General features: G+C 32.3%; 4 protein-coding genes across 10 annotated transcripts; 2 read left to right on the forward strand and 2 right to left on the reverse strand.

The window, feature by feature from the left end:
* Positions 1-4,956: 4,956 nt before the first annotated feature.
* LOC139523507 (neutral cholesterol ester hydrolase 1-like) lies at positions 4,957-13,012 on the reverse strand. Its single transcript, XM_071317565.1, has 5 exons — positions 12,792-13,012; positions 11,707-11,823; positions 10,628-10,745; positions 8,778-8,841; positions 4,957-6,019 (listed from the first exon to the last, which is right to left on the reverse strand). The coding sequence occupies exons 1-5, from the start codon at positions 12,939-12,941 to the stop codon at positions 5,209-5,211; spliced, it is 1,260 nt and encodes a 419-aa protein (XP_071173666.1). The 5' UTR covers positions 12,942-13,012; the 3' UTR covers positions 4,957-5,208.
* A 3,816-nt stretch (positions 13,013-16,828) lies between these two features.
* Positions 16,829-84,238, reverse strand: LOC139523508 (protein naked cuticle homolog 2-like). 7 transcript variants are annotated; one of them, XM_071317566.1, is made up of 7 exons: positions 84,009-84,238; positions 73,178-73,293; positions 36,619-36,670; positions 36,015-36,148; positions 28,013-28,114; positions 24,950-25,353; positions 16,829-20,659 (listed from the first exon to the last, which is right to left on the reverse strand). In XM_071317566.1, exons 1-7 carry the CDS (start codon positions 84,031-84,033, stop codon positions 20,005-20,007), a joined length of 1,488 nt encoding a protein of 495 aa, XP_071173667.1. In that variant the 5' UTR covers positions 84,034-84,238; the 3' UTR covers positions 16,829-20,004. The 7 variants fall into 7 exon arrangements, with proteins under 7 accessions (XP_071173667.1, XP_071173668.1, XP_071173670.1 ...); XM_071317567.1 differs by having other exon boundaries at positions 73,178-73,290; positions 84,009-84,203; XM_071317569.1 differs by lacking the exons at positions 73,178-73,293; positions 84,009-84,238 and adding an exon at positions 63,238-63,414.
* A 14,417-nt stretch (positions 84,239-98,655) lies between these two features.
* Positions 98,656-99,204, forward strand: LOC139525057 (circumsporozoite protein-like). The gene has a single exon (XM_071320234.1). It carries the CDS (start codon positions 98,656-98,658, stop codon positions 99,202-99,204), a length of 549 nt encoding a protein of 182 aa, XP_071176335.1.
* A 2,126-nt stretch (positions 99,205-101,330) lies between these two features.
* LOC139525058 (uncharacterized) lies at positions 101,331-110,727 on the forward strand. Its single transcript, XM_071320235.1, has 4 exons — positions 101,331-101,335; positions 101,566-102,666; positions 103,041-104,118; positions 110,722-110,727. Exons 1-4 carry the CDS (start codon positions 101,331-101,333, stop codon positions 110,725-110,727), a joined length of 2,190 nt encoding a protein of 729 aa, XP_071176336.1.
* Positions 110,728-129,599: the final 18,872 nt, after the last annotated feature.

The following is a 129,599-nucleotide window of genomic DNA, read 5'->3' on the forward strand; positions in this document are numbered from 1 at the left end:
TGCAAGCATGCCGCTAGTGAACCACTAGAAAGACACTTTGTACTTTGGTTTTCAATTGCTTTTCCTCATTACTCTGTTGGATCACAGTTGTCAGGATATCGCGGGAAATATTATGAGCGTAATATGTTAACTGAGATATAAAAACGTTAATGATATGACAGAGGGAATGTTTCTACTGAGAAGTTAACAATTGGAAAGTTAAAATCATCACCTTTATCATGAATTCAAGTTGAACCCGTCCATTGGTTTCAATATCGAGAACAAAAGTCTTGATATGGAGCAGATCTTATGGTTTTGTGATTAATCTCAAGTTTTCTAAAATGTGTGAATAATATGTGACATGACATCACCATTAAATCGGAGAGTGAAATTAAAACGTAGAATGGTTTATCGAAAATCGTGTATGATGTCAGAATGAACATTTCCTGCTATGTATGTATAAGAAACCATGTGATTCAAAAATTCAATTCATTATCAGATGTTAAGTTTCAAAATATACGTCATAGTGAGTTTGTGGAATAAATTACTACCGTTATTTATATCAGTGTATGTAGACAGTTTAAGAACTGTTGTAATAACGATAGTATTACATGCGAAGTGAACTTGGTAATAAAGGCGATCTAGAGAACACATCTATTACTAAATTGCCTGAGGGTGAACAAAATTGTTACTATCTTAACGTAGATACATTGACGATATTATATCCGAGTTTCGTCTAATAGGCTAATAGGCTAATGCCGCTACAAAGCAGCACTCGCACCCGTGAAGTGGAAAGGGATTAGTATAAGTTACAATAACTTGTTTCCCAATCCACTATAAATAAAGATGCTTAAACTAAGATCCGAGCAGGTTTTATTGTTGTTGAGAATCGGAATTCGCAAATAGGAAAACTGAATTATCACGTTCTAACAGATGCTAGTTTGTTATTGTCAAGATAAAATCGGGACCTTAAATGAGATAAAGTAATCTTGGACATAAACTAAAGTCACGTCCGATAATAAACAACGAATGGGGAAAGTTGTGGGTACGACACATGCAACATGTATGTGGTCATCTGTGAACTCATAACTGTCAACCGAATCAAAATGTTGTCCGTAAATGCCATGTCTTTATTTTTCCATTAAGAAACCTTTGATCGATTTTTGTCTTATTAGCATCAATCCCCTATTGAGAAAAGGATAACGCGGAAATGGAAAAGTTCTGGAATGTTACAACTGGGAAATAAATATTCATTTTGTCCTGCATGACCTCGTTTTATAAACACAACTTGGACAGCTAGTCGACGTATATCAACACCATCATACTTTATATGAATGTTTATGAGTCTGACGTAGAATTTTGGCTTGTTTAGTTTAAAATAGTAACTTAAATGGGAAATTCCCTGTAGGTAGTTGTAATTGTGTAGGATTAAAAAAAAATCATGTCAGTGGGTCATACACAATAATGCATTTTCGCAGTTCAAAGGTAAATGTCTATCCTTTTTATGAAAATATATGCTTGTCATTTTAAGTAACAACATATGCCGTGTTAATTAACAAATAGTTGAGAGCTTTAAACCGAAAATCTACCGTATGACCTTACATGTATCTTCTAACTGCCTTTCATATTTGAAACCACCTTAGATTAGAAATGCAAAGGAGTTATATGATGAATAATTTACAATCGGTTTTCAATTCTTTAAAAATACATGTATATTAAAAATCAAAAACAAAAACTAGAAATTAATCATCCATTTCTATAATTAAATATGAAAGGGATGTCATGATGGATACATTAAGGGATTAAAGGGGTATAACAAAGTACAAGTCAATATGCAACTGGTCTTTTAGTTTACAGACGAATAAGCCTACAAATACAAAATCTAAATATAGTTCGACCCGATAGTGCATGATATCCGGTGTTACATCCCAGCTCCTTTGTTCTAACAGGGGTGATCTGAGCCGGATCACCCCTGCCAGATCACCCTAGTTTGAGTTTCTTTGTTATGCATGCTTTCCTTTGTTCTGTAACATTTTGGCGGGAATGTCAAATCCACTTTAAAACTTATAATTTATTTTACGGAATAGACTATCTATCAAAATTCACGTAGAAAAAATCCAGTAGTCTAGATATGCTGGGATTCGAAATCAAGACCTTTAGCATATCAAGCCACGACACATACCACTACACCAGGACGACTTGATACGAAATAATAGTAATTTGACATACTTAAAGGAAGCAAGATATTTTTATTAGTGGGGCGAGTTGTCAAACCTTTATTCAGTGGGGTTTTAACCTTTTACGTTTATTTGTGAGTTTTCAGACTGATTGTTTAATTTGATTTTACACTTTTTCAAAGTGGGGCAAGTCGGTAAACAAGATTGGGACGATATTTTTATAAAGTGGCGATATAGCGTGGGCCGATTGGCAAGTGGGGCGAGTTGGCATTGTTTGATATCTACTCATCGTGTTTGGGGGTCAAAAAAGGTATACATCATATAGTAATATATAAAGTATATTGTTATGGTTGTGTGGCGTTCTAAACTAGATTTTATGAATTGTAAATGGTTTTTCGTCTAATCTAAAACAGCTGGGATGTAAAATAGTTATCCCAGTCGGACTTGGTGTGTCAGTGTTAAATCACCCTCTGGCCTCCGGCCATCGGGGTGATCTTACACTGACACACCGCGTCCTTATGGGATAACTATTAATGTATATTGATCCATCAAAAGCCTTCAAAATATTGGCAAGTAGATATGAGCCACATACTTACTTACGTCTTCGCTACATTTATATCAAAGGGTTAAAAAGGGATAACCAAACAGATAAGACAGTATAACAGTCGACTTAAATCAAAAATTCAACTAGCAATTGGTTCGAGAGAGAAAAAAACGTACAAAGACAAGCATAAAAAATCAACTCATAGTTTTTAATAGTATTTTATTGGAAAAATACACGTTCGTACGATTAAATGATTGAAATATGATCGAGACATAAGGGAACTTTAGCTGATTGGCCCTAGGGACCAGGTTAACAATTGTACCACTTGACGTCCGTCTTCATCGTTGTAGGTCAGATATCATTTCCTCTAAAGTAAACTTGCTAACTATCCTATGGGTATTAAGATTAAAGTATGTTTGGGTTTTTTTTCTTACTAAAAATTAACTATAAACATGACCAACAAGACTTAAAACATAAAATAACCTTACAATACAATTGACTGTTTAAAATCTAACCATACATGACATAGCAGCTGACTGAAACAAAAACGTTATGAATGTCAAGATCTACATTGTTTTTATACTTCATCAGATTCATCAGACGAAAATGAAAATATGAACCCATTATAATATAATTATTGTCAATAGCAGTTGTTTCCTTTAAATATCGATATGTAAACAATTATATTTTTCTGCGTAATATTTAGACAATGTTATATATAGACACATAATGTAATTAGCAAAAATGTGATACAAATTCTACCAAAATTTTATTACTACTGAAACGATCAAACGAAGATTTTAGAGTTTTCGTTTGGTGTTTACATATCTCAGTTGCATTGATACGTTATGCTCATGCATATTCAAACAATACTGACTTGCTATACAGGAGTGTGCTCCTTACGCAGAAACTACTCCAACAAAAGTACGAGGAAGAAAGATTAAAAATGACACTCCGTACATTTTATGGACCTCATCGCGAATTGGTTGATCCTTACGATGTGTCTATGTCTAAACTAACTAAGGACATTTTTACCACGTCTTAGATTATGGTTAACCATTTACGTCGTCTGGTCTTTTAAGAACCGAACATGACCTTTTCCCGAATATAACTGTTTTGTTGAGTGTGAATTCGCATTGCTATAAGACGTGTCACGGTATTTGTTTATCCAACACTCATGTATTTAGTTATGATGTTATATTTGTAATTCTGATCGGATATTGTTAAATGTCTTATCGCTTGTTGTTTAATTCTTTGTTTTCCTATTCGTATGTAAAAGTAAAGATATTTGATCCCCCAGTTCATGTATATGATTTTAGTTTAAAGCAACTATAGGTACACGATTTATTTGTTTTACAGTTTGATTTAGAAGAAATACCGATATAGTTAGATAATACAATCATTCATCTAATTCTGACACAATTCTATATTAATATTTGTATGTTATTGTTATATAATACATCAAATAACATAATTATAAACCTATTCTTTAAAATTTTCCTGTGACTTCACTTTTGTGGCGTTGATACAATCGTGTGACGGACAGTTCGGAGTTCTTTTATGCTGTTCTTTTGTACTGTCCTAAATTATTTTACGTGCTCGTTGTTATTTTGTGGTTAACATGTCAAAATGTACTATCACCCTGAACAGCAAAAGTTATCAACAAAAATCAGCTCTGACAAGTAATTGTACCAATATGACTGAAACCGTCTCTTTTATGTACTTATGAACTAAAATGACGATTTCTTCTACCAATTCTTACGTTATAATATATAAATCTTGAAACCAGCAAAATTATCTGAACTTCAGTATCCTAAAAAAATAAGTGTGTCATTTGATGCTTAACATCAATTGACTCCTTATTTTCGCAATCTTAGCTTATATCATGAAAATTGTAATAGAAAATAAAAAATTTAAAAATACCGAACTCCGAGGAAAACGCAAAACTGAAAGACCCTAATCAAATGGCAAAATCAAACGTTCAGACACATCAAACGAATGGATAACAACTGTCATATTCCTGACTTGGTACAGCCATTTTCTTATGTGCCTAATGGTGGACTCAACCTGGTTTTATAGCTAGCATAAAATAAACAAAATCGTTGCAATAATATATTAAGTGAAAAAAATATCATGATTGCTTATTTTGTCAGGACCACGATTCAGACTCCTAAAGGCCTCTTGGGATTATGTTTTTTGGTAATTTTGCCTTCCAATGATATTTTACTGATGGAAGTTTTTTCAATAAAAACAGAGTTCAAAAGTCTTTAAGGTTGATTGTTTACCTTATATATATCATGTATATACGATTTTCTGTAACTTGTTGGAAAAGGTCAGATAAACATTTAAAAATTCTTATTTCTGGTGTATTTTTTCCCTATACATGATTGTAACAAAAGCATATGAATTCCTTTCAAATGCAAGTTCCATACATTATCCCTTTCTTGTTTCTGCTGTGGAGTTTGACTCATATCCACGTTAACAGCTTATTCTCTATTTATGAACATTTCAAACTGTGTAAGCTTCTCTTAAAGGTTTTGAAAGTCCATATACTTGATATCGCAAAAAATCCACCAATTCTTGTAAAGCTGTCTCAGCTTCATCTAAATGAAATATTCCTGATTCGTGTGAAAATAGGAAAAATCCATGAAAAGCATTTTTGTAGTGTTTAAGCTTTACTTTATTTCCATCTCCATGTATCCTATTAGTATACATTACTGCCTCGTCTCGTAAAACATCGTATTGGGACGTGATTACATAGGCTTTCGGGATATCTTGCAGATTCTTGTGCATCATGGGTGATAGAGTCTCGTTTGTGATGTAGGTTTGAAGTCTCATAGCGACAACAAAATCGTGTTCCCTTGGAATTATTGTAGTCCTATTAGTAATTTTCAAATATGTAGGCAGATGTTTTGCACTGTCAATTAGATTAAAATGCGATTGTACAGTTGTTGGAAATACATGTTTATTTTCAGTAATTTTGGATGCAAAAGCTATTGGCTGTCCAATGTAGAGTAACCAATGTAATGCCTCTCTTTCCGGGGACGTAATACCCGGAATAATGTCAACGTTGTCTTGGTATGACGGTGTTTGAAAATCTAGCATTTGTAAAACTGGGTTTATCAATATCTGAATCATGATTTTATTAGGGAAATGTCTCGCTACTGCAGCTGCAATACCTCCACCTGATCCATCGCCAGCAATTACAACTTTATTTGTATCTACATTAACACCACTCTTTCCCGCCAAAATTTGCCATGTGACATCTATACAATCAGAATATCCTGCTGGAAACGGGTATTCTGGTGCCTTCCTGTACCTTAAACACACAACACATATATTGCATGGTAAACAATGATGAGTTAGAAGATATACAAATACAAAATGATTAATCAAATATAAAACACAAAAATCTCAAAAAAAATATTGTTTTGGCTTAAATTAGAGATCATTTTTCATTGGATGGGGTTAGAAACAAATGTTTTATTTAGATTTGCTTAAATATTTGTCTCAGGAAAATGTTGTAACAAAACACCAATTTTTTCATCGGCAATAGTGCAATTTGTAAGGTCTTTTCCCTACGTGAGGAAAGACCTTATTGTTTTTTCTAATGTTTTTTTTTCTTTTTCTTTTTTTTTCTTTTTTTTCTTCCAACATTTTTTTGGAATGACCTCCCCACGTTTTTTTTTTAAGTTATCAAGACCAAATGTAGACCATCGATAAACCTCATCATGAGGTATTAGAATATGACCCTGTTAAGGATTTCATCATCCCGTTTAGAAGTTATCTCCCTTTAAATGATTTTTTTCAAAAATGCTCGTTGTTTTTGAAGATATCATTACTTTATTTGGACGATAGATAGATTTTATCATGATGTATAACCGTAAGAGGCTGAATAGGATTTCATTGTCCCCTATGAGAGTTATATCCCCTTGAAACAATTTCTTTCCTTTGCATTTTTCTCAAAAAGTATAAGAGATAGAATCGATTTGAAAACGGCAACATGTACAGGAACAGATGGCAATGTTAATGAACATATACAATCATTTTGTTATTAACCCTTATAAGGAGTTATTCCCCTGGAAAAATTGTGTACAAATTTCCAGAACCGGAAGTCGTAGAGACTTGGGACCTTCACCAATAATCTTTAATTCATGTGACCTTTAATATGCACCCAAGGTCAAAGGTCAAAGAGTGCAAAAAAAATTACGCTGCAATTTCAAGCTTTCATATTAGGAAAACGATAAAACTTTGCTGCATACATACAGCGTATAAAATGTTCCTCTCGACAAGCTCTACATTTTATATAATAAGCCCAAAAAGGTCCGACCGTCTGTTCAAAAGTTAAAACGAGATGATTCTTAAAACTATAGTATTTAGTGTATATTTAGTGATAAGTTTGGTTAGAAATCTAATGACAAATCATTAAATAAACTCCAATATTATGTTATGTCATTCATGCAGTACCGTGGGGCATTTTGTTTACAAAAGAATTACATATTTTGAAAAACAAATAAAACAGACAGCAACCAGAATAGTGTAGGCTCCTAAATTGGAAGAGGCAAATAATGGAGACTTTTCAAATGCCAATGGTCTGTATCAAAAGTGTATTAAATATAACAGAATCAAGCTTCATTACATAACAAAGTCAACAGAACGGTTCCAATATGAGATTAACTTCTCGTGAAGACAATGTCTTATCATATATATTAAGCTTTTATTTCCAATCCTAAAATAGTATCGCACATATTACCGGGTAATATTTAAAGTGTCTAACATGCATGCTAACTTATATCTTGGTTATTTGTATGATACATCAACCCACAGCCATAACAGTCTAACAGATGTTTATAACTGTACATACACAAGTAGAAAAATAGAGGAATTTGAAATTAAGGTTAACAATTGAGCAATAAGGGCAAAACCCCCAAGTCTTAGTCCGTTCATTCGCGAGTGTTTTGGTGTAGCGTTTCATTTATTTTGCGGATATTCGTTTGTCGTATCAAGATGGAGGAATACTCTATATAGAAGGTGTCTCAATTTTGCTATGTTCGTGCATTGCATTTTTTTATCCAGCTATTCAAATCCGTGAAATACAAACCAAGTGAAGCCTTTTCAACCAAACCGCGATTACAATCGACACCAAAATAAACGATATACGGTAATACAAAGTATGATCAGCTACATATCAAGATCCAAAAAGACCAACCAAATGTGCAAGTATAAATCAATATAAGGATAACAACAGGGGCGGATGTAGGAATTTTCGAAAGGGGGGTGCTAACCCAGGGCTAACCCAGGGCAAAGGGGGGGGGGGGGGGGGGGGGGGGGGGGTGCAAAACATATGTCCCGATACAAATGCATTGATCGGCAAAAATAAAGGGGGGGTGCGCACCACGGAACCCCCCCCCCCCCCCCTGGATCCGCCACTGAACAAGTTAACAAACAGATGACAATGTAGGGACCAATATCATGTCCATTTGTTTGTGTTCAAACAGGATATACGTTGACTGGTTATTGCTACATGTAGTATGAGATCTCTTATGATGTCCGTAGTACAAAATAAATTGAAACATGATCGTGGTTTTACAAATTAAATCATAATGACAAATTAAATGCAATACAATACAAAGCGTTTTATACTTACAGACAAATTTATATTGTCAATCTATTTGTGTGTTAATGATATTAAAAAAAATCAATATGGTCAATACGGCTGGTGTAAAAGTAGAACTTTCCAATTCCGAAAATATGAAGTTATACTCATACCACAAAACAAGTCAACGGAAAGGAGAAAGAAAGAAACCAATGTACCAATTTACAAGTAAAAGGTGGGAATTGGAAAATAGATTACGAATAATTTATAAGGATTGATTAGAATAAATACGAATCTACTTTAAAACTTCATATAAGAGTAAATACAGAGTAAATAGTGTTAGTGTATTCTTCCCAACCATTAATATTCCACCAAAAATTAGAATAAGTAATAATCAGTATAGATACTAGTTAACACTCATAGGTTAAATCTGTATCAGTTTAACTTTGATTATACCGGTAAGTGTCTAATCTTTACTTACTCAATTGCTATTACAATCATCTTTGTTCTATTAGACAAATTTTCTAAGTAAGAGCTGTATGTATCTGAAATTGAATGTATGCGTGATATCAACGTCGTTTCATACTATAATACATACAAATAACAAGGACAAGGGCTAAAACATGTACAAGAACCAAAAATGTTAATAGCAATAAAAAGTGTTTATTTCCTCAATTTGTTTTTGATTTCCTTTGAATTACAAAATATTGATTTCCTCGAACCACTAACTCGTGATAATTTAGAAAACTTTGGTAAATTCCCCTAATACAACGTGACTGCGGTGTGGTAGCTTGTGTCGCTATATTCAAAATTCCCCTATACTCTTATTTTTTAACCGACATACAGTGTTAGTGGTCAAATGTTTGTTTTGATGTAGATTTGCGAATACCTACACCTTGGAATAAGTTTTGTATATAATTATAAACTATTTATTGCTATAAAAGATAGTGAAACCATATAGTTTCATATTGTATAATGATAAATATCCGTGCAAAAGTTATCATTCGTTCCTGATTTTTCCAAACTGACTGTTTTAAAATAGACTTGTATCCCTCTCCTGGCATATGTTATCCAAAGGAAAATTCAATTCAAATGAATATTTATCAAATCAGTATTAATCAATTAAGAAAGCTGTGTATCAAAAGACGAAGGATAAAAAGTGCATTATAATTCTTTGAAGAGATAGGTTAACTTGTCATGAAAATACAGATTTTAAATCACAAAATTTTGAAAATTAACTTGAATTGAGAAATATCTCTCTCTCATACATAGCTCTGATTCCTTACCCGACTTTTTGTCATTTTTAGTTTATGAGATCTTCATAATACTGATAAGCATTGAATTTTCAAACAGTTTGGCATCGAACATCATTGAAGAGACATGTTTGGTCGAAATGCGCATCTGTTGCAGAAAAAAATTGTATCTTTAGGGTTGTTTCCCAGAATTTTTTTTCACAGTCAGGCCATTAAACTAAAAAGCTTTTCTACCTTTTCTTTATTTAACGGAACCGTCAATTCTTGTACTTAGACGTTCTAACAATTTTTGATGTAATTTCAAACGTGTTTCAAAATTAATTTAAGATGAATGAGAAATGCAGTTTTTCAATAGATTTAACAAACTGACTTTAAAAATTATCAAACAGTACAATACAAATCAAATTTGTGTTTGAAATAAAAAGCTTGGTATTGCTTTCCGAAGAAGAAACCACCTTTGTGTTGGTTAAAGATCCCCTCAATAGACTTATTTTAAAACAATAGTGTGGCCAACATATTTGTAATAGCAGTGTATACTTGGAGAACAGCATTTAGCACCTAGCTAAAACTATATGGTGTTTTATGACTATTATCAGTTTACATATGAAATAAGTGATTTTAAATAATAGAAAAAAAAAAATTAACAGTAAAAAGTAAGGATAAGTGGTATGATTGCCAATAGGATAATTATCCACCAGTCAACAGAAAGTGGATGAATGTAATAAACTATATGCCACCGTAAGGCATTCAGCAATAAGAAATTATCATATCGTAAAGTAAGATATAAACATCATTTGATAGTTAAGATGTTGTAAAAAAAAATCGAAAACTGATATGAGATAACTTATTTCACTCGCATTGATTACACAAACACATGATTTAAATCACGTCTGCATACAAATCATTCGCAGTGGCGCTAATTTTCAGTGTTGTTGGACAATGAAGTGTCGATGGCTGGCTGCGTGTTGTCTAAATCAAACTCTTCTATGACAGTGAACTTTGTGAAAGTTCCATCACTATATATGCAAGGTGGTCAGAATAGATGGTGAGAGGAGGCGTTCTGGTTATTGATACATACCTGTAGAAAACCATGTCCACCCTCCTCCGTGAACATAAATAATAGCCGGTAATGATCTTGTCAGTTTGGTTGGCTGGATTATTTTAACTGGGACATTGGCTATTCTGGTATTGGTAACCTATGGAGGCAACGAAATACAGTTTGGATATGTTTAGCATGAATGTAGAAAGTGTGTTGTACAGATTGTTGGAATTGGGTTTTTTTAAATAAGAATTGTTATAGATTGAAACCGGCTTTGTGTTTTGCATTGAACTATTTATGAAACTATTTGATAGAAATGTACATTGTGAACGGGAAAAAAATGCGTTAGATTAATAATGTCCTCTTAAATTTACTTTCAACGGATCGATATTGTAAGTTAGGGAACAACTCGACTTACTATGGAAGCACATCAGGAACATGACAACAATGTATTTCCAACTAACAACTGGTTTAAAAAATCTAAATTCCGGCAGGAAAAAATGTTATTTTGAGAATTAAACTCGAAATCTTAACTTTTTCAAGCTTCAATTTATCTTCAACATTCTGACTTGACTTTAACTTGAAATTAAAAAGGCTAAATTCAATACAAACAATACAGTAACTAGTTCAAAAAACTTTTAAGTTAACTTCGGATTTCAGATATAGAAATTTCAGCCTTTAAAAGTTTCATTAAAGATTTCGATCAGCAGTATCCCTAAAAGGTTTCTATAATATCCTAAAATCCGAAATTAGATGATTCCAAAAAATATAACTGTCTTAGTCAACAAACTGCAATCATTTTAGTTTCAAAGTATTCAACACTAAAACTGTAATACTACCTAAAGATATTGTATTCAAAATATAAAATTTCATTTGTAGTATATCTATAACCTTAGAGAAGACGCAAACGAAATCATGGCGAGCAATTATAAAACCTCATGTTATTATTTTTGTTTTTAAATATTTGACTGTTATATATATTCATTTATATTTTAACGGCCTGTCGAAACAAATTGTAGGGCAACAAACTTCTATAATTGTGTAACAAACATGTATGTTTTCATAAACTTATATAAGTATAATGTCCTTCTATGTGGTCTTTTGGAGGTCACAATTACCTGAACGTCCGGATTTTGACTGTAAACACCATTCATAACAAACCCAAAGCCATTGTTGACGATGGATTTGATTGGTTGGGAGGCTGGGTTTATATTCAGCATTAGGCATAGCTTCAACTGCAATGTAATGAAACAACGAGATCAGTGTATATACATTTGCTTGTTTTGTACAGGAAGACGCCTATAGTTCTGATTGGCAGAGGTGTTTGGCCTATATTTCAATTTGATGCATGTAATAGTCCAAAAAATCAGGAAGCAATGTGAAATATTTATTTATATCTGTTTAACAAACAAACACAACATATGTTTTGCAATTGTAAACTTCTTGACATACGTCATATACTGCTTAACATACATCGTTCTTTGAGTGTTACTGAAATAGCAACATATAACTCAAGTAAAAGTATACTAGTATATCATTCAAACTTTAAATTGTCATGCAGATCCGAAAAGATGAATTAGGTATAACATTTGTCACCTTGGCTCACATGCACTTGTTTCTATCCCTGTGAAGGTCGACATTCACATGGATAGAAACAAGTCCCTGTGCTTTGACTCCCACATCTAGTTCGTGCGTACTGCTTTATGTACCACACTCTTTGTATGTTAACGCACAATTGCAATAAGTTTGCGTAGTCCGTCTATATGACCTCTTTCATTTTATTCCCCTTCAATTATATTTTTCTTTGTATTTTGGCGGTCAAATCTCCATTGCTTGGTCCCGTTTGATACACTCTGTAAAACCTATCTTTGGATTTTTCTTTTATTTGATCTTGTCCTGAATATGCAAGAAACATTTGCCACGGGATGTTAAAAATAACAATTAATAAATATATATATAGAGTGTGCTGAAACATGACCTACGAAACTGATGAGTACATAAAAGTCATGGTAGTTTGTGCCGAGTTAAGGTCAACCCTTAACCAAATTAGACGAAAATAAATCTAGAAGTTTGCCAATGCATCAGCATTCATTATAGTCAGTAAACAAACGGAAAGCTCTTTACATGTGATCAACGCAATACTCGTAACTGAATTAAATTGAAAATGAAAATGGGGAATATGTTTTTCAGTAATGATACTCACATAATTATTTGCTATCCTCCCTAATTCGTCTAATATCCTAACAACATTTGGTTGTTTAATATTGTCTGGTAACGGTCTGTTAAGAACTACATAGACTCTGTATGATGCAAAAACCACAAAAATAGTCAAGAACAGTAGAAAAGTTTTCATTGCTATCCTTATAGATCAGTTTTAACCATCGATTTAACAATTCAAAATTTAAGAAAATTCGTATACAAATTTATTATTATTATCAGTGCAATTTTATCTTGACTTAAACATGTAATAACAAAGATTTTTCCAAGGCCATATAAAAAAATGTGGTTTAAATGGTTGAACAATTATTCTTTCTATTAACTAATGGATGTCGTTGAACGTTGACACATTCATATTGAAGTTTTTTACTGATAAAATTTATTAGAAAATGCTTATGAAAAAATATGATCTAAACTTTTATATAGGTATATACAAAAACCAAACCTAAGAATATATTTTTCTGGCCTTAATATTGATTGTTTGTATTTATAAAATGATAGTGTGTGCTCTTTGACCTGAGATAATGAATTGTAGCATTCATTGCGATACGATTCGTAATTAATGAGCGTTCCTGTAATATTATTTCCTACTGATTAGTGTGTCATATTTGTAATTCGTCAGGATGCAGAGGGGCCTCGCTGGTCCAGTGGTCTAAAGATAAAAGTAGTGCAACTACTGTACCGCAAGCCTCTCAACACTAAAGATGTGAGTTCGAATCCTCCACGTGACTCCAATCACAATTTACTAGGATAACCAGTATTGCTGACGAATATCGGTGGTTCTCTTTAGTAAATCCGACTTCCTCTACTTATAACAGGCCAACACGAAGTAGTCAATATGCATAAAGTGGCGTTAAAACGACTAAACTATGATCAAATCAAACCACGTTGCAGGGAACAAAAAGTATTTTTTAAGTTTTGAGTTATCTTTCTTAGTATGTTCAGTATGAACTCCAGTGGTTGTAAATATAGCATAAAGAATAAAAGATACATTTAAAGTCGGGTAAACATACATGTAACAATAAAACATCAGTTTTGTAGAACTTTTATCTATTTACATATATATGATAAATACTAGAAATAAAACACATAACACAGAAAGCACAACATGCACATCATGCATAGCAAAAATACTGGTTTACAAAAAACAGACGAAGTCCACCAGGGTTCGTGTATATTCAAAACGAAAACAAACTAACCAGAAATCTGTTTTATACGCAAGTTTATGTGTACTATCTGGATGAAGAATTAGAATTGGGAATTATGTCATTTGTAAAAAGAGCTACAAAAAGGAGATGGAATTTGGCCATGCGTGCCAAAAAATTTGTAAGGGTTCCGCGGAACCCAGTGTCTCGCCTACTTTTGCTGTAAATTGCAGGATCAACAAAAATAAGGGAAAAAATCAATAAAAATATTCCACTTGATACCATGTTTGGATTGTAGGAAGCCTCTGTCCAAGTTTGGAAAAAAAACCTGGATAGTTTATGAATCTAATAAATGTTTTAAAAACTTTAACTGCAGACTGGATGTAATGTTAACTGGAAGAAAAACTAAGTCCATTTATAAGTAAAATATAGATACATAGGTACAAAATATTAACAAAATTTCCTTTTAGATACTAGCTTTTGATCATAAACAAGCTTCTGTCTTAGTTTGGTACAAATAAAAAATAGTATAAGAAAGTTATCAATTTTTTTAAAAATTTAACCACAGAGTGAATGTGTTGTTTCCTGGCAGAAAAAAAGTTCATTTAAAGTAAAATATGGAAAAAATTGATTTGTCATTTTACAAAATTTACTTCTGGATACTATCTTATGATCATAAACAAGCTTCTGTCCAAGTTTGTTACAAACCAAGGATAGTTTAAGAAAGTTATTAAAATTTAAAAAAACTACAATCAGAGTGATGTAATGTTTTCCTGCAGAAAAACTAAGTGCATTTAAAAGTAAAATACGGAAAAAATGAAATTCTATTTTCACAAAATTTACTTCTGGATACTATCTTATAATCATAAATAAGCTTCTGTCCAAGTTTGGTAGAAATCCAGGATAGTTTAAGAAAGTTATTTAAATTTTAAAAACTTTAACCACAGAGTGTATGTAATGTTTTCCCGCAGAAAAAACTAAGTCCATTTATAAGTAAAATACGGAAAAAATAGAATTTTATTTTCACAAAATTTACCTCTGGATACTATCTTATGATCATAAACAAGCTTCTGTCCAAGTTTGGTAGAAATCCAGTATGTTTTAAGAAAGTTATTAAAATTTCAAAAACTTTAACCACAGAGTGAATATTTGTGGACGCCGCCGACGACGACACCGACGACGACGGAATGTAGGATCGCTTAGTCTCGCTTTTTCGACTAAAGTCGAAGGCTCGACAAAATTAAATGAGTACCAGCTATGAATGTCTAGCTACAATTTGTCAAAACGGAGAAGTAGGCTTCATTATGACCGAAACTGGTTTAACAATTTTTCAGACACAGCTTTGGGACGTACGGACGTACAGACGGAAAAGTGTCAAACTAAATGGGAATAAAAACTTAAGTTCAATGTATGCTTACTAGCTACTAGTTTTAGTACTTACTGTAACCTCTTTATATAAACACGTGAACCCACTTGGGATAAATGAGGCAGGAAACATACATGTATGAAGGAGTGATAAAGAAGTTCAGGTGATTCTACAAATATAACCATTATCAGACAAAATAATTTCTAATTTGAGGGTTAACATTAACTCACAAATGGACCCTATCAGGGCATTATCAAGACATTTGTGGGAAACTTGATCGATGGTTTCTAACTCTACCCAGTGGCAAATAGTTCATATATCTCGAGGAGGAATATTAAAACACTTGACTTTTCTACACTTTAAACAAGTCATCCTTTTTCAAACAAAAAGATAAATTAAAAGAGTTGGTCTCAATTTGTTTCATAAAAAAGAATGGCCAACATGGAAACCAGGAACTTGTCTTAGGGAGAAATTAATCCTTCTGTGTCAAAAATCAATCTGATTCAAAAAAAAATTCTCTGAAATTGACATTATTAAGATGCTTGGTTTCTTGATCGACAACAGAGCGGTATTTGTTACATTTGGAGGATGTGTTTTTCAAAGAACAAGGGGAACAAATTGTGCCACTTTTCTCGACAACTTATTTATTCCTTGTATATTATGAGGCCAACTTCATACATGAACTTCAACAGAAGAGAGAAAAGACGTCAGAAGTATTCTTTTACTTTACTTTCCACTTTATAGATGAAAATATATTCTATCACAGAATAATTCAAAATGTTGTGACTATGTTGAAAACATTATTCAAATAAACTTGAGATAACGGATACAATAGATACAGATAAAACTGCCTCATATCTTGACTTACATCTACCAATTGATAAAAAAGATGATTCCAGTTTCCCAAATTGTTAGTTTTCCATTTCTTTGTAGCAACATTCCAGCATCGCATGCATATAGAGTTAATATCTCCCAGTTGATGCGATATTCCAGTGCTTGTATTGCTTATCATGATTTCCTTGGTAGTGGGTTACTGCTCACAAGGAAGATATTTAAACAAGAGTTTCAAGTGGTGAAGTTGAAACTTTTCCTTTGAATATTTAATGAGGCCATTATGAGCTGGTTGACCATTATTGAATATGTTCCTAGTAACTACAACTCTATCCCCTTATCCCAATTGAGGCCTAATGAATTAAGACTTTTTACCGGTGTGTAAAAACAAGAGCAACACAACAGGTGCCTTATGTGGAGCAGGATCCGTTTTCCCTTCTGGAGCACATGAGATCACCCTGAATTGTGGTGAGTTCGAGTTACTCATTCTAGTTTTCTATGTTGTGTGTTGTGAACTATTGTTTGCCTGTTTGTCTTTTTCTTATTTATCCATAGCTTTTGTCATTTTATTTTCAACTTATGAGTTTGAATATGTCTTTGATACATGTATCTTTTGTCTCTCTTTTATACAGATAACTAGCAAATAATCTTTCTTTCAAATATATTTAAAAGACAAAATCATCAATTTAAGGCTATTTTATTACATCTGATGGTCATATGTGCAAGGACAATAACAATAACCTTGGTCAAATGATTGTATTTTTATAGACATATTACAGTCAAATAATACAGAATATGTTGTAGTCATGCTTTGATAACATACTTCAAAGTAATAAAACTATCTCCCAATACAAAATATGAAAAAAGATAATTACGAAATTATAAAAAGACATTGTCAGTTTCTAGTATTTGTAATGTATGCTTTTTAAGTTTGAGATGATCAAAAAATACACAGTATTTAGCTTTGTAGGTTTTGAGTACATGCATTTGTAGTGTTTAAGCTGTTCAAAGTTTGAAATGAATAATAAATACTCAGTATTTAGTTCAGGGTTAAATCCAGAGATTTCTAAAACAATGATTGGTACCCAACAAATAACAACAACTTTTCTAGTAATGCAGCAATGGACACATATTTTCATAAATGATATACACAGTATAAAATAGGGATTTAATTTTTTACACTAAACAAGCTTTTTTGTTTGCAATTTGTTTCCACAATAAGATGGAATTACCTTATTTTTGGCCTAAATAATTGTCAGATGTTCAAACTATTTTTGCTTCAAAATGTTTCTAACTGTATCTACACACAAAATCTGTAAATCAATTTTAGATGTGCAAGCTTGTTGGATAAATGTCATTATAATTTTCATACTCTTTTATCATAATTATGAATTTTCAGTGCTAAAGTTAAACTGGTTGTAATTTAATTTGATGAGGAAAAAATTATTTTGTGTCTATAAACTATCAAATTTTGTTTTAAATTGTTCACAAAAATCTGTGTTATTTGAAAAAACTAAGAACAGTTAGAGATATTTCATAAATGTTCATTCTTCTGTTTTATAATGTTGTAAAAAACAGTGTGTATAAAAAGGAAAGTACCAAGTGTACAATGATCAATCCATACTTCTATATTTGTTGAGGTAGTTGATTTGAGCATGAAATATGATGACCGATACATAGTGGAACCAATGATAATAGCAGCTGTATTTCTTCAACCATATAAGTGGCAGTTTATAACAATTAGGTACAAGAAGGTCAGTTGTGGGAGAGATACCAGATAAAGCCAGATTTCTGAAATTGTTTTTCACTCTGTAAACTACACGTAGAAACAGCTAAGATTTTGCTTGAGAATGAAGAGTCAAATAGTCTATTAGGAGATCCATTATATGTTTATAACATTAAAGGACGTTCCATAAGAAGCATCAAAGTCGTTACACAACATGTAAAAAGTTTCTCAACACATGACCTTCTCTGAACATTGTATTTTTCAAGATTATCTGAACTTCAAAAACATAGAGCTTATAGATTATCAAGAATTTTACTTTTAAAGTAAATGAAAAACTTTTTCTACAATCTTTACATAAAATTCACTCTATTTTCTTACAAAAATACAGAACATTCACACATAATTTAACAATATACAACCATACAATATGTTATCTTCATTGTTTTAAAGAATCAGATTTTGCATTTTAAAAGGTTTGTGTATAATTGATATAGAAGCAACCTGTGCCTATTTCTTTATAGAAACCATAAAAATAAAGTTTAGAAATTTATTTTGACATGCAAAAATATTCAAAAATAACAGCTTATAAGTAAAATGGTCTTAAAAAATACTTCTAAATTATAGGTAAAGACATAATCCTTAAAATAGATCAGTCCATAGAAATCAGACAACTACGAAGTAAATAAGGTACAACCCCAGGTATTACCTGAAGAATTTCCCCTGATCAAATGTCGTTAAAATGCTGCATAATTGAAGGAGGGCTTTTTCAAGAAAAGTATATTCACAACTATTTTTTAAATAAATCTATATGGTGACCACAATTGCAGTTTTCAAGATGAACTTTAAAATCTATGAAACAAGAGGCTAATATTTTTGAAAGTTATAGTTAGATTCTGTTAACTTGTAGAGAGAATTTTACAAGCCCAAAAACATTTTTAAATGCCTCGACTGGTGGTCTTGTGGTTAAGAGTGAAGACCGCTATTCACATTTTCTTCTCATGAGCATCTCTGTATTATGTAGCATTTCAAATAAAGATATTAGCCAGGTGAAATCAATTAGGTAATAACAATTAAACAACAGCCATCAACAAAAACAAAATCATTCATTCTTACAGACACATCTTCAAGTCCACAATTAAAAATAAATAACAAAATTTATCACAATACCCTGAGTTGAATATGTAATAAGCCCAAGAACTTAAACAGTTTGTAATCAAGTAAAAATAACATCTCTCAAAAATTCTACTTAAAGCTTTTCGTCAAATATTGTTTTTTTTTTACAAAATACATATAAAATATCCATTATGGATAAATATAAAAAATTCTCATATACTGTTCAATTTTTCCAATATGTGGATATCTGTAGATTGTTGCTCAAAGTTCTTTTTTTATAACATATTTTGTTCATTACATAAAATAAACCTTCTTAATGATATCTATTACAACTGTATTTTTTCATATACAAGTTGACAATCAAAAATGAAAACAAATGGCAATATGCTGGTAACACATTCATATAATAAGTTTCCATTGTTTATAGCACATGTTAATTTCATAATGTGGTCAACATTTTTATGCAACTAATGACAATTTCTTTATCTTCTATCCTATTTATTCAAACATGAAAACAACATAATTTATTGTATGACTACACTTAAAATTTTAAAATAGAAATTTACATCTGACAAATTATGCAAATTACTTAAGCAAATCAGGGCAGCAAAATATCACATGACAAAATATCCTCCAATGAGATTCAAGTAACAAAATGACTATACAATAAACAATGGATTTCAATATGCCCTATTTAGCATAAATAAATGACTATAATATTAATACATATAGAAATCCTAATGCAAAATTTTAATTTTACACAATACAGATTGTGAATATAATATCGATATAAACTATTTCGCTTTCTTAAAAGCATAAAAAAAATATTTAATTCCAAGTGCATGTTTCAAAGTATTTAATTTCAATTTCAAATGAGGATTTAAAAATTGTGAAATAAGCAGAATTTTTACAAAACTGTGAAAATGAAATCTATAACCATCCTTTATCTTTAAAAAATCTGTTTACATTTCCAAGCATAAATTTTGAGCAACCATTTTTTAACCAGAACAATTACCCATCATGCCTCATGATAATGGTGGTAGTGATGGTGATGATGGTGTTCATGTATATGATGATGTTCATGTCTCTGTACAATCACTTTTTCACCATCCTTGTCAATTGTATGCTCTTTTTCAATCCATTCTGCAACTTGTTGCATTGCAAGGTCATGGTTCTTTTCTCGTTGTCGGTGTCGCCTATGATAATGTGAAGCTATTGCTGGCTCAATGTTCATTGGCAAACTTAACGGCCTGAATTTGTGTGATTTTGATGGTGAGAGCGAGGAGGAAATTGTCTTGTGATGTCCTTTCGGTGACCTACTTGCAATTTCCTGTGGGTCGAATGACTTTGATCTAATATGATCTACCCTAGATGTCAAGTCTAAATGTTTGGGTAAAAGTTCAACCTCTTTTTTCACATTGTCACATTTATGGGGAAGGTCATTTGACCTTGACCTTTGATGTTGAGTATCCTCACACAATGTATTGTTTTGTTCTTTGACTGCAGTGTGCTCGATTCCAGCCAAATCCAGGTAATAGTTCCTACGATCTTGACATTCCTTTGCCCTTTCATTAATGTTAGTAGCGCCATTGTTTTTACTACAGTGTCCACGGTGACGTCGTTTGTGATGAGAATGTTCATGAGTATTTCCTCTACAATCAGAATGATGCCGTCTGAAAAGAAAAAAATAATATTTAATTACTTTGCAAATTGGAGTAGCCTCCCTTCAGCCATCCAAAAAATTAATTATTTATTTAAATGGTTTGTATGCATGATATGTTTTTACTCTATAATAATTCTCTCATACCTTTTTAATTTGTTTAATTTACTGAAACTACATAATTGTTATGTTGAAAGACTACAAGATTGCTTATTCACCATGTTCTGTGTTTACGATTTAAACAGCAATAAAAAACAAATACAATTTTCAAAGCATAAAATTCACACAATACATTGCATGATGCTGTCTATAAATTTTAAATTGTAGCAATGTTCAGAAACCGTAACATTATCTGATCTAGATTGTAAATATGTAAGTTTAAAGTGCATCCCGCCATTAATCTTCTTGACTATTTAGTCAAAGGTCTTCTCAATTGAATTTCAATACCATTCAAACTGCACTAATGACAAAATGCATACATTGAACACTTTTAATCAATTAGGACAGTTAAATTTTAATTATTCATTCCTTATACTTTGTCATAATTAAATTCAATTTGAAAATTAGAAAAGAGAGTAAGGTGTTCACTGAGAGGGAAATTCTAATTATGCAGTTGCTAGACAGACCTTCAATGCTCTTAAAGACACACGATGGTCTTGTAATTTTGCCTATTTGTGTCAAATTCTTATTCAGACTGTGAAAGATGCATTCGGTTATTTTAATTGATTATTAATTGGCTTTTGTATGCTTTAGATTCCAAAGAAAGGGGATTTTTCCAGCAGCTTAAAGACTTATGGGAAAGAATGGATAAAATTCAAATTCCTTACTTTTTTCTGTTGAATGTTAGATGGACCCTAAGCATATGTGCTGGACTATAAATAATGTGTAATCGTAAACAGAAATTGGATCTGAGGAAACAAGAAAGACTTTCTCTTAATCACTCTGATCACATAAAAGGCATAATTATACTATTGTCTTTGATGTAGATTATTTATTTCTATGCAAACATGTTTTATCTGAAAAAATGAATTATACTAAGCAAGTTATGTAGGCCTTTTGGGAAATGTTCAATAAACACATTTATCAACTTCATAGAACATATCTCCTGTGATAATCGTACCATATTGTTTACTTCACAAGTTCGGTAAAAATCAAAGAGAATCTTGAAATTTTCTTGTTTATTAGTTTACATACAAGGTATTTGAAGGGTTTCATGTTAAATAAAATGTCAATTTGTTCTATTAAGGCATTGGCAATACAAAAACGGACGTCAGTCTGATGATCAGTATTAGGATAGTTTTTCTTTAAGGATGGCTTTAAAGAGTGAATGAAACTTTCTAGATTGTCCTAACAGCAAGTTCTCAATACTCCCTCTAGTAACAGGTATATATAACGACAAACATTTAAAAGTCGTTGTTTGAGTTACTCCTGAATTCCAACTGACCATACAAAAGAAGTTATCAAATAGTCAATTCTCTTCAAGTTCGTCAAGTAAATAAATTCCAAAATACACTTTAAATATGGCCCCATCCTGATACCAGATCAAACATTTGACATAGCTCATTTTCCTGAACAGTAAACCTAGATTTTTTATTAGTAATTCTAACATCTAATGTCTACTGATAATCAACATAAAATATAAAACTGAAGTAAAATAATCAACAAGTTGTTTCAATCCAATGATCAAAGATATCCTCACAAAGGAAATCGTAAATTGATATCTGTAGTCAATAATCATTTGTAATAATATTATCTTTTACAATATTTAATTTCAGTCTTTTAAATCTGAAATAAGAACATGATCTGTTGTTCAAAAATTATGCAACCTTTTTATGAAAATAATTTGTATCTTTTCCAATATTAATCATACAGCTCTTTAATCTTGAAGAAAAATATTTCCTTTATAGTTTTATTATATAACTTTTTTTATTTTAAGTAAACATTATCTGAACCCCCTTGATGAAAAGTTAAGTAAAATGCACATGGAATCTTTTACAAGAGGGTTTAGGTCCAAAACTCTTGATATTCTGTAGAAAAAGTACGACTGAGATACATTTTAGGTTGACAAGATTATTAAATCCGTAAAATGCGGTCCACTCTTTCATACAATTAGGCCCTTCAAGTGATTACCAGAGTAACGAAAATTATTTCTAAAATTGAATCATGTCTTTTTCCAAATAGTTGGTATACATCCTAAATCCTTTTTCTTTAGATTCTTTCCTATCCATAAAAAAGAATTACTGATACACATGTACATATAAAGTTACTGTAAGCGGTGTGTCAGTTTGATAACTATGATTGCCCCTTAGAGCTATATCCCATGGGTTTTAGTAGTGATTGTTAATATTTTACCCTATCAATGACAAAAAAAAAATCCTCCAGCTATTTCCAATGATTATCTTCAGTTATTTTTTATTGCCATCATTACACCATACAGATAAGTCATCAAATTATGACATTTTTTTTCAATTAAGAGTGTTGCCTTCAATTTATGATAATAAAAATTTTCTTCACATTAAGTACAATAAACCTGTCAAGACTAAATTCATTTGAATACTTGTTGCCTGTGATTATTATAAAACATTAATGTGATCCTGAACATTAGCAATGGTTGATTAGTTAAAGAAGTCACACCTGATTGAACAAAGACAGGTATAAGATCAAAGACATTTTGATACACATCATTTCTTTGATGTTTGAACTGTATAGATATGCTAGTAGTTGTAGGTTAAATTAAAGGGATCCAAAGGATCATCATGTTCATATTTATTAACTTTGGTGGTTCTTTCCATCAAGATACTCTTAAGTCAATAGCAAATTTATAGTTAAGATTTTTTTGGTCATATACATAAATATTGCATAACTGCGGTATCTAATGTCTTCTCATGTTAATTATGTTACTCTCTTTATCTTATTAACCTAGTAGTCAACCTCACTTAAAAGACTTTTAAAAAACTTATAAAATATTTAATAATTCTTCAACCTGTACTTTTGGGTAAGAATTTGACACCAGAGAAGGGCATATCTCTTTTAAAGATTGACACATACTTTTAAATCAAATAAGATATAAACAGGTGTCAAGGTCAAATACATTTATAAGACTTCAAACAATTCTGGTTAATCTACGAAAACTTATAAGTATCCATTTCCAAAATCTTTATAATTATGAATTTTTAAATGACCCTTGAAAATATTATGAAAAGTATTTCTTACATTTAAAAGTGTTTCATGTCTATGAACAAAGTGAACACGAAAGGAGCCTCTTCAAGATGGATGAATTGCTTTCTTTGATTGAAATAGATGTCACAAAAACACTTTAACAACAAATTGATTTGGTCTTTTAAATCAATTTGTATCCAAATATTCATCTATATAATGAATTCTCCCATGTAAAACAGACTTCAAAGTGAATTTCTTCTGGTGTGATCAAAGTTGATTTTTTTCCCTTTCAGTTTTTATATATTTTTTCTGTGACGACTGATGAGTTCTTTGTAAAACTATTTTCAAACGACAAGTGAGTTTTGATCAAACAGCATAGAAACATTACTACCTTTTACATGATTTTTTTTTTACAGAATTCATTCTCAAGTTTAATCAGGATCTTAAACAGAATTCCAGCTCTCATTGTAAACTTGTAATAATAAGAATCTATCTAAGAATGCAATATAAAAAATTACAGTGATAATTCATAAGTAATGGATTTGAAGTTGGTAATTTATGAGTGCTTTGGCCATGAGGGGTCTGAATGTAGATCAATTTCTGTAAACCAACAAACTTTTGAAAATTTTTGTTAATATTTCATGTTAAGATTCTCTTTGAAGTCACTATATTTTCACTATTTAAAACATTGTTTATGTATTCTTTAAAGAAAATATCCAAGTTTAAAATTTTTGTGACAATTTATATTCGTTTTTTTCTTTACTCAGTAGGGAAAAAAGTTGAGTTTACAGTAAAGTTTAAGTTCAAAATTTAGAAAAATCAGAAATAAGAAATTGTTAGTCAGCATTGATAAAGTTAATGTTCTGAAATGCCTTATGTTAGTCAAATTCCTCAAAAATGTCCGAAGGCCAAAAGTAACTAAGCCGTAAATCCTAAATTTTAAGTTGGTACCTTATTGTTCTTCTCTATGTTTTATGTAAGAGTGTTAACGAAACTAATGCCCTTTGACACTTGTCTAACACAAGTATAATCACTCTTAGGGTCTCAAAAACCCTTTGCATATTTAACCCCTTAATTCTGTGTATCAGCAGACCCTTTAAGCATAACTTGGCCTTGCGAATGTAGTTTCTACCAAGTAACTCACCTGAGTTGTTTAATGTGATTGCGTTCCATATTTTCTTGCACTAATTCTGCCAACTGTTGATGTTCTTGTGAGGTAAAAGGTAATCTCTTTGGACTTTGACATTGACTTAAATTGTTACCATAGCAATGACCTTGTTTCTCACTATTGCACTGTTTCAAGGGCATTTGTAAATTTGCCTGTGTAAGATTGTTTACTTTTTGTAACTTTGAAGTGTCCTTGACTTTTGGAGTGTCCTTGCACTTGTCCTTATTTTCTTTGGACTTTGGTGACCCTTTGTGACAGGGTGACAATGACCCATCTGGTCCTACGGTCAGTCTGAGTTTTAACGTTTTTGTTCCATTTGAGGGTATTTTGATAGAGGATCCAACTGCATCATATAAAGCTTTCAGCAAACTGGATAAATCCTGAAAAAGATTAACAAAAACTAAAAAATAAATCAATATATATAAGGTATCCTAACACATGTTTTTTTTATACCCTGAGTCAGTCATCCATATTTTTTTATATTCATTTTCATTTGTTACAGCGTGTATTCCCCCTCCCCCTTTTCCACTAGTAACCCAAAGAGAAAATACCATGTATCTATCTATTGAACCCTCTCATACATTTTTCCCTAAAATTGCATTTAAAAATTCTATCTGCCATTATATAAGATACCAAAGGGACAGTCAAACTCATAAATCTAAAATAAATTGACAACACCATGGCTAAAAATGAAAAAGACAAACAGACAAACAATAGTACATATGACACAACATAGAAAACTAAAGAATAAACAACAGGAATCCCACCAAAAACTAGGGGTGAACTATATGTTTTACTGTGCTAGCACATTACTGCAATTCAAAATTTGTGCATAGTAATGTTCAAATGGAACTTAACCCTTTTAAACTAATAAACCTATAAAAAATTGTTGTGATTCCCATTAAACAGAAAACATATATGTATATAGAAATAGTTTTCCTGAAACCAATGCATGAAATCTATTATATCGTATATTCTTTCAATTACTAATACATCATGTAATATAATTGCTTTGACTAATAATTGTATGATTAAAGTACATAAATTAATAGGATATAACTCAAGCTGTTGGAAACATTATTACATGCCTCCCAACTCCAATACTAAAAGTCCCATCAGTTTAATAATTAAATTCCAAACACAAGCTTTTGTCTTCAATTTTCAGAGGGATAGATCAAAAGCTATGCGGACATCAATAAAATGTTTAAGTCATCCTTTGAAAATTATCTTTACTTTAAAAATCAAAGAAATATCATAGATAATTACTCAAAAGTAATAAAAAATGCTTTTTCCGAGCCACAGCATGCGTCAGACATATTTTCAAGCCATTTGCCCACAAGCGACTTTTTTCAAGTTATTTTGATCCTTAATTAATTGCTGATCAAAGGGTAGTTATTGTCATTAACTAAAGCCTTTAATCCTAGTCAGTAAATATCAAAGACAATTAAAAAACTCTTCATACTTCAGAATTTTTTTCATCATCAAAATGTATGTCTGCCAAAGAGAGATTAAGGCGATATTGATATACAAACGTTAACAAACAATCTTTGTTAAAAGGCGTCAAAAAGGCAGAGAGCCAACATGATTTAATCTTGCACTCAAATTCCTTGTGCTCTTGAAAATTTAGGAAGGGAAAAAATTGTTTATTTGCTATATATATATAGTGTAGATATTTTGGCAACAAATATTTCTGGCATGGTTAATATTCAAAAGAGGGAGAGACAAAACCCAACAACCAAAACACACACTTGCTGTTTTACCAAAATCTCCTGTTTAAAAGCTTTCTTTTGTCGGCTTTAACTGTTTACAAATGCTACTGAAAACTGTACAGTTTTGGTTTTTTTTTAACTTTGGCCTTTCGTTGGTAGTTTTATTGTAAGTAATACAGGTTACCACACAACCTTCAACAGCCATTTGCAGGTTGTGCTTCTGGTTGGTATTGAAACACTGAATTAAATGCATGCTGTAAGGAGGGCACCACTGTCTTTGTACTTTAAACTTTTTTAACAATTATTTTGGGTCACTTTTAACAACTTTTTAGGGTTGATACAAGTTTGTGGTGATTATAATTTTCTTTTGTTAATTAACTTGACAACTGTTGCTATTTGGCTTAGATTCATCAACTCAATGTTAACCAATGAGACCTAAATATACTCTTTGATAACAGCTTACTACCTTTTAAATTGTCTAACGTTTCATTTTTAATATACGATCCAGGCTGTGCCCATGTATGATTTTTCATGTTGAATCCATATCAGTATTTCAAAGGAAGATATATACACTGAACTATTTTCATGTCTTAATTTGAACGTTTCATCTTACCGAGTTAAAAACTTCAAAGTGTGAATCAAATTGATAATTTTAATGATTCTTTAAAAAGAAATAAATTTGCTTTTAGAGGCTTTTAATAAAAGAATATCTTCCAATTTCTGTTTAAATTGAAAAATTTAAATGCTATAAATTTTTCCTATGATTTTTCTTGTCCAATCTTTAATATGTACCATTGCAATTTCACATCAATAAAACTCACTTTGGCAATGAAGTAATAAATTTCTGAGGCAATTAAAACACTACAGGGATCTTGATTAATAAACTGTCAGATGACAAAGAATTAGAATAAGAAATGTTGTTATAAATTAAATTAGAAATGGTTTACTGAATAAAATCACCAACCATAACTGTGACTAATTGAATTGGATATAATATATTACTAGTGCTTAAGAACTAGTAGATGGAATATAAACCAAGTAACAGAACCAGTGTGCAAGCAGGGAATCTGTTATTACATGTATATGTATGGATATGCATAGAATTTGAAGTTGAATATATTTATATGCAGTGGATCAGACTTTCTATGTTTCCATTTACTGATTAAAACTATACAGTACTTGAAATATTATAGAAGATTTTAATAATGTTCTATCCTCCTAAAACTATCACTTTGAATTGAAAATATCTTCATAAACTTTCTGAAACTAATTTTAACATCTGTAGCCCTTCACTTCTTTTTTTAAATGTAACCATGAATACTATAATTACCTCTTTTGTTACTTTGCCTTGCCCATCGAAATCATACAGAGTAAAAGACCATTCCTGTTTGTTCTTCTCTGTACTTTCAAACTGTACACCACATTCAAACTCCTAAAATACACAATAAAGATGAATAAATATTGATGTGCTACTGAAAAGTTACAGGAAACAATTGCTTATTTGAGAGTGCCATACATACATTTTGAATGTTATGGGTACCCCATGTCCTTTGTTTTTCTATTATTATAAATATGTCTTACATTTGAAAATAGCGGTAAGTTAACAATTTTTATTGTCATTTTCATTATAAATCAAAGTGCTTGTACATTTAAGCATTGATTGATTGATTGTTGGTTGCTTAACGTCCAGTGGCAAATATTTCATGCATATTTAGGACGAGAACAAGTTCACAATTAATACAATAGGTAGGTGGATACGATAGAGGCCATCTGGGATGATGGTCAGGGAAATTTGGACTGCCACTGGAAAATGAGGGTATATTGGATAGAAACAGAAATTTTGCCTTGCAACAGGCCACCTACGGACCCCTCAAAGAGTTGTTGCAAGGGTTCTTAACGTGCAAAGAGAGTGGCACTCTCTTTACACGAGGCATCAGATTTAACGTCCCCCTTCTGACCGGACATGACTGCGAACTTGGTACATCCCGCACAGCCAAACGGACGCCCCACTTCGGCAAGCCTTTACTGCCGGTCAGGGAGACCAAGTGACCATATTTCTATACCCCAGTCACCCTTGGGGTTACATTTAAGCACTGACAGGTAAAGATTGTGTTACTTTATCAGTGGCATACCTGTCATCTCACCCGTTTTTTGCGGGTGACACCCGTTATTTTCACCTCTCACCCGGGAGTTTTTCTTTACCCGGCGGGTCCCGGGAATTTCTAACATTACCCGTTTCACCCGGATTTCTGACCGGAATTGTTTCCGGTATTTAGAAGTAATACGACCTTCGGTTTTATCGGTCTTTTTCAATGTAACCAAAAGTCAAAATGTAGGACTGTTGTTTACCTGAGCTACGTAACGATATGAAGAGACAACAAAGCTACAAGATGAGTTCAGTGACTATCAGTTGACCCCATTAGATGAACTTCCACTTTGCACTTCCCCTGAAACTGACATTGGTACATTTTGGGGAGAAATGTCCAAGTTGCATGACATTTTTATTAACAAGCCAAGATTTTTTGTTTTGTCAAAACTTGCTAAAACATTACTGGTTTTGCCAAACAGCAATGCAGACAGTGAGAGGGCATTTTCTTTAGTAAAGAAAATAGCTACAGAGTTTAGGGCTGATCTTAATAAGGATACACTGTGTGCTCTTCTTTCTTGTAAAATGAATACACATTTGCATTGCTATATATGAACTGAAACAAAGTGCAGTTCTTTTAAAGAATGCCAAGTCTGCTACTATGGAATATAACAATAGTCTGAAATAAACTTGTATACATGTTCTAACTGTTTCATATACATATTGACTATATAAATTATATGTAAACATATTTTTGTTCTTCAATTGAGCCCGCAAAATGTCGTACGCGTTATGACCTGAGATTTTTTTTCTCAATGCAGGTCATGACCTGACTTTTCATTTTCAGAGGTTGACAGGTATGCAGTGGTAAGTAAAATTAAATATTGCATTGTCAATAAAGCATTGGTTGTAGTTGATTCAACCACAATTATGGACAAAGGGAGATAACTCTAACTTTTAAAGATGATTTCAACAATGACATCACTTCTATTTTTAGAACAGATATTAGATTCCTGCACCTTGCAAAATTTATGTAATTTTCTTGACAGGTGTAACGTTGTTTTGGGACTTGAATATCTGAACATATTATATTTACATTGATAAATTTCAGTAAATGTTCATGGATAGAATGTATATGTTATCATCAATGCACTATATTTTGTGTATCAAAAAGGTAGTGATAAGCCTTGGAAGATTTCTAGATATCAAGTCAGTAACATAGGGTTTTGATTGCATTTCAGGTAATCTTTACCCAAAATTTATATATTTTAAGCATCCTTATATATTTTCTAGTAACTATTGTCGAGTAGTAATATAGCTTAAACGTTCTTGCTATAGTTTAATAGTTGTAAAACACCTTTAAGAGATATTATCATCTTTAGGGAAAAGTACACATAGCTCTCAGACATTGATTGCCTAGCACTTGGTAATTTCCTCTGAATAAAAAAGTGTGAGAGAACTACTATTTTAGCTTTACTGATAAATCACAAAGTGAATGGAATATTGGATTAAATAAGTTTTACTGAAGTAAAGCTTTGATGTCATCCCCTAAAGAATAATTGACCACTTTGTTCTTGTCCCAGACCTACTATTTTATTCATTTCATCATAAAACCATGGTAATTTCTAAATAACTTTCAATTTCACACCCTCCTATCAGGAGAAGATCAAGTGATTGGCTTGAGGTTCTACTAATAAATCTTCAATGAAATCAACACAGATCTGAAGAATTCAAACATAGCATCTACACAGATCAATCCCTTATCAATCACTCAGGTGAGACAGATCAAAGGGTCCCACCTGTCATTAATGATCATTGCTATATAAATATTTTCTTTGTAGTGGTGAAAACTCCAATCAGTGTAAAATGTGCCCATAAGGTGTAAATGGATTAATTAAGAATATTACTTGCTATCAGAAACAACTCTATAGACTAGCAATAGAGTGCACCTCAAGAGGACTTAGTGTAATTATTGACATCATACTTACAATACACCTTTTCTTTAATTTCAATAGTTATTTGTTAAAACTCTTTAGGCTTTGGGTTTAAGACGTGTGTGTAATGTTCGCTTGACTGATAAAATGTATCTGCATTGAACTTTCCAAATGTAATGGTCAAAATAGTCCAAATCAGAAACTTAATTAATTAATCCTCTTGAACAAAATTAAATAAACTTCAAATCATGATAACAATAATTATCGTGGTTAATAAAATCTTATTGATCAACTTTCTAATTGATACATGGCACTTCTAATACATATATATATATGAGTCATTTTGGTAAATATTTAGAACTTGGCTCCCCCCCAAACAAACCATATTTTCAGGATTTGTTGACCTAACAAATAGATATAATGACCCTATATTTTATGTCGCTAACCATGTATAGTGTACTGTGACATAAAAATATTTTAAGCCAAAAACTCCACAAAAAACCAACTTCTTCATAGCAGACAGGTTCTTGGAAAGTACTTTTGAAAAACAACACCCAAAAGAGGACAAATCATAAAAAAAATTGATTCATTATTTTCACCATATCATAAATAAATTATTAACAATTTATTATATCTTAGCATTGCCGCTCTGTTGTTATATCCATCAAAGATCTATAACAATTAAACTTCTGTTTCTATTAAGGATAAAAAGACTGGCGGTATGCTTTTGATGCCCACTCTATTTCTTTGATCCTGGAATATGATAAAAACAATAGCCTACCAATGATAAATATTGTACATATAAAACTAACATTATGGTCCTGTTTATATTTTTGATGTTTTGATCATCAAACGGAAATTGTTATTTCTGATCATCAAAAGATCATCAATGACTGACCATTAATGTGTCAAAGTGACCACATTATTCAGGTAAAAATATACTGGTCAAACTCGGTCAGCTAAAGTTGTCCTTGTCAAGGATTGACTATAAGAGATATATTTGGAGGACAAAAAAGGGGTTATACATCAACAAATCAAATTTTCAAAATAAATAACAATAATTGCCTTTCAATATCTACATACAGAGCAGATATATATAGGCCAACTCCCACTATCCACTTGCAGATCTTTTTCTTCCAAAATTTGCTATGTTTTGTCCAATCAAGGCACTAAAAGACAAAATTTTGCCTTTATATAACTTTAAGCAGTTAAGTCCTTTTTGTTTGACAAGTCAATAGATCAAAACATCAGTGGTAATTTGAACCTGGTTTGGTTCCCAATTGAAGTTTCCCAAATGTTCCTCTTGGACAATTGAATTAAGGGTTAAAATGTTTCATTTCTAACAGGCTAGTGTTAATAGCTGGACATCAAAGGTTGAGGGTCAACAGACAGCCTGACTATACACTACTAAGGGCATTAAGTGTAACTACTAAATTGATGGACAATTTATGTATTGTTTATTGTTTACAAATATCTACATGAGAAATAAAAACCTTCCTGTGATGTTTACCTATATGGTCAAATGTCATAGAGGTGTAACAGTGTGATGAAAGTTTTATAGTTTTGTTTAATTATTATGGTAGGGGCATAACTTATCAAGCTTCACTTGCAAAACAGTAGAAAGGATAATTTTAATTAGCATCCATTAGTTAGATAGGAATAAAACAATAACAATACACAAGTTCAGATTCATCAACTCTGTCAAAGATTACCTATAAGGACCTCAGCCATAATGTTTAGTATAACGTTTAAAGGGAAATTGGAACTTTCAATTTATGCATATTTTAAAGTTGTGATGATACAAAACTTAAACAGGAATTATATCACAACAAATAAAGATATATTAATTCTACACACTTTAAAAAAAAAGATTTTGAACAACTTTCAAATTATAAGACCTGTGAGGACTATATTTACAGCGTGTATACAAGTACCAGAACCCAATCTATCATAGATAAAATATTTTCTTCGTACTTGCATGCCCCCACATAATTTTGCAGTCATAAAATGTGTCAAAATTATACCTTTTTCTCTTTTTTGTTGAAAAAATTATGTTTCAACTATCCTTCAACCGTTAAATTTTAGTGCATCACTTAAAGAACATACTGTTTAAACTTTGCACATTCTTTCAATTATTTTTAACATAAATATCACTAAAATTTATAATATATACTTAAAATTTTTCAGGACAAATGCAATTTTTACAACAGTATTAAATTTTAGTAAGTAAATGAACTCAAAATCACCTATAGAAAATTTAATAATAACCGGAGTTCATTGACGATCTAAGAGGGATCTATGTTCATTCTTTTTGAAAGTTATATGCTTTTTGTTTAATGACATCTGCCTCAATGAAAAGATTGCCCATTCATTAATTATTCTGTAATATCTACTAGAACCACTATGTACCATCTACCCGTCTTACTTGTACCAACCCGCATCCATCGGTATGTTTACAACAGATGTCTCAGAAGTGAAGTAGATATTCACGCACCACCTCACCTACGAACGAAACTCAAAAGGAAATATTGATCAAAAGGACTCCACAATGAAGCATTAAATTATCCTATAAATACCATTAGGTTTAAAACATTCTTTTTGCTCTCTCTCTCTCTTTCTGTTTACACCTGTTTTAGCCATCGTTATAAATCTGCACTTCGTTGAGAGTACAAATACACACTGAATGCATCTGAAAGCTTTTGAAACTTCTTGATCATTTGCTTTCACATCTCTCTTTCATCAAATAAACTGAGTATTTTTTAAAACATCGTAGATAAAAGAAATGGGTTTTTCATTACACCCTAAAGATGGCATATAAAGCTTAATGGAACATGATACAAATTTCACTTCAAAGTACAAAATTGTATTTAACAAGTTTGTTTACCTACCGATCGTAATGGAATATATTTAAATTGATTCCTATATATATTTTTCCCCTATTACCCATTAGACATTAAATGTCCCTTTGATTCAGAGAAGTTCTTTTTAATAATGGCTTTATTTATACTTTTATTTACTTTTGAGCGGTTTCTGATTTTACATAGTAAATCACAAAAGGTCATGATCACAATGACCTTATTTGTAAATCATGCATAGAAAAAAAATTTGATAACCATTAATTTGTTTTATTTTAACCACAGGAATTCATTCTAGGTCGGAAACTTTTTGATGCATTTCTGAGTTTGTCATTTTATATCTTTAACAACAAAAGGACAATGGTGTATCAACATTTACAATTATTTTTAGCTCAAAGGGTAACGCTAAACATCTGCAGTGTTTAATCCAAATTTTATGTCATTTTGTATCCCATGAATGCTCTGATAGGACTGAATTAATGTATATGGAAAAAAAAGATATCTGACCTGGCACTTAATCTCTTCCTATTGCTAAATGGTATTTTAGGTCTGACCATAATTTGATGGTGACTACAATATGGGAGCTGTACAATGCACACAAGTTAAAGTCCAAAGTAATTATGCTACTGTAACTTTTGACTTCTGACCTTAAAAAATTTGTAAGGGTTCCACGGAACCCAGTGTCTCGCCTACTTTTGCTGTTAATCGCAGACTCAACAAAAAAGAGGAAAAACATCAATAAAAATTTCCCTCTCAATACTGTCTTTTGATTGAAAGAAGCTTCCAAGTTTGGTAAAAAATCCAGGATAGTTTATGAATGTAATAAATGTTTTATAAACTTTAACTGCAGACTGTATGTAATGTTAACTGGAAGAAAACTAAGTCCATTTATAAGTAAAATACGGAAAAAGTGAATTTTTTTTTACAAAATTTACTTCTGAATAATATCTTATGATCAGAAACAAGCTTTTGTCTAAGTTTGGTAGAAATCCAGGATAGTTTAAGAAGATAATAAAAATTTTAAAAACTTAAACCACAGAGTGAATGTTTTGTTTCTGGCAAAAAAAAGTCCATTTGTAAGTAAAATACGGAAAAGTGGAAATTTATTTTTACAAAATTTTCTTCTTGATACTATCTTATGATCATAAACAAGCTTCTGTCCAAGTTTGGTACAAATCAAGGATAGTTTATGAAAGTTATTAAAATTTTAAAAACTTTAACCACAGAGTGAATGTAATGTTTCCTCGCAGAAAAACCAAGTCCATTTATAAGTAAAATACGGAAAAGTGGAAATTTATTTTTACAAAATTTTCTTCTTGATACTATATTATGATCATAAACAAGCTTCTGTCCAGGTTTGGTACAAATCAAGGATAGTTTATGAAAGTTATTAAAATTTTAAAAACTTTAACCACAGAGTGAATATTTGTGGACGCCGCCGCCGACGACGACGACGACGGAATGTAGGATCGCTTAGTCTCGCCTTTTCGACTAAAGTCGAAGGCTCGACAAAAATATTATAAATTTCTCCCCTCGCAAATCATGACATAGTTATCAGTATTTGTTGAATACTTCTTTCAGCTTTAATATACCGAGGGGTGTCAATTTGATATCGACTTTTGACCTTCAAATTTGAAATGTCATACTATTTAAGCTCTAATGTGAATGGTTAAGGAAGATTTGATGCAATACCCAGGATCTCTGCCTATGGTTACCAACCACTAGACAAAAATTATCAGTAACACTTTATTCGCATCTGAATTTTCATTATGGGATGTCCTGTACAAGTACATTGAACCATGGAATTAATGTTATATATATATATATTTATATAAACGAGTCTAAATTGAAAACTACATTCAAACCTATGATTGCGTTGGATAAAAACCGCAATTTTTATACGTGTGCATGTAAAATAAATTTCGTTGTAGAAGGGTCTAAAAACAGCACAAACAACATTTTCCAAAAGACCAAAAAAGTGAAAAAGTATATTTAAACAAAACGCATTTGACTAACAGGTCGAACAACTGATGTTCTTTAACCCTGCTGACTGCCATTGGCAATTGCCAAATAAAATTGATCACAAGATGTAACAAAATGGATCTTAAAATAAATTTAATACTAAACAGAAATTTTTTTATAACTTTTGGCCACGATGTTATGCCACAAACATACGGTGTCAATATTTTTTTAGTACACCAGATCCAGATTTCGAAATGTCTCTTTAGTGATGTTAGGGATCGGAACGGTATTTGGAAGGCCAAATAAAAAGTACCCTCATTTTTAGATAGACTCTTGAATTTTAAGATATTCCTATTACTTCCATGATTGAACTGACGTTACATATCTGTCAAAACTAGGTATAACAAACAAGGGGGGGGGGGGGGGTAATTTTGATCACAGTTTCAACTCAACATGACCTAAAATTAACTTCTTCTGTAATGAATCTGTTCATACCTCAATACTTAATCGATTGTCTGTTTCTGTTCCTGTCTTGTCTTTATCCTCTGACTGGTCAGGTTTTTCCAGGTTGTTGTCCAATGTTAGTAACTTGTTGTTGTGTGACTCCATCTTTGGAGGAGGTAGCTCCACTGTTAAAATATGACATTTAACTAAACATTTATTATTTTAAATAGCAAAGGTTAAAAGTGACAAATACATTTTTTAGAAGTCTTTTACATAAAACGTAGCAATTTGTTGTATTTATCTGTATGTAAGTCAATTCAAATTGTCAAACTAAAGAGGTCTAGTACATTTACATGAAGTCTTAATTTTAAATTTAACATAATTTAACATACATGTAAATATTTTCAGGAATTTGAACAAAGTGACCCAACACCTGAAGTGGTAATCGTGTGGTTGGGTAATAGTGGGTGGATACTGACTGAAAGGTATTCACAGTTGTCTTTCACTAGATATGAAAAATAAAACAGTGTTGTTGTCTTTATTGATATATATACTTTCAGTTTGAAAACTATATAATCCTATAATTTTTTTCCAATATATAAAACTATAAAAATTTATCATCTTTCTAACACTGATAATTAAAAGTACATCTTACCCCTCAGAGGCACACTTTCCCCTCCTTTATCCTCCAGACTGACGGACAATTCCTGGAATTAGAAAAATTCAAATGAAAATCAAAATGTTATGTTACATCTAACAAGCTCCCATCTCATCATTGTCAGTCCTATCAATCTTCCAATCGCTTTTTATAGATCTTAAAAATATCAATTAGTCAAAATGTTTTTGACTCAGCTGTTTCCCTGAATCACCATCTAGAGAGATGAGTAACAAATTACCTACAGCTATTGATATTTATTGATTTTCAATTTACTTGATCCACCCTTTTTTTAATATCAATTATATTCAATTACTCAAGTAATTAACAAGTTCATATTTCACCCCATTGATTTAATGATTCGTTCTTTAATTGTGCCTCAGGAATCTGCTGTATAAGCAGCTGCTGCCAAATTCACGTTTTTTTTCTTCAAATTTTTCATCAGTTGAACTTTCAAGTTCTATTTTACAGACAAACACCACTGTTCGTCACTTCTGATGTGTTAGTGATCATTAAAATTCAAGTTTCATCCTAATTACCAACGTAAATCAACATTATTTTGGTGGTCTTTTGAATTCAAAGAAACTTTAAAACAACAAAACAGAAGTATATTTATTCAAATTTCTAAACACCAATCTTAAGGTAAGTGCAACAAGAGCGCAAAGGTAAACACGGAAAAAAACTGTTTTCCTCAAAATCTTGCAAATTGCAGGTTTTGTATGCAACAACGAACCTATGCAAAGGAATTTTGACTATAAATCTGGAATATATATTTGTGCATAATTGACAAATAGTTTTTCCCCTTCAAATATTACAATTAAAAAACACTAATCACTTCAATACTAATTAATTGCTTCATGTTAACACCTAATAATTATTATATAAAGCTACATTTTCATTTATTTTCAAAATCTTTCTTTCAAAACATTTTTTTTTATCTTACATGGTTACAAAGCACAATAAGGTTTTCTGCAAATTCATAAAGCTCCTAAAGTACAGATAGGCTTTCAGTATTGATGCAGCTATAAGATGCTGATCTTTACTAATTATTATAAACTGAGAAGAAGAATGAAATGTCTTCCTTTCATAGATGAAAACAAATATTTCATTAGAGTTAAAGTGAAAAACCTCTATTTAAAAACAGATTCAATCTGATATTTATATATAAATAAATCATTTGTTATGATCTGAACAGGAAAAAATCTATTTGATTTTGTTTAAAATCTTACAATAATAACTAGAATCCACTGAATATTCATTAAACAATTTGATGTTTTTATATGCAAAATCAGTCCCATTAAATTCACCTTTGTTATTAGACAGAAGCAGGTGTAGATTGTCCTACAAATTGAACATCTGCACACATTCTACGTTCCTTACTTTATACCACTAGCAAATTCAGAAAAAAAATATAAAGTTCACAAATATTTGTTTGACAAAACAAAAAAAAATCTATTGTATTCTTGTACTTATCATGTTTATAAACAAACCTTTTGGAAAAGAGTTAAATCCAACATTTTTATATTGAACAAACCTTCTAAATTTATTTTCCTACACAAATGACTAGTCCAACTAGATTAACACTATACACCAGAGTGAATCTAACAATAAAATGTACATCTAGTATTCTGCCAATCACTCTGGGGATGTCATTTCCAGATCAATAAATTTGTCACAACATTCTCAACACTTTCTCACTATCTTCATAGTATTTTCATTGATCAAAGTTAAAGGGGGCATCTCAAAGTTTAAAATGCTTATTAAATACAACCATTTAGACAATCTGGCATTTAATATTCATTTTTTCTTACATAATATTTTATTGAAGTGTAATTATACACCCTATAAATCTATTGTCCCTCCTTTAACCTCTTAAGTCTTTATAATCCCTTAAGGTTATTTTTAACAATGTTACAACAAAGTAAACAACTTGTTTGTTTTTTTAAGTTCTTTTACTATTATTCTGAGAAATATGTTTACAGTACTACAAAAAGGTCATTGCTTTCTGCTAACACAGAAAAACACATATTATCCATGAGTTGATGCTAATTGTGCAGTAATTTGGTGAAATAATTGCTGGCTGTTCACACTTCTAGCTCAGATAACAAATCTAGATCAATACAGTGTATAATTATATTGCATTTGTTTATAATGGTTTTTGTTATTTCTGATGCATCAATACTAAATTACCTCATCTGCAGAAAAACAAAACAAAGCTAAAGAGCCAGATCACATATGTAAGGCTACTGTTAATGACAGAATGATATGAACTTTGAACCTGAGAGGCAGAGGTACACTTTGGGATCGATCAATCTAAGGACCATTGCTCATCATTTTTATTTTATTTCAATTTGCAGAATCCAGTTTTGAATCTATGCCATATTTCACATAAGCAATTGCTTTCACATGTTTTAATTGTTAAAAGTATTTAGATCATAAATTTGGAAAAACTGGACAAAATTATTCTAAACTTTAATCTTTGGTTACCTACATGTAGCAGGGGAAAAATAGAGAACATGACCCTTTTTAAAAAGGTTTAGACATTATTACTAGAACTGACTTATGGCATTTTTGTACATTCCCATAAAACCCCAAACCAGTTTTTGGCAGGCGACTACTAAAGCCTTAGGGGAGACAACTCTGAACGTTACAGCATAAAACATGGCACTTAGTCATGTAAGAAGGTATAAAACACAAGTTCTAAGTGATGAAATGAATGAATATTGACTGTTAATGACTGACCATATATATGTCATAATGTATAAGTTATGGTCAGCGATGACCCACAGGGGAGATGTACACATTATATAACTGTAAAAACATTTTTAAAAACATTAACAAGGTTTTTCAGGTATCTTTTTCTTTAAACCTATTACATGTACATCACTCACTAATAAATAAAGGAAAATTGATTTCAGGTTGACAATTATATCCTAATGCAAAAAAATATCAAAATTATATCAATTAAAGTTTACAAATCAATAAAAAAATTTGAAATTAAATAAAATGTATAAAATTTGGTTTTGTTAAATATTTTGTTAATTCTATAAATTTTCAAAATTGACAATTTTATCAAAATCTGAATAATAATAATTTTATTTCTTTTCAAAGCAAAAGAATTAAGAACTGCAATCAGAAAAACAAACATTAAATCATTTAATTCTTACAAATGTATCATGAAATTGACATTTTGTTATGTACATGTATTTTTTTTAATTTAAAATTGACATCACTTATTAACATGTTGCAAAAATTGTGAATTCAAATAAACATACAAATTAAACATGAAAATAAAAAAGTTAATAAAATGTAAAATTATGAGTATAAGGAGATTATCTGTCATCATGCAAGTAATAAACCATTCTTCCCTTATTAGGTGAATAAAACTATGATAGCATTTTGATTTCCCTATGGAGTCACCTTTTATCATTATCGCAATATCAATTTTCATTTTTTTTTTATGTTTTCACATACTTAGCGGAACTTTGAGCAGTCCAATACTACATGAACGTAATTGAGTTGGGAGTTCATTTCAAACACGTAGTAATTCTGTTATATGGTCCACATCTGTTTGAAGTCTATGAGCTTTCTGTGATGAAAGAGAATTTTAGATCAAAAGTACAGGAAAACTAACTTATTATTACTTATCTCAAATGTTGATATGTTCTGATGTTAAAAAAAATCAAAGCGATCAGTCCAGTGGCACACCCATCCATGTTTGTAGTTCCCTGATATATACATTCCCTTAAGTAGACTTCAAATGGAATAAATTGTAAATCTATAATTATATCAATGTCTGCATCATTGGTCAAAGGGTTGACACTGTAAGTAAACTCTGTCACTTTTGATAATCAAAGAGAGATAACTCTTAATATGATCAACAAGGGATCTTTCTTCTTAATAAAATAACAATAATGAAAGTAAAAACACAGTAAAAATTGAAGTGTTATCAGGGTTTATTTAGTTGGTTTTGCAATTTAAAATTTGCCATGTGTAAAGTTTTATACATTGATGAAAAAAACTGATTAACTCATACAGGTGAAAAAATAGTATTGTCTTGAGTCTAATAATTCATGAAGACTAATTACTGTGTATGAAGAACTCATCCAGTGGATTATAAATTTCCCCGAACTTTCAATCACATCTCTTGAGTACACTGGATGGTAGAAGGCACAGGAACATGCCAGTATTGTTGTTATTATTTGTATTTGTCACAAGAACCTTGTTTAGTATATGACAATAAAGAATTAAAATTATTAATTGATTAGTAGATCAAGTTCAATTTGAACAGTGGCGGATCCACGGGGGGGTTCCAGGGGTTTTTGGCCGATCAAATGCATTTGAATAGGAGCATATAGTTGGAACCCCCTCTTTACTCTGGGTTGGGACCCGAACTTTCAATCACATCTCTTGAGTACACTGGATGGTAGAAGGCACAGGAACATGCCAGTATTGTTGTTATTATTTGTATTTGTCACAAGAACCTTGTTTAGTATATGACAATAAAGAATTAAAATTATTAATTGATTAGTAGATCAAGTTCAATTTGAACAGTGGCGGATCCACGGGGGGGTTCCAGGGGTTTTTGGCCGATCAAATGCATTTGAATAGGAGCATATAGTTGGAACCCCCTCTTTACTCTGGGTTGGGAACCCCCCCCCCTTTTTTAAATGGCTGGATCCGCCACTGTTGAAGACCATTAAACCATTTCACCATTTATAATGGATGATTTACCACCTTTGTAAACCTTTCAAAAGCAAAAAACTATCTATTATTAGCCTTAAAAGGTTTAAATCAATCTTCTGCATTATAAATATCCAAGCGAAACAGAGTTTTTATCTCTTTAATTAACACATAGCCCATTCATTTCATTTGAAACACTAAACTTTTTTTTAATATGTTATTACCATGAATTTTGAATAACTAAACAGCTTCTTCCATTATCATTATACCCTATATATATATACATTAGATAAAACCTGTCACATCAGGCTGCATATCAAAATCAAATGACAACGATTTTTTTTTAACAATCTTTGTAAATTCCCTTTGAAATTTGATCAGGGATTGGAAAATTGGAAGGTTTATCGCAGATTTATATTCCATTAGTAAATTATGTATGAAATCGTGAAACGTTTTTTAGTCTGCGTTTGTCAGAAATGAGACAATGATTATTCATAAGGGAACTATTCAATATGTAACCAATCTCTTATCAATATTTAATTTTGTATCACATTTCAATCGTATTTATTTTTTAATATCTTTTTATTGAAGTTTTCTGTTTCCTGTTGATTTTACATGGTTTTGTGAACAAACATCAAATTGAATTAAATTATTGATATTATCAAAATCCTAGGGTTTTTTTTTAACAAAATTCACAATTACAATGAAAAAATCATTGTCTTTCAGAAACAAAGATCATAAAAGACATCATATCTAAAGAATAAAAATTCAAACCTTGTATTCACAGAATTTACAGACTTATAATCATTTAGACCAGGCCAATAACAGTTTTTAACATATTTAGTAAATTGTCAATACTATTGTTTATACTATAGTGTTGTTAACTGGCTATTTCTGTATTGGCCCTGTTATAGATTCGAGGTTATCTATATAGCTGTATTGGACCCGAAACTGGAAGAGTCGAGGGCCAATATAGCTGATTGAGAAACAGCCAGTTCATAACACTTTTATTAAATGATTTTAAGAAAATTAAAAACCGGAAGTGAACATCCTGTATTAGTCCTAGTATATAATTTTTCAACACTAACTCTTTGGTACTCATACCAAGAAAGAGCAACTAAAAGAAGTAAAATCGAGCTTACAATCTGTGAAATTTGAGGAAAGAAATTACTGCTTTCTTCTGATGGTCAGAGGGTGACTTAATTACTCCTGCAAGGAATTCAAGAACTGTTCTTATAGTGTTCAAGACTTTTCTAGGACCTAGAAAAGTTCTATCAAGTTCAAGAACTAAATATCTGTTCTAGAACATTTTCACAGGGGTAGCAGTGTACCCCTCTCTTTTCTAACTCACAGCAGAGGGTATAACTACAAAATTAGAACTTTCATTAGACTACATACATGGATCAAGGACATATTTTCATGGACATTTGAAGTACTTCCAAGTTCTTTAGAACTACATGAAAAATATTGTTCTATACTAATAAGTATTCATAACTATAACTCAAAAACCTTTAAAAATGATACAACTGGCAATAAAAAAATTAGGCATACCCCATTAAGTAAGCAAAGAATTCCCTCAAGACTTAATCATATATCTATAATTCATATTTTCTGCCTTGTATTAACTAATTGGCAATATCTAGACAAATATATACAGACTCTATGGAATAAATAATACAGATATGTAATCCAACCTACTTATATTCATCTGATAACCATATTTCAAAATTAAATAGGTAATATATATAATTAATTTAAATGAACTACTGTTAATTTTCATAAGAAAATAATGGATAAATAAAAAAGGTTAAAGCATGATCATAAAATTATCCCATTAAACATGATAACACTTGGCAGTAGCAAATTAACATGCTGGATTATTTGATCCCATGTAACTATGTAGTCAGATTGTCAAAACATTATCAACCAGCATTCATGCAGTGCGTATATATATATATATAAGCTAGTTAAACTTTTAAAATCATTGTCTCAAATAATAAAGCTGTTATCATCATTTGAGCCCCAAAAGCATGATCGATATTATTGAATTAAAGCAATTGTGTCATTGTGGTCAGTGCTCGATCATCACTGGTAAAACAGGCATTCTTCCTCTTTTTACACTTGCACCTAATTCATGAAATAAAATCAATGACCTTTGAAATTACCTTATATGTCCATACCCTTCCTTCTGTCAGACTCACACACTTACTCCATCCAATACTCAAACAATGCCAAAAATCTCTAAACAAAGCTTTAACCTACGAAAAACATCTACGAAAAAAATACTCCACAAACACTAAACAAACCTTAGTTAAGAAAACGTGATCAAGGCGTTGTACTGCATGAACACATGATAACTGGATGTTTATTTGAAGGTATAATTATCAAAACATATTACATATTTCATAAAGCATTCCACATTACATAAACAAATGATTGTGTTAATTGCCTGTCTATTGTTATACAGATAGTCACATGGCCACCCAAAAAAAAGCATACACTAAAATGGAGGATATACGTCATCAGAAGATATAATGCGTTGAAGGGGTACATTCTTAAAGGGGGTGGACAGTCTGGGGTAAGGGAACATGGTAATGAGGGGGTGGGAATTGGGAATCAGAGACCTCCCTGTCAACACCCTCTTCTTAACATCAGGTCTGTAAAAGAGGGGATAAGCTTTCAAATAGTTTGAACAGTTGTAATTTAATAACTGTGAGGACAGGTATTCACGATGAGAATATTCTTTATCTGATTTCAAGGCAAGTTTTCAAAATACTGAACTATCTTTCAAATTTATATTTTGCTATATCTAAATTGTATAGTCTAAAATAAACTGATTAAAGATATACAAGCATAGTTCAAATTATCAAATATTTTCAATAAGGGTTACAAATGAACTTGTTTATTTTCAAGCATGAAATGACAAAATGGCTACCACTTATACACAATTACCACTTTCATCATTCCATTCTAGAATTCATGCCCACATTTTAGTACATTCCACAAAGTGTGCCTACATATATCACATAACAGAGATAAGTAAGAAAACAGAGATACCTTTAACTTCAAAGAGTTTAATGCTGGATTTAACAGCTTCTCATCTGCATCCTAAGTATTTAGTAAACAAAAGGATGTTGCTGGCACTGGAAGCCAGGTCTTAATTGTAGAATTGAGATGAAAATAAATAAAACTATTTCAGACAAAATATACACTCAAAGAGAAACTGTTAAGAGCTCATCACATGAATGTTGATAGAGTAACATTTTCTGTGTAAAGGGTCTACCTAAATGCATAGTACATAAAGCAATTGTCTGAGTCTGAATAGTGATTGAACAATTAATGCATCTTTGACAAAAGGTTGTTTTTTACAAATAAAATTGCATTGAGCATGAATTTAGTTACAGGAAAAGTGAAAGCACCTAAACATTGAACAATCTTTTTTGTTACATTTTATGCTCTTCAACATCAGTTAATTAAACCAAGTACTTTTAAATCAATCCTGAGACAAATGTCATCACTTTTTAAGATTCTTGCCCTTATCCCAAAATTTATCAAAACATCAAAATACTTAATAACCCTTTTCGTATTTTTGGTGGAAGATCATACCACACATATCCAGCCTCTACCCACTACATGTACGTGTATGTGTACGTGCACAAGCCTCATTTACTCTCCATACACATTACTTACATAGGCACTGTATAAACCCAATGTTTATTACCCTGGAAAGTAATATCTGTCAGGCCATCATATGTTCACCTATGAGTTTGTTGTACATTTATTGCTGAACTTTCTGGAGGTTTTTGTATATTAATCACAGATATATATCTACCAGATAATGCACTTAGTATCATACAGACATTGCAACAAACCCCATCATTTAGCTTTCTAGGACGGGTTTTTGTAAAAATAACCCAAAAAACTGGAAGATAAAAACAATGTTGTTTTCCCTTAAATTGTCAAAAATGATTTTTTTGCTTTTGGAGGACTTAATACTTGAAGAGTTGGAAGATGACATTTTGCACTGAAAGATCACCAATAAAAGTAATATATATCTAACTGAAATTCATAGGAAAATAAAATTGAGAATGGAAATGGGGAATGTGTCAAAGAGACAACTGCAACCCGACCATAGAAAAAAACAACAGCAGAAGGTCACTAAAAATCTACCTAAAACACAAATTTTGGCTTAATAGAAACAAGTGGAAATAACTGCTTTTGCACATGGAATGTAATTTGGCTATTTGTCCCCGTCTACAGTAAAAACAAACTTTCTAAAGCTTCTGAGCAAATCTTCAAATATCATTTAACCGGACAGCCATTTTGAATGTGTATTCACATATAGTGCATGGTGTCAGCTATAATATACTTATAGACAGTAAAAACAACAGCCATTTTGATTTTCCGCTCACAAATTCTTGAAAGAAACCGCCAGGACATTACAAACAAATCTAGATGCATTTGAATTGGGGTTTTCTAAGAAAAAAACATATAAAATGATCCATGACACATGCACAATTCTAGTTGACCTGAAGACCAACTTGATAAAAAGTATAAATTGTTCCATATTACACATATTATCCCTTCAGGGCCTTACATTTCCATTTTCTAAAAGTCTGATTTATCAGATGTCAATATGATGATGCTGATTTCATACAATTATTCATATCAATCATTGTAAATTTCAAAATGATTCATAAATCTTCCAAATGTTTCCTTGCTTTTCCAGATCTCCAAGAAGATTTATACCATTTTTTTCCATAATAAAATATCTTTCATGTCAGAATTATCTTGTTTTTATAGGAAAACATGAAAATGTGTTTCCCTATCTGTTTTTATCATTGCACTATGTGATAGCAATTAATTTACATTGCACAGAATAAGGTACTTGTTCTGATTAGTGTAAATAATCTTTCTAATCTACAAATCATGTAATAGATATATTCAAAATGCATTTACAATCTAGAAAATATGAATAAAGCAAGATGTAGAATATATGCTGATGAGATACCAATTGCCCTTAAGCTTAGTTCAAACTATAGGGGTGATCGGAGACCCACTGGCCTCGCTATAAATACACTTTATTCAAGATTTATATCTCAAATTTTCAAACTAGAAATTCACAAATTACATGCAGTCTTTCAGGTAATGTGGGTATGTGCATGACTGATAGTATATACGTTTCCAAAGTCATTTGGTATAATTCAAGGCCCTTTCATAATTTTTCTTCTTCTTGATTTGTTATATTTTTAAATTATATGCTGCTATAGCAATGTATGTACTCAGCATCTTCTTCTGACCGAGTTCTTGAATGGTTTTTTATTCTTTATTTTCAGGATTACACTGCAATAAGTACTTCAATCCCAAGTTACTTCAGAAATATGAAATAAAACATGTTAAAATATTACAGACCATCATTCCTTATCACTATAAAATACCAAGAGAATATGCAACACGAAAGTCTAAGTGGCACTTAATGTTTCTGACTAACTAGTTTACATACCAATTACAAAATGTATATGTTCTGTCAGAAAAATGATATCAAGTGACCTTTAGGTGAACAGTAATAGCTTAATAAAGTCCTATTAACTATAAATTATTACACCATTTTCCATGTTATTAAGTTATTATGACACTACAGTACAGAACTCAGTCTCCTGAAATCTGATACATGTATTGGTTTACATTTATAGATGCATGAACTTAGTCAACTCTTCTGTTTCATACAACCTGACCAAAAATAAGTTCAGTCTTGATCTCAGCTACGTAGCTGTCTGAATTCTGAACATACATACAATTTTGTTAATGAATGGTGTTTTTCAACTAATGTTTCGGATATGGCCATCTTTGTAGCTTCTAATATTTATTGTCATTCCATTAGTTATCTCCCTTTTTAATTGTTAGTAGAGTTGTCTTCCTTTGGGACATATGAATTGTTTAGTGTATTCATTCATATACAATCAATTACTAAGGCAAGAAAGAAAAGATTCAGGTTTTTAATGAAACAATCCACCAGCATAGAAGATAAATAAAAATGTCAAAACTTAAGGTAAATTACTTAAAATGAAATTAAAGATGTCAAAAAGGTGAAATGTACTAATCTGAGAAATACATTGAGATTTAGAGAACCTAGATGTTTGTTCCCTTAATCGTGCTAAGTCTGGATTGATGCTCACACAAAGAACATTTTATTTATATTGCAAAATCTTTCCCAATATACCTGTATGATTTTATACACTTATTTAAGCATTACATATATCAAACTATTTCTTTTATTATTGCATTTTACTATTTAGCCCTCTTACTAACTGATCATAAGATGATTAATTGCTGTTTTCAAAAATCTATCTTCAAATAGTTTCTTGCCAAATCCCTTATTATTACAGTTGAAATATTTCTTTCATGTCAGAAGGAAATTCCTAAACTGTTAACTACCTTAGAAATATTCCCTAAAAACAAATGTTTTTTTTAAAACTCACCTAATTTCTTGATATTTATAATTTATCTGCTGTGTCACTTTAATCCTTAGGCTTTTGGTTTGAAATAAACTATAAACTATAAGGTACATAAATCTACAGAAAATCAGATAATCTTTGTAGTAGATCCTTCTTAGTCCTTATTACACCTGAATAGACTAAGAGTAATCCAAAATACCCCCAAAATATGTCTTGGATTATGTACAGCAATATAATACAGGTATTCACAAAACTTCCCCTTTACTCAGGTGAAGGTCAAATATAGTATTTTGACATCTGTTTTTCCTTATTTTCACGAAAATTGATTGTTTATTTACATTCCTCCAAACCTACATCACAACAAAGCTTGTAAACAATTTTGGCAAAAAAGCTATATTGAAGTGAGATAATGAGGAAGATAATAGGGTATAAGGTATCTCATTTAATTGAATTTCTTACACCCACATCATCATACAGGGATTTAATATATATAATACGCAAAAAAACATCTCAAATTATGAAAAAAGATATTTAGCATATATTTTTTTAAATATTTAAACTGTTACTGTAACACCTCTAACGTTTATTTTTAATAATGTGTAACATTTCTTTGAATGAAATGTCAGCTGTTGGTTAAAACACCTAACCAATAACACTTTTTCAATTAGCACTTTTCACTGAAAGAATAAAAATCACCACTGTCTATACCAGGTACATGTAGTACGGGAGGAAAAGAATAAACTCTATACATGTTGCTTAAAAGTCCCCTTACTTGGGGAGACCTTAAAATAATATAGTTCAGGGTTAATGATCATGACATGATAAAACAAAGTTCTTTAAATTCAAGGGACCTGACAAACTCCTCTACCCCCTTTTTTATATTTCACACCTGTTTCTTGAAACATGTCCCATCTCCACATAACCTTAGTGTTATATTTCATTGAAGATTTGATCCTTAAACAGGCCAGACATGACATATGCAATTAACACATTCTTGTGCAATAAAGGACAGAGGAAACAGATTATTATTTGCATAATGGCCTGACACAGCTATCATTTACCCAGAGAACATTTGGTTCAAGTATAGGAAACAGATTATTATTTGCATCTGGCCTGACACAGCTATCATTTACCCAGAGAACATTTGGTTCAAGTATAGGAAACAGATTATTCAATGCATCTAGCCTGACACAGCTATCATTTACCCAGAGAACATTTGGTTCAAGTATTATTGCATTACTAAGTGCATTCCTGTGTCTATAGCTTTGATCATTATGACTTATAATAACTGTCATATCACTCTCCATTAATGTGCAATACATAATTCTGTCTGCCCTGTTATTGACTCCAAAGTTCACCATCAAATATTTACCATTACTCTTATTCCATTCTGTAGAAATTTTTTCTATTTGATCTATTTTTAGGTTGCAAAGAGTCCTCAATTTGCAATTTGCAATTATGTTTTTTATCTAAATTCTATCCACTCTTGACTTAAGTCATTGTTGAATAACTGTTGTTTTTAAGCATTTCTGTGATACTGCAACCAATTTTTTATTAAATCAATTTATTTTGATGACTTTCTGCTAGTAGAAATTAATTTGAGTGAATACATAAATATGTCAAACTTGAATGTTCTCTTTATTGCAGGACAGAGACCTATGGAAGGTAAGGTCTCTGCAAAATTGGCTAGAACAGATAATCGGAAATAAATAGATATCCGGAGATGTGGTATGGGTGCCAATGAGATAACTAAATCTCCATCCAAGTCACAATTTGTAAAAGAAAACCATTATAGGTCAGTCTCCAACACAGAGCCTTGGCTCACACCGCACATCAAGCTTAGCATAAAAGGCCTGAAAAAAGACTAGTGACTTAAACTTATGTAAGTATACATACATTACATTAGTTTACAGTTATCCAGCCAAGATCTTTATTGCTCAACATAGCTGACACTCTGAGGACACTTTCCAACTTTGGACTCTGAGTCCCAAAGAAGATTACAATTGTGGTCAAAGTCCAAGAAATTTGTAATTATTTCAGAAAAGGTGGTTCCATATTGGACAAATATATCCATTGAAAATCAAAGGTCCTATATTAAAATAGAATAAAAATATATTACAAAAAATAGAATTCTTCTATAATCTTATAGATAATATCTTCCAGGAACAAATCTGAACCTTAGAAATTGACATCAGTATACTAGTAGTTACCTTCAATAGTAAAATTGTAAACAACTTTCTTATTTACACAAGGTATACAATTATTTAAAATATTCAGGTCAAATTTGTTGAACAACCTGAGATAAAATTGTTGATAAAAGTGAATGACCAAATTATTACTTCATTCATATTTAAACCTTCCACAAAAATTGATCAGCCTTCGCTTCAGTATTATATTCATCCACAAACAAACGCTGTGTTAAATAAAAGATCTATTCACCCACATTTAAATAATTTAATGTTCAAGATTATAAAAGATATATATAAAGTTTAATTACAAATTTTCTGATTATTTTTTATACCATCAAAAGCTGTCAACAGACATTTATTGAAAAGCTTCCTTACTAAAAACTTATTTTGCATAATCAATATTTACAAACTGATCTAGTAGTATATATATAAAACTAGAATTTTGACCTGCTTTTTTTACCAATAATAAATACTAGTGTATTATTTAGTTGAAAAAAATCAGAGATGAGAGTACAAAAGTTAATAATAGTGAGTGAGTGCAGGGTGGCACTATTCAGCTATTTAATCTGCATATCTATTTTAATGAGTGAGCGAAGGAGTAAAACTTTTAAAACCTTATTCTAAACTATTGTTGTGTGGTAAATTGTTTAAAGTGTATACTTGGAAAATTTCACCGAATTAAATTTTGCCAAGTCAGCATATTCTTTTTCCAAATGGATTTTTCTATTACTTTTCAAAGGTAGGTGGTTCTCTCCAAGTCCTCCAGATTTATCAATCAATATGAGCTCATGGCTCCATGATAGTCATAAGAGTTCTGAAATTGGCATTTAAAACACCAAAATTCAATCAATTCTATCAAATATATCAGATGCAGTCTTCCTAAGATGGTGCAGGTCCATCGACCCTATAACCTCTTCTTCATTATTACCAACAACATATTTCTTCTTTCAATACAATTTTAATAAATATCATGCACACCCCACCCAGCAAATAAGCTTTCCATTCTTAAGATTCGATCGGTTATACTATATAAATATAACCTTGATGAATGGTCTTGAATAATGTACCAAAATTTACATGCTATTATGAATCCTTCATATTCATAATATGTCCTGACTATTCCTATATTTGATCTCTCAAGATTCCCACAACAAACATATTTGACACCTGTGACTTAAGGTTAATAAAGGTGTACCAGGATCAGCCTCTCTTTGATGTCACCTGCCCCATTAAATCTAAACTAACAACCATGTAATGTTTCTGAATCAGATTTACATAGATCTTTTGATAAATAGTCTGTCATCACTTGATACTGGATGCCCAAATAATCTTACAAGAGTAAGTGGAAACAGTAATTATGTAAATACTCCTGGAGAGTGGCAGATCCAGATTCCTGTCAAAAAGGGAGGAACAACTAGAAAATATAGGGGATGACAGATAAAAATGTACTTAAAAAAAACACATTATAGGAGCCTGGTTTTTTAGAAAGCAAAAACTTTATTTCATGGAATCTGGCAAAAAAAGTAAAACAGATCGTGTACATGTTTAGGGAAAAACACCAATTGATCTTATTAAAGTGATGTACCTTTAAGCCGATTTCTTTCTATAATGCGAAATTTTAATTTTACATTTTCTCTTTAATCGAGAACCCATTTCCTTATTGCACAGCTGCATTTTAGTTTAAACAGAATAGCATTTTAACAATGGTGTGTTAGAATTTTTATAAATACCCACTCAACAACCACTTAACATAAAGGTATAGTAATTTTTACAAAATATTTTTTTTTCAAAGTTTTATGTAAATTAGTTTCTATTTCCATATCCATTAAGATTTTACAAATTGCCTGTAAATATTCTACTCTCATTACTATAGTATCCCTTTAACGATTTTGTATTTTATCAAGTTTACAGCACTCAGGTAAATATTCCAATACATTATGATGGAAATATTACTTAATACAGAACTGCTATAACAGGTGATATGTCAGGTGATGTCAGGAAAAGTGTTATCTTATTGTCAATATTTCTATCTGATAATAATAACTTTACACAAAAATGGAGATGTTTTAAAAGTTAATGAAATTTCAGAAAATATCGGCATAATTTGTATGATTTGTATAATAATATAGATAATTTTGGATACATACCCAAGTAGGTGACCAGGTTAGACACAGTAATGTCATGCTTCAGTGATTCCCTATATAATCAACCAAATTTTTCTGACAAAAGAGATGCCAGCCCTGCCCCCCTCCCCCTGGATCCACCTATGTTATGCAAATATAGTTTATAGAGAAGGGTCAAGAATTGTCCCTATATAGATAAGTTTACTAATTATGGTGAAGAAGCTGCATAAAACCTCTACATAAAACAGGTAATCAGCAGTCTCCTCCCATGTCATTACAGATTATCTAAAAAAGACCCAAGACTTACTGAGTGTAAATAAATATAGTTTATATATATATATTCCTTTAGCTGTGGAAAATCCTTAGTTAGACAGATGGCAAAATTACTGTCATTCAACTGGTACCCCCTGAGACTGCATTAATATTCCACACAAATCACCTCAGTTGATACTTCAATAGCTGACCAACTTAACTCATCCCCCAAATGAAATTAATCATTCTGGACAGCTCCATAGAAATTCTGGAGTTATTTGAAAAATTACAGTTAGAGGTCCAACACAGGTTTTTCAAATGACTTCAGTCAACACCAGGCTGAGTGTAATTTTTCAGAGTTTTTTCATAGGTACCAGAAGCAAAGTTTATATTAATGGTACCAGCATGCTTACACACCTTTCTTTTTCCTTAGATATCATTATCCACAGTCTCTGTCATTTGTGAAATGAATTACCCCTTTCAATCTTTCAAAACATGAGAAAAATAATCAAGCTAGGAAAGAAGTAATATAGCCATTGCTACTGCCCAGAATTCTGTTTACAAGTGACTCATCTTGAATGATAAATGAGCTTGAATGACAAACTGTGGTTTTGTACCATTTCCATATGTATAGAGAGAACTTCTGTGGTTTCCTTTATCTTCAAAACAGGTAGCCAACATCAAATTATTTATTAACTTTGAGCCTGACATCACTAACATCAAACATAAGGAAGCTTATGTAAAAGAAAATTACAAAATGAGGGCTCCTTAAGGGTCGTCGTCAGTGGTACTCTCTGACATTGTACTTGTACACTGTTGATTAGCTATATGTCAAATGTGCACCATACCTGCCACATTATGTAACTGCCTTTCACATGAGGCATTGAAGCAGGTATAAATTATGTTTTAAACAAATGAGAATTTTTACCAAAAACATGTGAATTAACGTGCATACATTTTGTTTGATCAAACATTGTAACCTTAGGTGAGTTAGGGACAAAACACCAGAGCAGAAAACTTCAGTAAAAGACATTTTCAATAAATTAAAAGTTAAAATTACAATTTCAAAATTATGTATTCTGGGTGGCAACTAGGCAATATCACAAACAATATTAAGTAAGTATTTTGACAGTAATGACAAGTCAAAGATGTTGAAGGCTCAAGTGATATATCTTTACCTATCCTAATTACAGGTATACAATCTCTTTGATCTTTACTACAAATATGTAAATATCTCAAACCTTGAACAGGTGTGCCAAAATGAAAACACACCATAAAGTTATCATGTGGACACTTTACCTAACCTTATACAAATCTTTATTTCAAAAATATCAATAGAGCAAATAATTTGCTGTCCAGCCTACAGTATATGCAAAGTTCAACTTGTGGTCACCTTTCTTAAATCAAAGAGAAAATCTGTTAAATTGTCCTAGTTCAAGGTAAAGGGAGATAATTCTAATACAAATGTACAGCAATTTAAATTCTTAGACATGGGAGATAACCCAAGCATTTTGACCTGCAAATCCAGCTAATTGAAAATAGAATATATAATGAGCAGTAATATAATAAGAAATATGGATTTGTTGTCTCAAATTAAGTAAACTTGTACTAATATTCCCTATGTTTAGATACTTTTAAGAAGTGTATAATCTGCCAAGGACATTAGGTTCAAAGAAGAAAGACCTGAGGGATGTTACAAGAATTCTGATATACACAGGGAGGCATCTTAGTACAATGCACCATAGTCCAAAGTACATTTGTAAAACAAGTACAATGACCATCACTCATAACTTTATATCTGTGCCAAAAATACTGTTTACTTCAAGGTGGCTTAATGCTTTCATTCAAGGTATGTTAGAAACTTGGTTTTATCTTGAGTAAGATAATGTAATGAGAAGGTAAACAAGATAACACAGACAAAATAAATGTGTTTGTATAACTAAAAGTAAAACATTTATATCAGAAAACACATTACTGTAGATACAATCAGATAGTACAGAACAATGCCCTGTGTTCATGGAGTACATCATAAATGGCCTGATGGTTTCAAGAACATCCAGGTGAATGGACCCGCCAATTATCCATGGATTTTATGTCATACATGCATAAAACAGTTAAAACCTTGCATTCATCATAATGTCTAATTAATGAACTGAATTCAAATTTCAATGAACTGTTAAGTTATTTGACTTTGTAGATAAATTGCAGACAACTTTGGGTTCAATTGGGTCCTTTAGAGGAGTATAACAGTTACTGAGTACAAAGAAAATAACACTAAAAATATTGTGCGTCAGAAGTCTTTTTTCAAAAATTTACCCTCATCATCATGCAGTGAGGAACGCTTAAAACCCAAACATTGGATAGCCAAGGATGTTAATTACCATTTTCTTTCTCAATTTAAAACTGAACATCAGAGTCACCGAAGTAGCTACATTTTGTACATTTACCAAACTGTCTTTTCTCTTTTCTAACTGACATAATATTATAACTCAAAATATATATATATTATTCAGATTACGAGATTTGTAGACATTAGTCCATTCTTATACTGTAAACCAACTTATTTTCGCGGATACTTTATTTCGCGTTTAGCCCTTTCGAGTCCATTTCGCGGTTTTCTAATTAACTTGATGTTGTTAAATACAGAAGGATCCAAGTTTTACATATTCGCGACGATTTAACTTCGCGATATTTTTCTACACGGGAAAGTCGCGAAAATAAATCGCTCGCGAAAATTAGTTGGTTTACAGTAACCAGAACTTAACCTCGTAAGAGAATGGTTGAAACAAGTCTGCAATAGTTCATAGGGCTAGTAACGGTCACAATTACTATCTCCATGATTTATCATAAAACTTAAATATTTTTCAATTAATTATTTTTATGAAATCCCACGACTTTTTAGTTAAAACCTAACAATATCCTTATTACTACTACCTACTGAAATAAGCCCTTAAACAAGTGTTTCCCCTAGTTTAATTAATACTTGGTATGTATTAGTAGTACTCTGCACATCCTCTAACTATTAATATACCTGACAACTTGAGCAACTTTTAATACAGATGTCATTTTCAGGTAAACACCTTCCTTTTATCTCATCACTTTGATGTGCTTAATTACAGGTAAAAAACAATTTGACATCATTTGAAGTTGTTAATTACAGGTCAACAAACAACTAGTTAACATTCCATGCCTTGCTTCAAAGGTTTAGCCTGATTAGCTTTCTGCCATTAAACATGCAAGGATTACTTTTCTTTTTATTTCCAAAGAGAAAAACAGCAGGAGAGAAAACTTGAAGCAATTTCAGGCTTTTCACAAGTGTAACTTTAGAAGTGTAGTTCAACGATTTGATTTGTTCCACCTTTAGTAGAAGGAATGATGGTGTTAAGAACCAGGAGAATATCCGTTATTGATCTATGCTATGGATGTAAACCAGCAACATTTGTTACCGATTTTGTCTCAGTAATTGGATTAGAGACGCCTAAACTGACAATTCAGAGAAAAAGACATAATTATCAGAAGTGAATATCTCCAAGACATAGATGACATTTTAGATGTCTGGCTATTTCAACTTAAAATGATCTCTTCACAGAAACCCATCAATTTTGTATCAATTAGTTTCTAAAATCACAAGAATTCTCCAATACTGCTGGTTATAGTTTCTGCACTGTAACATTTTAAACTCATGTACATGTTGTATAATGTGGGACAATTTGGGGGGAGCATTTACTAGTAGTTTTCCCTGAAGAAAAAGAAATGTGAATTACAGTGAACACTTTTACATATTATGAACACATTTTGAGCTTTGTTGATCCAATGATTGACCATTGGTCAAACCCTGGTTTGATGTGCTTTACACCATGATCTGACCATGGTTGACCAGCCTCAAATCTCAAGTGGATATCCATGGTCAATTTGACAACCATGGTTTTCTACCTTTATGACCATGGTCATACATCTAACAATGGTTGACCATGTCAGGCCAAGCTCAAATATCAAATGGATATCTATGATCAATTTAACAACCGTGGCTTTCTATCTTTATGACCATGGTCGATCATCTAACAATGGTTACCCATAATGGTAGACCAAGCTCAAATATCAAGTAGTTGACAATGGTATGAAGCATTGTTGACTGTGGAATGAAGCATGGATGACCGTGGTATGAAGCATGGTTGGCCGTGGTATGAAGCATGGTTGGCCGTGGTATGAAGCATGGAAAAATGGCCGTGGTATGAAGCATGGTTGGCCGCGGTATGAAGCATGAATGACCATGGTATGAAGCATGGTTGGCCGCGGTATGAAGCATGGTTGGCCGCGGTATGAAGCATGGTTGACCGTGATATGTAGCATGGTTGACCGTGATATGTAGCATGAATGACCGTGGTATGAAGCATGGTTGACCGTGATATGTAGCATGAATGACCATGGTATGAAGCATGGTTGGCCGCGGTATGAAGCATGGTTGACCGTGGTATGAAGCATGGTTGACCGTGATATGTAGCATGAATGACCGTGGTATGAAGCATGGTTGACCGTGATATGTAGCATGAATGACCATGGTATGAAGCATGGTTGGCCGCGGTATGAAGCATGGTTGGCCGCGGTATGAAGCATGGTTGGCCGCGGTATGAAGCATGGTTGACCGCGGTATGAAGCATGGTTGACCGTGATATGTAGCATGAATGACCATGGTATGAAGCATGGTTGGCCGCGGTATGAAGCATGGTTGGCCGTGGTATGAAGCATGGTTGACCGTGGTATGAAGCATATTTGACCGTGGTATGAAGCATGGTTGGCCGTGGTATGAAGCATGAATGACCGTGATATGAAGCATATTTGACCGTGGTATGAAGCATGGTTGACCGTGGTATGTAGCATGGTTGACCGTGGTATGAAGCATGGTTGACCGTGGTATGAAGCATGGTTGACCGTGGTATGAGGCATGGTTGACCGTGGTATGAAGCATGGTTGACCGTGGTATGAGGCATCATTGTTGGCCATGGTATGAAGCATGGTTGACCGTGGTATGAGGCATCATTGTTGGCCATGGTATGAAGCATGGTTGACCGTGGTATGAAGCATGGTTGACCATGGTTACTGTAATGAAGCATGGTTGACCATGGGTTGGGAGCTGTCTCAGGTCTGTAAACATCCAATATATGATTTCCTAATACTGCACAATGACCATTTACAAACTTGCATATAATATGCCTCTTTCAAAATTAGATTAAAAATGTACTAAGTGTCTTCTTAGTGTACCAAGTGTCTGTTTGTGAATAAGTCACACCCCAAACAAACAATATACATACTGAGCAGGTCACCTCTACAGTAAAATGACAATAGGTGATCTTCTAGCTTTAATTACTAGAGGATCAGGTTCACACTTAAAATTCATTAGCTTGTTATAGCTATACATATTCTCTATTAATATTCTTATGTTATCTGTCAAATGAAGAATAAAAAGCCTGAGGAAAAATTGATTTAAAAGACAGTCTAACTTTACATCTCTTACAAAACTCTGACTACAGAAAAGATGGTATGTGAAAGGGTTTAGAATTACACCACAAAGTTCAACATAAAGATTTTAAATTTTTAACTCGCTGGTGGCAGTGTTATAACACAATTACGTACTATGAATAATTTCCATGTTTTTTTTATCCATTACTTTAAATTCAGAAAGTATTGCATGCATTTATTATTGCATTTTTGTCATTTAAGACTAAAATGTGATTTTAACTTTTACATGTGATATTGAGAAAAATCCTGTTTAATTCATATGAAAAAATTTCCCCCAAAATGTGAGTTTAAATTTATTGCAATTATAACCCTGTCGACTTTTTCGCAATAATAACCAGATGCTCCGCAGGGCGCAGCTTTATACGACCGCAGAGGTTGAACCCTGAACGGTTGGGGCAAGTATGGACACAACATTCAAGCTGGATTCAGCTCTAAATTTGGATTGTGATTAAATAGTTGACACAGCATAGGTTTCTGACACAGAATGAATGTGGTCTAATGAACTTAAAATTTTTTTTTTGCCTTTGAGCAATTCACTATGCTGTTGAATATTAATCCTCTCAAAAAAATGTTTGAAGAAATTTTCTTATTATTTATGAAATCTGAAATGAAAAAAATTGACCCCCCAATTTTTTTTTCACATCCCCCTTTCCCTTATTTCAAAACTGATCTCAATTCAAATTTCTAATGAAGTTTGCAACAATAACTACTCATAAATACATCATAAAATATTAAAATGTAAAAAAGTGCTTGTTATCACTGAATGGTAAAGATTGTTTTAATCTATCAGTTGGTAGTAAAAGTGAATATACATTGTATATTGTATAAAACAATGATTAATTAAGTTGATTCAACTACTATTCTGGACAAAGAAAGATAACTCCAATTGAAATCCAATTGGAATTTCTTGCTATTGCACAATATTGTGCAATTAGATATTTCTTGCTATTGTGCAATACTGTGCAATTGAAAATATTTGCTATTGCACAATACTGTGCAATTGAAGATTTCTTGCTATTGCTGAATACTGTGCAATTGAAAATTTCTTGCTATTGCACAATACTTAATATAATAATTTTGGATCCTGATTTGGACCAACTTGAAAAACTGGGCCCATAATCAAAAATCTAAGTACATGTTTAGATTCAGCATATCAAAGAGGCCCAAGAATTCAATTTTTGTTAAAATCAAACTTAGTTTAATTTTGGACCCTTTGGACTTTAATGTAGACCAATTTTAAAAAGGGACCAAAAATTAAGAATCTACATACACAGTTAGATTTGGCATATCAAAGAACTTCAATTATTCAATTTTTGATGAAATCAAACAAAGTTTAATTTTGGACCCCGATTTGGACCAACTTGAAAACTGAGCCAATAATAAAAAATCTAAGTACATTTTTAGATTCAGCATATCAAAGAACCCCAAGGATTCAATTTTTGTTAAAATCAAACTAAGTTTAATTTTGGACCCTTTGGACCTTAATGTAGACCAATTTGAAAACGGGACCAAAAATTAGGAATCTACATACACAGTTAGATTCGGCATATCAAAGAACCCCAATAATTCAATTTTTGATGAAATCAAACAAAGTTTAATTTTGGACCCTTTGGGCCCTTTATTCCTAAACTGTTGGGACCAAAACTCCCAAAATCAGTACCAACCTCCCTTTTATGGTCATAAACCTTGTGTTTAAATTTCAAAGATTTCTATTTACTTATACTAAAGTTATGGTGCGAAAACCAAGAAAAATGCTTATTTGGGTCCCTTTTTGGCCCCTAATTCCTAAACTGTTGGGACCTTAACTCCCAAAATCGATACCAACCTTCCTTTTGTGGTCATAAACATTGTGTTTAAATTTCATTGATTTCTATTTACTTAAACTAAAGTTATTGTGCGAAAACCAAAAATAATGCTTATTTGGGCCCTTTTTTGGCCCCTAATTCCTAAACTATTGGACCCAAAACTCCCAAAATCAATCCCAACCTTTCTTTTGTGGTCATAAACCTTGTGTCAAAATTTCATAGATTTCTATTAACTTAAACTAAAGTTATAGTGCGAAAACCAAGAAAATGCTTATTTGGGCCCTTTTTGGCCCCCAATTCCTAAAATGTTGGGACCAAAACTCCCAAAATCAATCCCAACCTTCCTTTTGTGGTCATAAACCTTGTGTTAAAATTTCATAGATTTCTATTCACTTTTACTAAAGTTAGAGTGCGAAAACTAAAAGTATTCGGACGACGACGACGACGCCAACTTGATAGCAATGTACGACGAAAAATTTTTCAAATTTTGCGGTCGTATAAAAACATCTCAACTATTTCTGAATATTCAGTATTCTTTGATTTTTCAGATCCATATACTTTTTCTTACTACTTTTAATGTACTGTTTAAGATTTTGAATATAAAAAAGAAGATGTGGTATGAATGCCAATGAGACCAAATGACATAGAAATTAACAGCTATAGGTCACTGTTCGGCCTTCAACAATGGGCAAAGCTTATACGGCATAGTCAGCTTCTTTAACTTATCAGCTGCTACTACTGCTTTGCAATGAATTTTATGAAATCAAATACTCTTAGATCAAGGTATGATATTGCCTGCTGACTGTTTTTTTTTATCAAACAGGCAACAAAAAACAAAAAGACAGCATGATAGTCAGTTAACTATTAAAAAATATCTTCACATTTTATTTTTCAATAATTGAATTGTTAATTTAAGTACATATAGGTCCCTATTCACTCTTTATGATAGTCAAATACAGAAGGAAGTCTTAAATGATACCAATTTAGAGCTGCATTTGAATACCAACAATTCTACAAATTCTTTTAATTTCCATTCAAAAATTTAAAGTTTCTTTTCATCTTATCTAAATTACAATGTCAATATAAAAATTTGACATATCTATCAAATGATCATTAAAGATGTTATGTATCCCTCCTTAAAAAAAAATATTTATATTATTTCATCCCTTTATGTAAAAACATTTTATCTCTCAGCTGTTTTTTATGTCAAACATTTTTCAAAAGATGTTATCATTATTGTATACTCTCCCAAACATCAACATCAATACACATTATTAATCGGTGAAATTGACACAAGAAGAACTTTTTACTTTGATCTTTGACTATGATTCGTGGCAGCTTGAAAGAGAGCTCAAACTTAATCTTCAGTTTATATACAAGTCAAAATCTTGTTATATTCTTCACTTTTATAAGCCTACAAAAAATCTCTACAAAAACATTCTGAAAGATGAAAGTTGTTAGTTCAAAGCAAGGACTAAAAGGGATATTTTATTGTATGCATATTTGATTAATTTTCATTGTGAGAAAAGCAACATTGTCAATTAAAATGCACATCGTTTCATTTCTTTGAACTTCATGCAAGGTTTTTCTTCTTCTTATTTGTTTAAAAAAAAGTCTATTGAATTAAAATATCTCCTATTTCAAATCAATACTTCCCGATCAGGAACATTTTTATATGTATGAATATAAATTTGCATTGGGAGTGTAAAATCCAAATAGTACTTCAATTTCAGCAACAGCAGTATTTCAGGTTCAGATTCAGTTCAAATAAGAGTTATTTGAATATTAATATTATATGATACTCTCTTTTACTTTGATACAAAAGATCACAAAAACTTAGCAACTTCCGCCAATGTCATAATTTTACAATTAATTACATAATATCCATACCATTATAAAGGACTGATCATTTTACATCATAAGTCGATAATTACTTCCTTTCCAATTCAGAATACATGACCAAAAAAATCGGAAAAATTGAGGATAAATTACATGGAAACTCATTGAAAACAGGATACTTGATCGGTGATTTGAGGATTGGATGCAATCATACAATCAATCGTTTCTGTCTGGCTGTATACAAGACTGAATAAAATACATCAGAATTGGTATTAAAGTTATAGAATAATTAATCAAACTGAAGCTTGTACTCTTTAGAGAGATTCATAGCCATTTGTCATACAGAGTTCTTGCCCAACAATTAATCTAATTCTTATTTTTCAGGAATGCATGGCTGACCAATTTTCAATATATATCTGCTTGTATAGTTTAACTTTCCAATTTGATTGTAATACTCATAAGATCCTGTTCCCACACATCACTAAATACAAGGATCCTGATTTTTTTTTTTTTTTTTTAAAGATGTGCATGATTTTTTAGCAAACTCTAGGGGAAAAAGTTAATTGTCTGAAAAAAAATCAACTCAAACACACACACACACACTCACTATGAATGATTTGTGCATCAGAACCAGCTATGAAACTTGTTGATAAAAAAAAAAGATTTCATGCACTCAAATATATATACAATTCTCAACCAAAATATTGTCTATTTTTTTGGCTTGCAATATGCAACACTTCTCAAACATAATGCATGATGCTTTTTTACAAAGCTTTTACTGAGAAAGAAGCCTCTGTCACAAACTGATTAAATATGCTGTTATAACTATTGATACATTAATGTATTGATAAAGCTTTATGGGATATGTTTTTGGAGCCATTAGAACAAGAAAAAAACAAAAAGCAGATCTGCATCTGATATGGTGACTATTCTTCTGAAACAATAGTTCTGTATCTAATAATTTTTTGACTGTTTTTTTAAAATTTGAAACTGCATTAAAATATTAATAATAATGATACACTTTGTTATTGGATACTCCCTGAGATCAACTCCACAATCAACTGATGATCAGATATTTCATAAAGCTAAAATATGAATTTCAAACATCAAAGAGAATATGGAGATAATATAATCAAACAGGGGAGACAAACAAGGAATAATTTGAACACTTTGAGTTTAAATTTCCTCCTGCAGCTATACAGTGTCACAAACCAGACCAAGTTACATACTTAATCTTAATTTTACATCTAATCTTTTTCCATACTTATTAACTTATTAAATATGAATCAGTCACAATTCCGCAACACTTTGTAAGATGAATTTCAATTTGAATCATAACTTGTTACAATCATAGTTTTAAGTCCAAACCTAATTGCACAATTCAATTCAAACTTTACGAATTATTTTTCCTGCATCTGATGCTGATCATGCCATAAAATTGCACTGATTTGAGTTTTTTTTTAAATAAGAAAACGATAATTATAAACAGAATTTCATGTTGGATCCAATATTTTAATTCATACAATAGCTCAAGTACAATAGTTATAGTTCATTACTATTGACTTTGAATGAATTGATTTGAATCAGTTTTCAAGCAAATATAAAATCTTCAATGCAAACATTAAATATATATACAAGGTGTCAATTCAAGCATAAAATTATGCATCAATTGACCGATTTTCCTGACACTTAATTTTGAAACAAAATTTGCTATCCCTTCATAACACATTTTGTCTCTATAGCTCAATTAACTCACTTGTATGTTCATTTCTAAAACCCTCCACCAGCAATCCCAGAACTGTCAAAGTACAAGTATTTTCTCACTATCATTTTTCTTAATTGCATAATAAATCTTGCAAATAAACAATATTACTTAATGACTTGCTAATACAATTCCTCACAGCTGGATACAAAGCATGTCATAAAAAATCTCACCCTCCTTGAGAAATACATGTCATATATTGCATAATTAACTTAGAACCTGTTTGATATGACTACTTAACTACATGTACATGTACCTGTATGTAAACCACAGGGTGGCAAAAATGAAATCAATCAAAATTTAAATTATCCTGGTGAAATGTACATAGATCAACAATGATATAATTGATAATTACAGGTATTTCTGACATCAAAGTGATTGATCACCTGTAAAGTTTACAGGTACACAACAAAGTGGAATTAATTTATGGTCTAACCTAAACAAGCATGAGATTTTACAGATGAGGACCATCTGTCAATAAATAATAATTAGTAAAAGTTAAAGTACAAATTTATTACCATATAAATGTGATTGGATTGGGTTTTAAAATGGATATAACTAATTTAAAAACTTGTTTCATATAATATAACAGATATAGTTGATATTGTCTCAGACAAATTCAGCTAAGTTTTACCATAAAAATAAAATACTACTACAAAAACCTAGCTTACTTAATTTGCAGTGCAGAAGGTGATGATAATAATAAAACAAAGCATATATTTCCAATTAGCATGAGGAAATCCTTTAGGGAAGCTATGATAAGTTAAAATTTCGCTTTCTAAGTGTTGGCCAAGCTCTGACCTTGACACAGTATCTTGGTGTATTGGACAATATAGAACTATACTGGAAAAGGTCAAGTGTATCATTGAAATAATAAGCTATAATAGCAAATCTGTTTAAAAAAAAACTTTTGAACTTTTCTTAATTACTAAAATTATACTGTTCTCTTTTCTTGATGCATTCTCAGCATTGACATAAACCATTCTTTACATGCTTACTCAGATCAGCAAGATGACCTGTATGACGTTAATTTAGCTTTTACAGTAACCCTTTTCACAAATATTTAAAGAAGCAGGCTCTCGAGCAGGCTAATGTTATGTACCAGTTAAGATGGCAGTGTTAGCAACATTTTGAAGGATATATATAACTCTTAGATAAATCAAAGGAAGCTTTCATGTGACTCAGGATCATATAGATGCTTTCATAATTTTTTTTTTTAATTTTATTATGACAGCTCAAAAAGTAGTATGGTTTTAAAGTACCAGGAAATTACAACATGCTTTGCAAGTGAAAATTCTTTTAAAAACTTTCATCATATTCATTTTTTTGTTAAATTTCAATTAATGAATGATCCAAATACAGTTGCAGTGACCTATAATAAAAGCCTTTACTGATACACCAACTTGATACCCTTATGTATACATTGCTTTAATATGATCTAAAGAGATTTTGTTCTCTTATGTAATCGTTTCCTCTACTCAACTAACTCAAAGACAAACTTATGTCACTACCAATCTATAAAAATCCAGACAAAATACATTTGGCCTCTACTCGAAACATTTAATCGTAACTTAAAAGTCAATACCGAAATTAAATCGAAACCACAAGAATTTCAAAAGACTAAATCAAGGTGAAAATCTACCTGATATTTAACGAACAGATATAACGATATTCAGACCAATAAAATATTCTCAATTATTTGTACTATTGAGTAAATAAATGAATAAAAGAAAGAGTAAACAAAGGGATAAAGGCTAGAGTACACAAATGAATGAAACACATCAGCTTTATCGAGGATAGTTCAAAGAGAAATGCCGAAAATTGTTGACAAAAATAGTTCTATCGATATGAACATCTTAAGCGGGTGCAATATACTTCATACTGATAGTTGAAGGGCATCATACTATCAATATAAGTTGAAGATTCTATCATTTCAAGAGTTTACAAAGCAATCAAAGGTGTAAAATAGGTTTAATCTTTTATCATGATTATTATCAAATATTTATAGACATTTTTTCCTAAATTATCTAACCTAGAAGTCAGAAATGATTCAGTCAACTCTTCCTCTTCTCTGCTGAACTTAGCAATGTTGTGCCTTAATACTGATTTCTTTTATGTAAGACTTCACAATTTCTTATGATTTTTATATGTCAAGACACAAACCTCCTTTAACAATAAATGAAAATATTTTCAATAAGTAACTCAATATGGTTTGACTGTCAGTTCATAATGTGCACAAACATATATATTACAACTCAAAGAGATTCCTTTTTTCTTTTTCAATTGATAGTGTTTCACTTAAGTGTGACATTTATCTCAAAAATCTTTGTACAATCGTTTTTAAGTAAGATCCGATTTAAGTTTAAAGGACTCTTAGGAGAATATTTTCACAGTTTACACATTACTTTGTTTTTGTTATGTTATTGTAAGAAAATCATGAAATTTCCCACGTTTTTTTAACTCTCAAGCTTACATTATTTTAATTATAAGTTTTAACAAGAGATTAGTCATTTTTTCCAAATTTACCAAATCATTTCAGTTTTACTCAAACTGCCATGCAAATCATTAATTCTGTAAAAATGACCTTTTCGTTTCATGAGCATAGCAAGAGATATTTTTAAACAGCAAACATGGACTTCAAACATGATCGCGATATAAATATTCAAAGTGTATCACAAATCTATCTTTTATCCCTGGATAAATTCATAGAGAAAAGGATGAACAGCTTCATGTGTTATAATTTCATCTGAAGATTTCATGCAAATGAAATGAAAATATTATTTAAAAATTCAGTCAACAAAGGTGATCATACACGGTATCCCGCTGAGAATTTTCCTTTAACTGCTTGTTACAGTGTTTATATGTCCTTTTACTAACAACCTCTCTGTGGGTCGTCACCTTTTTTGTTCAAAATTAGCATGTAAAATGTACTACGGAATACAAAAATAAACTGTCGTTCTTTCTACCTGAGCGAGTTACAAAAACTTAGCCACTTATAATGCAGGGATATCATTTGGTTTCATACATTTTTTCTCACAAATTAATGCCTTAGTGTTTTCAGGCGATGTTGTGATTTTTCATTTGATGTTTTACACTTGTTTAACATGAATAAAATTTCATTTAAAAAGGCTGATAAGCTTGTTTATATCCAATATTACAACTCTGTGTCTGTCACGGGTTTTAAGAAGTATGTTACACCATCAATGATGTAACACGTTGGTCCCAGTACAGGATAGTATTTTAAAACTTTCTTTTAACAAACTTTAATATAAGGAAGTTAAAACATTCCATGGATATATATAATTAGGTATTCATATAAATATATATATATATATATGGCAAAATATGGAGTCAGGGAATTGTAGCACAACTTTTGTCAAATTCAGATTTAAAAAGCTATAACAAGGCAGTTACTTTGAAAAAAAAATTATATTGATTTGAAGTACATAAAGAGATAAAATCACTTTTCAACAAGAATGTGTCCCAAGTACACGGATGCCCCACTCGCACCATCATTTTATATGTTCAGTGGACAGTGAAATTGGGGTAAAAACTCTTAATTTGGCATTAAAATATGAAAGATCATATCATACGGAACATGTGTACTAAGTTTAAAGTTGATTGGACTTCAACTTCATCAATAACTACCTTGACCAAACACTTTAACCTGAAGCTGGACGAATGAACAGACGAACGAACGGACCCTGTGGCAGACCAGAAAACATAATGCCCCTCTACTATCGTAGGTGGTGTTAACTATTTAGTTTAGTAGTTTAGATATCATAGTTTAGTCTATATAGTCTTTAGTTCTATTTGTATGTATCTTTGTATTTACAGTGACTTGGTGGGTTTAGATTAAAGTTGTACAAAGAACACTTCAGTCATTTATAGCCAATTAACAGTGGTAGCAGAGCGTGGTTCCGATCCACGGACCTCTGGGTTATGGGCCCAGCTCATGTCAACAATCAGTCAGACAATGAACATGGTGAAAGTGACAATGAAGTAGAAGGACATGAATCTGAATTAGGAAGTCAGGCAGGTGACTCTGAAATAGACAGCGATAATCCTGTGAATCAAGGGCATGAATCTTATGAGGAAAGTCGATCAGGAGGTGACTCTGAGCTTGCAAATGATAATCATGAAGATACTCCAGTGAGAGAACAGAGTACTGAGCAAGCAATTTCAGTACACAGAATTGTTAATTCTAAGTCTAATAAAGCATTACTTTTAAAAAGGGACCAGAAAGTGAACTTTAAAATGCCAGGTGATGATACTCCACGAGAAGGAGTTGTTCTAAGTAGAGCTGGTAAAGCATCATCTAGTAAAAAGAATTGGTACAATATAGAATATAGCAAACCTGAAGAGCTTAAAGGTAACAAGTTATCAATAGACTTAAGTACAGTTGATGAATTGCAAGTTATAAAATCTGACACAGATCAGGATACAGAGGATGACGAAGAATCAGAAGAAGCATTATTTAATGAGATTGACTTTTGTGATGCTCGTAAAACTGAACTTGAAAATTGGAAGAGACATAATGTTTATCAAGAAGTTGAAGACTATGGTCAGTCATATGTATCCACTAGATGGGTGTATACTATAAAAGAAGCTGAAAATGAAATATACAGGAAAGCAAGACTTGTTGCAAAAGGTTTTGAAGAAGATTGTTTGGATGAAATACAGAAGAACTCTCCTACATGTGACAAACAATCTCTTAGACTCATTCTTTCAATCATAATGCAAAAGAAATGGTCCATCAATTCCATAGACATTAAAACTGCCTTTCTGCAAGGGGAGAAAATGCAAAGAAAAGTTCATCTTCGTCCACCGAAAGAAGCTAATGCTAATGGAAAACTCTGGCTTTTAGAGAAATGTGTTTATGGTCTTGCAGATGCTTCTTTGAAATGGTATGAAAAGGTTAAGAAAACCCTAAATGAATGTGGAGGTACTGAATCTAAAGTTGATCCAGCAGTATTTTACTGGTATAATTCAAATGGTCTGGCTGGTGTTCTTGCAGTTCATGTTGATGATTTTTTGTGGGCAGGAACCAATTTGTTTGAAACTGAGATTATATCGAAAATAAGAGAAAAGTTCAGTGTCGGAAAAGAAGCTTCAGAATCGTTCAAATATTTAGGACTTGGTCTAAGTCATGCAGATGATAAGATAATATTGAGTCAGACAGATTATGTTGAAGTGTTAAAGACAGTCTCAATTGATAGAAAAAGGCCAAGTGATTCTCAGCTTTCATCAGTCGAACAAACTGTTCTTAGATCAAAAGTTGGACAACTGTTGTGGCTTGCAAAACAAACTCGTCCTGATATTGCTTTTGACATCGCTATGATAGCAGCAAAGTTAAAAACAAGTACTATTGAAGACTTCAAAAGAGTGAACAAGCTTTTAAGGAAAGTTAGAAACGATCCAGTGTCTCTTCGTTTCAAGGAACTTGGAGAACATGTAGAACTTTTATTATATACTGATGCTTCTTTTGGTAATCTTCCTGATGGGGGAAGTCAAGGAGGGTTTGTTATAATGCTACTAGGTGAAAATGGAAAAATCAATCCAATTACATGGCAGTCAAAGAAAATAAGAAGGGTTGTTCGAAGTACACTAGCTAGTGAAGCTTTAGCTTTAGCCGATGGTATAGATTGTGCTACATCACTAGCTACTTTATATAATGAACTGGTTTTCAATAAATGTACTACAGAAGGAGGTATTACAGTAAGATGTGTGATTGACAATAAGGACCTTTATGAAGCTGTTCATTCTAAGAAAAATGTAACTGAAAAAAGACTGCGACTCGAAATTAGTTGCATCAAGGAGATGATTCAAAAAGGAGAGCTTACCGTTCATTGGGTTGAAACAAAAGAGCAGATAGCTAATGTGTTAACCAAGCATGGTGCCAGCGCACAGAACCTACTATATTGTTTTGAAACTGGACTTGTAAATACCGTTTTCATGAAATAGCTTGACATTGATTATGTGACACTTACAATAGTGATATACATATATTTGAGAACAGTAGTTAAAAAAAAAACAGAAAGAGAGAATTAGTTATAATGTGATCAGCAATATCTACAAAACTTTTATTTTCATTTTATAAACTTTACAATCTACTTAAGAAAGAGAAAGGATTAGATTGTTAACTATTTAGTTTAGTAGTTTAGATATCATAGTTTAGTCTATATAGTCTTTAGTTCTATTTGTATGTATCTTTGTATTTACAGTGACTTGGTGGGTTTAGATTAAAGTTGTACAAAGAACACTTCAGTCATTTATAGCCAATTAACAGGTGGGGCATAAAAATACTATACAGTACAGTTAATAACAAAATCAACCACCTCAAACAAAGACAACGAAACAACAACCTTCAAAATGTTAAAACCCAAAGCATCAGTTTAGTACAGATAAAAGTCAAATTATGATCTTTCTTAACAAATTATCAAAATAGCATTCCGCTCCCAAACCCTCAATTCCTTTCAGAATCTTACAGCTGGAAAATTTTGTTCACAAAAAGTCATGCTCTTTTGCTACATATTTTAGTTTATAAACTTAATTCAAAACTTCTTTATTCAATTCTGAAAACACCAAAAGAATTGTTTCAGCGGTGCTTTGCAGTAACATATTTGGGGTCAAAAGATCAAATTATTTACATGTATGCAATGTCTGCCAATGCCTTTGCTACAATCAGTTAAGTGTAATTACATGCTCCTAAACTTTTTTGTGAGAAATATCAGATTAAACAACAAAACAAGTTTATCTTCATCAGAACAGAATGCATGCTTCTAATGTAAAATGTCCTTGCCTGTTTTCATGGATCATAATTGGTATGTTAATTACTGCAGGGGCACAAAGACAATAACAGTATATTTTTCGTTTTGTTTATTTTGTCTGGATGTTTTGATAGGAAATCGATTACTAACATTGTTTGATCCTATTCTTGACAAGAGTATTCCACTAATTAAGTCTATATCTAGTTGGTATATCAGTTCGGTAGTTTACTAACCGATCCTGTGATCGCTCTACCGCTACTCAACATATCATCGTCTTTATCTCAGTCTTCCCGTATCTTTTGTACGGAGATTCTTTTGTTGAATTAAGTGGATCTTAACTGCATTGTTATATTTCCATAATCATACTCTTATTAAATCATGAATGAACACAATTTTGCATTCCATACAAATAGTCTGGGTTACAGTAAGTCTTTAGCACAGGTATAAAACTTAAAATTCGATCAAGATTTTGTTGTTGAATTTTTCATTCAAATTATTTTATCTGAAAATCCACAATTGTAAATAAGAAGCATGAATGAGGGTCTAATAACCATAAGGTTGGAGGTGGGAGGTTGGAGGTCATATGACCATATAGATCAAAGACATCTACCTGAATGTGCCAATTAGAGAACTAATACAATATTGTACTTGTGTTCAATGATATGGACAAACAAACATATATTTTTCAATCCTGTCATTTGTTCATTACACATTTGAGAAAGTGTAATAAATCATATGTCAAGAGCTTTGATTAATTTTTATTCTGTTGCTTTAACAAAAAGAAAGGGAAACAACTAAATAATCAAGAGGCACTTATACCAGAATATTTATTGTGGTCCTGGATATCAACTATACTTATCACCGAAAAGGAGCGCTAATTCTATAGGAAACCTAATTAATTCTTAGTTCAGAATACTCAGCGTTTTACATATATCTGGATTTTTCACAAATTCATCATTGCATTTCTTCTGCATTGATAAAAACTTAAAATTACAGCGTGTCACAGCCCTCAGTCTGTCCATGTACTTAATTTTTTTTTAAAGTTGACTGAATTAAAATGTTGATCAAAGTAGTATTTTACCAATGGTTGGAAGCAATTGGTACTTTTTAGAATAGTTAACTAAAAGTTTAGTCGGTGGCAATTTTTCACATGATTTGACTGATGTTTTTTGTTGTTGAATGTAATAAGTCCAGTTTTTCCATTTTCTCAAGTTAAAGCAAAAAGGCAAATTGTTACAAGGTGGGTTTAATATGGTCATCAACTACAAGTTAAAAGGGAGATCACAAATATGTGAAAACTAACAATATCTCAAGAGTTTATAACAAATTGGTTCGTTGTTTCAAAATGGTTAAGCTAATTTTGTCTTTTAGCAGAATACTATTTATAAGACTCACATCAGCTCAAGAGCAGAGTCGTCTAGCTCGATCTTATTTAGGTCAGCTTAAAGTGTGAGCTAAATGTATGATAAAAAATCTAAAAAAATCTAAAAAAATTGTCCAATTAATGGCATGATAATCTTTTTAAAAAAAACTCTAAACATAGATGTAGCATAAATAGACTGGATTTGAAAACGTTTTCTTTCAAAATGGTCTCGTTTATCAAATTAAGAATTATGTGCAATTTAAAAAAAAATCATTTCTAATTAATGCATGAAGGCATATATTTTACAGGATTGTGGTTCCAGAAGCAGTAGACAAGGAACAAGTTATATTTATGAAATATAAAATAACCTTAACTTACACCTTGACCATTCCAGCCCTTACTGGAGCCTTATTTCTAACAGCTCTCATAAAAACTGACAATAAATTCTTTCTGTAATCCAACAAAGTATTTGTTTATCTTGAATGCCTGTATCATTTGATCTATCCACTGCCAAGGAATGAAAAAAATATTGCTCTGGCAAAAAATAGCATTCTTTTTAAATCCTGGCTCTCTAAACAGTATCAACATCAGACGCATGTGTCAGTAATTACCATCTAAATCTCAGGTCTCAACTTCATAAAGATACTTACTTCTGATCATAAAGCCAACAAAATGCTATCATTTCCCTAGTATAAAAAAAACATCACAAGATCTTCTTTTACATACACCACAAAAACATATGTTCAGGATATTAACTCTGTGAGAATGCAATGAAATTTTTCAACTTCAAAATGAAAATTCTATAAAAATAGTTGTAGCCTGTGGAACTCTCCAATCTTTTAAAGTTCTACGAATTCAATGGCTAAAATTTTAATAGAAAAGATTCATTGTGCAGATCGCATCTTTCTTAGCTTCAGAATTATTTTCTAAAGTTAGGGTGGTTTTTCGTTCACTCAAACTTCTGACAGAAAAGTTTGTTTTTCTGTTAATAAATCTGTTTTTTTATGATTATCTCATGTGGTGAGTAACTTGAAGAGGAAGATATGAAAACTGTTGTGAATGTAAATTTTATTTCCACATTTCAGTTTTCTCTCAACATTAATCATTCAAGTATGTAAATCCTAAATTCTGAAGTGTTTCAGTTGCACCAAGTACAATACATTCACCCTATTTTCAAATTTAAAATCAAAACCCTGGTACATGTGTTCACACAAATGTTCTGGCAAGAGATCATTTCTCATGTTTCTTTCACAAACATTGATGAAGAGCTAGATAATGATTGAAGGTGGTTCATGTTCATTGATGTTTCTCAGTTAAGTTTCTGGTTGCTTCACAGTTGCCAAAATTATATTAGTTTTTGTTCATTTTTAGTTTTCTGTTTGTTTTGATGCCATATATATATGTGAGACTTTTCATCCTAATATGTTATCATGTTTATTTTGCCTTTAGGTCCTTTCTAATCTTTTAGAAAACAATGAAAAATGTTGTCACTCTGAAGACCAGTATAGAATTTGTTCATTGTTGAAGGCCGTAAACTGACCTTAAAAAGTTGTTAATTTCTATGTAATTTGGTCTCTGATGGAGAGTCGTCTCATTGTTAATTCTACCACATCTTCTTATTATAAACCTGCTTGAGTGCAATTATTTCCCGTTGTTGTCACTCTTATAATTTATCTGTTCTGAACAATACTTATAATGTTGGATTAACTTGTTAACAAGCCATACCTGAAGAGATCTAAGCTGTAAGAAAACTTATAGGTTAATCCCTGCATGTTTTATGGTATAAATGATTAGTACTTACTGTGACAGAATTGTTCAAGTTGTAATTGGCCAGATTAAATCCTGTTTTTGTCTGCTTTAAAATTTGTTCTTCCATTAAAGCTTTATTAAACTGTCCATTCACGAGAAAGCATTCTGCTGTAAATAAAAATTAAAAGAAATCATATATAAACTTATAATCTTAAATTCAATGAATCATTTTAGTATCAATCATTCTCATTCTTTGAAGAATGCATATATATACATGTATAAGTTTGATGCATTAAGTTTTCTTGATGGTGTAAAGCAGTTGGTTCTTAAAGGGTGTTACAAAGACAACATCAATGACTCATTGACAAAATCTATTTAAATAGAAAACCAAATCAGGTTTCACATTTGAAGCAGAAACACAGCTGACCCTTCCAGAATGCATATATGTTCTTCCTGTTTTGAGGTGGGGGTTTATTTTCCTCAATCTTCCATTTTCTATGCAGTGTTTTTGGTGCTATTGTGTGTCTTTCTAACTACTCCATGTACTTATGGATTTTTCATTGCCCCTTTATAAGCAGGTAGACTGACAATACTTAGTTTTCTAAAAATTTTGCAAAGCTAGATATAATATAGGCTATAGATATTTAATTCATACCTGCATTAGCATGATTGTGTCTAAATACAGCTCTCGAGAATTTTAAATCAGTCAATTTTGTCACAAATTTGAATAATTAAGGAAATGCACATGTCAGCAAAAACAGGACTTACAGACTAATCACAATAGCCACACAACACTTTTTCTTTTTTAATTTTAAGGCATTATATGCAAGAAAAAAAGTTTTCAGATCAGCCCTCAACATAGGGTTTTCATGGTATCACTTTTTCCGTCAATTTTTTGTTTAGACTAAAGGATTTTTATCCATTTTATGATTCATGTTTAACATTACTTCTGAAGTAACAATACATGTGATTTATTCTCAAAGCATTACAAAGCATTACAAATGCTTGAATTCCTCCATGGTCATTTCACACTGAAGCTGAAAATGATTCAGGTGTTATTTCACAAATCTTTTTCACTTGCACTTGAGCGCAATGACTAAGTACCCTTAAATAGGTTTTGAACAATAGCTTTGTCGTAACGAGACTCTAACTGGATTGAATATTATCCTTTTTTTTTTCTCTTTCTAGCATTTATTATATGATTGGTCCTGTAATTACGATAAAAACTTTCCTGATTTATCCTGTATCGTATCACCAATACTTTCTTTGAAGGAGAAGTAATGACACAAGACATCAAACAACAATATGTTACTTTTACAGCCCAGTTTATTTCTTATAAAATTGTTCACATATTTTAACGTTTTTTGATGGTCAGTACACTAACATGTCATGCTATAATCATTCTTGTAATTATAAAAAAAAGCGCATATCATTATGATGATGGATGGCTTTTAAAAGTCCAGCTGCAAATTAAATGCATATTCAGGCATACATGTAGAACATGTTAATGTAATATCAATATGTAACCTGCTTTTAGAAACCATACATGTGCACTTGGCTGGTTTTTTTAATGCGCAAGTCCCCATATTAACAGTTTGCTGGAAGACAAGTCACCCTAGCTACCCTCAAATACCTGGAAACATTATTCTGACTCCATCTTTACCATTTTTACTCTTGCTCCTTAATCATCTCATGCTTAGCAGAGTAGCAACAATAACCAATTTCTTAAGTCTTTGATGTGAGCATGAAGCTGGGGATTGGAACCATAAACTCATTCACTGACCCCTCCCCCCTCACAGTGATAATGCTATCACAAGACTGCTTACAGGCCATGCTTATCATTAAATCATTTGGCCGTAAATATCATCTGATAGGCAGGTTGCTTAACTCTAATTAAAATGATATGTTATCAACCTTACTTTTTGTAATTCTATAAATCAACTTTATTCATTTGTTGTTATTAATGTAAATTTTCCTCCTTCTGCATGTTCTGGTTCAAATGTATTGTCCACCTTAAAAACTGCATCATCAGCATATAGTTGTTGCTGTTCTGTAAAGTACTTAATACAGACTTATATAGACATGCTTGCAATGTGCTATATAATGATGCCAAAAAACGGAAAAATTGATACACTGTTTGTCTTTAGTTAGGTATTTTAAACTCACGTTTTTTATTTTTGTTAAACATGTTATAAACATATGTCTGTTGTAATGGTCTCTTGTAAAAAATGAGACTAATAGAAACCTCAACTCTTATTTCATAAAGTCAAGTTATGTTAAAAAGTATTTGACATAATGCATTAAAATTAAATATTTAAAAATAAATGATTTATCATGAAGAGGTTGACATCTCCGATTATTTCCGATAATCATTGATGTCTTCTTAGTCTGGCTTGCAAACACTTAAGTAGGTTTACACATGAAAATGGTGTGTGCAGTATTCATTGATTTCCCTAAAATACTTGTCTATATATAACATTTTCATTCAAAAAATACTTTAATTATATAAACCTAAAAACTTTATGAACCCTAGTAAAATTAAAAACCAATTGTTCAAAGAACAATTGAAGGTCTTTCAACCAATAAGGATCTATTTTGATATGAAAATATTAAGATTCAGTTGAAAATGTCAGTTGCTATGGCTTTATGATATGAAAATATGAATTTGGAGCAAAGGTCAAAATCTAGAACGTCCAATTAACCTATGACCTTGACCCCAATTTCAAGGTCATCAACCAAGGATCCCAAATCAAAAGACCCTAGGTCAGTAGTATGTATGGTTCATGAGTAATATCACTTTACGCATAATTCTAAATATAAGAGGGGCAAAAACTCCCGTTTATTGTCTACGCACCCTTCCAATCAAAATTTATAAGTTACTACATTTCCCAACTATCAATTTTGTAAAAATAATTTGTCAATATTTAATAAGATGAATGAAAATGAGTGAAAATAAGCCAAAATCAAAATTTCGAATATGACCTTGACCTTTGACCTTGACCTAATTTTCATTTTTTTTTACAAAGGACCTCAAATCTAAAGACCCTTGGTCTCTATCACTTATGGTTTACCAGTTAGACATGCATATCACTTAATTCAAATGAAAAAGGGGAATAACTCTCATATGGAGTCTCCGTAAAGCTTCGGTCCAAATGAATATCCTAATCCTTAAGATGTAACAAGCAATTTGGTAAAATAAATTTGTCGTAATCTTTTACGGTTGCGAAGGAGTAGTGGCCACAAGAAAAACAGTGTTTGGGGAGATAACTCTTACAACGTAAAGTATTTTGTTACGCAGTTGTAAATTTTTAAAGCGTATAAACTATACAACATCATATTCTAAATATCTAAGCGACATCTTTTGAAACATCAATACTACGCAAGAAAAAAATTTAGGCGGAAGAAAAAAAAAAAAAAAAATAATAATAATAATAATTAAAAACCAATTGTTCAAAGAACAATTGAAGGTCTTTCCACAAGTACAGATCTATTTTATTATCAAAATATTAAAAATCAATCTAAAATGTCAGTGCCTTTATGACTTTATAATGTATAAATATGAATTTAAGCAAAGATCAAAATCTAGAACGTCCTATTAACCTTTGACCTTAACCTCAATTTCAAGGTCACCAACCAAGGACCTCAAATAAAAAGACCCTAGGTCTGTAATATGTATGGTTAATGAGTTATATCACTTTAGGCATGATTTTAAATATAAGATGGGCGAAAACTCTCATTTATTGTTTACGCACCCTTCCAACCAAAATTTATAAGTTACAACATGTCGCAACTCACAATTTAGTAAAAATAATTTGTCAATATCTTTCACGGTAGTTGAAAATAAGAGAAAATAAGCCAAAATCAAAATTTTGAATATGACCTTGACCTTTGACCTTGACCTCATTTTCATTTTTTTGGACCAAGGAACTTAAATCCAAAGACCCTAGGCCTATATCACTGATGGTTTACCAGTTAGAAACGCATATCACTTATATCAAATGCATAAGGGGAAATAACTCTCATATGGAGTCTCCGGATAGTTTCGGTCCAAATGAATATCCTAATCCTGATGATGCAACGAGCAATTAGGTAAAATAATTTTGTCGTAATCTTTTACGGTTGCGAAGGAGTAGTGGCCACAAGAAAAACAGTGTTCGGGGAGATAACTCTTACAACGTAAAGTATTTTGTTACGCGGTTGTAAATTTTTAAAGCGTATAAACTATACAATATCATATTTCAAATATCTAAGCGACATCTTATGAAACAACAAAACTACGCAAGAAAAAAATTTAGGCGGAAGAAGAAAAATAATAATAATCAGAACAAAATCAATAGGTCTTTCCACGGAAAAGTGGAAAGACCTAATAATTAAAAACCAATTGTTCAGAGAACAATTGAAGGTCTTTCCACTAGTAAAGATCTATTTTGATATTGAAATATGAAAAATCAGTTTAAAATGTTACTTCCTATGGCTTTGTGATGTATTAATATGAATTTAAAGCAAAGGTCAAAATCTAGAACGTCCTATTAGCCTATGACCTTGACCTCAATTTCAAGGTTACAAACCAAGGACCTTAAATCAAAAGATCATAGGTCTTTAATATGTTTGGTTCATGAGTAGTATCACTTTTAGCGTAATTCTAAATGTAAGATGGGCAAAAACTCCCATTTATTGTCTGCACACCCTTTCAATCAAAATATACAAGTAAGGACGTGTCACAACTAGCAATTTATGAAAAATTATTTGTCGAAATGTCATACGTTATTTGAAAATAAGTGAAAAGAAGCCAAAATCAAAATTCAGATTATGACCTTGACCTTTGACCTTGACCTTTTTTTCATTTTTTTGGACCAAGGGACTTAATTCCAAAGACCCTAGGTCTCTATCACTAATGGTTTACCATTTAGAAATGCATATCACTTAATTTAATGGAAAAGGGGGAATAACTCTCATATGGAGTTTCCGTAAAGCTTCAGTCCAAATGAATATCCTAATCCTGAAGAAGTAACGAGCAATTTGGTAAAATAAATTTGTCGTAATCTTTTACGGTTGCGAAGGAGTAGTGGCCACAAGAAAAACAGTGTTTGGGGAGATAACTCTTACAACGTAAAGTATTTTGTTACGCAGTTGTAAATTTTCAAAGCGTATAAACTATACGACATCATATTCCAAATATCTAAGCGACATCTTTTGAAACATCAAAACTACGCAAGAAAAAAATTTAGGCGGAAGAAGAAAAATAATAATAATCAGAACAAAATCAATAGGTCTTTCCACGGAAAAGTGGAAAGACCTAATTAAAAACCAATTGTTCAGAGAACAATTGAAGGTCTTTCCACCAAAAACAATGTATTTTAATATGAAAGTTGTAAAATTAAGTTTATAATGTCATTTCAATCGTCAAATGATAGCTTATTGTACGCTGATTCCAAAAATATATGGTTTTTATACAATATTTTTTAAATAAGGGAGATAATTTGTTACTTCCGGTTTGAAAAATGATACTTCCGATAATATTTGAATATTTACTTGACACGGATTCCAAAAATATCTGGTTCTATATACTTTTTTATTAATAAAGTTAAAAAAATAGCTACTTCCGGTTTACACAGGGTCACTTCCAGTTATTTTTTTCAAGGTCAAATGGTTTGATACCTTTTGCCAAAAGTCTCATGGCTTTATCATGTATACATATGAGGTAAAAGCAAAGGTCAAAATCTAGAACATCAAATTAAGCTATGACCTTGAGATCAATTTCAAGGTCATAAACCAAGGACCTCAAATCAAAAGACCATAGGTCTTAATTATATTTGGTTACTGAGTTATATCACCATACGCGTATTTTTAAATACAAAAGGGGAGAAAACTCCCTTTTACGTTCAACGTACCCTTGCGATCAAAATTTACGTGTTACGACATGTCGCAACTAACAATTTAGGTTAAATAGTTTGTTTTTATAATATACGGTTTTTGGTAATAAGTGAAAATAAGCCAAATTCAAAAATAAGAATATGACCTTGACCTTTGACCATGACCTTATTTTCATTTTTTTTGGACCAAGGACCTCAAATCAAAAGATCCTAGGTCTCTATCACTTATGGTTTACAAGATAGAAATGCATATCACTTATATCAAATGCATAAGGGGAAATAACTCTCATATGGAGCGTTCATATTGCTTTGGTCAAAATAGAACATATCATGCGATGGATATAACGAGCAATTTAATAAAATAAATTTGTCGTAATCTTTTACGGTTGCGAAAGAGTAGCGGACACAAGAAAAACAGTGTTTAGGGAGATAACTCCTACAAAGAAAAGTATTCGGTTACGGAGGGTAAATTTGAAAAGCGCATTCACTGTTCGATATCATATACTAAATATCTAAGCGACATATTGCGAAACAAATATTTATCGCAAGAACAAAATTAGGCGGAAGCAAAAAAAAAATAATTAAAAACCAATTGTTCAGAGAACAATTGAAGGTCTTTCCACTAGTAAAGATCTATTTTGATATTGAAATATGAAAAATCAGTTTAAAATGTTAGTTCCTATGGCTTTATGATGTATTTATATGAATTTAAAGCAAAGGTCAAAATCTAGAACGTCTTATTAACCTTCGACCTTGACCTCAATTTCAAGGTCACAAACCAAGGACCTTAAATCAAAAGACCCTAGGTCTTTAATATGTTTGGTTAATGAGTAATATCACTTTACGTGTAATTTTAAATGTAAGATGGGCAAAACTGCCATTTATTGTCTGCGCACCCTTTCAATCAAAATATACAAGTAAGGACATGTCGCAGCTAGCAATTTATGAAAAATTATTTGTTGAAATGTCATATGGTATTTGAAAATAAGTGAAAATAAGCCAAAATCAAAATTTAGAATATGACCTTGACCTTTGACCTTGACCTCATTTTCATTTTTTTGGACCAAGGACCTCAAATCTAAAGACCCTTGGTCTCTATCACTTATGGTTTACCATTTAGAAATGCATATCACTTAATTCAAATGAAAATGGGGAATAACTCTCATATGGAGTCTCCGTAAAGCTTCGGTCCATATGAATATCCTAATCCTTAAGATGTAACAAGCAATTTGGTAAAATAAATTTGTCGTAATCTTTCATGGTTGCGAAGGAGTAGTGGCCACAAGAAAAACAGTGCTTGGGGAGTTACTCTTACAAGGTTAAGTATTTTGTTACGCAGTTGTCATTTTTTAAAGCGTATAAACCATACGATATCATATTTCAAATATCTAAGCGACATCTTTTGAAACAACAAAACTACGCAAGAAAAAAATTTAGGCGGAAGAAGAAAAATAATAATAATCAGAACAAAACCTATAGGTCTTTCCACGGAAAAGTGGAAAGACCTAATAATAATAATCAGAACAAATACAATAGGTCTTTCACCTGAAAGGTTGAAAGACCTAATAAATTGCTTTGCTACGAATGCTGCTAAGATTGCAAATGTCCAACCATGAACAGTTGGGGCAAAAACGGACACAATATTCGCGCTTGGATTGTAATTAAATCATAACAGGTTTCTGACACAGATAATACACCCCCCCCCCCACCAAAAAAAAATATTTAAGTTTTTGACATTACTGTATGATATTATTATACACAATAGTCCCAGTCACCAATATTAGAGTAAAGGACAGCAAGACTTCATATAAACACGTTTAGTTAAACTTGTACAAGTTTGTGTATTTCCTATTAATTATTTTGAAGAACTTTTAAGATGAAAATGAGAAACTTACAGAAGTATTAAATTAATCCTTGAACTGAACTTTGCTCCATTTACCATGTTTATTTAAGTCAATACTGACTTCTGAATGTAGTTAACTGTATTTTAAGTCATGATACTTTAAGTACACCTTAGTACTACGTAATTAACACAGTTTTGTGGAAAACAGAATATTTCATTATCTTTCTTATGTATTATCATAATTATTGTTCACAGGTAGTATTTACAACCCTTCAGTCTGTCAATCTCAGGGTCCTAATGAATATAAAAATGAATGAACACATGAAATGAAGTATTAATAAAGTATTTTAAAGTGCTTTTCCTTTTATGTTTTCTTTTCAAATGTTATTTTAAGTACATTTTGATCCAAATTGAAATAATTAAGGGGGAAGGTTATAATATCTTACAAAATGGTAGCTGTCACAAGTCAGGAACCCTGAATAAGTGAATGTATAATATATATATATCACTTCTGCAAGCTTTTTAAAGTAAAAGATTATAGCCAGTCTCAGTGCCCAGGTGTAAAGCACATCCAACTATGGTTTGGGCATGGTTATTGATGGTGACTATGGTTGCAATTTGATCGGAAAATAGGAGAGAACCTTGATTGTCTTTCAGCAGGTAAACTGGCAATCTATTATAAGTCAATTGAGATTGGAGTCAAAAGCACCTACTGAATTAATTTTTCCTAGCTTTTCAGTCTCTTAAGGTAGAGCAGACATGTTGTACAGACAGGTCTTTTTTTTAAGACTATAATGTGGCTGACCAAAGCCACTACTGGAGCAGGATCTACTTTATCCTTTTGAGCCCTGGTAGCATCCTTTGTTTTAATTGGGTTTAAAGTGTTCCTTTGAGTCTTTTGTTTTTTCTGTGTTATTTCATGTTCTTATACAAATGTTATATAGCCTTTATTTTAATCATTTCATGTTTTATTAACATCAGATGATTTTTTATAAGTTTTTTTTCCCTCCACTTTATATGTCTTAATGTGTTGTTGGGTTGTTGTCTTCCTGATTTGCTATAGCATACATCCCATCAGTAGCGGATCCAGAACTTATCATAAGGTAGGCCCGTAGACTGACCTGAAGGGGGGCCCTGCTCCTTTGATGCTTCAGCGATTCCCTATATAATCAACCAAATCTTCCCCACCAAAGGCAAAACTTTTAGGAATTTTGGTCCCCAATGCTCTTCAACTTTGTACTTAATTTGGCCTTTTTAACTTTTTGGATTTGAGCGCACTGATGAGTCTTTTGTAGACGCAACACGCGTCTGGCGTATAATTGTACAAAATTTAGTCCTGGTATCTATGAGTTTATTTTACTTATTTTAGTGTCAATAGTATAAAAAAAGAATCAGTACAGTTTCATGAACAATTTACCTGTTGAATTTTTGACAAAATTACCCTTCAAAGTCATGAATGAAATTTAACATTAGTGATTTATTTTATTTATAACTTTATTACCTAAGTTAAATTCACAAGGCTTTGAAGTCTAATGTGAGAAAGAAGACAATTTTCTCACAAATTCCAAAATAGTGAGCAATGAATTGTAAAATAATTATTGAGAAAATTGAATAGTTGAAGCTTCCATGGTCATCCCTTTATAAACTTCTTTGATATCTGAAGCAATACTTAATCTTTGTGCAATTTTATTCAATTATTTTGCCAATTATTTTATTAGAATAGCTGGCTGACATGGAAAGTCGTACACTCTTTTTAATTGATTGAATAAAAACATGCATCAAAAAAGAAAATCAAAGTTAATGTTAGGGATAGCCACATACTAATTTCTAACCTCATACTCCCCCTAAAATTCATTTAGATACAATGTACATTACAATTTTGCTGAAATGCTCAGACCTAAGTGTGAGATTATAAGAAAGTATGATTTAATTGTGCAATAATTTCCAGTTTGAAATTGAATTGAAAAATAAATGTCCAGCAAGCTGGCTTACTATTTCTCTTGAAAGTCTTGGATTATCATGATATTATATGTATACCAGAGTTATAAATATGTTATTAATTACCAACTTTATTAAGCCAAATATTATCCTAAAAACTATCAGTAATGAAAACAATTTGTTCTCAACAGTAACTCAATATTATACATGTAGTTACTCCCTTGGAAGGGATGTTACTCATTTTGAAATTGAGTTTAAAAGCCGATTTATTTTATGGAGGTGACTTAAAATAATCAAAAAGTGTTACAAGTACATTGAACATGTGTTTTCTTTAAAAAAAAAAAAAAAAAAAAAAGTATACCCCACAAGACGTTAATGGTAAAAGTTTGGTTAAATGAACACTTGACCTTAAGTGCAACTCAATAATATGAGGAATGAAGATAAAAAAAAGTTCATTTGATATAACGAAAAGGAGAAAAATGATATATCACATTAACTTATAATATATAAATTAATCTTATATCAATTAATGATATTAACATGCATTTAACTATGACAAGTATCAATTGAGGACAAAATTTCCCCCAAAATCCATAACAAGCAGAATAGTCGAATTAAATTAAGATATATATGCACAACGTAATGTACAAATGATTACACTGATTACAATGTTCAGTGGAAGACATATTAAAAGGGGGAATCAAAGCAAATCTGTATTGTAGATATTGTTAATCCGCTAATGTAGGGGTTTATAAGAGTAACTAGGACAGAGCATCTATATGCGTTTTACATTTATACTAAAAGTAACTAAATTCCTATATATATGGTTCTACAATACAACTAATCATAAAAAGTTATTGTGTACATGTGAAAAAAGTGTATGTTTCACAATAATTTAATGATATTGATAATAAAGGGCTCATCACAACAGAACTATTTAACCTAATGTTTTCAATTTTAAGCAGCCAGCTCTACACACCATAACTAACACAGGACGTACCATCATGTATGCTTACTGTATTTGTTTACATTTCTCTGTGCAATATCATTAACAAGCAAACATTAACTACGTTTAATGTTTCTTCTGCAAATAACTTGAAATGATAAATGAAATTACTCCAAATAATCATTTTATTAAACAGTTTCGTTTTGTATCCCAGAAGGACCCCACCAATACACAGATGACATGGCCGAAACTGGACACTGAAATATTGGTCACACAAACTTACCATGTTTGCTAGCTTGCTTCCCCATGTCCCAACTGTAGTTCCATCAAAATATCCCTCTAATAATCAATAAAGTTACAAACTTAATCCAAACACAATTCTAAATTTGAAAATTAACCACTTTCACACAAAAAAATCCACTAAAATAATTTGTTTCACAGTGTGTGTCTCAACTATCGATCATGAACTGTAAAAGGTGGGTGGAGCTTAAACATTTTGTGTATTTGATCGACAGCTAGCCTTCCACGAGGGGAAAATATCAAAAACTACTTTGTTCTGCACAAATTTAATATTTAATTTTGTACATGCATTAGGGAAAATGACAATTAAATTAAATACATTTTAATTAGAACTATACAAAAAACTTTTCGTTTTATCTTGGTCTAAACGTGTACAATCTGTATGATGATTTATTTAATAATTTTCCTTTGATGTTTATCGGGCAATTTACATTGGTGTGTATTGAAGTGTTTATTGAAAGAATTTTCCTTTGATCTCTACCGACAGACGGCGTTAGGCCTTGGTGCTTAGCATGTTGACATGCTTTCAAACATTTGATTGTAATTCAAATGGTTGAAATCTGATACTAAATGTATCGATCGTACTGAACAGTGGGCTGGGATCACTTGTAAAAAAAGTCAGCATAAAGTGACTGATAGGTGAACAAAACACGAATAAATAAATAAAATGACGAGGATGACAAAAAATTAGGAGCAATGTCCATTGGTTTTATTGTTGATTGTTTTCAGAAATGGGTCACTTTTCTGATGAGACAAAATAGAAGGACCGTGACAAAATTATAACTACTTAGTAAATCGAAGCGCCGACTTCAATTTTTTATCACAAGAAATAGGTTTAATACTTGGTCAATCTTTAAACTCTTCATTTATATTTTCCCATTTCGATTCAAATTTAACCAATACAAAAAAACATCAAGATTCAAGAGGGGTCGAATTTCGCGGATATGTTTACCATTTAGAGCGTTGATTTACAATAATAGAACCCACATGCCCTTGGGGAATATACGGTTTACCCCCTTTTCGAATGATATTTTTTATAAGTATTCATCAATCTTTCAACTTATTTGAACTTATAAATGTGTTCTTGAGCTTATCCCTACTAGTTTACACATGTAAACAAAAATAATCAGGGCCGTAACTACCTATGAGGCAGGGGAGGCACCCCTGAATTTTCTACACCAAAATTTTTTTTTGAAGTAAAAAAATAAAATATTGACAATATGTACACGAAGAACTTGAATTTATATTATAAACAACACAAGTTAACAGTTTTAACAGTGTTATCATGATACGTAATATCTGTCATTTTTCTGATTTTTGATCGAAAGTAAACCGTTTCAGTATTTTTTTTATTTTCAGTTTTTTCGTGTGGCCGTCCGTCTGTTATTCAGTATTGAGGGGGTCAGTAGTCGTATGAGAAAACACATGAAACTTTGCTTTCGATAACTTTGAATAAAAACTTAACTATTCACTTTTAGTTGGGGGCTCAATTATTTAAGCAGAGGAAGTTCCTTTTGTATTGTGAATCTTTTGAGATATCGGAAATTCGTTACCGGCTGAATCAGCTGTTGGATCGTTTTTTTCCCGATCGTACGAGAACATTATGGTCAATGCCCCAGTAGTTAAACACTCTCATTCGTTGTATCAGGGACTTTCTATACTAAGTATATACTAGACTAGTATAGAAAGTCCCTGGTTGTAGTTATATACATGTCTGTTTAGCTTTCAACAATATTGAAATTCAAGATCCTCGATAAAAAAAAATATCTTGCGTTTATAATCTTGCTTTATATGTTTTTTGAACTTACCAGTTTCTAAAAATAATATCTTTAAATACAGAAAATACAGATAATAATTGTTTGCATGAAAATTGCTCCATGGATCCAGCAAAACTGATCTTTCTTAAAGTAAGGAAATCGAAGGAAAACGGGTAATTTTAGCCATATCATTTGAGAAAAAATTCACGGTCACAATATATTTAATGTTAACAATTATAGGTAAAAGTACAGCCTTCAAGACGGAGCTAGCCTTGGCTCACCCGAACAGTATAATCTCAGCTTGTTTTTGCATAAAAGTTGCTTCCAGGTTCAAGCAATACTGATGTTTCTTAAAGTAAGGAAATCGAAGGAAAGCGGGTAACTTTTAGCCAATGACTTCTAGAGGAAAAAAAATCGGCGGGGGGCTGCGCCCCCTACACCCTATCAAAGGGGGCTCTATCGGCGGCCCCCAAACCCCTGCCTCCCCTGAATTCGAACCCTAGTTACGGCCCTGAATTAATTGATATTAAGAGTCAAACATATTATCTAAGTTTGTTTATTTTTCATGCTCCACCTACGAAAGTAGAGGAGCATTATGTTTTCTGGTCTGTACGTCCTTCCGTCTGTTCGTTCGTTCGTCTGTTCTTCCGTTCGTCCCGCTTCAGGTTAAAGTTTTTGGTCAAGGTAGTTTTTGATGAAGTTGAAGTCCAATCAACTTGAAACTTAGTACACATGTTCCTTATAATATGATCTTTCTAATTTTAATGCGCCAAATTAGTTTTTATCCCATTTTCACGGTCCACTGAACCTAGAAAATGATAGTGCGAGTGGGGCATCCATGTACTTGGGGACACATTCTTGTTCGTTTTCTTTTAAAAACTTCTAGCATTTAGTCATTTTCGGTTTCCATTTCTTAGATAATAAAATAATTAATTCAAGATGCAAGAAAAAAAAGATAGTGAAATATCTAAGATGTATACTCTTTTAAAAACAAACATATATCTCATCTTATACAATACTAGTATATGTATGTACGTCTCAATTCGAATTGTCTATGCTTATGTCCCGGACCATAGGAGTATTAGGACCTTATGCGTATTATCACGACCATATGCGTATACTCATATGGTCAAACTTTATGCGTATGGTCGGACCATATGATAGATATAGGAAGATCTGGTATGAGTGCCAATAAGACAACTCTCCATCCAAATAACAATTTATCAAAGTAAACTGTAACAGTTCATGAAGATATTTTTGGAAGTTATCTTCCAAGTCGACATTTTGCTGTTCAGTTATAGTTATCCCATGAGGTCCAAATACTTTTATGGTCCGGAACACTCACATTAGATTGTTGTTGACGTCACGGATATATACTGTACATGCAAGAAAGACCGATCAAATCACTCGAAAAAACACGATCCTAGCCGGAAACTATACCTACTGTGATAATGGATAACTGATCTTTCATTACTGTCCAGAAAATTCGTAAAGGTACAAAGACTTAATTTATGTGTCAAGCAGCGGCTTGTTGTTGGTATAATGAAGAAAAGTAACGTTATGCAGTATAGAATAGCAATAGAAAAGACTTTACCAGTAATGATGATGGCATTTGTTACTGACCTCGCACGCGCGGTCGGTTAACCAGTGTTAAGCATGACCGTCAATTACATATAAAGGAGGAGATAGTGTCCTTGAGCTTTCTGGTAAAGATATATTACTCAAAACAAAGTTTTAGAAACACCAAAAGACAGCGCCATGGCAGAAAAGAAGTATCATAACCATAAACCATGCAGTTAGCCATTGTTCAAACTTTATATTTTATTTATGCTGTCCCATGCATGAAAGAAACAAAAAATTATGCTGCCATAATAGTTGGTAATTTCAACAAAAGGAACAGAGATGATGATATTTGTATTGAATGATTGAATCTATATATATAGTATACAATAGAATTTGTAAAACTAAAAGAGCGAAATGGAGTAAGCAATCTTATAAAAGAATCAATTTAAAGTCAATCCTATTTTCATTTTCTACATAATCAGTCTCGCAGATTATAAAAAAGTGGGAAAAGATACTTCTGAAATATACTTTTTGTTCGGTGTGAGCCAAGGCTCCATGTTGAAGGCCGTACGTTGTCCTATAATGGTTTACTTTTAAAAATTGTTATTTGGATGGAGAGTTGTATCATTGGCACTCACACCACATCTTCCTATATCTATTGGATGGAGAGTTGTCTCATTGGCACTCACACCACATATTCCTATATCTATTGGATGGAGAGTTGTCTCATTGGCACTCATACCACATCTTCCTATATCTATTGGATGGAGAGTTTCTCATTGGCACTCACACCACATCTTCCTATATCTATTGGATGGAGAGTTGTCTCATTGGCACTCATACCACATCTTCCTATATCTATGTGATGGAGAGTTGTCTCATTGGCACTCATACCACATCTTCCTATATCTATTATAATTATAACTGACGATAAAGTTGAAAACTGTTCAAATCCAAATGTTATCAATAAAGGAGCACTTAAGAGCTCTTGAAGTGATAGCGCAGCCCATCAAGGGAACCCCGATCAAAAATACTTGAAAAATGATACGTTTAAACAGTTTGCTTTAAAATAAAAAGTCTTTGAAAGAAAAATTACAAGAATGTAATACTTGTCAACCTTTATTGAAAACATTAGATGTTTCTGGTAAAGCAACAATTTGCATAGGTGAAACCATTTTAGTGTTAGCGAGGCCAATTTTGTATTTGTCAGGTTGAAGCGTCAGAAGACAGATCATGATAAGTAACAGAATTAGAAGCGTTTTTCGACGCAAAACAAGATCTTGAAAAAACCCTGTGACAGACAATGTTGTTACCAGTAGTTCAACTACTGTTACGCAGGACCAGGTAAAACGTATACAAGAAGCAGTGTATACAGGGAAAAAAATAACAAAATTTCATTTGGAGGTCTTGAAAATTTTCAGGAGGTTCTCAATAATTTATGGATAGTCTGAATTCGTATTATGGAGGTGCTGAAGTATACGATTATTTCATAACTTGATTTGTGTTCGAAATATTTAGACGGATATATTTTCAGAAATTTGTTAAGTGACGTGAAATGTCCCCACATTCAACGAACATGTACACACAGTTTGTTCGTATATTTTGTCAATTGAGGTTCGATATGACCAAGCTATATGGCAAAGAGTACAAATTTGAATAACAATGTTGACGGTGAAGCTTCGGGAGTCAAAACTTGTAAAACTGAAGACTTGTTCGATGCATAGTATTATATACATGATAGATCGCATATTTTTCTAATTCGATGATTGTCTATAGTTTCCGCGCTGTCCTGGGTTTTCGAAATTTCATGGCAAATCTTTGGAAAATTATTTGGTTTATCATTTGTTTCGTTAATTGCAAGAGTATTTGTAACTCAAAGCTGAACCTGCAAGTTGACATTTGTGGAAATAAACTATAGTGTGATATTTTGTTTGACGAAGAGGAGCGTATTTTCTATCAGGAAAACTGTGTCTGACGGCATTTTGTGAAAACGACAGACCTATCAAGTAGACACTTTCACAATCTTTTTTTTTTTAAATCTCTATGAACAGGTTCTTGACACATTGCAAGAGATAGAGAACGAAACAAGTAGACAATGTGATGCCATCTTGTACGAATAAATGCTTAAGAGTTCGAAATTTTGATATATAGACTGTGTTACTCTATTTGTACTCGGATACATACAACCATTGTTAAAAGGCTTTTGTCAGTTTTGGTTCATATATAATGGCTGATATGCAATAATATATAAAGGTAACAGTAGTATACCAATGTTCGAAATTTATAAATCGATTGAGAAAAAAAAAAACCGGGTTACAAACTAAAATTGAGGGAAAAACATCAAATATAAGAGACGAGAAACACTAAAATGCAACACACACAGAAACGAACTATAACATAACAATGGCAATCTTCCCGACTTGGTACAGGACATTTTAAAGAAAAAATGGTGGGTAGAACCTGGTTTTGTGGCTACTCAAATCTCCCGCTTTTATGGCAATATTATATATAACATTAAAATGACAACATTACATGACAGGACTACAATACAAATAAATGCGAGAACATACAGGACAGTGAAACACAAAAAAAAAATAGTTACCAAAAGGTCACAGGCTGACAAACTATTCTTAATCATCGCTTATTCTAAAGGGCTCCTGTATATCATAGCAGAGGCAAATGCGATAACGTAACCACGTACACCAGGGCGAAAAAAACAAATCCGGGTCACAAACTTAAACTAGGGAACCACATCAAATATAAGAGGGGAACAACGACACAACAGAAACACTAAAATGCAACACACACAGAAACGAACTATAATATAACAATGGCAATTTTCCTGACTTGGTACAGGTAATTGATAAGAAAAATGGTGGGTTGAACATGGTTAGATGGCTAGCAAAACCTCCCGCTTTTATCGCAATGTTAAATATAACATTAAAATGACAAAATTACATGACAGGACTACAATACAAATGAATGGGAGAACATACAGGACAAAGAAACGCACGAAACATAGCTATCAAAAGGTACCAGGCTTAAACACTATTCTTTATCATCGCTTATTCTAAAGGGTTCCTATATATCATTGCAGGGGCAAATGTGATAACAAAACCACGTATACCAGGGCGAAAAAACAAATCCGGGTTACAAACTAAAACTAGGGGAACAACAACACAACAGAAACAATGAAATGCAACAGACACAGAAACGAACTATAATATAACAATGTCCAGACTTAAACACTATTTTTTAATATCGCTAATTCTAAAGAGCTCCTGTATAGCATTGCAGGGGCAAATAGGATAACGAAACAACGTACACCAGGACAAAAACAAAACATGAAGTACTGATAATCAGCAGTAGAAAAGACAATTGAAGAGCATTTTAGAATAAATATATTTAATGAAATTTCCAGGGGAAATTAAACCATTCTCTTCGGTTTTATTTGATGCCACGTTAATTTGAAACACTAAATGACGATTTTTGGCAAATATTTGTACAGAAAAACATAATTGATATTCCGTTTACGGACAATTTTCCACAAGAACCCAATCGACGGACGAAATAACGTGCGCATTAATTCCATCACAGAATCTTGCACCCTTGAAACTATGCTGCGCTAAATGGATGACCTCTATCCAATTATGACATAATTGTTGCATGCATATGTTTCCTAGTTGGTTCATGTAGCTGTAAATGTTCGTTTACAGCTCGTATAAGTCTAAAACAAGCACAAGATCACCCATGACCGAGTCTAGACCTTTCGATGTTAAACATACATGGGAGTTACACAGTGGGTGAAATATGCAGTTTCAGTTTTACAACGATGGGATGCATTTGGTCATCGTTTTCTTTATCTCAATTCAACCATTTGGAACACCGACAAGTAAATAAACTTAAAGTGTCATTTATTTCATCATGTTATTCGTTTTTTATAAATGAATAATTCAAAATCTTTGTTCTTTTTCGTGCGTTTTGTCCTGAAACCTCTATTCAGTCAACAAGCAAACAAATTAAAGCTCGGAATTTCGCAAAATAAAAAAGAGAAAAGTTTTATCAATGAAATGAATATTTAGCATTTGTGGGCTTATCCGGAATATTCCCCTTCTATATCGCGGGTTTATTTACGATCATGACTTTCAAAGCGATTAACTTCCTTATGATGATTTCTTTCAAATATCCAAGAACACACATAAAGAGGTTATTGATAAATTCCGTCTCATAACAGAGCTATACTCTTTGCAAAAAAAAACATTTGAAAAATCCAATTTTGTGCAAACGAATGAATTATTACTTGACGTCATGATTCCTGCAAATTAAATGAACACTGATGGGCTTAATTCATGGTTTGCCTGCCCAATTAGTTTGATAGTTTAGAAATTAAAGACTTAATGAAAAAATCTTAACTGGATGATCGACGCCGTGTTACTTTAGATATAGTAGTTGTTTAGATTTCAGATATGTAAGCGTAATTTTTACATCATGACATTGAGGAACAAATCCATTTTTGGAACCCTACAGAGCATTATTACATCGATCGATGAAGATATCACATGGCTTCAAATGATCAACGGCATGCGTTTAACAGATGAAAATCACACGACAGTATAATTTTCAAACACGGATATGTACAATTTTCCATGTTTATAGTCTTTGCATCCGTTAAATAGACAGGTTTATTTCTTGTCAAACAGAAGCCATGGCAAGTTTCGTTAATTTACCAGTTAAATCTATTTTTTCGTTGTTTTTTTATAATTTTAATCAAACCTCATCGTTCCTGTGAAGCCGTACGACTTTCATAATCACATAGTTGAGACTAATTAGCAAAATACGTTAAAAAAAGTATCAAAAACCCTAATAGATATGATCTGCACTGCTGGGAAACGTTGACGAATAACGGAGAAATTACACAGCCGCTAAACAGCTTGCGGTTTGGATGTTGACCATTTCCATTATTTTGAAAGGGTTTTTAATGGGCCAAGAATGAACCACTTTCCTTAGATTAATGTACGTATTAAGACAGAAAATCATAGAAAATAGTCATGGACCAAAAATAAAACAGGACAAACATTCACAATTCTGTTTTTGCGATTATTTTCTTTACATTAGAAAACACGAATTGGCTAAAGAACAATTATCTAAACTGTACTAAAATGAATATATGTATAAATGTCATGATCTTTCTGTTATATACAATTTTCATCAATTTATTTGTGACTTTTTTCCTATGACTTTTTGTCCTATCAAATTTGTGACTCTCTTTCCGCTTACCACTCCTTACATGTGCATGGCATTAGATGCCTCCATGTATTATGACTGATCGTATCTGAGTACTTATTCATCCTAAACGGCATTACGATGAGCATTAACTACCACACTAGGGAATGCAGGATTATCAGCTTTAAATGTTCATGTCAACGTTTGGGATAGGTCTTGTGTCTAATTCTAAAATGACGTGCTTCTTTCGCTTTATGAATAAACCCATGCTCTAAATCCAATAATTTTTTTTCTGCACATGCGTATATTGACTACTGCAGAATAATGATTTTTATTAAATTGGCATGCATTTAATATATTTCATTAACTTAAAACACTTCCAAACTCTTAAATGATGCACATGTTGTTACTAATTCATTTATTATGACAGTAAGGTGATGCATTCCGAAATTGACATATATGACCTAGATACGACAACCGTTCATGCTGGCTGTGACAAAACTCCTCCCGGCTCTGAAAAATCACCGTACCAGCTGTTCGTTTTTTACAAACAAAAAAGGAAGGTTCATGGAAGAGTCTACACAATCGCGTTACCCTTATACACATGCATTATACACATCGGACATAGAAATTACCTTAATTTATTGTTCTAATCAGAATCTATCGCTCGGGCAAACCTAATCACGAATATAATGCCTACCCATGTTAAAACTACAATAAAGTATAGCTTGCATCAATTATTTCTTAAATGAAAGACCAGATAGGAAAGAAAACTTCTGCAAATGAATCAAAACATGTAATATGACAAAAATGAAAGTTACAAGAATTAAAATAATAAAAATCCGTAACTCCAAGTATTATTTAAAACGGAAAGTCTGTTAACAAATGGCAAAATCAAAAACCCAAACACATCAAACGAATAGAAAACAACTGTCATATTCCTAACGTAGTACAGGCATTTCCATATGTGCAAAATGGTGGATTATACCTGGTTTTATAGATATCTAAACCCTCACTTGTATGATAGTCGCGTATGATTCCATTATACTGCCAACATTGTGTGAGCCAAATACAGACATAATAGGTTATAATGTCAAAATTGGGGTACAGCAGTCAACATTGTAAAATTATCTTAATCATTAACTGCAAGGAACTGCCCCGGACTATATACAGGAACTATTACATCTCCAAACAACAACTAGGGCACTACGATCAGAGGGCAGCCTTAGACTCGAACTGCCACATGTCCGAACAAAAACGTACGGTGAAAGACAATTTAATCGTGCTGCCGCTACCCTATGGAACAATCTACCTGTACAAATTCGTCACTCTAAATCTGTTCAGTGTTTTAAAAAAACAATTGAAGACATATTTTTACAGACTTGCTTTTAATAAGCTGTTATCTTAATTCTTATTCCTTTTATTTGAAAATGTGCTGTGATTTTTGTTTTTTTTTGTTTTCTTCGTACAATTTTTATTCTAGCAAAAGTTTTCATGACCATTTCAATTATTTATTATAATCTTTCTGCTAAATTTTTAATATATTTTCGCTTTTTTTTCTTGGTACTTATTATTGATTTTAATTCTATTATTTTTCTATCAATATAATTATTTATGTTCATATATCTTTCATATATACGTTTTTAGTTCTTTTAAACATAACATTTTTTATTTCATTTTGTTTTGTGGTTAACTTAATATAGTTTTATCATGTATATATGTTACAGTGAATTTGTATAATCAGGGATTATGTAGAATCCCTGATTTTTCAGGGAATATGTAGAATCACTAAAATCATTAGTAATTATATATAATCCCTGAAAATGACCAGTGATTTTACATAATCACTGAACATTTTAATAATTATTCTACAAATTCCCTAATATGATTTCAGGGATTATGAATAATTTAATGATCCTTTGTTTGATAAAAAAAAATATTATAGACAAATTATATTTTTTTCTTTCAATAATTTCTTGCCAGATGAAATAATTTTGCTTTGAAACACAGAGGATGATCTAAAAGATAAAACCAACACAGGGTTTCGAGATAAAGTTGAAGACTTTAAGATTAATGATATCAACATTCCCTTTATAGCAATAGCTTTACATGTACTGTTTGTTTATTAAAAGCCAGCGTCAAATGAATATTCAGGTATAAAAGAAGATGTGGCAATGAGACAACTGTCAACAAGAGAATTAAATGACACAGCAATTAACATCTATAGGTCACCGTACGGCCTTCAACATTGAGCAAAGACCATACCGCATAGTCAGCTATAAAAGGCCCCGAAATGACAATGTAAACATTTCAAACGAGAAAACTAACGGCCTTATTTATGCTCTATTTTTAAATCCACAAAGCATGTTATTTGTGATACATGTAAAGCAAATGGTGAAGAAGATTATGGAGCATCTGTTTTGTCTGGTTTTTGTTTTTGTTTAAATGAACAAGACATTCAAACTGTGAGAACTTAGGATTGACACATAGAAACAAATTTTAGAGGAAGCTTGCATTTGGTGTAATATTCTCATAGCAATTCCACATGGTAAAAAAGGAAAGGGAAACCCGAAAAACATAATGACAATTGTTTATAAAAAAAAGTCTGAAAAAGGATATCGCCTGACTACAAAACATGGTATCTTTCTTGCTCGAACCGGTTCACGGTTGCAAATTCCCATCTTTTGTTGGGGGGTACCTTCAGATGTTTTACGGAACACTTTATTTCACTTAGGCGTGTCGTTAAAATCTGATTCGATATGTACAGGAAAAGGTTTTCTAAAATGTGGATATTGTGGTAATAACAGATGTGAAGCATATTACTTTGATATATTGTGTTTCACATTTTCATGTAGTGTGCCTAACATTTTAAAAAATTTGGGTTATCATTTTGATATATTCTGCTTAACATTTTACAATTATGTTACTTTTATATAATGTTGTTTTTATGTGATTTTATAGAATAAATAATTTCAATTTTATTCATTTTCTTTATAAATAAAACTATTTCTTCATTTCAGTTATTATGTAGAATCCCTGACGTTTTTTCTAGTGATTATACATAATCCCTGAAAATTTTAGTGATTATATATAATCCCTAAACTAGCCAGTGATTCTACATAATCCCTGAAAATTTCAGGGATTCTACATAATTACTGATTATACAAATTCACTGTAACATATATATATATATATATGTAAAGCGCCTTAGAGTGATTTTATTGTTATATAGGGCGCTATATAAATTTTTACTATTATTACTATTATTATTATTATTATAAAGTAAATAAATATGTTAACATAAAAAACAAAATGGCATAAAGACACTCTATAAACATTTATTTCATATCGGTTGAGAATAAGATTCTCTTATTGGATTAAAAGGGGTCACATGAGATTCATTATTCTTCAGTAATAAATTTCATCGGTCATTAACAGAAAAAAAACGGACCAGAAAACCGATCGTTAACGAACTTTTACATGATAATGCCCGGTAGGGCGTAGTTTCCGTCTGATAATGACCTTTGGGGCGTGGTTTCCGTCTGATAATGACCGTTGGGGCGTGATTTCTTTGTTAATGACCGGTGGGGCGTGGTTTCTCTTTTTAGAGAGATGTGCCTTTTATAAAACATGTTCCTGTTTTTAATATATGATTATATTTAAGTTGTTGAATTGTTTATTATATGTTTTCGTTAATTATAAAATTAAAGATAACTTGATTAATAAGTATTTATATACTGAAAAATTGCACTAAAATGAATGGCAGTATTACTACGACTGGTCTTCACTCTTTGCCATAGAAATCGTACAACTACTCGAATTCGCTGTAGGCATTTTGAATTAATGAGAATTTTCCAAAACATGGTTTCTCAATGAAATAAACATAATAGTTCTTGAAAAACTGGTCATTATCGGCTCAGTCATTATCACTATCTTAGTCAATGCCACTGTCCTGTGGGCAGTCCATATATCACGATAATGACAAGTTTTTCAAGAACTATTATATAAATACATTGCAAATATCATAAGAATTAATATAAAATATTCTGTTGTGTTTAGATCCTCCGACGGTCTGATGAGTTATCGTATGCCATAAGAATAGGTGGGTAAAAGAACTGAAAGTTTAGGAAGCCAATTTCTTTTAAGTAAAAGGTGTTCTAACATAAAAATGGTATATGCTTACAACCAATAACATCTATGGGTAAATTATGTCTGAATTTTACAAAAAATGACATTCAGAGCTTATGTTTGTTATTGCATTGCACAAACCAACTTTAGGTAAAGCTTTATATGTCAAGTATGACTTAAGTATGGTTCGGACGTAGCTGATATTAATCCTTTCAAAGTCTGTGAGTCTTTTCAAGTGTGTGTTGCACTTATGTTATTCTTATCCACTTGATGATATAAGTAAAGTTATTGTCTCCATTAAAAGTAGCGTAAGTATTTGAAATTGAATATTTTCGATTGCTAGCATCTTCTGTGATTACAAATCCTACTCAGCAGCACTGCATTAAATGAAATCCGGAAAAAAATGTCATCTTTGGAATACAGGTGAACAATGGCATTGTCTTAACTCGATAGTCGGTTCTTTTTCGTTTACTGGAAATTTTTGTTTACTGAAAATTGAAAGCATAATTGTGAAAAAAATGTTTCTGCATGAATTTTTAATTTTATGACCTTTTTACTCTGACTTGTAAAAAGAAGGATTTTATTTTACGATACATGTTACCTTACATGTTTGCTGCATGCCTGGAAAAAAGAAGAAACTAGTCGGTGAACCCAATTTTTTGTATTTATTTTTTGAAGCAAATTTGTGTATAATTCATTCTCCAAGGTCAGAAAAGTAATAATACCATAACAAGTATTTAGTTTGTTTTCGGAGAAATACATATTGATTTTCAGCTTTACAAATTTATCATTTATTTGACATTAAGATACATTGAAGAATTGCAAAAAAGTTCTAGTAATTAAGCAATGTATAGTGATTAACACAGCCTCAGGTGCCAGAGACGTTCTAATGAGGAAGGAATATTTGTTCGCCGACAGTTTACGAGTATTTTACTGCTGATTAATGAGTTTTAACGACATTTTTTGCTTAAGATTCCCTCATTATGGAATAAAATTATATAAAAATCATTTATTTGTGTTTAGTTTACGGAAATCGGATACAAAAAACGTGAAGATTTAATTTTAGTTTTCGCTTTTTATACTGGTCATATCTCAGTGAAAGACTTGATGTCGACCACTAAATTACAGAAAAAAATGAAATAAGTGCGAATTCCGTTGACAGCAAAAGTTAATTTCTCTAATAAATGTGATTACTAGTAATACAAAATAAAGAGACCAACATGAAGCGGATGGAAAAGTTTGACATTCAAGTAGTTGGAAATCTTCTATGAAGAAGAAGACGATGTTTATTTCCAATAAATGCGCCCACGCGGAGCATAGTACAATATACGACACAAATAAGACAGTTTGAACTTCCTGATCTACACAATACATACATATATAGAATACTTCGTGTATTGTATCAGAGATCCTTGTTTAATTCCTACAAGAAGGTAACACCTCCAGAAACGAAAGCTTATTTTTATAAGTTTAAATTTACAGATCAAACATTGTTGGGTTAATGTTTAGACGAGTTGTATATATATATACAGAATGTACACAGCCATGTATCACCATCACTGCTGGTGATCCGATGGATAAATCTGTTGTAGATTTGTCACTAGTTCAGACGTACTTATATATATATATAAGGTACACCTTGACATGAAAAATTTTCTGAAAAAAAATGGCAATGTCTTGGATATTTAGCTTAACTGCAAAAGCCACCAAGGCACTGTGCTGTATGCCAAGATGGGAGATAGAATCACATCAAATATATGAATGTACAATAGATGAATTGGTTATGATATTATGAGCAGATGCAACAATATGGTATGTCATCCTCGTGCCGGATGCAGAAGAGGTTGATACATATTGTAAGATGACCAGACTGCAAGAGACAACAAGAGACAACGCTAAATGACATACCAAATAGAAACGCATTTAAAATATAGAATATAAGAATCCTTCTGATTGTCAATGAAAAGTCTAGGTAACAACCATGCCATCCTCGTGCCTAATGTTGTCTATAACCCTAACCCTAATGCTGTCTATAACCCTAGCCCTTATGATGTCTATATCCCTAACCCTAATCCTGTCTATAACCCTGACCCTAATGTTGTCTGTGACCTTAACCCTAATCCTGTCTATAACCCTAGCCCTAATGGTGTCTATTACCCTAACCCTAATGGGGTAAATAACCCTAACCCTTACGCTGTCTTTGACCCAAGCCCTAATGGTGTTTCTAACCCTAATGTTGTATATAACCCTAACCCTGATGGTGTTAATAACCCTAACAATAATAGTGTCAATAACCCTAACCCTTATGTTGTATATAACCCTAACACTAATGGTGTCTATACCCCTTACCCTAATGGTGTCAATAATCCTAACCCTAATGACGTCAATAACCCTAACACTAATGGTGTCTATAACCCTAACCCTAATGGTGTCAATATCCCTAACCCTAATGGTGTCAATAACCCTAACCCTAATGGTGTCTATAATCCTAACCCTAATTATGTCTAAATCGCTCACCCTAATGCTGTCAATAATCCTAACCCTAATGGTGTTAATAACCCTAACCCTATTGCTGTCTATAACTCTAACCCGTTTTATGTCTATAACCCTAACCTAAATGCTGTCTATAACCCGTACCCTAATGCTGTCTATAACCATAATCCTAATGCTGTCTATAACCCTAACCCTATTGCTGTCAATAACCCTAACCCTTATGATGTCTTTTACCATAACCATAACACGGCCAATAACCCTAACCCTAATTTTGTTTATAATCCAAACCCTATTGCTGTCTATAACACTACCCCTTATGATGTCAATAACCATATCCCGAATGATTTCTATAACCCTAACCCTAGTGATATCTATAACTCTAACCTTAATGATGTCTATCACCCTAACCCTTATTTTGTTTATCACCCTAGCCCTATTGCTGTCTATAACCCTAACCTTAATGATGTCTATACCCCTAACCCCAATGATGTCTATACCCCTAACCTCATTGATGTCTATAACTCTTACCCTAATGGCATCTATAACACTAATCATAATGCTGTTGATAACCCTAACCATAATGATGTCTATTATCCTTACCATAATGCTGTCTATAACTCTAACCTTAATGCTGTTAATAATCCTTACCCTAATGCTGTCTATAACCCTAACCCTAATGCTGCCTATAACCCCAACCCTAATGCTGTCTATAACCCTAACCCTAATGCTGCCTATAACTCTAACCCCAAAGATGTCTATAACCCTGACCCTAATGTTGTCTATAAACCTTACCCCAATACTGTCTATAATCCTAATGATGTCTATGACTCTAACCCTAATGCTGTCAATAACCCTAACCCTAATGCTGTCTATAATTTAACCCTAATGATGTCTATAACCCTAACCCAAATGATGTCTATACCCATAACCCCAATGATGTCTATACCCCTAACCTCATTGATGTCTATAACTCTCACCCTAATGGCATCTATAACACTAACCCTAATGCTGTTGGTAACCCTAACCCTAATTATTTCTATTATCCTTACCCTAATGCTGTCTATAACTCTAACCTTAATGCTGCTAATAACCCTCATCCTAATGCTGCCTATAACTCTAACCCTAATGATATCTATAACCCTAACCCTAATGCCGTTTATAACCCTCATGCTGTCTATAAACCTTACCCCAATACTGTCTATAATCCTAACCATAATGCCGTCTATAACCCTTACCCTAATGCTGTCTATAACCCTAATGATGTCTATAAATCTTACCCCAATACTGTCTATAACCCTAACCCTAAGTCTGTCTATAACCCTAACCCTAATGATGACTATAACCCTAACCCTAATGATGTCTATAACCCTAACCCTAATGATGTCTTTAACCCTAAACCCAATGATATCTCTAACCCTAACCCTAATGCTGTATATAACCCTAACCCTAAAGATGTCTATAGCCCTAACCCTAATGATGTCTATAACCCTAACCCTAATGATGTCTTTAACCCTAAACCTAATGATGACTATAACTCTAATCCTAATTCTGTCTATAAACCTAACCCTTAGTCTGTCTATAACCCTAACCCTAATGATGACTATAACCCTAACCCTAATTCTGTGGATAAATCTAACCCTAAGTCTGTCTATATCCCTAACCCTAATGATGTCTATAACCATAACCATAATGCAGTCTTTAACTTAACTCCAATGATGTCTATAACCCTAACAGTATTGCAGTCTTTAACCTACCCCTAAGTCTGTCTATAACCCTAACCCTGAGTCTGTCTATAACCCTAACCCTAATGATGTCTATAACCCTAACCCTAATGATTTCTTTGACCCTAACCCTAATGATGACTATAACCCTAATTCTAATTCTGTCTAAAACTTAACCCTAAATCTGTCTATAACCCTAACCCTAAATCTGTCTATAACCCTAACCCTAATGATGTCTATAACTCTAAACGTAATGCAGTCTTTAACCTAACCATAATGATGTCTATAACCCTAACCCTAATGATGTCTATAACCCTAACCCTAATGAAGTCTATAACCCTAACCCTAATGATGTCTATAACCCTAACCCTAATGATGTCTATAACCCTAACCCTAATGATGTCTATAACCCTAACCCTAATGAGGTATATAACCCTAACCCTAATGATGTCTATAACCCTAACCCTAATGATGTCTTTAACCCTCACCCCAATGCTGCCTATAACCCTAACCCTAATGATGTCTATAATCCTTACCCTAATGATGACCATAACCCTAACCCTAATGATGTCTATAACCCTAACTCTAGTGATATCTATAACTCTAACCTTAATGATGTCTATCACCCTAACCCTAATTTTGTTTATCACCCTAGCCCTATTGCTGTCTATAACCCTAACCTTAATGATGTCTATACCCCTAACCCCAATGATGTCTATACCCCTAACCTCATTGATGTCTATAACTCTTACCCTAATGGCATCTATAACACTTATCCTAATGCTGCTGATAACCCTAACCCTAATGATGTCTATTATCCTTACCCTAATGCTGTCTATAACTCTAACCTTAATGCTGTTAATAATCCTTACCCTAATGCTGTCTATAACCCTAACCCTAATGCTGCCTATAACCCCAACCATAATGCTGTCTATAACCCTAACCCTAATGCTGCCTATAACTCTAACCCAAAAGATGTCTATAACCATGACCCTAATGTTGTCTATAAACCTTACCCCAATACTGTCTATAATCCTAATGATGTCTATGACTCTAACCCTATTGCTGTCAATAACCCTAACCCTTATGATGTCTTTTACCATAACCATAACACGGCCAATAACCCTAACCCTAATTTTGTTTATAATCCAAACCCTATTGCTGTCTATAACACTACCCCTTATGATGTCAATAACCATATCCCGAATGATTTCTATAACCCTAACCCTAGTGATATCTATAACTCTAACCTTAATGATGTCTATCACCCTAACCCTAATTTTGTTAATCACCCTATCCCTATTGCTGTCTATAACCCTAACCTTAATGATGTCTATACCCCTAACCCCAATGATGTCTATACCCCTAACCTCATTGATGTCTATAACTCTTACCCTAATGGCATCTATAACACTAATCCTAAGGCTGTTGATAACCCTAACCCTAATGATGTCTATTATCCTTACCCTAATGCTGTCTATAACTCTAACCTTAATGCTGTTAATAATCCTTACCCTAATGCTGTCTATAACCCTAACCCTAATGCTACCTATAACCCCAACCCTAATGCTGTCTATAACCCTAACCCTAATGCTGCCTATAACTCTAACCCCAAAGATGTCTATAACCCTGACCCTAATGTTGTCTATAAACCTTACCCCAATACTGTCTATAATCCTAATGATGTCTATGACTCTAACCCTAATGCTGTCAATAACCCTAACCCTAATGCTGTCTATAATTTAACCCTAATGATGTCTATAACCCTAACCCCAATGATGTCTATACCCATAACCCCAATGATGTCTATACCCCTAACCTCATTGATGTCTATAACTCTCACCCTAATGGCATCTATAACACTAACCCTAATGCTGTTGGTAACCCTAACCCTAATGCGGTATATAACCCTAACCCTAATGATGTCTATAACCCTAACCCTAATGATGTCTTTAACCCTCACCCCAATGCTGCCTATAACCCTAACCCTAATGATGTCTATAATCCTTACCCTAATGATGACTATAACCCTAACCCTAATGATGTCTATAACCCTAACTCTAGTGATATCTATAACTCTAACCTTAATGATGTCTATCACCCTAACCCTAATTTTGTTTATCACCCTAGCCCTATTGCTGTCTATAACCCTAACCTTAATGATGTCTATACCCCTAACCCCAATGATGTCTATACCCCTAACCTCATTGATGTCTATAACTCTTACCCTAATGGCATCTATAACACTTATCCTAATGCTGCTGATAACCCTAACCCTAATGATGTCTATTATCCTTACCCTAATGCTGTCTATAACTCTAACCTTAATGCTGTTAATAATCCTTACCCTAATGCTGTCTATAACCCTAACCCTAATGCTGCCTATAACCCCAACCCTAATGCTGTCTATAACCCTAACCCTAATGCTGCCTATAACTCTAACCCAAAAGATGTCTATAACCATGACCCTAATGTTGTCTATAAACCTTACCCCAATACTGTCTATAATCCTAATGATGTCTATGACTCTAACCCTATTGCTGTCAATAACCCTAACCCTTATGATGTCTTTTACCATAACCATAACACGGCCAATAACCCTAACCCTAATTTTGTTTATAATCCAAACCCTATTGCTGTCTATAACACTACCCCTTATGATGTCAATAACCATATCCCGAATGATTTCTATAACCCTAACCCTAGTGATATCTATAACTCTAACCTTAATGATGTCTATCACCCTAACCCTAATTTTGTTAATCACCCTATCCCTATTGCTGTCTATAACCCTAACCTTAATGATGTCTATACCCCTAACCCCAATGATGTCTATACCCCTAACCTCATTGATGTCTATAACTCTTACCCTAATGGCATCTATAACACTAATCCTAAGGCTGTTGATAACCCTAACCCTAATGATGTCTATTATCCTTACCCTAATGCTGTCTATAACTCTAACCTTAATGCTGTTAATAATCCTTACCCTAATGCTGTCTATAACCCTAACCCTAATGCTACCTATAACCCCAACCCTAATGCTGTCTATAACCCTAACCCTAATGCTGCCTATAACTCTAACCCCAAAGATGTCTATAACCCTGACCCTAATGTTGTCTATAAACCTTACCCCAATACTGTCTATAATCCTAATGATGTCTATGACTCTAACCCTAATGCTGTCAATAACCCTAACCCTAATGCTGTCTATAATTTAACCCTAATGATGTCTATAACCCTAACCCCAATGATGTCTATACCCATAACCCCAATGATGTCTATACCCCTAACCTCATTGATGTCTATAACTCTCACCCTAATGGCATCTATAACACTAACCCTAATGCTGTTGGTAACCCTAACCCTAATTATTTCTATTATCCTTACCCTAATGCTGTCTATAACTCTAACCTTAATGCTGCTAATAGCCCTCATCCTAATGCTGCCTATAACTCTAACCCTAATGATGTCTATAACCCTAACCCTAATGCCGTTTATAACCCTCATGCTGTCTATAAACCTTACCCCAATACTGTCTATAATCCTAACCATAATGCCGTCTATAACCCTTACCCTAATGCTGTCTATAACCCTAATGATGTCTATAAATCTTACCCCAATACTGTCTATAACCCTAACCCTAAGTCTGTCTATAACCCTAACCCTAATGATGACTATAACCCTAACCCTAATGATGTCTATAACCCTAACCCTAATGATGTCTTTAACCCTAAACCCAATGATATCTCTAACCCTAACCCTAATGCTGTATATAACCCTAAGCCTAATGATGACTATAACCCTAACCCTAATGATGTCTATAACCCTAACCCTAATGATGTCTATAACCCTAAACGTAATGCAGTCTTTAACCTAACCCTAATGATGTCTATAACCCTAACCCTAATGATGTCTATAACCCTAACCCTAATGATGTCTATAACCCTAACCCTAATGATGTCTATAACCCTAACCCTAAAGATGACTATAACCCTAACCCTAATGATGACTATAACCCTAACCCTAATGATGTCTATAATCCTTATGCTGTCTACAATACTAACCCTAATGCAGTCTTAAACCTAATCCTTATGCTGTCTATAACCCTAAGCCTAATGCTGTCTATAACCCTAACCCTCATTCTGTCTATAAACGTAACCCTAAGTCTGTCTATAACCCTAACCCTAATTATGTCTCTAACCATAACCTTAAAATGATGTCTATAACCCTAACCCCAATGATGTCTTTAACCCTAACCCTAATGCTGTCTATAATCCTAACCCTAATGATTTTTATAACCCTAACCCTAATGCTATCTATAAACCTAACCCTAATTCTGTCTATAACCCTAACCCTAATGTTGTCTATAACCCTTACCCTAATGCTGTCTATAACCCTAACCCTAACTCTGTCTATAACCCTAACCCTAACTCTGTCTATAACCCTAACCCTAATGATGTCTATAGTCCTACCCATAATGCTGTCTATAACCCTAACCCTAAGTCTGTCTATAACCCTAACCCTAATGATGACTATAACTCTAACCCTAATTCTCTCTATAAACCTAACCCTAAGTCTGTCTATAACCCTAACCCTAATGATGACTATAACCCTAACCCTAATTATGTGGATAAAACTAACCCTATGTCTGTCTATAACCCTAACCCTAATGATGTCTATAACCATAACCATAATGCAGTCTTTAACTTAACCCTAATGATGTCTATAAGCCTAACAGTAATGCAGTCTTTAACCTAACCCTAAGTCTGTCTATAACCCTAACCCTAAGTCTGTCCATAACCCTAACCCTAATTATGTCTATAACTCTAACCCTAATGATGTCTTTAACCCTAACCCTAATGATGACTATAACCCTAACCCTTATTCTGTCTAAAACCTAACCCTAATGATGTCTATAACCCTAACCCTAATGATGACTATAACCCTAACCCTAATGATTTCTATAACCCTTAACGTAATGCAGTCTTTAACCTTACCATAATGATGTCTATAACCCTAACCCTAATGCAGTCTTTAACCAAATCCTAAGTCTGTCTATAACCCTAAACGTAATGCAGTCTTTAACCTAACCCTAATGATGTCTATAACCCTAATGATGTCTATAACCCTAACCCTAATGATGTCTATAACCCTAACCCTAATGATATCTATAACCCTAACCCTAATGAGGTCTATAACCCTAACCCTAATGATGTCTATAACCCTAACCCTAATGATGTCTATAACCCTAACCCTAATGTTGTCTATAACCCTTACCCTAATGCTGTCTATAACCCTAACCCTAACTCTGTCTATAACCCTAACCCTAACTCTGTCTATAACCCTAACCCTAATGATGTCTATAGTCCTACCCATAATGCTGTCTATAACCCTAACCCTAAGTCTGTCTATAACCCTAACCCTAATGATGACTATAACTCTAACCCTAATTCTCTCTATAAACCTAACCCTAAGTCTGTCTATAACCCTAACCCTAATGATGACTATAACCCTAACCCTAATTATGTGGATAAAACTAACCCTATGTCTGTCTATAACCCTAACCCTAATGATGTCTATAACCATAACCATAATGCAGTCTTTAACTTAACCCTAATGATGTCTATAAGCCTAACAGTAATGCAGTCTTTAACCTAACCCTAAGTCTGTCTATAACCCTAACCCTAAGTCTGTCCATAACCCTAACCCTAATTATGTCTATAACTCTAACCCTAATGATGTCTTTAACCCTAACCCTAATGATGACTATAACCCTAACCCTTATTCTGTCTAAAACCTAACCCTAATGATGTCTATAACCCTAACCCTAATGATGACTATAACCCTAACCCTAATGATTTCTATAACCCTTAACGTAATGCAGTCTTTAACCTTACCATAATGATGTCTATAACCCTAACCCTAATGCAGTCTTTAACCAAATCCTAAGTCTGTCTATAACCCTAAACGTAATGCAGTCTTTAACCTAACCCTAATGATGTCTATAACCCTAATGATGTCTATAACCCTAACCCTAATGATGTCTATAACCCTAACCCTAATGATATCTATAACCCTAACCCTAATGAGGTCTATAACCCTAACCCTAATGATGTCTATAACCCTAACCCTAATGATGTCTATAACCCTAACCCTAATGATGTCTATAACCCTAACCCTAATGAGGTATATAATCCTAACCCTAATGATGTCTATAACCCTAACCCTAATGATGACTATAACCCTAACCCTAATGATGACTATAACCCTAACCCGTATGATGTCTATAATCCTTATGCTGTCTACAATCCTAACCCTAATGCAGTCTTAAACCTAACCCTTATGCTGTCTATAATGATGTCTATAACCATAACCATAATGCAGTCTTCAACTTAACCCTAATGATGTCTATAACCCTAACAGTAATGCAGTCTTTAACCTAACCCTAAGTCTGTCTATAACCCTAACCCTAAGTCTGTCTATAACCCTAACCCTAATGATGTCTATAACCCTAACCCTAATGATGTCTTTAACCCTAACCCTAATGATGACTATAACCCTAACCCTAATGATGACTATAACCCTAAACGTAATACAGGCTTCAACCTAACCATGATGCTGTCTACAATCCTAACCCTAATGCAGTCTTTAACCTAACCCAAAGTCTGTCTATAACCCTAACCCTAAGTCTGTCTATAACCCTAACCCTAATGATGTCTATAACCCTAACCCTAATGATGTCCATAACCCTAACCCTAATTATGTCTATAACCCTAACCCTAATGATGTCTATAACCCTAACCCTAATGATGTCCATAACCCTAACCCTAATTATGTCTATAACCCTAACCCTAATGATGTCTTTAACCCTAACCGTAATAATGACTATAACCCTAACCCTAATGATTTCTATAACCCTTAACGTAATGCAGTCTTTAATCTTACCATAATGATGTCTATAACCCTAACCCTAATGCAGTCTTTAACCTAATCCTAAGTCTGTCTATAACCCTAACGCTAATGATGTCTATAACCCTAAACGTAATGCAGTCTTTAACCTAACCCTAATGATGTCTATAACCCTAACCCTAATGTTGTCTATAACCCTAACCCTAATGATGTCTATAACCCTAACCTTAATGAGGTCTATAACCCTAACCCTAATGATGTCTATAACCCTAACCCTAATGATGTCTATAACCCTAACCCTAATGATGTCTATAACCCTAACCTTAATGAGGTCTATAACCCTAACCCTAATGATGTCTATAACCCTAACCCTAATGATGTCTATAACCCTAACCCTAATGATGTCTATAACCCTAACCCTAATGATGTCTATAACCCTAACCTTAATGAGGTCTATAACCCTAACCCTAATGATGTCTATAACCCTAACCCTAATGATGACTATAACCCTAACCCTAATGATGTCTATAACCCTAACCCTAATGATGTCTATAACCCTAAACGTAATGCAGTCTTTAACCTTACCCTAATGATGTCTATAACCCTAACCCTAATGATGTCTATAACCCTAACCCTAATGATGTCTATAACCCTAACCCTAATGATGTCTATAACCCTAACCCTAATGATGTCTATAACCCTAACCCTAATGATGTCTATAACCCTAACCCTAATGATGACTATAACCCTAACCCTAATGATGACTATAACCCTAACCCTAATGATGTCTATAATCCTTATGCTGTCTACAATACTAACCCTAATGCAGTCTTAAACCTAATCCTTATGCTGTCTATAACCCTAAGCCTAATGCTGTCTATAACCCTAACCCTCATTCTGTCTATAAACGTAACCCTACGTCTGTCTATAACCCTAACCCTAATTATGTCTCTAACCATAACCTTAAAATGATGTCTATAACCCTAACCCTAATGATGTCTTTAACCCTAACCCTAATGCTGTCTATAATCCTAACCCTAATGATTTTTATAACCCTAACCCTAATGCTATCTATATACTTAACCCTAATTCTGTCTATAACCCTAACCCTAATGTTGTGTAAAACCCTAACCCTTATGCTGTCTATAACCCTAACCCTAATGCTGTCTATAACCCTAACCCTAACTCTGTCTATAACCCTAACCCTAACTATGTCTATAACCCTAACCCTAATGATGTCTATAGTCATACCCATAATGCTGTCTATAACCCTAATGCTGTCTATAACCCTAACCCTAAGTCTGTCTATAACCCTAACCCTAATGATGACTATAACTCTAACCCTAATTCTCTCTTTAAACCTAACCCTAAGTCTGTCTATAACCCTAACCCTAATGATGACTTTAACCCTAACCCTAATTCTGTGGATAAAACTAACCCTATGTCTGTCTATAACCCTAACCCTAATGATGTCTATAACCATAACCATAATGCAGTCTTTAACTTAACCCTAATGATGTCTATAACCCTTACCCTTATGCTATCTATAACCCTAACCCCAATGCTATCTATAACTCTAACCCTAATGATGTCTATAACCCTAACCCCAATGCTGTCTATAAACCTAACCTTAATGCTGTCTATACCCCCAACCCTAATGTCGTCTATAGCCCTTACCCCGATGATGTCTATAACCCTAACCTTAATGATGTCTGTAACCCTAACCCAAATGTTGTCATAACCCCAACCCCAACCCTAATGTCGTCTATAACCCTAACCCTAATGATTTCGATAACCCTTACCCTAATGATGGCTATAACCCTAACGTTTATGCTGTCTATAACCCTAACCCTAATGATGTCTGTAGCATTAACTCTAATGCCGTCTATAACCCTAATGCTGTCTATAACCCTAACCCTAGTATTGTCTATAACCCTAATCCTAATGATATCTATTACCCCAACTCTAATGATGTTTATAGCCCTCACCCTTATGCTATCTATAACCCTAACTCTAATGCTGTCTATAATACTAACCTTTATGCTGTCTATAATCCTAACCTTTATGCTGTCTACATTCCTAAACATAATGCTGTTTTAACCCAAACCGTATTACTTTGTATAACCTACTGATGTCTATAACCTTAAACCTAATGCTGCCTTTAATACAAACCCTTAAGCTGTCCACAACTCTAACCCTATAACTGTATATTACCTTAGCCCTAATACTGTTTATAATACAAACCTTTAATATGTCTATAATACTAACCCTTATGCTTTTACAACCCTTACTTATTGTGAACGTTCTATCTCTATGTAGTAACATTGCAGCAGCGCCTGCATACGGAGTATATATCTCCCAATTAATACCATATTCCCGGGCTTCTATTTCCATAACTTCCTTGATAGAGGGTTGCTGCTCACAATGAAGCTATTAAACCAAGAGTTCCAAATGGTGAAGTTGAAATAATCCCTACGTAAAGTTTACGGATGTAAAAACGAGTTGGTTGGCCATTATGGAATATCCGTTTTCAAGATGATATCGGATATGTTCCTTATGTCGTAACTGCAATCCGTTCCCTTTTCACGAATGTGACCTACCGAGTTAGACTATTAATCGGGTTTGTAATGAGATGAGCAACACGAAATTGAGTTTTTATGCCTTGTCTTGTGTCCCAGGCATAGATTTCCTTAGCCGTATTTGGCACATTTTTTTTAAATTTTGGATCCTCAATGCTCTTCAACTTCGTACTTGTTTGGCTTTAAAAATATTTTGATATGAGCGTCACTGATGAGTCTTAGGTAGACGAAACGCGCGTCTGGCGAACTAAATTATAATCCTGGTACCTTTGATAGCTATGTATTATTAATTGTCTGCTTGTCTTTTTTTTCTTTTTTAGCAATAGAGTTGACTCAGTGTTTTTTCGATCTATGAGTTTATGGTCCCTCTGGTATCTTTCGCCCCTTTTTAACCCTAATGCTGTCTATAACCCTTACCCTAATACTGTCTATAATCCTAACCCTAATGCTATCCACAACCTTACTCTGCATGCTGTCTATAATCCTAACCCTAATAATGTATATAACCCTAATGCTGTATATAACCTTAAACTTAATGCTGAACTAACCCTAGTGCTGTCTGTAACCCTTACCCTAATACTGTCTATAATACTAATCCTAATGCTGTCTGTAACCGTACATATCATGTCTATAACATTAACCTTAATGCTATCTATAATCCTAACCATAACGATGTCTATAACCCTACCCTTATTTTGTCCTAACCATAATGCTGTCTATAATCCTAAACCTAATGATTTCAATAACCCTAACCCTAATGATGTCTAATAAGCATAACCCTTACCCAAACAATAAGCACAACCCTTACTTGAACAATAAGCATAATTTTTACTCCAACAATAAACATAATCCTTACCTAAAACATAAGCATAACCCTTACCGAATCAATAAGCATAACCCCATACCAAAACAGTAATCATATCCTTAACAAAAAACAATATGCATAACCCTAACCAAAATAATTATCATAACCCTTACCTGAACAATAACAATTAGCCTTACCCAAAGAATAACCATATTACTTATTCAAACACTATAAGCATAGCCATGACTCCAAAAATAAGCATTACTCTTACTTAACAATAACCCTAATTCCACAATAAGTACAACCCTAAACAAAACAATAAGCATAACCTTTACCTGAACAATAACAATAAGCCTTACCCTAACCCAAACAATAATCATACTCCTTACTCAATCATTAAGCACAACCCTTACTCAAACAATAACCATAACAATTACTCAACAATGAGGATAATCCTTACTCTCATAATAATCATAATCATTACTCGTACAATAAGAGTAATCATTATGTGGTCTACTTAATCTGGGGTTTTTAAATTTGGAGTAAAATAAAAGAAAATTAGAATACCATCAATATAACTTTTTTAATGTATTTTCCGAACGTAAAGTTAATGTATTTGTTAATATTGTTCGCAAATTTGGCTTTGCAACTACTCGCTGTGTTCACTATTTTGGATTATACTAGTAAGCGTTATTGATATCTTGACAAGAGATGGATCATTTAGCCGTCTTGATTTCTATCAATACTAAAAAAAATAAAATATGCCTGATGTCTAGAGTTTCTCACACACGCGCGAAAGCATAACCAGTTCCAAGAAAATTAAATAGTGGACATTGTACTTAATTTTATGGTGGCATATTACAAAAAATTGAATACTGAAATCGAATCTATTGTTTTGAATATTAAAGTATGTCGGTAACAATCCAACAAGATTTTGCAAGCCACAATATATAAATGCTTTAACTTCTGTAATAAAGACATAATTAGAATAGAGCAATACAAATGTCACTAAGAAGCAAAACTGTAATTCCTTTTGTTTTGTTTAAATACTATAATTTGAAATTGAATTTTTTGCAGAATAATCAGAATTTCAAAATGTTGAAATCTACAAATAATATAACTCAAAATATACAACGAGCAGCAGTGTACACATGTGAACATAATTTATCTGACCACCGTTGTCTTAGGCTTTGTACATTGATATAAATGAATACGGTCGTGCTTCTCTCCCTAGAAACTGTGAACCACTTTATCGACGTGTCGACGTGATCTTTTTTACATCATCAAAATAAAGATAAAAAAGACAATGCAGAGAGGAATTATAAAAAAATTGCCCTGCGATCTATAGATGGTTGATGTCAAAATAAATAAAAAATTAGCAAAATGACTTAAGAATGTTTTATTATATATAATACCATAAGAACAGACATCTTTTCCCTTAAATCTCCTTATATTCAATCACTATAAAAAGACATCAAATGACTGTATCGTTTTTGATCTTCATCAATAATTTCAAATAAAGATCCCTATTGTCTTCCAATACCTTTGACCGTCATCATCTGTTTTTCTTTGAAACAGATATAAACATACAACAAAAGAATTTATGGCATAAAATATAATGAAAAACTAGGAATATCCTTTTATGCTATTTGACACGAAAAACTTCAAAGATTGTGAAGTAATCTTTTCTGTTGTGGCCAATCACTTCAAAAGCAAAAAAAGCTTTGTCTTAATTAAAACTTAATGCTTATTACCTTTGTATATTTCTCTTTTTTCCTTTTTCCTTAATATTAATTATTCTAAATATCATCATATTGACGACAACAAGCTATTTTTTACCAAGAAATTAAAAAAAAAAAAAACCAAACTATTACGCGAATAGTTGGGTTAGTAAGTAAACCAATAAACATTCCAACACGCCTTAATTAAACTCAGAACCCAAATCTTATCATGCGCAAGTGCATGCTCAACCTCCCAATGTCAAAAGTTTACATACGATAACCCTCTCCGTCTCACGAAGGTCTCTTTTCATACATGTAACACAAGTGTAAGTATACAAAATAATATTTTATCTGAATTTGGTTTTTTTTGTATATTTGGATAAAATTCTACATATGGACAGATGTTTCATCATCTCGGGAAAAGATAATTTTCGATGGAGTTAAATAATAAGCTTGAAAACGAGTACATAGATCCCTTTTTTATATGAATTTTGACTTCATACTCTATGAAGATTATTTGTTCTAATTTTCATGAAAAAATCACCAATGATATTTTTTAAAATTAGATTAATTTACAGAAAAAAATACCCCCTTTTTGAAAATCATGAACATTGATTAAAAATGAGTTATTTCAATAGAATTGATACACAAGTTTAGAGCATACGATTGTGGGTAAGATATTCCAAAATCTTTTTGCAAAAATCCACGTGTTTTTTTTCTTTTGAAGTGTGTGTTACCACAGATAGAAACGTCAAAGAAACCGACATTTTAAGCAAATAACTAAAATGTCAACCACATTTATCTTGGGATCTAGCACATGATGATATATTTTTATTACACATTTGAATTAACTAGTTGAAAAAATAGTTTGTATACAAATTTTCGCAAAAATATCATCACGAAATCAGAGCTGTATCGTATGTTTATTAACTTGCCGCTGGACGTTAAGCACGATACATCATCATAATGTGTTCCTTCCGATCGTAGTGCTAAAGAGGTCCTTTCTGAAAAGCGGGTTTAAACATCACCGAATAATGATTTAGTTTCGTCAAAAATAAAGAAGAATATTAAATAATATTTCTTAAAATTAAATTAAAATCTCTAATAAATTACAACTCCTAGTGTTAGCTAGTCTGTGTGCTCTGGAAATATTTTAAAAGATGTCAGGTATCTGTTTCTATCTGTTTTTTTAAGTTGAAATTATTAGTTGTTAATAACTTGTTTTAACTTTGAAATATTTTTTCTACAGATAAAATTTGGTGTATTTAAATAATAGTCTACCCTAAAAATTGAATCAGACTTATAAATATTTTTTTTTTCTGCTACACAGTTGTAATATCTTCCATTTGGTAGCCTTTGACTAAAAATGATACCAAACTATTGAAATACTATGTCTTCAAAATACGTCTTGTTTATCGAGATAGACAACACGGGAAAGTTTTAAATATACATGCCATATAGGGATAAAAGTTTGTTTTGCAGATCATTGAAGGATCAATATCAAAATATGAAGATGAGATATGATTGCAAATGAAACAGCTATCCACCAAAGTTCAAATGAAATGGATGTAAGCAATTAAAGGAAAGCGTACGGCCTTCAACAATGAGAAAACCCCTTATCGTATAGTTTGTCTGGTAATCGTCAAATAATCATAAGAGAGAGGGGAGAAATATTGTATCACACTCAATGCAATGAAACATTCTGTCTTATAACAATAGTATTTTAAAAAGTATTTTTGATAAGTATTTTTTTCCAAAATAGAAAGATTTAAGATTTACAATGGGCTTCTCAGATGAGTAGGGAACGCATCCATAAGAGTCCGGATGGAGAGTGGGTGTTTTTACGGTCTTTATTGTTTAATCTTTTGGGCTATTTTTTTATATTCTCATTTCTTTATTCAATTTACCGATCATTCTCTATTCTTTTTATTTTAGCAACCCATTATTATATTATTATTTGTATAACCAATTCTCTCTATTCTTTGTTTTTTTGGTCCATCAGTTTTCTGAAGTCTGGCTCCTGTATTCTCTTTTCTATTTTTTTTAATATGTACGTCAATCTTTCACTTGTATCGGTACCAAAGGGGTAATTTTTATTTTATAGACATTATTCCTATAATTTTTACTATAATATTTTATCTTTTTCTTTTTCTTTTATCATTTTTTTCTATTTTTTCTTTCCGAATTTAAGCTCCTTTAGCGCAATTAAATGTGTAGATTGTTTTAAACATATACTCCAATTTAAGTGCGTCAATGAATGTCCTTTTTTGAGATAGTACTTTTTTTATTATATGGTTTAGTAATATGTACATGTACTTATCTTTTATGGAGCTTTTTAAAATTTGGTGTTTTTTCTAAAATGAAATAATATCTAAATAGTATACTCCTCTTTTTAACTTCTGCTGTACAGTACAGTAATTTGCTAAATCAGTATAAAATTTTACATAGATGTCCTTTAGAAAGCTATTGGCACATCTATATCAAATTGTATAATAATTTTGAATGAGGCGAAACATTGCGAATACTTTTTTAGCTCACCTGGCCTAAAAGTCCAAGTGAGCTTTTCTCATCACTTGGCGTCCGGCGTCCGTCGTCGTCCGTCGTCCGTCGTCGTCGTCCGTCGTCGTCGTTAACTTTTACAAAAACCTTCTCCTCTGAAACTACTGGGCTAAATTAAACCAAACTTGGCCACAATCATCATTGGGGTATCTAGTTTTAAAAATGTGTCCGGTGACCCGGCCAACCATCCAAGATGGCCGCCATGGCTAAAAATAGAACATAGGGGTAAAATGCAGCTTTTGGCTTATAACTCAAAAACCAAAGCATTTAGAGCAAATCTGATAAAGGGTAGAATTGTTAAACAGGTGAAGATCTATCTGCCCTGAAATTTTCAGATGAATCCGATAACCTGTTGTTGGGTTGCTGCCCCTGAATTAGTAATTTTAAGGAAATTTTGCTGTTTTTGGTTATTATCTTGAATATTATTATAGATAGAGATAAACAGTAAACAGTAATAATGTTCAGCAAAGTAAGATTTACAAATAAGTCAACATGACTGAAATGGTCAGTTGACCCCTTTAGGAGTAATTGCCCTTTATAGTCAATTTTTAACCATTTTTCGTAAATCTTAGTAATATTTTACAAAAATCTTCTCCTCTGAAACTACTGGGCCAAATTAATCCAAACTTAGCCACAATCATCTTTTGGGTTAGTAGTTTGAAAAATGTGTCCGGTGACCCGGCCATCAAACCAAGATGGCCGCCATGACTAAAAATAGAACATGGGGTAAAATGCAGTTTTTGGCTTATACCTCAAAACCCAAAGCATTTAGAGCAAATCTGACATGGGGGTAAAATTGTTTATCAGTTCAAGATCTATCTGCCCTGCAATTTTCAGATGAATCGGACAACCCGATGTTGGGTTGCTGGCCCTGAATTAGTAATTTTAAGGAAATTTTGCTCTTTTTGGTTATTATCTTGAATATTATTATTGATAGACATAAACTATAAACAGCAATAATGTTCACCAAAGTAAGATTTACAAATAAGTCAACATGACTGAAATGGTCAGTTGACCCCTTTAGGAGTTATTGCCCTTTATAGTCAATTTTTAACCATTTTTCGTAAATCTTAGTAATCTTTTACAAAAATCTTCTCCTCTGAAACTACTTGGCCAAATTAATCCAAACTTGGCCACAATCATCTTTAGGGTTAGTAGTTTGAAAAATGTGTCCGGTGACCCGGCCATCCAACCAAGATGGCCGCCATGGCTAAAATTAGAACATGGGGTAAAAGGCAGTTTTTGGCTTATAACTCAAAACCTAAAGCATTTAGAGCAAATCTGACATTGGATAAAATTGTTTATCAGGTCAACATTTATCTGCTCTGAAATTTTTAGATGAATCGGACAACCCGTTGTTGGGTTGCTGACCCTGAATTGTTAGTTTTAAGGAAATTTTGCTGTTTTTGGTCATTATCTTGAATATTATTGATAGAGATAAACTATAAACAACAATAATGTTCATCAAGTAAGATTTACAAATAAGTCAGCATGACCGAAATGGTCAATTGACCGCCTTAGGAGTTATTGTTCTTTATAGTCAAGTTTTAACAATTTTCATAAAATTTGTAAATTTTTACTAACATTTTCCACTGAAACTAAAGGGCCAAGTTCATTATAGATAGAGATAATTTTAAGCAGCAAGAATGTCCAGTAAAGTAAGATGTACAAACACATCACCATCACCAAAACACAATTTTGTCATGAATCCATCTGCTTCCTTTAATATTCACATAGACCAAGGTGAGCGACACAGGCTCTTTAGAGCCTCTAGTTTTAAAGTACGTCCACACACACATTATATTAAAACTTTTTCCATTTTATATAGACATTATACCTACTACACGACTTTATGTGACATGTCAGATATAGTTTAATGGGCTAATTTGTTCGTTTGCTCATCTCCTTAGACGTCGGTTTTTGATTTCAAATGACATTTTATCTTTTTGCAAAAAAAGATCAGAAAGCTAACATTTTCACTAAAAAGTGATGCTTCAGATATACATCCATTAGAAGTTTCAGAAGATCAAACAGTTTCTCTAAAGGCTCCAAAACTATTTTGTTTGAGTATTTTTGAAAACATGAAATCTTAGAAAAGATAATAGAGCTAATGGGCTTGTTTATCCATAAATAGAAAGTTTTATAATTATAATTTGATGATTAAACGCGTATTGTTTTTGAACTTCTTTCCTATTCATTTCATAATCGTTTTCAAAGGAACATGAATCAAAGAGACAACTTGTAACAAAGAGATTAAACAACTACTTCAAAAGAAGTAAGCTTGTATTCTACTAATACGCTTCTTTGAAATTATATTTCGATCGTTGGTCAAAAACGACTTTTCCTGAAAAAAATGTATCGAATTCGTTAATACGCGATCTTCAAAGGAAGACAAAAAGGAAAGTCCTGAATCGTTGATGTTCACTTTGCGTGCGTTTTACAGCCGATCAAAAGTTATACAAAGCTTTGCTTTTGAGCTCTCTGCTTTGTGACATACTGGCGTGTTGATGTGACTTATGTACAAAGGTTTTCATCGGTTTGCGGTAAAAGCCAACTTTTATTTTTATTTTATTTTCATGCTAATCAAAACAATTAATTTGTAGCGCCTTTATTGCGACAAAAGTATTGATAGAACAAACGGGATAGGGGATCTGTTAACCAGGGTTTTATTAACGCGTTAAGTCTGGTCACATTAAGTATTAATTATACGGAATCCTTCAAAGAACGCTAATCATAAAACGGACATATATCTTCAAACAAATTATTGTCGTATTACTTTCTTGAACAAGATATGTGTATAGACAAGACAAGACAAGACAATATTTTATTTGAGTGTCAAATCTTATAAAACATTTACCTATTATTGCAATTTCCAATATAAAACAAGAGCCAACTAAAAAGAGTTATGAGAGACAATAAAAAAGTGATATTAAAGGGACCGGTCATTTGAAAACTGGGGTAGTGGTAAATTAAGGAAGGGCATTGAAAATTGTTGGGAAAATACAGAGGGCAACTAATTATTAAATGTTTCAAAATGGGGGAGGGAGGTCGATGGGTCGGAAAAAATATGCAAGATTTAAGCAATTTTGTATATCAAATATGCAAAACAAAGGGTTTATTTGACAAATGCTCTAAAGCATTACTAATTATTCAACAAGAGTGTTTAACACTTGTCTCAGATCTCACATTCGTATCTTTGGTTTCATCTCTTTTGACTTCAAACTTAATTATAATCGCTGTTTTATGTCAGTCTTGACCAACTTATAGAGATATAGGAAGATGTGGTGTGAGTGCCAATGAGACAACTCTCCATCCAAATAACAATTTTAAAAACGTAAACCATTATAGGTCAATGTAAGGCCTTCAACACGGAGCATGTCTCACACCGAACAACTATGGAAAGCCAACGGGGTCAAAATTCTTAATTCGTAACTTGTAACTGTGTAATTTCTAAATTGTTAATTCGTAAATTGTTAATTTGTAACTTGTTACTGTGAAATTCATAATGCTTAATTCGTAAATTGTCAATTTGTAACTTGCACCTTTGTAGTTTCAACATTCTTAATCGGTAAAATGTCAGTTTGTTACCTGTAACTGTGCAATTTGATAATGCTTCATTCGTAAATTGTCGATTTGTAACTTGTATCTTTGTATCAAAATTCAACATTCTTCATTTGTTAATTGTCAATTTGTAACTTGTAGATTTCAAAATTCTTTATTGGTAAATTGTCTTGTTGTATATTGATGATTTGTAACTTGTAACATGTGACTTGTCGATTCGTGAATTGTCGATGTGTGAAATGTCGATGTGTTAAATGTCGAAGTGTTAAATGTCATCGTTGTATTATGCTAACGATCATTATGACGACAGATGGCGCTCGGCTTCTTTTTCTGTGTATAAGCCTCCTGTAAGTCGGAGTACCTCCATGTGGAATATATACCTAAGTAATTTTTATTCATTAATTACAGCAAATGCGTATAAAAAAGGCAAAACAAAAATTGCACGTTTACAGGATCCCAGTTTTATTTTTATTACTGACGTGGACTTCCGTTCGGAAACTATATATAAAAAAAACCAAACATCCCGACTAGTTCAGTCCCTTAAAATAATTGATCTCTCCTAATTACGAGGTTAATGAAATAGTCGTTGGTCAGTGGAATATAACGACTGGATTATTCAGGTACTCCTATATACAATAAGGAGATGTGGTAATAAACCGTATGATTGCCAATGAGACAACTATCCACCAACGCGAAGTACAATCAAAGTCCATGTAAGCAACTATAGGCAACCTACTGCCTTCATCAATGACAAAACCGTATACCATATAGTCGGCTTTAAAAGGCTACATCATTACTGAAAACCCCAGGTACTAGTAATAAACGATTTCTATTAATAATAAAATGCTATTATCGGACCATTTTATTCTGACAGGAAAGGGTTGACATATATATTCTATTCTGCTGTTGTCGGTTACATGGTCGGGTTGTTGTCTCTTTGACACATTCCCCATTTCCATTCTCAATATTATGTATTAATTAATATATATATGCATACTGAATTTTTCTTGACAAGAAGCTTAAAAATTGCCGCTACCAGATTTCCTACAGTAAAAATGTACAACAAAAAGGACCAAAATATTCACGAGTCCCTCGATCTCAAAAGCTGCTTAATGCCCCGTACTCCCGATATGAACCCCACCTGGTGCCACACCTCCGTATAGCCCGACAACCTTACTAAATCTAACATGTTGTCAATCGTTAATTAACTGAAATGATTCACGATGTTAATCAATATACCTAATTTTTTTTAATTTGCATATCAAATATAAAATAAAAAATCATTTGCAATGAATTCGTAACATCATAATATCCCATTGACAAACCAGGTTGTATTCCGCCTGGCTCTTCTGTCGAGCAGTCAGCCAGGATCCCAGGCTATCATTTTACTCTAAAAATGACCAAATACATACTCCTTTGGTCACACCCCAAATAATGTGCAAATATTTTCGTGGAAAAATAAAATTAAAGAACCTTAGTGAGCGCGCTCACATGCCACACGTCCCCACATTGTCACTGGAGAAATAAAATAACTGTAAGAAAAAAAAGTTGTATAAGAAAAAAAAAATGAATCATAATTTCCTGTCGATATGTACATCTTCATAGTATGTCCTTATTATCTACAAGGTTATGAAATTCTGTGGTGTGGTTTCAGAGGAGTTGCGACGGCAAACTGTTGCAGAGGTATATCGAAGCACATAAGTTCAAAGGAGAGTAACTTCTAGAAAAAAAATGAATTGTAATTTCTTGTCGATATGCAAAACTACTTAGTATGTCCTTATTATCATGAAATCCTGTTGTGTGGTTTGAGAGGAGTTGCGATGACAAGAAACAGGACCGATGAACTAACGTACGGACGGACAGGCAGACAGACAGACGGAAAGGGTCAAAACATTACACCCTCTGCAACTTCCTAGTATACATATTTGTTTAGCGGCCAGCTGAAGGACTCCTCCGGGTGCGGGAGTTTCTCGTTGCATTGAAGACCCATTGGTAGCCTTCGGTTGTGGTTTGCTCTATGGTCGGGTTGTTGTCTCTTTGACACATTCCCCATCTCCATTCTCAAATTTATGTAGGTGACGCGTGTAGTAAAAAATAAACAGTTTCATAGTTTAACGATCATGGTCATTAAAAAATATATAGAGGGGACACGTCCTAGTATATTTCGATCTTGTACCATGATCCTTTTAGATCTGTATCTGTAGGAGAACGTTTTTGGATACAAATTACGGCTTTAATACAACGGTAGAGAGAGCGCCGTCGATGTATTAACGATGCACGAGAATAGTTTCATAACGGCTGTCAACGCTCGGTGTACGCACTACGCTTCTTCAATGTGGTTCTATTTGAATACTGTTTATACTAAAAATGAATTAGAATATTGTTGTATTTTACTCGTTGAGATCTCAAAATACTTTGTGTAGTTTTTTATCTGCATGTTTGTTTACAACATTTCTTGACTGATAATTGTCAAATCGGGCCCTTGACAGCAATTTAGTGTTCTTTTTGGACGAGCTTTTTTTTTAAATTGTCTGGTTCTATAGCACTGCGACCACCTCGTACAGAAATATTAGCTTCTGACTTGAGCGTCTTGTCTGTATGTCCTGTAGTTTCAGTTTGGTGAGCGTGTTTGAGACGCAACCAACTTCTCTGGATTTGTACTCTCCTGTTATAAATCTCACAGGTTGTCGCTGTATTCTTTCAAGCTTATTGATGATTGTAGATGTGAACTGGTCCCATACTATTGACGATATGATATACCATTATTGACCTGACCATTAAAATATATGCGGTTATTTCGCATTCCGGTTGACAATATCTCGAATTTTAGGGCCTCGATTAGTTTTTCTGGTTCCTTTAGATTTTATTACAAAATAGTGCATATTCAACACAGTTTTGATATATAGTATACATTAACTAAGTGGCTCATTTAAAATATTTTTTCATTCAGTTTGTGTTACAAAAAACTTATATGATATCATTAAACATTTTTTAAAGGATATAGGAAGATGTGGGATGAGCGCCAATGAGACAACTCTCCATCCAAATAACAATTTATAAAAGTAACCCATTATGGGTCAAGATACGGCCTTCAACACGGAGCCTTGGCTCACACCGAACAACAAGCTATAAAGGGCCCCCAAATTACTTTTGTAAAACCATTCAAACGGGAAAACCAACAGTCTTATCTATATATATATATAAAAAAAAAAAAAAACAAGAAACGAGAAACACGTTTAAATTACATAAACAAACGTCAACTACTGTACATCAGAATCCTGATTTATGTTCATTACTCAGGAGCCAAATAAATAAAGACTGTTCGTCCATTTGTTTCTTGTATTAAAACATATCATTAGGTAATAACATTCTTTTCTGAAATTTTAATATTGAGATTATAATATTAATGAATGATGGTTGTCAAACCATTTCTGCCATTATACATTGAGTCCTAATTTGCGGGCCCAGGCCAATGTTAGTATTTTTCCAGCACCGTCTTATATTTCAAGTTTTTAGTCTTGTTTTGACCAGGTTAAATATTAAGTAGAAATTTCTTGCCAAGTGACAGTAATATATTTGCGAAGTTGATAAGGAAGCCCGTTCCAGCGACACATATATACCTTAATACAGGAAGTGACAAACCTCATTGCAGTAAACAAACATGTTTATACGAGGTTACCTCAATATAAAACCGAGTCCCTTTTATACATGCCATATAAAACAAACAATGTATTTATCTATTTGTTATCTTTTATATGTATGCGCTGTACATAATTGATTTATACTCCTTTGGTATGTAAACCATATGGCGGTGCTCCTACTTACAGGAGGCTTATACACAGAAGAAGAAGCCGAGCGCCATCTGTCGTCATAATGATCGTTAGCATAATACAACGATGACATTTAACACTTCGACATTTCACACATCGACAATTCACGAATCGACAAGTCACATGTTACAAGTTACAAATCATCAATATACAACAAGACAATTTACCAATAAAGAATTTTGAAATCTACAAGTTACAAATTGACAATTAACAAATGAAGAATGTTGAATTTTGATACAAAGATACTAGTTACAAATCGACAATTTACGAATGAAGCAAATTATGAAATTGCACAGTTACAAGTAACAAACTGACAATTTACCGATTAAGAATGTTGAAACTACAAAGGTGCAAGTTACAAATTGACAATTTACGAATTAAGCATTATGAATTTCACAGTAACAAGTTACAAATTAACAATTTACGAATTAACAATTTAGAAATTGCACAGTTACAAGTTACGAATTGACAAGTTATGAATTAACAATTTTGACCCCGTTGGCTTTCCATAAACAACGAGCTATAAAGGGCCCCAAAATTATTAGTGTAAACCCATTCAAACGGGAAAACCAACGATCTAATGTTTGTTTGTTGGACATATCTACTAAACAATATTAGAGACTCGTCGTTTGATTTCTACTCTAAAAAGTCAACATATACATTACTCATTATTTCATATCACTTATTCAATAAAACTAAAAAAAATTCGTTTGTATTTTGTTTATAAAGAAGCACGATTTGATTCAAGAATTCAATTATTAATATAGCATGCGAACGATCATGGTAGACACAACGTGACATATGAAAAGAGTACACATATCATTTTAATTGCAAAATATATTTTTGCAATATTCTTCCAGACTTATAAAAAATCATTATTGGAAACTAATGCCATGTTGATATGAAAACCACTTTTCTTTGTCACAAATACTTTTGTGGTATTAGATAAAAAAGAATAAAACATTAAAAGAAGAGAGTAAATGAAGCTTTAATTACTCGACAACGTATTATTCGTTTGAAGTGATTCTTTCATCTTGTATAATGCATGGCGACCAAAGACCAGCAGTTGGCTTTGATTTCCTATTCACTTTGATGCAGACGACAAACCTTAGTTTAGACAAAAATATTGTATGGAGAAAAGTTATAAGGAAGAAAGTCTTACGAATCTTTAAAGATAATATTTTTCTTTTACAATCTTTCTTCCGTCTGAAACATTAAGTGTAGCAGACGACAAGTGACGGGAAACAGTTTAGGGTACTTTTTCGTTAAATAGCAATTTGTCATGGTTAGAGTGCTTGTTACGTTGTTATTTTAAAAAAAATCTTATTTTATGTTTATTTACATGTTTTATTGGAAAAAAGAAGTGGTAATTTGACTGTCAAAGCAAACACGTTAGAATGTCATAAATAGGCGCATTTCGTCTCAAATTTAACGTTTGACTAAACGATTGTTTATTCCCTGGGACCTAATGAAAATATTTCGATAGAGGAAAATGGTATACGGATTTAAATTTCTCCATCCATTCATACTAGCGTAATACATTTAGTGTCTCATTTTCTCACCAACTGTTACAATGTAGTCATAAACTTGAAAATGGAAATGTGGAAGTGTCAAAGAGACAACAACCCATCCAAATGGCAGAAAACAGCCCAAAAGCCATCAATGGGTCTTCAACAAAGTTAGTAAATCCAGAACACATAGCTTTATTTGATTATGCTATATTATTAATATTTTTTTCAGACCTTTCGAACTTTTACTTCCTGTTTGCCTGTTACAAGCTTCTTCGCATTTAATATCAGCCAAATAGTATTGGTATATTAATGTCGGTATAAGAAATAAATCAACTAGTTAAAAATCGTTACTCTGTGACGGTTGAAGTCTTGATGTTCTACTCCCTGTTTATTGAACATTATAGGTTTCATGAGCCACCTAGTGTTTGATTTTCTGTGCAGAAACTTGTGGATTATTTTGTCTTTTCGTCGTTTTCTTTTGGCCCAGCAATTGACAGTATTTCTTCGACTAATCGCAATAGTTGATACAACCTTTTGTTTCAAAATTATTTTTATTATGCCAGAATAAAGGGGAGAAGCAGCAAGTATTTTCCCTTATCTAGAATATTTTGTCTAATGAAAGAATCTAGCGTAGCCGTTTTAGCTTATTTTGATAGACTCAAGTGTTACTTCCAACTTATCATCGTATTTCGACATGTATTTCACACATCAGCTTTTTCAAATCATTGTTTGAATGGTTTCCATTGTGACTTTTTCAGAAAGCGTGAAAATAAATAATCATATCATCAAACTTTGAAGACAAATAATCACAGAAAGCAGCTCAACAAAAAGAAAAAAATCCAAATCAAAGAAAAAAGAAAAAAAAGGGTTGTTATTCATAATTATTAGCTTTCATCAGGATTAGGATGTTTAGCAGAGTTTAGAGAAATGAATCATGCACTTTTATTTTACTTTGCTAAAATTTCAAAGACAAGAATTTAAAAGGAAGACGAGTGCTGTAATTTTATTACTTTTAAACACACCTATCTGTAATACAAAGTTATATTCCAGTTATAATTTGGAAAATAAAACGTCAACTATAAGGATAAAGCAGCAGACTCACTCTGTGTGAAAGATGTGAGGATCAACCGATTGGTTTCTATTAATATTTGATTTAATTTGTAGCGTTTTAACGTCACTTTAAAGCACCGCATTTGTGCTATTTTGTGACGGCAAATTTTTATTGGTGGAGGAAGCCCGGAGAAAACCACTGACCTTCGATAGGAAAACTGACAATGCTATTCCATAAAGATTGGCACCCGCACGAGCTGGGTTCGAACTCACAACCTCAGTGTTGACTGGCTAGTGATTACAGTAGTAACTACTTAGACCACCCGGCCACCGAGGCCCCCTGGTTTCTATAAAGATTTTTTTTTGATTGGGACAAAGATTATATATAAATGTACATTCTTCAGTGTTTTCGAAGTGGTATCAACGGTACTGTGGATATATGTACTAACCAAGCGTGTCTGGTAAAATCGATCACGCCCCGCATGGTTATCCGCTGTACCGATGATACACGGTGTAATTTGTATCTTTAAGATGCAAACTCACAGGGTTGCTTGATGTATAGAAATAGTACCACAACTACTCAGCCCTTTAACTAATGCTAATCATACGTTCGGTTGATTTAATGTGGAATGTATTGAATTAGATAAGTTGCGAGGAAGTGTCGGAAATGGAAAGTCAATTCGATGTATATTTTGGCGTGGGTGCATAGATCTCTCGTTATAATTCTAGTATATTAAGCCATTTATCCTAAATGACTCATCTAATTCGTATACAAATGTCTACGAGTTGAAGGCATTGTTAATTCACTCTAGTCATGAAAAACCATAAACTAATCGTCACTGGACATAAGCTAATAACATCAAATGAATCGAAACACAAAATATATATTTCATACCAAATTAGTTTCTTTATGAAAATTTGAAATAAAACTGTTAGAAAGATAACAGTTTCTCTTTATTACTAAAAGGAAGCTAGGTTGCTTTATCTAGTTGTGATACAGAATCCTGTTACATTTATCGCTTCACTTCCGGTTTTATGAAAAGTGGAGAAAGACGTAATGTGTTGTTTTCTTTCTTCGCTAGCAGTTACTCCACATGTGCAGTTTTGATTTAAAATCGTGTTCATTTTGCAAGTATGTCGTGTTTAGATAAGTTACGATATTTCTATCAATAAAAGAACTGTTGTAAAGATTTATGAACGCGACTCACATTGAAGTTGCGACATTTAAATTTTGTGGGATGAAAAATATGCAGCTTAGTCCAGTCGAAATTAAAATGATTTTTCCGTAACCTCGTGTCTCGATTGTACCATGTTTCTCCAAGTTAGAGTTCCTTGAAGTTACAGAGAAGGTTGGTAATAATACAAATTTTTTTTATAAGCTTGATCTACAATATAGCCTTATTTAGTAATCCTAGTAACCCAAATACCCCTCTTTTTCTCATCCCGGTTGAATTATGTATGCTCGTCCTGAACAGCATGTAACTTTCCTTTGGACATTATGCAAACAACCAAATATTTACCAAGTGCTTTACTTTTTACCAAATGTTGTTTTAGCTTATTTTTTTTATATCAAAAAGCAGAAATATCAAGTTATGATCAACCTTGGACAAAAACGTTGTTAGTGACAAATTACAAACAATACGGTCCCAATAATTTCTTAATTTAAATGAAAATGTTACATGCCCTTTCAAATCGAAATTTTGTACGAGTTATCTATCTTGAAGTTATTTGGCTCATATCTAAAAAAAAAATAACGAGAATAAAAAATGTTGCTTATTTTCCGTTTTGATTTATTCACAAGTTTTGAAGGAAGACATGATTAAATTTTGTTTACAAGTTGTTATTGGTTTTGAACTAGCTCTCAGTTATTGTGAGTACTCTTTTATCGGTGCTATACATGTTTATCTTTTTTTTATATTAGTTTTTGTGTGTTTTGTGCTGATCTATTGAGGTTAGCCATTTGCAACTACGTATTCTAATGTATTGCTGTTACACAACTGCCCCAGGTGTTTAACCCTGCCACATTCTTAATTTGTCTGTCCTAAGTCAGGAGCCTGTTAATCTGTAGTTGCTGTTTGTTTATGTCTTTCAGATTTGGCACGGGTGCGGGTCTAAGCTTTGTAGGTAAACGTGTATCATTGGCTATCAACCCACATTTCCTTATTTTCTTTGTATAATATACTTTGTGAACATTACACAAAAGAATCAATCGACAAATGATCGTTGCTTACAATAATAGCTGCAATAATAGTAGAAATATAGAAAATGAAATAAAAGATATTTTACGATTGACAATTAGACAACTACCCACCAGATACCAAAATTACGTAGATGTAAAACAAAAGGTTTTTTTTTAAATTTTAATTTTTATTCATACATTTGTTATACCTTAAAGAGACTAAATATTCAACCTAAGTTCCTTAAATTCACAACGGATAAAGAGAGATAACTCTGAACATGTACGGACAAAATTAAAAAGATTTTTATTCGAAGGAACACAAAATATAGATTAAAATGTATAAAGTACAACAAATACAAGAGTGATACTTTTCCTCTTCGCATAAAGGAGAACTAAACTACGAAATAGCATTTGTTTATTTCATTTAATATAACATTCTGAGTAAAGTAAAATTTGTGTGGTAAAATAAAAGATAATACATAATCCGTTACTACAAGAGTCTATTGCTACAGAGTGAAGACCTTCAAAAGTTTCCCGTTCTTGAAAGGTACATATTTGCACACTTAACGTGTTCTTATTTAATTTTCTCTTTCGTCTCGGTTTTTATCGAAACTGTTGCACAGTCCATCCGTATCATTTGCAAGACCCATCAAACTTTTCTCCCGTTACAACACATTCTTATGCGTTTAAATCTTTTGTTTTGTTTTGATTTTTTTCATTTTTACAGTAAGATTGAAACGCAAGTGAATTAAGCTATTATAACATTTCCTGAATGTAGAAGCTTCTTACTGTACATACATGTAGCATTATCCAATAGAGCATTCCACTGTTGAGATAAAAAAAAAAAAAAAAAAAACAATACAAGCAATTTTCCAATGCATCTAAATTTTGTCAAGTGCGGCGTGTAGGTATACACTGTCAGAGTTTTCATGAACATGTTAATAGAAAACCAAACCTCTCTCTCTTTCTCTCCCTCTCTCTCATATGTAACATTATCAAATAAAGCATTCCACTGTGGAGATAAGAAACATCAATACAAGCAATTCTCCATTGCATCGATGATCGACAGCCAAAGTTTATTGCAAATAAAGAATGCGAATCAATCAAACAGGTCGTAATTCAGTTAATGTCTGACTTGACAAATTCGGTTATAATGTTAGATGATGGGATTTTGTACCGAATGAAACACAAATTTAAATGAAGAAATTCTATAGTAAAAAAATAGCAGGTTTGGAAAAAAAAACTAAAACGATTCATTTGTATTTGGACATGTAAACTAGTAATCGTGAATCTGAAGAAAAAAATCAGAAACGTTCATTGTTTAAGACTGTAATCTGACCTTCAGTTGTCTTGTGGCTATTTGTTCCTTGGTTTGCTGTCTCATTGCGGATATCTCCGATTCTTATTCAAAAGATATTAAGATAGAACAACATCATAATAATTATTACTTTTGTAACAAATAATAAGAATAAGAATAAGAATAAGAATTTTATTAGTATAAAATCCAAACAATAGGATTGTTACTAAAATATACAAAAAAAAACCAAACAAACAGACAGTGGCATATTAAATACAAAACGATAGTCATTAAACACTACAAACATGTAGCATTGAAAGAAAAACAAAAACATAGATTATTAGTATTAATTATAATACTATTTTTGACAGCATGCCTCCTCTTTAAAATTATCTATTCAAATATTATGCTTATGCTACAAAAAATATGTTATAATATATATAACATTATAAGTTGAGCCATCAATTACACAGTTCATATATTGACATTATAATTGTTTCTTTCATTATACATTTCACTTATGTAGTTAACAATGATAAGTAAAATATCACATTCTTCGCAGGAAAATATAAAATCAAATTTGTTTTCTTCACTCATTGAATTAAAACAGGGGACAATACTAGATATTTCATCAAACATTTTGATCCTAGTTTTATTAATTTCTGAACATGCTATGATAAAATGA

The sequence above is a fragment of the Mytilus edulis genome, chromosome 5 (genome assembly GCF_963676685.1).
Source record: "Mytilus edulis chromosome 5, xbMytEdul2.2, whole genome shotgun sequence".
Classification (NCBI taxonomy): Eukaryota; Metazoa; Mollusca; class Bivalvia; order Mytilida; family Mytilidae; genus Mytilus; species Mytilus edulis.

Excerpts from the sequence above, each read along its gene's own strand:
- LOC139523507 (XM_071317565.1), bottom strand. The coding sequence starts at position 12,941 with ATGAAAACTTTTCTACTGTTCTTGACTATTTTTGTGGTTTTTGCATCA. Across the intron at positions 11,824-12,791 it reads GGAGGATAGCAAATAATTAT|TTGAAGCTATGCCTAATGCT; the intron begins GTGAGTATCATT and ends ATTACATTGCAG. Across the intron at positions 6,020-8,777 it reads ATGATTGTAATAGCAATTGA|GTACAGGAAGGCACCAGAAT; the intron begins GTAAGTAAAGAT and ends TGTGTGTTTAAG.
- LOC139523508 (XM_071317566.1), bottom strand. The coding sequence starts at position 84,033 with ATGGGGAAGCAAGCTAGCAAACATG. Across the intron at positions 73,294-84,008 it reads GAAGCAAGCTAGCAAACATG|CAGAATGCTTTCTCGTGAAT; the intron begins GTAAGTTTGTGT and ends TTTTATTTACAG. Across the intron at positions 36,149-36,618 it reads GGAAAGTGTGCCTCTGAGGG|TGGAGCTACCTCCTCCAAAG; the intron begins GTAAGATGTACT and ends ATATTTTAACAG.
- LOC139525057 (XM_071320234.1), top strand. The coding sequence starts at position 98,656 with ATGAAAAGTCTAGGTAACAACCATGCCATCCTCGTGCCTAATGTTGTC.
- LOC139525058 (XM_071320235.1), top strand. Across the intron at positions 102,667-103,040 it reads TATAATTTAACCCTAATGAT|CCCTATTGCTGTCTATAACC; the intron begins GTCTATAACCCT and ends TTATCACCCTAG.